Source organism: Pongo abelii, chromosome 14 (assembly GCF_028885655.2).
Source record: "Pongo abelii isolate AG06213 chromosome 14, NHGRI_mPonAbe1-v2.0_pri, whole genome shotgun sequence".
NCBI lineage: Eukaryota > Metazoa > Chordata > Mammalia > Primates > Hominidae > Pongo > Pongo abelii.
The window spans coordinates 37,729,742-37,859,420 of record NC_071999.2 but is presented as its reverse complement, the minus strand read 5'-3'; the positions used below and the strand labels follow the sequence as shown (position 1 = coordinate 37,859,420).

Here is a 129,679-nt window from a genome sequence, read left to right as displayed (position 1 = left end):
AACTAACCAGTGGAGGTCAGGAAAAACGTGTTGAAACGATAACAACCTGGGCAATAAAGGTCATCACAATTTCGAAGCTCTCTAGGAATAAAACAATTAAGCATAAAGTAACTACCAGAAGATATATTATGAGACATTTTAAATTCAGTGAGGGTTCCAGCTTGAGCCCAAGATGGAACATAGGCAATCCAGCAAACTTGTGGGGCCAGCCCCAGGAGAATCTGTTTTCCAAAAGACTTGAGAGTCCCAGGCAGAACGATAACAAGTATTTATTGTTTGCCCACCCTGCAGTGATATAGAGCTAAACAAGACAAGTATGGCCTCTGCCTTCACAGAACAGAAAGCCTAATTGTAAAAAATCTCCCTTAAGAAACCAAGACAACAGAAGCATCCACTTGGCCAGGTAATCAGACCTCAGAACCAGAGGAGAATGGCTGTTTTGAGTCCGGCAGTGTTTGTCCTATGGACTATCCCATGTCCGTCTTCATGGACTGCATCCCAGGAACAGCAAGGCTGCAAGAAGCATAAGAGAGAGGCTTCCTTGCAGCCTCTATCATCGAGAGCACTAGCAGCCTGTGTTCCCCATGGCTCACAGAGCGTAAGACGAACTAGATGGGGACATTTTCACCTTCCCCACACCTCTTCCTCAGGCTTCAACATGCAAGAGAAGGGAGACATGGCAAAGCTATTAGGTGAGTGATCACTCAGGAATACACACATGAAACCCCAGGAACACTGAAACCTGCCTAGAGGGAACTTTGCCAAGGCAGGAGGTGCTGTCAGTAGGTGAGGGCACGAGCTGATATATCAGTGTTGATATGACCCCCATCAGTGCCACTGATGAGTCTTGGGAGACCTGGCTACACGAGGCAGCTAATTGCACTCGGTTGTCAGTCATTGCACTGTGGAATGTCACCATGTCCATTTCAACCTTGACATTACCATGTGGCAGCATACCCGGGCTTCTTAACCTTATCTTCCTGCATTTACACCCAGTGGTTTAAAGTGCTTAAAGCATTTTTCATCATTCTAATACCAGTCATCCTAATTTTTACTCAGCTCTTTAAATACTTTGGCAAGCACATTAAAGGACAAGATGAAATATTAAATTTTCCCAAGATAAGACAACCTCCCAGTTCATAATTCTATATTGCAACAAGCCCTTTACAGAGAAATGTGAGAGAACTTTGAAATTAAATGTAACCAATTCTATCTTACAGCTCATCTAATGAGCTGCTCGGGACTTCACGTTTTCCTTTGCCACTGACACACATCTGCCAAGTGATTAAAGGTGCTTTTTGAGTAGCAGAACGAGTGCAATACTTAAGACTTCCCTTAGGAACAAACATAACAAACCCGGGGTAGAGCACATTTTACTTGCTAGTGTTTTACAGGGAGAAAAAAAAAATCTTTTATCACACAAGAATGTGTTGATTCATCCTAAACTTACAGATTATGCAAAAACGTAAAGTCCTTTCCTCATCTATAAAGTGGGGGGTTAACAGTTTCTTAGTCATGGCAACATTCCAGTTCCAGTCATTCTTTTTTGAATATTTGTTTCATTTCATTCTATTTATTTCTATAAATATCTCTAAATATTTTCACTGTCAGATTTTCTCTAACTCAGCTTACCCTGAGGTATAAAATAGTCAAAGTTGCAGTAAAATATGCTTTTTTCATATTAGCACAATTTTTGTAGATTTTTTAGTTAAAAAGTGCCTCAACTAAGTTTCCAAATCTTGCCTCCTACCCCCCAATTCTCTTTATCTTTCAAAAGCCACATGTCTTTTATGAGCTACAGCTCATGAGTTGAACCTTGGATCTGTCATACTTTCAATGACAACATTCCCCTCTCTCATTCACCAATAGCCACCACCTCTCTGAACTTCCTCTGCCTTTTGTAAGTCTGCATGCATGATGTCCTATCATATGGCCCCCCTTGTTCTAATTACCTTCTCGAATTTTCTCTTGGCAAATACCTCAGCTTTTAGCAGTAAGTTCACATATAAGGAAATAAGAGAGGACACAAACAACTGGAAAAACATTCCATACTCACAGATAGGAAGAATCAATATTGTGAAAATGGCCATACTGCCCAAAGTAATTTATAGAGTCAGTGCTATCCCCATCAAGCTACCATTAACTTTCTTCACAGAATTAGAAAAAAAAAAACTACTTTAAATTTCATATGGAACCAAAAAAGAGCCTGTATAGCCAAGACAATCCTAAGCAAAAAGAACAAAGCTGGAGGCATCATGATATCTGACTTCAAACTATACTACAAGGCTACAGTAACCAAAACAGCATGGTACTGGTACCCAAACAGATATATAGACCAATGAACAGAACAGAGCCCTCAGAAATAATGCTGCATATCTACAACCATCTGATATTTGACAAACCTGACAAAAACAAGCAATGGAGAAAGGATTCCCTGTATAATAAATCTTGTTGGGAAAACTGGCTACCCATATGCAGAAAACTGAAACTGGATCACTTCCTTACACCTTATACAAAAATTAACTCAAGATGGATTAAAGACTTAAACATAAGACCTAAAACCATAAAAACCCTAGAAGAAAACATAGACAATACCATTCAGGACATAGGCATGAGCAAAGACTTCATGACTAAAACACCAAAAGCAATGGCAACAAAAGCCAAAATTGACAAATGGGATCTAATTAAACTAAAGAGCTTCTGCACAGCAAAAGAAACTATCATCAGAGTGACAGGCAACCTACAGAATGGGAGAAAAATTTTGCAATCTATCCATCTGACGAAGGGCTAATATCCAGAATCTACAAGGAACATAAACAAATTTACAAGAAAAAAACAACCCCATCAAAAAGTGGGCAAGGGATATGAACAGACACTTCTCAAAAGAAGACATTTATGCAGCCAACAAACATATTTTAAAAAGCTCATCATCACTGGTCATTAGAGAAATGCAAATCAAAACCACAGTGAGATACCATCTCACGCCAGTTAGAATGGCGATCATTAAAAAGTCAGAAAACAACAGATGCTGGAGAGGATGTGGACAAATAGCAATGCTTTTACACCATTGGTGGGAGGTAAATTAATTCAACCATTGTGGAAGACAGTGTGGCGATTCCTCCAGGATCCAGAACCAGAAATACCATTTGACCCAGCAATCCCAGTTCTTTGGGTATATTACTGAGTATATACCCAAAGAATTATAAGTCATTCTACTATAAAGACACATGCACACATATGTTTATTGCAGCACTGTTCACAATAGCAAAGACTTGGAACCAACCCAAATGCCCATGAGTGATAGACTGGATAAAGAAAATGTGGCACATATACACCATGGAATACTATGCAGCCATAAAAAGAGGATGAGTTTATGTCCTTTGCATGGACATGGATGAAACTGGAAACTATCATTCTCAACAAACTAACACAGGAACAGAAAACCAAACACCGCATGTTCTCATTCATAAGTGGGAGTCGAACAATGAGAACACATGGACACAGGGAGGGGAACATCACACACTGAGGCCTGTCGGGGCATGGGGGGCTAGAGGAGGGATAACATTAGGAGAAATACCTAATGGAGATGACGGGTTGATGGGTGCAGCAAACCACCATGGCAAGTGTGTACCTATGTAACAAACCTCCACATTCTGCACATGTATCCCAGAACTTAAAGTATAAAAGAAAAAAAAGACAGTAAATAAAATAATGAAAAAGACATAGCATGTAAACAGTAAGCATAAGAAAGATGGAGAGGCTGTATTAATATCAGACAAAATAGACTTTAATACAAGAAAGCTTTCCAGAGACAGGAAAATTTTAAGATGTAACAATTATAATTTTATATACACCTAATAACAGAACTCCACAATATATAAAGCAAAAGCTGATGAAACTGAAATAGACAAAAGAGTTCTAGAGTCTCACAGTCCTCTTTCAGTAGTAGGTAGAACAAGTAGACAGAAAATCAGTAAAACTATAGAAAACTTGAATAAAACTACTAACCAACTTGATCAAATTGACATGTATTGACATTCTACCTAACAACAGTAGGATTGTCAAGTGCACATGCAGCGTTCATCAAGATAGACTATATACCAGGCCAAAAAATAAATCACAATAAAATCTTTAAAAATGAATTCATACAGCACATGTTTATTGACCCACAACAGAATAAAATTAGAGTGCAATAACAGAAATATTTTTTAATTCCCAGATATTTGGAAATTAAGTACAACTCAGAAGTATTTCTCACTAAATGAAAATGAAAATGCTAGAAATTAAAATTTATGTTAGCTAAAGCAATGTTGAGAGAAAAATTTATAGTTTCAAATGCTTATATTAGAAATGAAAAAAGGCTTGAAATCAATTATGATTTTCCTTCAAGAAGCTAGAAAAGGAACCAATTAAGTTCAAAATAAGTAAAAGCAAAAGGGTCAAAAATAAGTAAAATAAAAATTAGACAAAAGATAGAGAAAATTAATGAAACTAAAAGTAGCTCTTTAAAAAGATCAATAAAAGTGATACATATCTAGCTATATTGATTAAGAACAAAGAGAAAACACACAAATTACTAACATCAGGAATGAAGGAGAGGACATTACCACAGATCCTACAGACATTAAAAAGAGAACAGGCAAATTATCATGAACTACTTTATGCCGATAAACACAACTATATCAATGAAATGGACAAAGTCCTTGGAAGACACAAATAACCAAAACTGACTCAGGACAAAATAGAAAACCTGACTAGCCCCATATTAATTTTTAAAACTTGAAATTGTCATTTTAAAACTTTTGCATTAAAAAATGTGTGCACAGAGTGCCTCACAAATGAATTCTAAGCAATATTTTTTTAAAAAATAATGCCAATCTTACACAAACCCTTTCAGAATATACGGGAGAAGGGAATACTTTTTCTATTAGTTTTCTGAGGCTGCTGTAATAAAATGCCACAAGCTAGGTGGCTTAAAAAAATGGAAATGTATTCCCTCACAGCTCTGAAGTCCTGAAGTCCAAAATCAACATCCCTGGGCCGAAATCAAGATGTGGACAGAGCCACGTTCCCTCTAGCAGGTCTGGGGAAGAAGCTTTCTCTTGCCTCTGCCAGCTGCTGGTGGTTGCTGGCATTCCTCTGCTTCTGGCCTCATTAATACAAGCTATGTCTCCTTGATCACATTGCCTTCTCTTCTGTGTGCCTTCTCCTCTTCTGTCTGTGTGAAATCTCGCTCTGCCTCCAATTTACAAGGACATTTCTGATTGTGTTTACAGACAACCTTTATAATTCAAGATAGTATTATACCAAGAATTTTAACTTAATCATATCTGCAAAACTTTTTATCCATAAAGGTAATGTTTAGAGATTCTGGGGACTTGGGGTATCGACAAATCTTTGGGGCTATTATTTAGCTTACCACACTTCCCAACTTATTTCATAAACCCAGTGTTCCAATACCAAAAGCATTCAAAATTATCAAAAGAAAACAATATCACTCAGAAATTTAGACATAAAAATTCTTAAAATATATTAGCAAATCAAATTCTGCAACATATTCAAAGGATAATACATTAAATTTGGGTAAGTTTTATGTCAGGAATGGTTGATTTAACATCTGAAAATCAATATAATTCATCATACTAATATAGTAAAGTAGGAAAAGCTATGATCATCTCAATAGACGCAAAAAATTGTGTTTAACAAAATTGAACAGTCATTCACGATAAAAAATTCTAATCAAACTAGAAAGAGAGGGAAAGTTCTCTAATTTGATAAATAGAATTTGTGAAGATCCTACAACTGATATCATACTTAATGGTGAAACACTGCATGTTTCACCATTAAGTGAAATCACTTAATGGTGAAATCACTGCATGATCAGTAACGAGGCAAGGATTTTTGCTCTCCCTGCTTCTATGCCACATTTTACTCAAAGTCCTAGTCAATGCATTTGGCAAGAAAGGGAAATAAAGGCATGTAGTTTGGAAAGGAAGAAATTAATCTGTCTATATTTTTAAATAACCTATTATTAATATGTATATATAAAATCCCAAAGAACATAAAAAATGCTACCAGAACTAATAAGTGAATTTAGTAAGGTCACAGGAATCAGATGACTATGCAAAAATCAATTACATTTCTGGTCAGACACGGTGGCTCACACCTGTAATCCTACTACTTTGGGAGGTGGGTGGATCCCTTGAGCTCAGGAGTTCAAGACCAGCCTGGGCAATAAGGTGAAACCCCGTCTCTACAAAAAATACAAAAATTAGCCAGGCGTGGTAGCACAAGCCTGTAGTCATAGCAACTTGCAGAGCTGAGGTGAGAGGATAGCTTGAGCCTGAGAGGTTAAGGCTACAGTGAGCCAAGATGATGCCACTGCACTCTAGCCTGGGCAACAGAGTGAGACTCTGTCTCAAAGAAAAAAAAAATCAATTACTTTTCTAAATACCAGAAACAACTAGAAAAAAACTTTTTAAAGATTCATTTATAATAACAAAAACAATTCTTAGGAATGAATTGGATCAAACATATGCAACATCTTTACATTAATAACTATGAAATATTACTGAGACAAATTAAACAAGACATAAATAAATGGATGAATACACATATCTATGGACTAGAAAATTCAGTCTTGTTAAGAAGGCATTTCTCCTCAAATTGACCTATAGATTCAATGCAACCTTAATCAAAATCCCAGCAGACTTATTTGTAGAAAGTCACAAGCTGATTCTAAAATGTATTTGAGAGTGCAAAAGACCTAGAATAACCAGAATATTTTGAAAAGGAACAAAGGAAATTACTGATCTCAAACTTTCTATAAAGCTACATTAATCAGGACAATGTGGTATTGGCATAAAGATAGACATATGAATCAGTGGTACAAAAATAGAGTCCAGAAATAGATCCACACTTATATGATCAATTTCTTTACAAAGATGCTAGGGTGACTCAATAGGGAAAGGATAGTCTTTTCAATATGTGATGCTAGAAAATTGGATATCCATGTGGGGGAAAAAATGAACCTTGACTCTTACCTCACACCATGCATAAAAATTAATTTGAACTGGATCATAAACCTAAATGTAAAAGCCAAAGTAGGATATAATCTTTGTTTTTGTTTTGTTGTTGTTGTTCATTTTTAATTTGTTTATTTTAGAGACAGGGACTCACCCTGCTGCCCAGGATGGAATGCAGTAGTGCAATATGTCACTGTAGCCTCGAACTCCTGGGGTCAAGCAATCCTCCTGCCTCATAATCCAAAGTAGGACTACAGGTGCATGCCTCCACACCAGCTAATATTTTTACTTTTTGTAGAGACAGAGGCTTGCTATGTTGTCTAGGTTTATCTTGAACTCCTGGCCTCAAGTGAACCTTCCACCTCAGCCTCCCAAAGTGCTGGAATTATAGGCATGAGCCACCACATCCGGCCCAGGCAAGTTTTGTTACCTTAAGGTAGGCAATGATTACTTAGATATAACATGCACACAAAAATACAAACCATAGAAGAAAAATTGAATACTCTGGACTTCACCAAAATAAAACACTTGGGCTTCTTAAATGGTATCATTAAGAAAAAGAAAATGCAAGTCACAAAATGGGAGGACATTTTTGTAAAACATATCGGCAAAGGATTTGAACTCAGAATATCTCAAGAATTCTACAACATGACAATAAGTAGATGAACAACTCAACTAAAAATTGAACTAAAGATTGAATGGAGACTTCACAAAAAAAGTCATACTAATGGCCAATGAGTACTTGAAAAGATGCTTAGCATCACTAGCTATCAGAGATGTGAAAATTTGAACCATGAAACACCTCCAGCCACACATTAGAATAGCTAAAATTAAAATAAATGGCAATATCAAGTACTGGGGAGGATTTAAAGCAACTGTAAATTTCATGCGCTGTTGGTGGAAGAGCAAAATGCTACAGCCACTTTGGCAGACAGTTGATAGTTTCCTATAAAATTAAACATCCCATATGACCTAGAAATTCCATTTCAAGGTATTTACCCAAGAGAAATAAAAGCATATGTGCACACACTGTACGTGAATGTTTATAGCATCACTATTAATTATAGCTCCAAGCTGAAAACAGTTCAAATGTCTATCAACTGGCAAATGAAATTCTATTCAGAAATATAAAGGAGCAAACTACGAATATACATATGATACTAAATAAATCTTAAAAACATTCTGCAAGGGGAAATAAGCCAGACACAAAAGGCTGTATACTATATGAGTCTATTTTTATGTAAATCAATAAAAGGCAAAAAAGCTATGACAGAAAGCAAATCAGTGATTGTCTGAGGCCAGAGAGGGAAGTCAGGGTTGCCTACAATGTTAGGGTGATAGAAATGTTCCATATGTCGATTATGGTAGTGGTTACATGGATACACATTAGCCAAAGCTTCTTAGACCATACACTTAAAATGAACAAATTTTACTGTATGTAAATTATACCTCATATAACATAATAAATATAATAAAGCTGTTAAAAATAAATAAAATATATGCATACATATGCACAAAAATGAACCCAATCAGTAATCAGAGTGGCTATCACTTATTGAATGTATGTTAGATGATAGCTACTTCACATGCATTATCTGTAACCTCACAGCTTTGCAAGATAGGTATGAAACCTACTTTCCAGATGAAAAAATAAAATATAATAAGCTGAGCTGCAGAGATGTTCAGTGACTTGCGTGCAGTCACACAGCTGGTAGGTGGCTGAGCCAGTGTTCAAATGCAGGTTGGTGTGTCTGCTGCATATGCCCGTTTCACTCTCTGTCCCCCAGTTTGGGGAAGCCAGAGTGGCAACAGGACAGCCTTGGGGAGCCTCAGGCCTATAGCCTGAGGCCCTGCCTTGAATGCAGTCAGAACGTAAGGAAGCTGCAGTCCTTATCTGCCAGGCAGCTTATTGAGACCCCAGAGATGGAAACCTCAGAGAGTATTTGTTTTTCCTTGAGCAGTACACAGGGAATGTATGTGCTTAATCTTCCATTAACTTACTGTCCAAATTCTGCAGCCTGTGTCTCATCTGTCGCAGCAAAAGCTGACAAGACAATTGTAATGCCAGCATCATGAAACGTCCCTGAATTCTTGTGGGGAGATAGAAAGACTACCGTTTAGACACAAGAGTGAAGACTAGTGCTTCAGCATCAAACAGAAAGAACACCTTCTCTAAATGCCACAGGCACTGCAACTGTGATTCTCCCCTTGCTGGGATCTTTTTTCTGTGACAGGAGCGATTCACATTCTAGAGCTGAAACTCCTGTAATCATAGCAACCACTAGCTGAGCGTTTGCTATGTGGTTCACACTTCGCACCCATTATCTTATTTATTCAGCACAACCAGTCTGTGAAGTACACACAACTATTAGTTCAGTCTTACAGATGAACTGAGTCTCAGAAAGATTAAGATTTCCACCAGGTGTCCAGCCTCCTCCACATGGCTAAGTGTTTTAGGGAAAATGGGCCCCAGCTCCAGCCCTAAGCGGTGTATCAAGATAAGTTTAAGCCAATTGTGGTAGCTCCTTTTCCCTTCCAGGGTGAGGCTTGGGCAGAGGCATTTCTGGCCAATGAGACATGAAAGAAAGCTGACTGAAGGGATTCTGGAAAAGTTTTCTTGCTAATGCAATGAGAACTTGTGAAGAAATACTTGGAGAACAAAACATTTTTGCATTTCTGCTCCATGTCTGGGTCCATGGCAGCCACCTTGGGACCAAGAGGAGATCCCAGCTGGCATGCTGAGGATGGTAGAACCACACAGAAGGAGAGAAAGAAAATGCTGGGCCTCTGAAGATGCTGCTGAACTTCTGAATAACCAGCCCTGCAACTGGCCATATTATTTAAGAGCACTGTGTCTGGATTTTTTGTTACTTGCAGCCTAAAGCATCCTATCTGGTTTCATCCTTTCTCTCTGCACTTTGAGAAGCACCTAATAAAATTAGGCTGTGAAGTTTGTCCTGGCTTTGCTCATTTATTAAGACAATCTGGGTTGCACTGTCATTTTGGACTAATGGTTTGTGATATCATTGGCACTGTTTGTACTCTTCCCGGTATTTCTAGCATTCTGGAGCTTTGATGAGCTGCTTATGGAAGGGAATCAAACACTGTGGACTTCAGCCAGCCCTTTACTGGTGACTCTGTCCTTTTGTCTGCTTCAGGCCCCAGGTGCTCTCTTCCACATGCCAGCCCCATATCCCCATACCCCACAACCAAGGGTCCTGTGGCTGTCAGGATTTATCAGCTAATCCCTATTTAGGTATTCACTGATCAATAATGTGTTTAAGGTGTGAAGCTTTCCAGAGATTTTGTATTTTGCAAGTAATGTCCAAATTAGAAAGAAAAAACAAGCTGAACCCAAAAGAATCAAGCTAAGGTGCCAGCTCCTGTATGCGCAACCAAGAAAAACGTCCATACGATCAAACTCCTTAGGACTTGTTCTCATCTTCCATCCTTAAAGGTCTCTGGGTAACCCCATTTTGTTTCTCCTACTTCAACTATTTTGGTTTCTTCTTTTTAATTTTTTTTTCTTTTACGGACAGGGTCTCACTCTGTCATCCAAGCTGGAGTTCAGTGGTACCATGATAGCTCACTACAGCCTCAAATTCCTGGGTTCAAGCATTCTTCCTGCCTCAGCCTCCCAAGTAGGCAGGACTACAGGCATGTACCATCATACCCAGCTAATTTTTAAAAATTTTTTATTATTGTAGAGACTTGGTCTTGCTATCCTGGCCTGGCTGGTGTTGAATTCCTGGACTCAAGTCATCCTCCTGCCTCGGCCCCTTAAAGTTCTGGGATTACAGCATGAGCCACCATGCCCAACTCACTTGCATCTTAACCAGCTGCTTTCTTGGTGCTGATGGCCCTACCCCATGAGAGTAAGGCTTCTTAAATCTTTTTAAAACTTGAACTTCTATTTTCATCTAGTCTCCCCACCTTACTTCACTTCCACTGGCACCTATTAACTCCCACTTTCCACAGTCCTGATAAAAATAATAGACCTCTGGGGGCAGCTGAGCAGCCTCTTGAGTCACTTTACTGGCACGGCGGCCAAGATCTCCCAAGACCGTCTTCTCTAGAAGCAGCTTAGCTTGAATTACACCATGCCTTGGGGGACTGTAGCTGCAAGCTGCATCTAGATAGTGGGACTCTTCCGGACTCAAGAGGAAAAAACAATCTCAGCTGGTGCAATTTGTCTCACTTTGATTTTGTCCCTGTGCTGCATTCCCAAAGGCACCAGCATCTCCAGCTTAGCAAAAATGCAGCTGATGGAATTTTTCAATGTTGACTTGGCCTGCAGTTGAGACTGAGCCAGTTGTAGACACAGTCCTTGATGTGGCCCTGCTCCTGCTTACTGTTTGCCATCACTCAGTTTACTTTTCTGTATGCCGTGTGTCACTACAGCAGAGGCTTCTACCATCCTTCCTTAGCAACAGAAATCTGATGTTATTAGAGATGTCAATATTACCAGCCAAAATACTACATTGTTCGGCCCCCTTAGCAATGGAATATGGCCATGTCACCAAGATCTGCCTTGCCTTAGCCTGGGTTCCCAAGAAAACAGAACCTGACATAAAACTATATGTGCCACTAATTTGTTGGAGAATGCAATCCCAGGAAAGCAGAGGTGAGGGACAGGGGAAGTAAGGCAGGGGAGGAGAGAGAGCCTATATGAGGATATGTTACTAAGCTGGACAGTGCAACTGACTGCTTAATTTCACGGGGCCCCTGTCCCAAAAGGCAAATGAACTACTGGAGGTGGGGGCTCAAGGGGTGAAGAGCTTATCTCATTCACACTGACCGCTCTCATCTCCCCTTAGCCAAAGCTCCGCCTGTGAAGCAATAACTCATCTGCATTTCTGGATCATGCTAGCATGGGTGTCACGTGGACTCTCTGTGGCTCCTCAGGTCTCAGCAGCAATGGGGAAGCCTTGGAACAAGATATGCAGGATGCAGGCAGGAGGCAAGGTGCTGTCGGGCTGGATCAGAGTCCATGCAGGGGTGACTGAGTGGCCAAGGGCCACTGAGGTGGGTGAGGTCAACAAAAGGCCAGTGAGAGTCATCTGGAACATGGCCAGTGGTGGGGTGTGACTTCTGGAAAGTTTTTTTAAAAGAAGACCAGCCCCTCTTCCTCCTGCTTCCTCCCTGGAATGGAGACATGATGGCTGCTGAAGCTCCTTCCATCTTGCACCATGAGGTGAGTTTGAGGATGAAAGCCAGTGATCAAAGATGAAGAGCAAGAAGTCTCAAGGATCCTGAGTCCTTGGCACTGCACAGCGCCACTGGGTTCATGTCATCATCCATCCTTCTAATATGGCAGAAAAAATAAGCTTCTAATTTGCTTAAGGGACTCTCGTTGGGTGTCTGTGACTAGTAGCTGAATGCAATATCTAAACGATGCAATCACTGTCTGAAAACATCTTTTTTTGTTTCTCTTTTTTAACCTATGGGCAAATAAAATAACATAAGCCCTTCTTTAAGAGAGGAAAATATGAAATCAGACACAATTTGAACAGAGTCAGCTTTAATGAAATGATGAAGCAAATCACTTGAAGTGCTTTTGTTTATTCCAGTGCTATGCTATAAAATGCCTTGCTCTGTGCTGATAAGGAAGCTGAATTAATGGCTTAGTGAACTAAACAATTTGAAAAACCGATTTGCTAACTAATCAGATTGAGGCAAAGGGCTCAAGTCACATAAATTTGACTCTTCTCTTTCCTCCTTCATAAGTCAGAGGTTCCTTCCCTGCTATCAAATGCAAACAGATAAGGGCCCTCTTTCAAATTATTTTACTACAAAGCCCATCTTTACCCTATTAAAATGTATGCTTCCTGTGTTTATGAAGGTCAAAGTTTGTGAAACAATGTTTGAGTTAATAGTGGGAAATCAGGAAACATGGCGAATGTAAGTTTAGGGATAACATAGGAATTTAACTTAATGTTAATTGTTGTGTATATAACTAGCTTAAAATGAACTTACTATTTTTCTTTCCCATTTCCTGTCTTCAGTTGAGTTGTTTGTTTTATACTTACTACACAAATTATAGTTGAACTTTTGATATTTTTAAGGAAGCTGTTACTATGTATTAAATGAGCGCTGTAGTTATTTTAACAAGCTGGAATCAAATAATAATGCACCTGACAGGTTGGAAACCCACGTCTACGTGATATTTCATTCTTCCACACTACTTCAGCATCCCCCTACAAGAAAAGCCCTCGTATTTGTATAGAAAATCACTCTCAACCCCCAAGAATGTCCATTCCCTTAGAGGATATCTCTAATCAACTGTTACAATTTTTTCCCATAGGGTCTTCCCACAGATTCATCATTCTTCTCAATACAGAGCTCAGGGTGGTATTCACCAATCAACTGGCATTTCCATGAAAGATGACACCTATTTGCCATCCCTGATACACCTGTGCATGTGTGTGTGTGTTTTTAAATCATTAAATTATAAACTTTAAAAGAGAGACATGAGAATACATCCATCTTACCTCACTAAAACTTGTTACCAGAGGCTGGGTGCAGTGGCTAACACCTGTAATCCCAGCACTTTGGAAGGCTGAGGCTGGAGGATTGATTGAGGCCAGGAGTTCAAGACCAGCCTGGGCAAAACAGTGAGGGCCCATCTCTACAAAAAAAATTTAAAAATTAGCCAAGTGTGGTGGCATTCACCTGTAGTCTTAGCTACCCAAGAGGCTGAGGTGGGAGGATCGTTTCAGCCCAGGAGGCCGAGGCTGCAGTGAGCCGTGATAGCAACACTGCACTGCAGCCTGGGTGACAGAGAAAGATCCTGTATCTTAAAAATTAATTTTTTTAACCTGACTTATCAGAAGATGATCCAGCTAACCCATCAGTACTTACGAACAAGTTCTATAGAAATATCCATCTCCAGGGGCCTCTATTGTGCCCCTCAGCCCAGTCCATAGCTGATTACTGTCCGTCGACTCTAACGCAGAGTCCACAACCACCATATAATTGTATGCAACTCCTAACATATTTGTTCACAAGGCTATTCAAAATGTAATGTGTTTATGAATAAATAGTCATGGCCAAGAATCATACTTGTCCTGTGAAATACTTACCTGAGGAGCTCAGGCCTAAGGTTTATCAGTAAGGAAACCATTGTAATCTTGGATGGAATATCCAAGAAGCTAAGAGGCCCATTCTTATTTTGTCGTAGCAAAGAGTTGCCCTGTAAAATAGGAGAACAGATTACATTTTAGGGCCAACCTTCTGCGGTCATGCCCATAGAACACAAAATGTAAACAAACTGGCAGTGTTGCCAGGCCTCCAATCGCAGAGGTCCCTTAGTGTTCTGAAAGTGATTGATTTCAATCTTTCTGTAGTTCTTCACCAAGCTTCAGTTTGTTATGGTGGTTGTTGTTTCTCTAAGTGTATAATACCTTTCCAGGGCAGGAGTGGTTTAACTCAACAGTATCTTCCGGGATCTAGTCACAAAAATGAAATCTACAAATATATCAGCATTTGACCCTGGAATGGATACAAAAGGGTCAGGGAGCCTCCTGGAGTCCATTAGGATCTGATTATCCCCAGCCTCCAATCCACTTCATACATCAGTAAACACGTCCCAAACAGACAAGTCAGTGCCCACTCAGGGTCTCCCGACTCAATAGATTCTAAGTGCTTTCCAAGATACTTCTCATGTTTTTAAAATGAGGTATAAATTGAATAAAAAAATCTCAATGGGACTTTTCCAGTTTTAACTTCATGTGTGCTGCTTTAACTTGAAAAGAATTTCTTTCCTCCTATTTGAGTCTTTGAAACTAGAAACAAAGGGGGTGTTTCCCAAGTTTTCCAGGAAAAAATGTGATTCAAGAAGGGGTTGTATGTATTTCTTCAGAATATGAGAATGTACACAACACATATTACACATATGCATACAAAATACACACTAACACACCCACAATTATTGTAAACAGTTATGCACTATGTTTTCATATTTTATATATGCATGTGGCTGTGTATGAATATTTAAGTTTTTTTAAATGTCAGAATACAGCTTTTTGGTCATCTTTTTGGCATTGGAAAGGGGCATTTGGCTCAGCCTGAGGGTAAGCCTGGTCCTCCCCAGGATGAGATGCAAACCTCTTCCTTGAAAGCTGCACTTGACCAGAGTGCAAAACCTGCAGCCACTCAGTCTTCACACAGCTGGAATTGTTCTTCCTTCTCCCAGCGATGTCTGCAAAATGAGCACCAGGCCCCTGAGCACCACCGTGCCTGCCACCCCAATGGGCCCTTCCTCCTCCCCACAGGGCCCTCAGGACACTCCTAAGTCAAATGAAGACCCCTGAACACCTCGCAGGGAAGTGGGGAGGCAGAGTTCAGGACACAGCCTACCGTCTGCATCTGATAATATTGGGTGGCATGCAGGCCGTGGTTACAAAGCACATGACACAAGCCAGCACACCAGGGTCTTCACTTTTAGTCCTAAAGCCAATCATCCTCTAAAAGGGGACCCTCATTCCCTGAGAGACAGCTTGTCCTTGTTTAGTCCTGGTATTAACTGAGGTCTGACTGCTGGGAAGGCACGTCTTCTCACGCCAGGCTAGCTCGCGTTCAGTATGGCTTCCCTCCTCCAGTCATGGACTGAATCAGCTAATTATTTCCCATCATAAGCTACCCATTGTGGGTAGGCCAGGGGTCCAGCAGCACCTGATGTTCACCCTGGCTTGACTAGAGGAGAAAACGAGAGGGCCTCCCAAACCCTTAGGGTATATCCAGGAAACCTCTTCCCGCAGTAGGGGACATAAAGGGAGAAACATCCACAATGGCTCTTGATCCCTTCAGGACCCCTCAGCACCCCACGGAATAAAAGTTGCTGCAACATTTGTAAAGTCTCTTCCCTTCAGAGGAACTGCCGTTGGGTACTAATAATTTATGCATCATTCTCTTTGCAAACACGTACTTAAATAAACACACCAAAAGTGGGAATTAGAGCAAGAGAGACAGCCCCAACCCCCCTAACCTCCCACCCCCACACCCCCACCCAACCCCCTTGTCTGGAATTCTGGCTTCCTGTCTTATTTGTTATTCTTAATAAAAAATTACTCACAGGAAGAGTGAATACCAAGACTCTCCCCTTGGGGTGGTTTTAGTACTTTTTTAATTTGACAGATAAAGCAGTTAGCAATTCATGAGAGAGCTGAGCAGTTTCGATTCCCTCACCCAGTTTATTGATTCATAACTGTATTCACATTTACACAGTTCATGGTATTCTGAAATCATTTGTGAGCCCTTAGTTGTTATCATCTCTCAAGGGTCACCTTGCTTTGTAAGCCAACAAACACCATTGTAAACAGGAAGTGAATAATTTAAAGGGATAGAGTGAGTCAGAAACAGAATCAGGAACAGGAATTTTGTCAGTTTTAAAATTCTGAGGGCATCTTTTATGTAGACTTGGAAGGAGAGTCAGAGTAGTAACTGGGTAGGGAGGTGACATGCATGTGACTCTTTATAATCAGGATGACAAACTTCCAGCAAAATTATGAATTTTGCCTCACTGTGAATCATTCATTCATTTATTCAGCAACCACGGGCTGGGCACCTACTCTGCACCAAGTACTGTGTAAAATACTAAAAATGCAAAAGTGCATAGTCTAATAAAAGAAAGAGACATGAAGTCACAATGACTTTGAAGTAAGCTCAGTACCTGCTATAAGGGAGGAAAGAAGCTCCCCATATATCCTATTTTATTGAGTGGCTGGGACTCACAAATCAAACTGATAAAAGATTAACATGAGGAAAAAGCAATTTATTTATATATGCAATAGATGTACTCATTGGAGAACAGTGATGAGTAACTCAATGGAAAGTTAGAATGTGGAGCTTATATACCATCTTAACAAAAGGCAATAAATTTATGGAGAAATGACAAAGCAAGCAAAAAGGGATTGGGACTTCTAGGGGTGGTAAATTGTGGAAAGGTAAATATATGGGGAAAATTAATGGATGATAAGAGTTATTTTAGTAATGTTTGTTTGTGCAGACCCAACCTGGTGCCCTTTTTGTCTCTAGTGATAATTGTTGTTTCTCGACTCTGGATATGGGAAAAGGAAAGCGGAACAACTTCACTAAGGGAAATTCATATTCTGCCTTCAGATAGGAAAAGGGAGGATAGAAAGCTTTTCCTCCATTTGCTGCTTCTCAATCGCCTTCAGCTTAAAATAATTCTTAAGCCAAAGTGGCATCTTCAAGGTTGGCATATTCTGATCCCCTGCACTGCAGTCTATTCATAGTATTATGGGAACAGCCTTGGGAAGACTCAGTTCTTCCTGGGGGAGGCAGAGAGTGGTTGATGAATATTCTCCGAGGAAGGGACAGTTGAGCCAGTCATGGGCAGTAAGTTTTTTAAGTAGAAAAATGAGGGAAATACATGCCAGGCAATAAGAACAACTTAAGCAAAGGCAGAGCAGTGTGTGAGAGCTCAGGCCACTGGGCTGTGTTGTGCAGGGAGGGCTACTGCACATCAGGAACCAGGGTAGGCTCTTGGGACACGGGACAGTCTCCTGGCAGTGGGTGGTAGACAAGGAGTAAGAATGAATGAAGGCAGGCAATAAGAAGCCAGAGAGAAAAAAGTAATATTGCAGAGGGCTGGGAAAAGATCAAGAAACAAGAAAGGAAGAGCAACTAGTTTTCTGACCCTTCAGAAAGGGTCAGAATAGGGAAGAAATAGAAAGAGATTCTGCTGATTCTTTCTCCTACACACACAGCTGACCTCAATCCTGATTCTTTAACAAAGCAAAAAAGGAAATACAATAGCATCTTCTATCACCTCTTATTATTGAAGTAGAATTTAATTTTTAAAAATATGATTCATAGAGTAAATTACTAGTTTCCATTTTTCCAAGAAAACCTGATTTAGAGGTTGACCTTGATTTCTACCTATTCAATAAAAGTGAATTCTCCTCTACCCTGAAATCCCTAGGAAGAAAGCCAAATGTGCCCCACTGCTCATAGTTGTCAAAAGTGACTGGGCTAATGATGCATGTAGAAGAAAGAAGAGCTGGATTTGCATGCCATGTTCTCATCACAGTTCATTTTGCAGACTCTAGGCATATGGAGGAAAAATGTTTTTAAGGAAAGTAAGTGATGATGTCCCTGGCTAAGTTTGGTATAACTTAGATCTGTGCCTGCATATTCCAAACAAGAAGGCTAGTGTGGTAATAGCTTAGAAAGGATGGTGGCAGCCAGAAAGGAATCAGAGTAGACTCGAGGGGACCCTGCAGATTGTAGGAGAGAGCCATGTGGATGTCTGGGCAGTGATAAGGAGTCGGGGGAGTCAAGTTAGAATCCACAGGACTTGCTTGAGGATTGGGATGTGGGTGTGAGAGAAAGGGAGGAACCACTTGAGTCCTTTGCCAACCCTCCCTCTTCTGCCCAACTTTAGGATATGGAAAGGGCCATGGGTCTCTCCTCTTCTCCACCCACACACTCTCTAGAGGTGACTCCATCTTATCTCAGGCTTTACATACTACCTGTGTTCCAAACTGAGACCTGAATGCCTTCTTGATAGCTCCATTTGGATACATAATAGTCCACCTCAAATACAATATGCTAAAAGAGAACTCTTAACCACTGGTCCTCATCCCACCATGAAGCCTCCTCTTATAGCCTCCCCTGTCTTGGTTAGAGAGGCCCTATATACATGGTTAAGAGCACAGGGTTCTGCATCTAGCCTGTCTGAGTTCAAATCCCAGCTCAGCCACTTGCTGGTTGTCAGACATTAGACAATTTGCTTAACATCTCTGTGCTTCAACTGTAGAATGGAGGGATAGTAACGGAACCTGCATGCTATGGTCTGAATGTTTATGTCCCCCAAAATTTCCTCTGTTGCAATCCTACCTTCCAAGGAGATGGTATTAGGAAACAGAACCTTTGGAACATGATTAGGTCATGAGGACACAGCCCTCATAACCAGGATTAATGTCCTTATAAAAGAAACTCCAGAGAACTTGTTTCCCCTTTTACCATGTGAGGACACAGTAAAGGCACCATCTATGAACCAGAAAGCAAGCCCTCACCAGACACTAAATCCACCAGCACCTTGATGTTGGACTTCCCAGCCTCCAGAGCTGTGAGTAATACATTTCTGTTGTTTATAAGCCATCTCCTGTCTATGGTATTTTGGTATAGTCACCTGAACATACCGAAACACTACATCATGGCATGGTTGTGAAGATCCAATGATTTAATCTTTACAAAGTACTCAGAACAGTGGCTGGCACATGGTGAAGCCCAGTGTATTTTCTACCATGTTTATGCCACTATGCCCGGTTGCTCATGCTCTGAAATCATCCTTGAAATACCATTCACTCAAAAAAAAAAGAGGTTTGTCCAATAAAAGTAAAATTATGTCTCAAGAGGGCTACATCCATTATGTAATTATTATCTAGTTATGTGAGATAGGGCAATGGAAAGAGCATGTTATTTGAAATCAGATAAAAACTGATTCCAAATCTTCCTTCTACTGCTTACAAGCTGGTGTCCTTGGAAATCTATTTAAAATTTCTAAGCCTCAGAATTCTCATACTTAAAATAGGAAAAATATTGTGTACCCTCAAGGGTTCTTGTAAACTTTAAATAGCATAATGTATATAAAGCTTCAGCTCAGTGCCAGATAATAGCTACTATTATTAGGATCAAGGATTTGGCTTTCTGAGCCTCAAAGTAGTCTTGTGGCATCAAAAAAAAAAAAAAAAAAAAGGAAACAATTGACAATAGATTCCTCTCTAACAGATCCATTGGTCATTTTGGAAAACAAAAAGGCAAAAGCCTTTTGGGAAGCCCCACACTGCTGCCAGAGCAAGGAGGCAGCCTGGGACTGTGACATGGGCCAAAGTAAGGGTGGCGTGGGAGACAGTCAAGCCTCCGATTACAGGTGCCATTTCTCAGGGGTCACCTTAGTCATCAGCCCAGACCCCAGGGCCAGGGCACACTGTGAACCCATTTTCAACTGTCTGCCTCCAGTTCTCAAGAGCAGAACAAAACCATTAGTGTTTAATATTTAAACAAAAACCTTTTATTAGTAGTCACTTTAAGCCCGAGTGATGATTATTAAAACATAATGGATAGGGTCTTATTTTTAAAGCTTGATTTTTAATGATGGAGATAGATATCAGAACTAAAAAAAGATTGAGCTCCCTTGTTCTCTAGAGATTGTTCTTTCTTCGGGTCAGAGCCTTGGGGAGATTTCCTGGCTCCTCTAAAAGCTGGGGCTGCCTTTCTCACCCCAGAAATCTTCTCTTTACCTATGTAGGCAGAAGAGTGTCCCCAGGAAGAACCTGGACACTTCCCACTTGGCACACTAGGCTGACTTCCCACATGTGGGAACTCAGGGCCATGGCCAGGGTGAGAAGCCAGTGCTGCTACCAGCCGCCAGCCCCAGCTCCTGAGCCCTCAGCCATGGGACATCTGACCTGGCCTGTGGCAGTTGACTCCAGGTACAGGGTCCCAGGTACTTGGAATAAGCTCATATTTTTATGGCTGGTCACTTCTGGGGGGTTTTGTGAACTTGGTTGATTCTTCTTTATTTACTAGGACAACAGAGCCTGCTCCACACACTGGAACCAGAGGTGGATGAGGACTGAAGGAGGAAGAGGAGAAGGCAGGGGGCCTGGCCCAGCCTCTTCACTCTGCTGACCCTTGCAGGTGTCAGTTCAAAGTCCTGAGTGGAGCTCCCGGATGACTGCACAACCAGGGGCCGAGCAGATTAGCCGACTCCAGTGGAGCAGGCTAGAGACCTGTAACTGGGAGCAGGGGAATCTCTTGAATTATAAAATCAAAAAATATAAAATTCCAGGCCAGGCATGGTGCCTCATGCCTGTAATCCCAACACTTTAGGAGGCCAAAGTAGGAGAACTGCTTGAGCTCAGGAGTTTGAGACCAGCCTGGGCAACCCCATCTCTACCAAATACATAGTATATGTTAACTTATATATATAAATATTATATATATGTTATAACTGTATTCCTAGGAGTTATATATATTACATATAGTTATATATATATAATTCTATATATAGAGCTACACATATATTTTATATATAATAGCTTATATATTATATATAACTCCTAGAAATATAGTTATAACATATATACAGTTGTTATAACATATATACAGGAATACAGCTATAACATATATAAATATATAACATATATTACTATATATGTTATCTATCTGTAAATATTATTTATATATTACTATATATGTTATATATCTATAAATACTATCTATATAGAGCTATATGTATGTAACTATATTTTATATATATACATAACTCTTAGGAATACATTTATAACACATATGTATAAATATAATATATAGTTTTATATATATATAACTGCTAGGAATACAGTTTAATAAGTCATGTGCATGACATGTGAAGAAAATAAGAAAATTCTATTGAGAAACATAAGATGTTTGACTGCAGGGAAAACTACATCCTCTTTTTTAACATGTACTATATATTGTAAAAATAACATTTCTTTAAAATAAAACTAAATTTAATGCAAATCCAAGTCAAAAATCATTTGGGACTTTTTTCTTTGTTATGGAAAAAAATTTATTTCAAATTTCTTCTGAATGAATAAGCATGGATAAATAGCCAGGCAAAATAATGACAGAGCATTTGTCCTATTGGATATTATAAGCATACAAGTATAAACATTAAAACATTATATAATAGCAGAAAGCCCAACAGCACAGAATCCATAATTCAGAAACAGACTCATGTGTGTGTGAGAACTTGATATAAGATCAAGGTGGACTATCAACAAAATGAGTTGGAAAAACTGTCTAGTCATTTGGAAAAAATAGAAATGACAAATCTCTACGCCCAAATTAAACTTCACAAGGAGCAAATATCAGGACATAAAAATATACATTTTAATTAAAGTACTAAAATAAAACTTAGGTAATTGATTGATAATCTTAGCACACAACTTTTTAGATGGTCACTTAACCCTATGTATTAGTATTTTAAAGTTTGAATCAACAATTCCGTTCATGGGATTTTTTTTTCCCCTGAGGCCATAATGGGTCAAGGTGACAGAGAAAGATATACAAGGATGGTCATTAAGCATTTTTGTAATGGTGAAAAATTGGAAACAACTTAAATGTTGATTAAATAAATTATAGCATACCCATACAATGAAACCCAAACAGCCAATTAGAATAATGATATATCACCACACTGATACTCCATTGCCTGAGCACTGTTGGTAAGAAAGGCTGCCCCTGTTACAGCCCTGACAGCAGTTTATGTCTGTGCCTGCTGATCCATCCTCACCAACACCAGGGGGTGTTGTTCACATGCTTGTTATCTACAGCTGTCCTTTCTGCCCATCAACAGACAGTTCTGCCCATGGGCACGGGCCATTGGTCTCAATTACGCATGGTTTGCCCTGTAATGCCCTCCAAATGACCAGCTGAAAAGATTGATAGTCTAGAGCAGAGGACCTGCGGCACCTGATCCACAGACCAGACACTTAGGAGGCTTCTTTGTCCTCCCGGAAGTGCAAGCAAAGTTTTGGTATTCATCAAATGAGTGATCAATGACAGGCTATCACATCTACTGCAAAAATATATGGCACTTCCCTCTCCACCTCCACGGTGGGCTGTGAAAATTAATTGAGTTCAGGCTGTGAAAAACTTAAGCTGCTACATGAAATGCAAAATCATTAAGCTTCAGAGATTGTAACATTCTGCTTGTGGCCTTGGGACTGAAACACCAGATGTCGTGCCCAGTAATGACTTCACTTTTCATCCAACTTCAACAACTCAAGATTGAGCGCATTTTGGGTTTTAACCTTGCACTGCTATACTGAGATTCAGCAGAAGTTAACTACCCCCAAGACTCCCTCCAGAGAACTGGGACCTCAGGATCATCTTCAACACCTTCACACAGAGTACGGAGACAAAACCCTTGCCACATAGACCCGCCACACCACAATACCAGGTGGAGATGCACCGTTGCTTGAGTTGGTGAGTGAGGAGGGCCATTGCTTGTGTTATCTGAGGGCTGTGGAGGAAAGAGAATTAGGTAAGTTCATTTAGAACTAACTAGAACACTTTTCAAAAAGATGTCTCAGTGTGGGGCCTAGTTAAGACATATATTTCAGAGTAATCATCTCCAAATGAGTGATTTTTGTTTTCTTGCTTATTTCCTGATTTACTTGAGTTGTCCTGGCTCAAGGAATAAAGAAGGCATTTATACAATAAAAGTGGTGTGAGTCACCCTTTCTAACCTTTAAGATTGGTTTTCAAACTGTTAAAAATTCTTGTAGGTCCACCAAGAAAGTTGCCATAGAAGCCTGAAGTTACGACAGCTTATAAGGAAGTGGTTATTGATTATGACGGATGGAGAAAGTGTAAGCTGCCTATGTTTCATTCAGACTCAGACTAGCTCCGGTTAGAGAAATCAATTAAAAGGAGGAAAAGATGAGGAAGTTCTGCAGAAATAAATTCAAGGGTCAACTAGCAGTGGATAAAGACACAACTATGATCTCTGTGATTTCTTTCCTCTTTTATTTGACATTTTTTCACTTCCGCATGATAAAGAAAATAGAGACATGGCATGCTGGAAAGAAAACTAAAGCTATTTCTTTAATTAAGTCCACTAACCTCGGAAGAAAGACTGAAGTGTTCTTGTGACTTCAACAGACAAATGATAGTAGCTGCTAAGACAGAAACTACTTGGAAAGACTATTGATTTTAGATTCAGAGAAAATGAATAAGGAAAAGTTAAAGATTGATGAGAAAGGTATAAAATGTGCTACGAGAATTTTTCTAAAAGTCACGTTTAAAAAAATGAGTTTATAATGGATTTTAGGTTAAATTCCTTTAATGAAGGGTTACATGTTTCCTGACTATGTATAAGAAATTCCTGAATGTGACTCTAAGAGACTTGAATAAAAGGACCCACATGTCTTTTGCCCTGTGATGGCCTGCCTAAATTGCAGGGCTATAAAAAGGAAAACCGCCTTTAAAAGTTTCAACCCTAAGTTGACTTTATCTTACAGAAGAAAGAATTTCATGTGTATGCTAAAATATATACATACAGCATAGAATGTATATATAATTTCGCGATAAAATCTTCTGTTTTAGTGTACTTGCATCTGGGTACATAACCTCCCCACATCTCTTTGGTATTCTTATTTGTTCGGCTTTTCCATTTTACATATTTTCCCCAAGTGCCAAACATTAATAAAATTGCTAGCATTGATTATTTTTCCGTCACTAATACATCCCTTTGAGCGTGTTTCCCCAGAAACAAATAACTAGGCGCAGCCTACCCTTTGCTGACACATGAGAATCCTATAATTGCAGACAGGAACAAAGATTCTAAAGAAAGTCTTTGTCTTCAGTTCTTATATTATTGTCCCCCCATCTTCTAGCCCTCCCCTCATCCCATTCATCTGACCCCAGTTCTGTTGTGACAGACTGTTATAATAATGACAGCGAATCATGGCTTTCTGTGTCTATGTCCCTTTGATCCTTCCATTAAAAGATGGAGTCTATTTCTCTACCTCTTGAATCTGGAAGGTCCTTGAAACCCACTTGGACCAACAGAATGCAGCAGAAGTAGCATCGTGCAAGTTCTAGAGGCTAGGTCTTAGGACCCTGAGACCACCATGCTGTGAAGAAGTCCATTCTGGTCTATTGGAAGATAAGAGACTGTGTGAAAAAGAACAGAGACACCCCATCCCACAGTCAGCACCATGTGCTGACAGTAAGTGATACCATCTTAGACCCTCAGCCCCAAACTCCCAGGTGATGACAACCAAGTAAGTGAGTCTAGGCAAGACAAGTAACAGAACCACCCAGATTTCCAGCCCTAAGGATCATTAGAGATAATAAATCACTGTGCTTTTTAAGCCACTCAGTTTTAGGGTGGCTTGTTATACAGCAATTGATAACTGGTACATCCTCCAAGAAACTATGTCTTGCAGAAAGAGTTCTACAAAAGGATAAGAAATAAACCATAATTTAACCTCCTTCCTTTGATCTACTCCCACCCCGGGTGCACATTCTCCTGCAGCCTACATTCTGGAAACATGCCATTAAACATTCATTCTTTGGAGAAGCCTTTGTTCCGGCCTGTCTCTTAAATTATTGAAGAATTCCTCTTATGTTCATTTTTCTGCCTGTTAACAAATGTTTGAGGGAGGGAAGAAGTAAGATGGCTTAAGCTGAACTCCCAGAAGGCAGACGCAAGATACTCAAACATCATTTTGTATATTCCCAGGATAAAGCCCTGAACAGTAGGCACTGAATAAACCTTACTTGAAGATAGCAATAAAAGGGAAGGTCAGCATCAAAGACATTGGATCACAATCTTATTCAGGACATGCAAATCATCATGTACTTTGTCTTAAAAACCAAAATCTTTTAAAGATCAGAACAGCCAGAGGCAGAAACAAGATTGGGTTGTAATATTTTAAGGCTACAGCAAGATGTACATCAAATAGATTCTGCTACATTTTCAGCAAACTCCCTTCTCAAATACGGAGTACATTAGTAATTTGCCGTGAAGGGGAAAGCAAATCATAACAGCATCTTGATGTAAGAGGAAAGTACACTTATGGGGAGAGTGCCGGATGTTTCTTTCAGTGAGGAACTATGTACAGGATTCAGAATTCCCAGGATTTGAAAGTTGTGCTGCAGAAGCACCAGTTAGAACTGAAAATCTCCTGGGTTCCTTTAATAATACCACAAAACAAAATGAACTAAAATTCTGGGAGGATTCTTCTGAGCAAATCCATGTTTCATAGAACAAAAGTCAAACATGCACAGCTTCCACCTAAATTCACCAGATTGTGCTGCACACATGGTGAATAATTCAAAAGTAATAGACAAGTGATTTTTGTTAACTTTATGGCCTTGGTTCGTCTTTTTTGTTTTGTTTTGTTTTGGGGGGTTCTTGTTTGTTTGTTTGTTTGTTTTTTGTGATGGAGTTTTGCTCTTGTCGCCCAGGCTGGAGTACAGTGGCGCGATCTCAGCTCATTGCAACCTCTGCCTCCCAGGTTCAAGTGGTTCTCTGCCTCAGCCTCCCAAGTAGCTGGGATTACAGGCATCCGCCACCATACCCTGCTAATTATTTGTATGTTTGGTAGAGACGGGTTTCCACCATGTTGGGCAGGCTGGTCACGAACTCCTGACCTCAGGTGATCCACTTGCTTCGGCCTCCCAAAGTGCTGGGATTACAGGCAGGAGCCATGGCGCCCGGCCCTATGGCCTTTGTTCCTTATCAGTCTACTAGACTTTGAATGCTAAACCAAACAAGGAGGTCACACAAACATCTAGAAGCAGTATTCAAATCTAGACCACTATTGAAATTGGCTTAGTCTGGTTGAAACCAACTCCAGGTTTAAATGACCTGAGTTAGGAAATTATTTTGGGTAGCATTTCCCAGCAATATGGTCTGATGAGTGAGATTTGCTGTTATTATGTTGTTGGTGCTGCTGTTACTGGTTTATATTTTTTGTTTTGTTTTGTTTGGTTGTGTTTGGTTTGGTTTAGTTTGGTTTGATTTGGTTTGGCTTGGTTTGGTTTGATTTGGGGGTTTCTTTCAGTTGGTCTTAATGTTCAGAATTTTTTCTGTGCTGCTGCCAGATGTTAAGTGATAGTTGGCTCCCCGACAGCCTGCATTCTGAAAAATAATAAAACATAGGCCACCAGAGGTATAAAATAAATAAAAATCACAAAACCAAGTTTATTAACTTTCCAGGCAAGGAAGCACACGCTAGTAAAGAAATTCACTGAATAGTTAGCAGAGAGGGGGAAAGTTAGGGATTTTTCAATCTAGAAAATGAGGGCTCACAGATTAGGGTTTGAACACCAGCATTGCAGGTGGCCCCAGTGAACCCAAAGGCCTGAACCCAGTTGGCTCAAACAAATCCAGTCATTCATTGGTCAAGCAAGAGTCTTTGGTTGGGCCCATAGGGGTTTGGTGTTTGGGTCCATTTCAGCTGCTTAGAATGGGTTAGGAGGAGACACAATGTTGATTTTGATATCTCCTAGGGCAAACGTGGCTGAAAGTGGACATTTTTGCCTTGACAACTCCATCTGCTCCTCCTCTATGAAAGCTCCATCCAGGGCCAGGCGCAGTGGCTCACGCCTGTAATCAACACTTTGGGAGGCCAAGGTAGGTGGATCCCCTGAGGTCAGGAGTTCGAGATCAGCCTGGCCAACATGGTGAAACACAGTCTCCAGTAAAAATACAAACATAGCCAGGCATGGTGGTGCGTGCCTGTAATCCCAGCTACTTGGGAGGCTGAGGCACGAGAATTGCTTGAACCCAGGAGGCAGAGGTTGCAGTGAGCCAAGATCGTGCCATTGCACTCAAGCCTGGGCGATAAGAGTGAAACTTTGTCTCAAAAAAAAAAAAAAAAAAAGCTCCATCTATGACAAGGGTGTGCATTTGGTGATTTGTCTCCCTTTATAGTCTTAAGCTCAGTGTCCTGGAATTTGGCAGTCATCTTTGGTAAATGTAAAACATGTCTACGAATGAATGCAGTTCACATGTTCAAGGGGTCTCCACTGCCCTGCCCTGGTTCTGCTCTAGAATTAGCCCTTCTTCCAAATTCTACTTTTATCCAACATGCCAGGATCCTAGTTTTGAACTTCTCTTTGAACAGCAAATAGTAGCTGGTAAAAAAATACTTTTGTATGATTACATCAGACAATTGTGACCCCCTCAGAGCAATCGTGTTCCCCAGAATTCTTGGTAGATTTTAGGAATATTGATGTGCAAATGTCAAAGAATGCATTCACAATGTAGCAGATGATGGAGAAAGGGGGGTGGGATGATAAAGAAGAGAGAATAGAAGGTAGGAGGAAAGGGAAGAAAAAGAGCTTAATGAATATCATTGTGGTGAAGTGCAAAGAGAGATGAAAGAAAAATGGCATGGGAGAAAAATGATAGCATTGAATAAACCTAACTGAGCCAGGGCCATATGTGACCAGAAGGCCAGAGAGAAACAGCAGCAGCTGGAGAAGGCTGCAAAGCTAAGCAAGTTCATTTTGCACAGTCCGGGCAGGAAAATGCTGTTGGCTAGAACAGAAAATAACGTGATTTTTCCCCCTGCTGATGCATCTCTGGGATCCTGCCAAGGCTCTATTCTGCAGAACCAAAAACTAAATAGACTAATTTATTCAGATGTGTTCCCTTCGTTCTCTCCCTAGAACGGTGTTAAACCTGCCCAGGATACCAGAAATTTCTGTGAATTTGGATGACAAGGCATTAGCCAGCATGTTTCTCTCCCTCCCACAACACCTGCTGCTGAAGAGGAAGCATTTGCCCCTTGCATGCAAATCGTTTTTTGTAAATGAGCCATCTAATGAGCACTCTCATGGAAGTACCCTAGAGCAGGTAACACTTACATGAGGCACAAACTCAAAAATGAAAAAGAAACTCATTATTTGCAATCCCAGAGCTAAGCATTTGCTATAAAACCACTATTCTCAATCTTTTCCTTGAACATAATTAATAGTTCTCCAAAATCCTCTGTGAATATTTGCCCAGCTGTGGCACCCAGAGCCCTTGCTGTAGGTTCAGAATCAATGTTAGAGCTGTAAAAACCTTAGAGATCATCCAGGTACATGCCTTCTTCTCTCAGAAGAGGACATTGCAGCCAAGAGAGTTGTGCGAATTACTCAGGGTTGCACTACTAATTAGGAAAAGGTCTCCTAATTCTCAGTACAAGATTCATTTCACGGCTCTATGACACACATCCTAACTTATCACCCACACTTTCTCCTCCACCTTCATCATGTCCCTTGCCACTGAAGAATTCATTTTTCTGCCACAACAGAAAATCTAACAGACAGTGGTTAAAACCATAAAGATAATTCCTGTTTCCTAGGTGAGAGGCTGGATGTAGGTGGCCCCAGGATTTGTCTGCGGCTCAACGATGTGATCAAGAACTCAGGCTCTTCTCATCCTTCTGTCTGGGCACCCGCAGTGTGCAAATCCGTCATCTTTGAACCTGTGATTTCATGGTGAGTGGATGGCTTCCACAGCTGCAGGCATTATGTAGTCATGCCAGTGCCCAAGCAGAAAAGAAAGGGATGGGCAGAAAAGGACTTTGTTTCAGATCAGGGAGGAAAATCTATTCCAGAAATAAGATTTCCTTTTATTTCTCCTTGGCCAAAACTAGATTCTGTGGTCATCCGAAGCTGAAAGAAAACCTAAGAGAGAAATTATCTGGCAAATGGTAACATTGCCATCATTAAAAAAAACAGGATTATGTCACAAGGAAGAAAGGTGTGTGGCTGTTAGGCAAGTATATCAGTTAACTACACAAAAAAGACACCAGAGAAAATTATCTCTAAATATGCTGGGTTAACTCAGGAATAGAGATAAGACTATAATCTGGAATGCAAGAAATGGCAAGCCACCAATGCATTCAGTGAGAGAAGGGTAAGGGAACTTTTATTAGCAAAAACACAGATTTACACAAGCTGCTTAGAAACAGAGTTCATTGGTTCCAGAGGTTTGAAGCCAGAGTTCTTGTCAATTCATTGGTGGAGATATCATTACCGGGCAAGTGTTCTTTCAAGAACATGTTATGTGAATTACCGCAGTTCTAAAGAATGTCTGGTGATGAACCTTATCAAAGCAGGAGATGCATGAAGGACTCCAAAGGTTTTTAGAAAGTCACTGGAAATAGTTCTTATCCCAGACACATAAGCATGAGCCTCCTCTCCATCTGGCCTTCCAGCTCTATTTTGCCTGGGTCTGACAAAAGTGATTTCATCCTAGTATCTGCAACTCTCACACTAACAACGTGCAACAAACCTCCTCCAAAACTCTGTGGTTTAAAACAGCACCCATTTCTCTGAGTGTTTCTCTGGGACATGGAGGTCAGCTGATACCACTGAGCTCAGTTGGATGGTTCTGCTGCTCTCAGCTGAATTTGTTCAGAGAACTATAGATCACCAGGACATCCACACAGAGCTAGGCTCTGCTCCACGTGTCCCTCCTCCTTCTGGACCAGCAGGCTACTGAGGAATGCTCTTATCATGGCAACAGCCCAGACACAGGAGTGCAAGCAGGATCATAGAGGGCCGCCGGCAGTCTAGACTCATGACCAGGACACTGTCATCTGCTGTCTCATTCTATCAGCCGAAGCTAGTTGTATGGCCAAACCCGAAATCAGGGCTGGAGAAACCTACTAGTGGGAGGAGCTGCAAAGTCACCTGGCACAGAGTGTGGGTCCAAGGAAAAGTGAGGATGTGGCCCTGCATAGTGACTCATGCCTGTAATTCCAGCACTTCGGGAGGCCAAGGCGGAAGGACTGCTTGAGCCCAAAAGTTTGAGACTAGCCTGAGCGACGTGGTAAAACCCTGTCTCTACAAAAAATAGAAAAATTATCTGGATGTGGTGGTGTGCACTTCTAGTCCAGGCTGCTCAGGAGGCTGAAGTGGGGGTATCACCTGAGCCCAGGAATTGGAGGCTGCAGTGAGCTATGATCATCACTACCCTCCAGCCCGGGTGACACAGTGAGACCCTGTCTCTCAAAGAAAAGAAAAAGAAAAGTGACGATGTGGGGCCAGTGACGCGATCTGGCTCACTAAGCAATCAACGCTGTGTGCTCCACTTCTTTTCATTCACTCCCAATCACCCTCCCCAACCGCACTCACTGTGCTTTCCTTTTGCTTCCTTCTCTACTCTCCTCCACCACCTCTATCACCATTTTTTTCTTATATCTCTGTTCACAGTGGGGTGCCCATGGAAGTTCTTGGCGGAGAGTGAGTGGATGTGGGATGTAGGGTGCTGTCAGCACTAAGTGGGGTGCTCCATGGCACCTGCAGCCAGGAGCAGTGTTCTCACCCAGCAGTGGAGCTCTGCCTCCCCACATGTGTAGGGACAGTAGGAGGAGTGTGACCTCAACACCTGGCTCCTCCCAGACTTGGGCCCTGAGCCAATCCTGCTGGTGTTTCCACATGGAGCCTTCCAGAGGCCTCAGGAATCTTACATGACTGTGCCTGAATGCAAATGGCCAAAGAGGCTTTTCAGACACAGTCTCTGTTTATCGGAAGGCACTTTGGCAGTGCTGCCATCCCAAAGCCCCGATGTATGACCCAAACCTTGGATTAAATCCACGCTTCATTCCTTTCTCAGTGTGCATTTCAAGTGAGCACTCATGAGGGAGTCGTCTTTTGCCTGCTTTATAGGTTCTACTCTCTGAAAAACAAATTGATACTGAATGCAGCCTGCTCCCCATTTGCTTACTTGCCAATTTTAAAGAGTGTATTGTCTAACGAATACATTAGTAGTGTGTCTGTGTTTTCAACAGAAATGGTGGAAATTGATTGAGGAAGACCTTCAGAGTGAGGGTGGATTCCTGATGAGCCCTACAGACCAGCTGGATTGATGATCCTAGCTCTAGTCACTCCTCTCCTCCTTCCTTGGTTCAGTTTTTCTTGCCATAACCTCATGTTCACAATTAGTAAAGGGAACAAGGTCTTCTCAGCCCCAAACACAGGCTGCCTCTGGCAAGCCACACAGGCGATGAGCAGACACACCACACCAGGAAACACATTTGGAACTTTTTTCTGTTTTATTTCCCTTTGATGGCAAAGGATGGCCTTTGATGCCAAACTACTGGAGGCTCCATCTGAGCAGAGGCTGGCTTTAGATGGCTATTCAACTAAAACGAGAAGAGGCAGTGGGGCTGTCATGAGGATGCTCTTCAGTGGAAGCCAGGGGACCTGGATTCCAACCCCCATTCCTTCTGTCCCTAGAGGTGAGACCTCAAGCTTGTCATTCATCCTCTCCGAGCCTTTGTTTCATCATCAACATACAGGCTTGCAGCCAGGGAAAGATCCTCAACATTCATTTTTCACATGACTGGCCAGATGAGCAGTGCCTTGAGGCATAAGCCACGCAAATGTCTTCACTTTGTAAAGTTGAGCAACGCAGCTCTGAAGAGCACTGCTGGTGCTTGAATGTGTCCAGCATTGGGCACTCTCCACACCTAATCAATCCTGGTATAATTCCTTCTACTCTGTTGTGGAGAAAGCACGGTAAAGTCTATAAGTAGTCAAGACATTGTGAGATAGTATTTTTAGCAAATATGTCAGTAAAATCAATCACTAGTTTGTTTCAAGGGCTGGTGCCATTCCGGGACAGCTCATGGAGGCTCAAAGACCGGGGCTATTGAGAAAGACTGACAAGGTCTTCTCTGGTGGGGTTTATGTTCTGATAGTGGGATGTGTGCCATTAACAAGCAATTAAATAGATGCTAATTTCAACTTGTAATAAGTTTATGAGAACTGGAACAGTGCTATGGACTGAACTGTGTCCCCCCAAGGTTCTATGTTGAAGCCCTAACCCCACTGTGATGATATTTGGAGACTGGGCCTTTGGGAGGTGATCAGAGTTAGATGAGGGCCCTTGTGATGGGATTAGTGCCCTTATAAGAAAAGACACAAAAGAGCTTGCTCTTTCTCTGGCATTTAAGAACACAGCAAGAAGGCAGTCATCTACAAGCCAGGATGAGAACCTTCACCAGGGATCCAAATTAGCCAGCACCTTGATCTTGGACTTTGCAGCCTCCAGAACTGTGAGAAAAATAAGTTCCTGTTGGGTAAGCCACCCAGTCTGTGGTATTTTTTTATGGCAGCCTGAGCTGACTAATACAAACAGAATTATTTGATAGAGAGTATATGGGCATAGGAAAAGTCTCACTGAAGAAGAGGTTTTGAGCTGATACCTGAAAGACAAGGAGGAGCTGAGCATGCAAAGATTTGGGGGTAAAATATTCCAGCCAGGAAGAGAAACAGAAAGTGCAAAGGCCCTGGGGCTTCAGGAATGATCCAGATGTTTTAGAACAAAACCAGGCAGTGGGGCTGGAGCATAGAGACAGGAGGAGTGTTGAGAGAAATAAACAAAAGTCGGATTACTTAGGCTTATAAGGAGAGAATATTTCTGGAAGGATACATAAGAAACTGTTAACTGTGGTTACTTCTAGAAGATGGAATGGTGGATAGGATCAGGAGACAAATAGAAAATTTTGTTTTTTGCTACCTACCCCCTGACCATTTGAATTTTTATTTAGATCTATATTAATTTTATAATAAACAAATGTTTATCATATGTTCAACTATAAGGTGACCCCAATACCAGAGGATCCTGCTTTTAAATAAAAATACCTAAAAAATAAGTGTTTTGGCTAACTCAAATACATAACCCTTAGGGGTGTAGCAAAAATAGTCAAATATCTGCTTAACATATTTAATGAACTACTCATACTGTTTTTAAATATTGTTTTTTCTCATCTCTCATTTATGCAACAACTTTATCCAAACTTTTATATTTCTTGATCATCAAGGTCAATTTCTCACAAATGACTTTTGAGTCTTCTAAGAATTTTCCGAGTAGATTAACTTCCTGGTAATATGTGTTGCTTGACACATGGCACTGTCAGAGGGGATTTATCCCAGGCCTCAAGTAGCCATTCACATTATGTTAGGAGAGAGCCTTTCATTTTTTTTTTTTAATCTTGTAGGTGCACGTGGTAGGAAAAATAATGGCCCCCCAAAGATGTCCACGTGCTAATCCCCAGAACCTGTGAATATGTTAGGTTACATAGCATAGGGGAATTAAGGTATCAGATGGAATTAAGATTGCTAATCAGCTGACCCTAAAATATGGAGATTATCCTGGATCATCCAGGTACATCTAATGTAATCACAGGGGTTCTTAAATGTGGAAGAGACTGCAAAAGGGTAGGTCACGGTAATGTGATATGAGAATGACCCAACCTACTCTGAAGACAGAAGAGACGGCGGTGAGCCAAGCGTGCAGCCTCTAGGAGCTGGAAAAGGCAAGAAAAGGGATGCTTCCATAGAAAACCCAGAGGGAACTCAGCCCTCTGGACACCTTGATTTTAGCCCAGTGAGATGCTTTTTTTTTTTTCTGGACTTCTAAGCTCCAGAACTGGGGGGCTAATAAGTCGGAGTTGTTTTAAGCCATTGCGTTTGAAGTAATTTGTTACAGCAACCATGAAAATAGAGTAACACAATGCATAATCTTGATAATAGAGTAACACAATGCATAATCTTGATGTTCTTGATTTTCACGGTGGAACCACATCCTATATCACTCTACTAAGTAATTTTTTTTTTTTTTTTTTTTTTTTTTTGAGGCAGAGTCCTGCTCTGTCACCCAGGCTGGAGGGCAGTGGTGTGATCTGGGCTCACTGCAGCCTCCACCTCCCAGGTTTAAGCAATTCTCCTGCCTCAGCCTCCCAAGTAGCTGGGACTACAAGTGTGCGCCACCAAGCCCAACTAATTTTTGTATTTTTGATAGAGATATGGTTTTGCCATGCTGGCCAGGCTGGTCTCGAACTCCTGACCTCAAGTGATCTGCCTGCCTCGGCCTCCCAAAGTGCTGAAATTACAGGCGTAAGCCACTGTGCTGGGCCTCTAAGTGATCTTTAAAGGGCTCACTTGAAACAATATTGAAGACATGCTATTATGAAGCCATTCCTCCTAGGATCAACTGGTAAAATTTATTTAATCTCTCTCCAGCTCTCATTCTATCAGATGACTCATATGTGCCTAAAACTAGAATTAAAGGAGGTTATATCAGGCTAATGCTCTTTTCAACAAAGAGGAGAAAAGATTGTTGTTCACAATTATATAATTGAGTATATGCCCTGAAATATAAGAAACTTTTCTTATAAGTGACTCTCTTCTGAGGATAATTGTGAGGGCAAATCTTACTTGTAGCAATTTTTGTTTATATAGTATTATAGCATAATTTAAATAGAAATGTTTTGGGCCCACCAGACTGCCATCCTTGTTCCTCTCTAGCCTGCTGACCCTGCCTTTCTTAATATATATCAATTGAATTGCAGTGCTACCCTCGGTTTACCAATGTCTCTGATTCGAGTATCACTGCTTTCCCTCCCAGGAAACCCTGGACTCCTTAGGCTACCGGTTATACCTAGAGCTGAGGTAGCTTTGCCTCAGCCACTCAGGAAACAAAGGCTTATTTTACACACTGCTTCTGGAATGAGGGGACAGCTCACCCTCCACTAGCATCTCCATCATTTCTTCCCAGGAGGTCTGTTTCTGTGCATTTGTCCACTGACGCACACAACAGAAGTAGCTGGCAACTTCTCTCAAATGAGAGAAGAACCCAAATTTAATTTCTGGTGGACCACCTTCTGGTTGGCCAGCTGTGCATTGTGTAAGAATTATTTACAAATAACTTTGTTCCCTCCTCTTGCCTGTAAGTTACTGGATGTTGGGTGCAGTGTGTCTCCCTTTCCTATCAATAACATTTATCGTGTTCTAGATACTTTTGAATACATTATTTCTTTTTATCCTTACAGCCACCTTGGGATATAAGAACTAATATCCCACATTTTATAGATAAGGCAGAGGAAGTTCAACTGAAGTTCAAAGAAGAGAAATAGCTTGTACATAAAAGCACATGGTCAGTAAGTAACAGAGCCCAGATCTGAATCAAAGTTTGTCTTACTCCACAATCAATTCTCATTGTATGATACCTAATGTTTGAAGGTGCTGTGCTAAGAAAAAAAGAAAATGAATTACGTGATCCCAGGCATCTTGTGCTTGTTACGTACAGAATTTAGCTCAGGATGCTTGGTATGTGTTGGTTTGAACTATAAGAAATTGCCATTTTGTAGATTAAAAATAGTCATATCTTAGAAATGTTTATGGCCACAGTGGAAGGTCTGTTGAATTGGAATGAATAGTAGTCATTAGGTTACAGGGGCTTTGTAGTCTGACTAGCCAGGTTCAAATCCTTCCTCTGCCACTTGCTAACTGATATTGGGCAAGTTATGTGACCTCTCTGGGTCTTGGTTTTGTCATCTATAAAGTGCGGATAATATTACCTACCTCATAGGGGTGTTGTGAGGATAAAAGGGGTTACTATTTGTAAATCACTAAATAGGCTGCATGACACACAATAAGTACTTCATAATAAATATTAGCTATTGGCATTACTGCTGCTACTCATCCTTCTATGAGCTATTGGCATTAGTTTATAGGAGTGAACTAATTCTACATTTGGGGAGTTGTGGTAGCTGGGAGAGGGGTGGGGATGGTAGAGGATAGGAAAGGATAGCTGAGCCGTGAGAATGACAGAAGCTGTAGGACGAGGACATTTATTATGACTTCCTTGACCATTTCACTAACCACCTTCTTGGCCCCAGAGAGTAAGGCTGGAAGAGAGAATTCCCATTTGACCCTTCTTTCTTGGCCCCCACCTCTAGAGACCTAGAAAGATTTCTTTCTTGCCTCTCGTTTAGCTCTTGTCTGATCTTACTTGAGCACAACACAGACAACTTGGCCATCATGAGGAAGCAGAGCTCGCAGGGAATGGGCGTTTGGACTGAGGACCTTTGGGAAGACTACTGCAAAGCCGCTTGCCTCACCCTCTCAGTTTGTAAAAGCTCGGAGGCTGGGGCACCTGCCCAGGTGCCAGGACTGGGAAAACCGGTGGGGAAAAGAAGCTGCTTCATCATTTACCAGTGCAAGACCAGACAAGAGCAACATGGATTCGCCTCCTGGGGCTGCTTTAACAAATCACCACAAACTGAGTGGCTTTAAACCACAGAAATGTACCTTCTCACACTAGAGAGGCCAGGCTCTCTCTAATGGCTCTAAGGACAGCTTCCATTCCCCTTCCTAGTTTCTGATGGTTGCTGGTGGTGGTGGAGTGGTGTGTGTGTGTCTGTGTGTGTATGTCTGTGTCTCTGTTTTATCTTCCTATAAGGACACCAGTCATTGAATTACAGTCTATCCTCCTATAGTATGACTTTGTCTTAATTTAACTAATTACATCTGATCTGCAAAGACCCTATTTCCAAATAAGGTCACATTTCTTTTTTAGTCCTTGTAAATTGATAAATTATAATTTTATAATATACTAATGGAGTACAATATGATGTTATAATACTGGTGTGCAAAGTGGAATGATTAAGTCAAGCTAGTTAAAATATTCATCACCTCAGATATTCATTTTTTGTGGTGAGAACATTTGAAATTTACTTTTAGCAAGTTTGAAATATACATTATTATTAACTATAGCCACAATGCTGTGCAATAGACCAATTAAACTTATTCCTCCTCTCTAGCCAAAACTTTGTAGCCTTTGACCAGCATATCCACATTCTCCTAAACCTGCAGCCTCTGGGAACCACCATTCTATCCTCTGCTTCTATAAGCTCAACCGTTTTAGATTCCATATATAAGTAAGAACATGCAGCATTTGTTGTTCTCTACCTGGCTTATTTCATTTAGCATAAGGTCCTCCAAGTCCATCTATGTTGTGACAAGTGATAGAATTTCCTTCTTCTTTAAGACTATCATTCTATTATGTCTATACACCATATTGTCTTTATCCATTCATCCACTGATGGACACTTAGATTGTTTTCACATCTTGGCTATTGTGAAGAGTGCTTCAAAAAACATGGGAGTGCAGATGTCTCTTTGACATTTTGATTTCAAATCCCCAAATCAGGTCACAGTCTGAGATCCTGGCTGGGCATGAATTTTGGGGGAATACTATTCAACTCAGTACACACAACAAACATAAAACACAGTGTTGATTTTCCAGCTGCTTCTTGCTCTTTAGAATGAACGCTGCAGTGTGAATCAGGCCTCAATTCAGAGGGGCCAAGAGAGTGTGAAAAGTGGAGAAACCCTGGAAGACAAACAGAAACTGCAATGACAAGGGCCACAGTAATGCCATTTGTCAGGAGCCACATGCTAAGAACAAAGGTAGAGGAAAAGCGGGAAAACAGGCAATGAAATCTATGTCCAAACTGAGAGGTGTGTACACAGGAGCTGAGTGAAGGCTCCTGGAAGAACCAGAAATGAGAAGCTACAAGAATGGTACTTAATATAAGGATGGCCATTCATTTACTCATGCATTCATCTGCTCATTCATTCATTGTGTGTCAAGTACATCCTCATATTAAGTACCATCTTCCACCACCATTACTAGGCACTGAGGTGACAGAGACCAATTGCTACCTAATGGAATTGTGTCTGTTTGTCTTGGTGTCCTTGTTCTCTAGCTGGAGGGTGAGAGGAGACACTGAAACATAACAAATAGTCCCAGCAATGCTTGATAGCACAAATGTAAAAATATACATTGGATATAGAGGTTCACAGACCTCAAGCCTGTATGCTATCCATATGAGGGGCTGGTAAGCTGGCATAAAATCGAACCCCTGTGGAGTTTGTGGAAGAAACTCCCTCTTTGGCAGGGCGTGGCTGCTCACATCTGTAATACTAGCACTTGGGGAGGCTAAGGAGGGAAGATCACTTGAGCCCAGGAGTTCAAGGCTAGCCTGGGCAACATAGCAAGATCCTGTCTCTAAATAATAAAATATTAAAAAATTAGTTAGGCATGGTGGCATGCTCCTGTGATCCTAGCTACTCAAGAGGCTGATGCGGGAAAATGGCTTGAGCCCAGGAGTTAGGCCAGAGGTTGCAATGAGCTCTGATTGCACCATTGCACTTCAGCCTCACTCAAAAAAGAAGAAGGGGAAGAAGAAGAAGAAGAAGGAGAAGGAGAAGAGGAGGAGGAGGAGGAAGGAGAAGGAGGAAGAAGAAGAAGAAAAAGAGGAAGAAGAAGGAGGAGGAGGAAGAAGAAGAAAGAAAGAAAGGAAAAGAGAAATCTCTTTTCCGTCCATTAAAAGCTCATTCCCCCAGCAAGACCTATTACATTACATCTGTTTACATACCCGTCTTCCTCACTATAGTGTGATCCTCTCTCCAAAGAGCGGCGGCACTCCCTTATCCCTGTTTCCCTGACAGGTCCTAGCAGAGCATGGGGCCCACAGCTAGCAATCATGTTGCACCTATGAAGACTGTCTTTCATAAAAGAAAATGTGGCACCAAATAAGGCTTGCTTTGGTCAATGAAATGTATGCAGATTGACATTTCATTTTCCAGCATATGCTTTAAGAGTTAGTGCACAATTTGTCACATTCTCTTTTTTCCCTCTGCAGTGTTGACCACCTGTTTCAGATAGTGGTTATTTCATCAGCCTGGGTCCCTGAGAGAGGAGATAGGTAGCAGAGCCCCCAGATGTCTTGCGATGAACAAGTCATATGCGTGAGAAATAAGCCTTTGTGTAATAAACCACTAAGATTTGGGGTTATTTGTAATCACAGCCAAACCTATTCTACAGACTCATTTGCCAATGTACTCTTGTGAGTTGAGTTGCTTTTCTGAATAGAGGTGAAGGGTTTTACTAAGCCATTAATTGCACTCTATTTAGTTCACAAAACATTTATCACTCACTATAAACAGAGTACTATACTAAGAGCTAGGGTCACAGAAATGATTGAGATGTAGTCTGTCCTCATGGAATTCCCAGTCCAAGGAGTAAGGCAGCAATGTTCCTGTATGGCTGTACAGGATGTTAAAATAAAGAAATACTTTTATATAGTTGGGAAATAGCACTGCCGCAAGATGCTTAGATGTCTCCTCCATTCTGCCTCAGCTACCCCAAACCCTCCTCGTGCACCCCATCCCCCACCCAGAAATGCACACACACACACACACGTGTGTGTTTATTCATTTTCTGTGTGCATTATTATGCATACCTTAGACCTGACAACCCTTCACTTCTAATTATTATGCAACATGGTAAGTCCTCCAATGGGGCATTGTTCTGCCTGCTCTTCCTTTTCATGTAGAATGAATTTTTTGCCCCCACCATATCATCCAAACTTGTACCATGGAACCACTAACATTTTATTACTTTTCCTTATTTCCTTGCCTGTCTTTCCCTCTAGATCTAGTGTGTGCCATGAGGTCGGGAATTATGTTTTATTCATCTCTGTACAGCATGTGGCACAAAGTGTCACAAATAAGATGGCTCTGGGTTTGTGGGGGAAGAGTGGCCAGGACAGAGGCAAAGAGAGGAAGGGCTAAGGAATGAATCCTCCAGAACACCAACAATCACAGAGTGGAACGACAAAGAGGAGGCAGCGAAGGGGACCAAGAAGAAACAGGGAGAGAAATAGGAAGAGAAGTAGGAGATGGAGTCGCAGAAAGACCGAGAGAGAGGAAGCAGGGGCAGGCCAGTGCCCCACAGCAGGTGCAGCAGAGATGCCCGTCAGGTAGAGGGTTGAAGGTAGGCAGGGAAGCCGGTGTTAGGGACATCAGATTGACGTTAGGAAGAGCAGTTTAGTCATTAGTTGGGAAGGAGGATAGGGATCCAGATGACAAATGGATGAAAAGTGAATGAGAGGTGAGACGTTGGAGACAGTGAAAGTTTGGTGCTAAAGTAGGGAAAACAGCCAGTCAAGAAGTGAGAGAAGGGAAGGCTGAGGGACACATTTCTGCAGAATAAGAAAAACCTGAATACATCTCGTGCCATTTGTACACCCGACCCAGACTGTAAACTTCCACGAAATGGTCAGGATTGGGGTGGGATCTGGACATGAGAACAACACACACTTTGCCTGCGTTTGGGGCTCAGATTCACAGCCTTAGTCCTGTTGGTCTCCGGCTCAGATGAACACATTTCTGAGGTCCTGGCTTCCTCTTCCAGGATGCTCATCTAGGAGGAAGAAAAAAACTCAGCTTCGGAGAGCTGCATCTGCAGTGTCACTGATTGGTCTCAGATCTAGGGGCTCCCATGGGTTAACTGTAATGATAGCTCCATAGTTAACTCTGCTCGTGTTTCTGCCCGGCTTTCACAAGACCAACACTGCCTTACTTCCGCATCTCATATCTGTATTTACGGAGTTGTAATAAATGCAATTTTTCCAGTCATGGCAACAAAATGTTCCTTAATATTCTCAAATATTCCTTTTTAAATATCTCCTCTTCTGGATCCTTTGGTTCTTTAAAACTTTCGAAGTCCCTGGAGCAGGTGTGTTCTCTCTGGAGACACTGGAGGCAGGAGGGAAACTTCTGAAGGAGAACTGCCCTGAGTTAGGGGTTATGTGCTCTGTCTTTAAGTTCCTTGGCTGACAAACCTCCTGTCTTTGAGGAAATGCTTCAGTCAGTTTTCTCCAAACAGCCTAGAATTAGTCATTTCTTCCCATTTAAGATGATATACTATTAAAGCAATCTCCTCAGTGATTACTGAAATTATTCAGATAAAACCACTGTGATAACACATTATAGGCATGTTACTTAGCAACCAAAGAATATAGGCACTCTTAAAAATTAAGACGGAAAAAGTGAGGAGACATACTTCATTCAAAACCAGTTTTACAATGATCCATAAAAGCCACTAGAAAATCACTGTAATGAATAAGGTAATGGCAACAAGATTAACTTTAATTACGTATTTAGACATCGTGCCCAAGCTCTTCAACAAGCATCAGTAGGAAGATGAGCAGTGGCCCGTCTTTTGCAGCAGAACTGCCCGTGAGTGGCCAGAGCCACAGTTCCGTGAGGTGCGGCCAGGGTGGAGTTTCCAGTTGCCCTCTGGCCTTCTTCTCAGCATCCTCATCTCAGTCTATATCTGACTCTTCCCATTGTCACCTCTACCACCACCCTCTACCACCATGGGTGGGGCTGCCTCGCTGGATCTCACTCAGCCCAGGTACTGTGGAGTGAGTCTGTGGCTACCATCACACCCCAGAGTAGCCAGGGAGCTCCTTGGGTCAGAGGCCAACAATGTAGGCATTATCTCGGACAGCTGCTTTACTAGTGGTGCCCTGGTTTCAAAAGGGAAAATAAGAATACAGTGTGAGACATGTGTAATACAGCCAACAGGCAGACAACTCAAAGCTCATGCCTCGCTGGTAAGAAGCTAGGAATGTCAAGCATTCAGGGGTGCATGTGTGTGTGTCTGTGTTTGTGTGAATATAATGGATTAAAAACCTACTCTGTGCTAGACATTACAATACCAAATGCATTTTACTCTAATCCTCTCAATAGCCTAGCAAAACAAACAATTTTACACCTGTTAAAATTTTCTTTTCTTTTAAATAATTGTAGATTCACAAGATTACAGAGAAATATACAGGGAAGCTCTGCCCACAACTCCCCTGCTCCCAATGCTGAAATCTTACACAACTGTAGCACAATAGCGCAAGCAGAAATTAACAATGGTATGATCCATAAATCTTATTTAGATTTCACTGGTTATGTACACACTGGCCACACAGAAATCCAAAATCCCAGTGTGGGGCACCTGTTAGAGTAGGGCCTGATGAAAGTCAGTGTTGGAAGCAGCTGTGGCCCAGGTCCATGGAATTGTAGGGCCAATGGGGCTGTAGACCTATCTGGTAGCTGCATCCCCAAATCCAGATGTATTGTACGGCAGAAATAGGTGTAACAGAGTAACTAGCAAAATCTCTACACTCATTTCCTAACTTGTTGAGTGAAGGCTAAATTATAGTAGGAAGAATCAAGTGGAAACCCCAGCAACTATCCTCCTCTCCCCGGTGCTCACTCTCAGCCAAGGTAGAAAAGCAAAGGCAAAACACATATCTGGAGGGATTGAGAGATTAGTGCCACCATCAAAGCCCCGAGAGACAAAGTGATGGTGGTTCCCATCACATCCCTAATTTATCACACTTTTGCCTAAAACAAAGGTCAGTTGGATTATGAAGAATGACCACAGATTATCAGAAACAAAACCCAATGATGATAATGACAATCAAAGCTGCAGTTTCATTTGTAACATCTTTACTGTCAGGGCCAAGATTTACTATTACCTGACCCCTGACCCTCAGGACTAAGACAGCTTTTCTATCTACATAGCTTGGAGGGATTGTGATGAACTTGATATCTCACAGAGCATCATGCTGGTCCATTATATTGATGACATTATGCTAATTGGTCTTATGATCAGATCATATTAAGGATCCTAGATGCCTAAGGAGACATGTGCATGCCAAAGGCCAGGAGATAATTCCCTGTGGAACTTCACGTGGGCCTGTAATGTTGAAGTTTCTAGGGGTCCAGTGGAGTGTGGTGTGGCGGGACTTCCCTCTAAAATAAGAGCCAAGTTGCTGCACTTTGCACCAACTACCATAAAGAAAGCATGATGCTTGGTGGCCCTCTTTTGTTTGGGGAAGCAATATATGGCAAGTATGAGTATGTGCAATTACAGTTCATTTGCCAGGAAAACCATAAGGCTGACAGTTTAGAGCTTAGCAGAAATCAAAAAAGGATTCTTCAGCAGGTTGATGCTCTGGTACAAGCTGCCCTGCCACTTAAACCTTATTACCAACAGACCCAATGGTAAGGAAAGTGTCTGTGGAGCTCCACTGGGGTGGCTGGCAAGCCCCAAATGCTCTCCTCTGCTGACAACTGTTCTCCATCCTAAAAGCAACTGACATCTGACTGCTGGGCCCTGGTAGAGGCTTTACGTTTCACCAGGGTATACCAACTTGACTGTGCAACCCAACTGTCCATCATAAATTAAATTCACCAAACCACCAAATCAAACTTGTACAGCAACATTCCATTACAAATTGGAAGTGGTATATAGGAGACCAAGCCCAAGCAGGTCCAGAAAGCATACACGAACTGCATCAACATCTGCCCCTAACTGCCATGACTCCAGTAGCCACTGCTCTACCACCTCACCCTTATCCATACCTGTGACCTCAGGGAGAGTCCCCTATGTCCAGTTAGCAGGAAAAGATAAAGCACAGGCCTCGTCTACAAATGAATCCTCATGGTGTGCAGGCATGAGCCAGATGTGGATGCCTTTAGCACTACACTTTTAAAGATGGCCCTGAAAGGCAGTGATGAAGACAAATTATCCTGGTGGGCAGAACTTCAAGTGGTACATCTAGTCTTCCACTTCATGCGGAAGGAGAAATGGCCTGGGATACAAATCTGTAATGACTCATAGGCAACAGCTAATGGCTTGGCTGCTTGCTCACAGACTTGGAAAGAATTGAAAAATTAGTGACAAGGAAGTCTAGGATAGAGATACATAGTTGGCTCTTTTAGAATGAGCATGTAACACAAAGATGTTTATGGCTCATGTATATGTCAGCCAGAGACACTCCTGACAGAGGAGTGTCCTAGTAGCCAGGTGGAAAAGAGAGCCCATTCAAAGCCTGTCAGTCAGCCACTCCAGGGCCTGCTCCATGGAGGCTGTGCATGCTCGACAGCACGATCTTCCTTCATCATGTCTGATCTGGCCACCACGACTCCAGGGTACCCAACCCCCCAAACTCAGAGGCTAACACTGAGTCCCCAGCATGGCACAATCCCCTGGAAAAAACAGTCAGTGCCTTGGGGAAAGGATAACATTTTGTCTTCACATGAAGAGATACATTAAAAATGTGAATTTGCCTCCCCTCTCAGCACTTCCAGCGACACCTATTCTTAGATGTAAAGAATGTTTTGTCAGCCAGGAACATGCTTGTAATCCCAGCTGCTTGGGAGGCTGAGGCAGGAGAATCGCTTGAACCAGGGAGCCAAAGGTTGCACTGAGCCAAGATGGCATCACTGCACTCCAGTGTGGGCAACAGAGCAAGACTCCATCACAAAAAAAAAAAAAAAAGGAATACATTGTCCATTTTTAAATGCGTAAATATTTCAGCCCTAGTATTTTTTAAAGACTTGTTATTTGCCTCTATTTTTCAACAACTATTTCTACAAGGTAAAAGTCATTAAGTACATTGTCTCTATGATTATTTTCAAGGTTTCACCAAAGGTAGGGGCTGCAAATCAAAGACCTTCTTTCAATACAGAATATAGACTTACAGTTAAAATAAAAACTTCATCAAAAAGTTCTTCCTGCAATTCAATATATTCCAAGGCACAATTATAGTAACACAAAATCAAATTTTAAATATAGTTTGAATTCTCATTGTTTAATTTCTTCCGTTTTTCTCTTGCCTTTTATAGAGGTGAATTCTAATGCCTTCCCAGGCAAGCTTTTCTCTCAATAATTACAATTCACCAAAAACTTCAAAAGCTGAAGATTTTGGTGTGTCATCCTTTGAATACAATAATTAAAAACTTCCAGCTGATTTTAAACAAACTATAACCCAAATTTATCAGAAACATAAATAGAAAATTCAATGCCCTTGTAGAACACAAAGGTTAGTTTACAAAGTCATTCTTCGAAGGCTCAAGCATAACTGAACTCTGGCTCACAGTTGGCAGTGAAGAGAGAAAGCATCATCTTTTTAAAAAAAAGTTACAAAAGAAAATGTTGTAGCTCAAATACTGCAACTGTGATACAGTGTAAATATTTGTAAATTTTGACAACAACAGCTTCTGTTTTGGTTAGTAAAATGTTTTAACTTGTTTGAATAAAATTATAATCATGTGTATAACAATTAATCACAGATTTATGCCTCATAGGCTCTTATTTCAGTAAAAACATTGCTTTGACCACAATACTTGGTCCTACCAAAATTTGTATTTGTCATTATCAGCACAAATATAACTAATTTTATAACTATAAATTTCTCTAATATCAAACTTTATTTACGATAACTTTATTACAGTAATGTTCCCTTCAAAGAGTGAACTTCCAAAAGCTTTATTTTGATTCCATGAAGCAGATGAAAAACAAACATTATTGGAATTAACTAACTTCAATTTGAAGGCTCTAAGGACATTGATCTGAATCAGTCTTCATTTACCTGTTTACAAAGTTCTGCCAATGTCATGAAAATATGAATAGCTATCATTTCACTTTCTATAAATGAATGAGAAAATTTGAAATTTCAAATGAGGAAGATTAGAAGACTAGTTATTTGATCTAAATGAAAAGTCATGATTAACCAAGTAATGTGTAAAGGCACCTTCTGCAACTGCAGATGCTAAATTGTCATCTTTAGGCATAGTCTTCTTAAAATAATTACCAATTTTTGAAGCAGATGCTGAAGCATCTTCATGAGATTTTTGTCTTCTGTTTTTTATGTGTTCAGTGAGGCAGAATACGGTCTGGAGACAGGGAACACTTCAGCCTTTGATTGGTCACCAGCCCAGTCTCTATTTGCACAGGGGGTAACTTCACTTCAGCCTCCAATTGGTCATGGGCCAAGTCTTCATTTGCATAGAGTAGAACTTCACTTCAGCCTCTGATTGGTCATGGGCCATGCCTTCACTTCAGCCTCCAACTGGTGGCAGGCCAAGTCTTCATTTAAACACAGAGTAACCAATAGGAAATCTCTAAAGGGTACTTAAATCCCAGAAAATTTGCAACTAGGGCTCTTAAGCCTCTTGCTCCAGCCAGCTCCTGCCCTGTGGAATGTACTTTCACTTCACTAAATCTATGTTTTGCCTTCCATTGCTTGGTTTGTGCATTTTGTCCAATTCTTTGCTCAACACACCAAAAACCCGTACAACTCCTAGTCAAGATCCTCCACCAGTAACAGTCAGTAATATCATTATGGGCCCCCTGATGGGTGGCAAATATTGACAAACATTGGCGGCAAGTTACACATTCATCATCAACTTTTTTAAGAAGTAAAAATGTATTACTTAAGTTTTCATTAAACATAGACCACCATTTTTGTAGATTTTTGCTACCAAGAGTTTATCAAAAACAAATAAATAAGCCAGGCACGGTGGCTCATGCCTGTAATCCTAGCACTTTGGGAGGCCAAAGCAGGCAGATTGCTTGAGTCCAAGAGCTAGGGACCAGCTGGACAAGATAGGGGGAGCCTGTGCAAGATAGGGGGAGCCTGGGCAAGATAGGGAGGTCCTGCCTCTACAAAAAATAAAAAAATTAGCCAGGCATGATGGTGCATGCCTGTAGTCCCAGCTACTCAGGAGGCTGAGGCAGGAGGATTGCTTGAGCCTGGGAGGCAGAGGTTGCAATGAGACGAAATTGCACCACTGCATTCCAGCCTGGGTGACAGAGAAAGACCCTATCTCAATAAATAAATAAATAGTTGTAGTCGTTTAACCGTAAAATAAATGATAATGCCAGAGTATTCAAACTACTTTTCCTATTCTCCATGGCAGAATAGCACAGCCTCTACTTCTACACACATTTCCTGTACACCTATCTTATAATCCCACATTTCTCAATGACCACAGTGACCAGCAGCCTGGTGGCCATAGCACAGGACTCTGTCCAACTGTGTGGTAAACCAAGTGCCTGATGAGGGCAGTAACATTGAATCTATCTTCCACCACCATCTGAAATTGGATGGAGTTAGCCATCTCCAGCTAGTTGTATCTGAGCACACCTTGTTTTATCAACAAACACCCTGCACAGTCCTTGAAAGAGAACATTCCATCTGGAAGTGGGTTATTGCTGGTTGCCTTCCACATTAACCACATGCTAAAGAATTCTGCTCACTGCATGTGTGTATCCCACACTTCTAGATGAGAGTATGGTAGAAGCTAGAAATAAGAAGTGGAAATCATCTTGGTTGATGTTAGTGCAATTATTAATAATAATAGTTTGTTTAAAAATCAAAAATCTAGAACAAATGATTACACTGAGCAGGACACCAGCAGAATAGTCATAAACTAGGACAGATCCATGAAAACTGCTATTGTCACCCTATCAATGGGGGAATTTATGCTGGAAAGACTGACTGTCACCCTCAATGAACACTAGCAGCACTAAAGGTGGAACAGGCATACATCATGTGCCTCCTGTGTGCTGTAATATGAAACGCAAAGTCCCACCTACAAAGCTTTGCTGCTAAAAATGAAAAAAAAATCTGAATCAAATCAACTTCCCTGGCACTTCCAGGAAATGTGATGGACAACTTAAATGACACCACAAGAAAGCAAACAAACAATTCTAGAATATGGGCATTCCATGGGAAAACTATCTTGGTTTCTTCAACAAGTAACTGGAATTAAAAAAAAACATATGCAGCAGGGGAAACAGGGAAACTGCTCTTGGGTTAAAGAGAGAGTAGATCCAATTACCAAATATAATAAGAAGGATCTTATTTAGATCCCAGTTTAAATAACCAACACTAAAAAGCCATTTTGAGACAATCAAGATGTCAGAAGGTACCAGGAACTATTGTTACTTTTGATGCAATCGTTGTGTTATTTTTTAAAATGTTCTGTTTTCAAGAATTTCTGCTGAATTATACGGTGATGATATAATGTGCTTTCTGAGATTTGCTCTAAAATACCTCAACAGAGAACACACGACGGAAAAATGAAGCAAGTGTAGCACGATCATGCTAAGTCTAGAATCTGGTTGTTGGACAGATGGAAACTTATTATACTATTAATATGCATACAGTATGCATATTACTCTATGCATAATGTAACAATTGATATCATTGATTACTTTCATGATTATTATATTCATATAACAACTAATATGATATAATTAATATTAAAATGTAATATTAGGCCTTATTATACTATTCTTTCCTCTTTTATGCATATTTTATATTTTGTCTTTGAAATTAAAAGTTTAAATGTTAAATAAGGTAGGGCAAAGAATGTTTTAAGCTCTCCCTCTGTTTTTCAGTCAATCCATTAGTCAATACTGCTTCAGTTAATCAAAGAGCCAGGATTCTTTCAAGACAGCTAGAAGAGATTTTGAATGCTACCACTACAAAGAAATGATAATGTTTAAAGTGTGCATATGGTAATTACCCTGATTTGATGTATACAACTACACAGGCATTGAAACATCACACTGTACCCCATAAATATGTTATTATTGTGTCAATTATAAATTTTTTTATTTTTTTTCAATAATAGCAAGGATTTTACCAATTAGTTAGACTGTAATGTTTCTATTTCATCACCTGCTGAAAACAATGGAAACCACTTTTCCTTCATTTTCTTCTTGTTACAATTACAGTTAGAATGTGTTGCTTGCTATCCATTTTCATTCAGGTCATTCTGGGTTTTAGCTGGTGGGCATTCATATTAGCTTCTATCATCCAACTTGGCCTTTATAAAACCCAGCCAAGATGTTGGAAATGAACTGAGCTCCCTGGGCCATCCCACGATGTTTTACCTGCCCACCAATCTCTTTGTTGTGGATTCTTAGGGTCTGATTGCCTTTATTTAATTTATTAAAGGCTTCCTTCCATCGACAGCTCTTCCCTCTGACGTCTCTGGCCATGGGCTCCTATTCTGTATTCTGTAAAAGATGGTTTCCTGACAGCTATTGTCCTTGACCAACATGTCCAGCTTTCTTCTCTCTGCCATGTGTCACATCTCTTGGTCTGACAAATGTCGCTTGCCTCCTACCAGATCTGTTTCTTTGGAGCCCACCCATTCTACTTGTCAGTCCTAGCCCATTCCATCTTGGTCATATAGGAAAGATGATATTTGTCTGGGTGTTTTTTTGTTTGTTGGTTGGTTTGGATTTTTTTTGAGACAGAGTCTCACTTTGTCACCCAGGCTGGAGTGCAATGGCACAATCTTGACTCACTGCAACCTCCACCTCCCGGATTCAAGGAATTTTCATGTCTCAGCCTCCTGAGCAGCTGGAATTACAGGTGCCCGCCACCACTCCTGGCAATTTTTGTATTTTTAGTAGAGACAGGGTTTTGCCATGTTGGCCAGGCTGGTCTTTAACTCGTGACCACAAGTGATCCGCCTCCTTGGTTTCCCAAAGTGCTGGGATTACAGGCATGAGCCACTGTGCTGGGCCATTGTCTAGATGTTTCTAAGTCTGCAAGGTTTTATTATTTTCCATACTCTGTGCATTTGTATAAAATCATCAGAGGCCAGAATATTGTTTCCAATCATTTGTCTTTTTTTTTCTTTTTTTTTTCTGGAAGCACATGTAACTCCTTTCTTTTTAGTCTTCTAAATCACCTAGCAGCCTTCCTGATACATAGCAGATACTGCATAAATATTTTTGCAGTGAAAATATTATATATGCCCACCATTCTGTAGCATCCAGGATTAGAAATATTTTCTATTTCTCCCCAGTAAGTGCTGAATTAAAGCTATTAGAATCCAGCTGGGCAAATCTCCCACCAAATACAGTCTTTCAGGTCTATTGAGATGCATTTTATTCTTCAGCAGGATCTTGTCTACCCCCACCTCATCTCCAGTATTAAGAGCCAAAGTTCAGAAAACTACCACTAGCTGTGTGACTGTAATCAAGTTACTTAACTTCTCTGTGCCTTTGTTGAGGAACTGTAAAAGAATAATCATGTCTACCTCATAGAAAATCAAACAAGCTGATGAACACAAAGCACTTAAAACAGTGCCTGACAAATAGTAAGTATCCAGCAGATGTTAGCACATATTATTATTACTGGAATCACTAAGCTGTTACTGCCTTGATGCTGGTTTTCTTCATCTTTGACTGACATTGAATTTTTTTTAATAGCAAAGAGGTGTTAAGGTAATGAGGACAAAAAATCCAAATCCTGAATATGAAAGCAACATTAGCAGAATTCCGGGACATGTGCCAACAGACCAGCAGGCAGCACCAGCATTTTGTCCCTATTAAAAGGCTTGTTCATCTACAAAGTGACGCCTGCAAGCAGCCTCTGGAAGCAGCTGTGGGTTAGTCCTCTGAATTTAAAGGTTATTTGCTGACTGGGACATCCTGCCCACTCAATAGTTAGTTAGGGAAAGGAATAAAGAGAAGACCTGTAAGACCAGAAGAAAGCACCTTTAACTTGTCTAAAATGAAAAATTAAATCACTCCTTTTCCTGAATGTTATTTTCCAAGATAGGAAGGATGGACAGAAGATGTTGTTATGCCAAAAACCCAGTGCCAAGGATGAAAAGTTTTGATATGCGCATTAAGAAAAATGTGTAGGAAGGGGAGCCTTCCAGAAATGTGGCTAAAAATACTCAGGACTAGACTCAGAACTGAGACAGAACTTAGAGGTCATCTCATTTATTTCCATTACTTTACAGGTGAGGAAATGGTCCCAGTGAGATTAGTACTGTCCCAGACCCAGATCTCCCCTTTTCCCATTTTAAGCAGCCCCTGATGGTTCAGTTAGACCAAACGTACACTATTCAAATCATAGTAGAAGAGGCAGATACGCTATTATAAAGACCTAATGGACAAAAATATCCTTTATAACTTCTGGAAGAATGAAATAGAAAAATATAAACCAACATACGGAACATAATAAAGAAAACATGGAAAGACTACTCCCAAACATTACCCAGTATGAATGCTGCCAGAGAAAATCATTCCTAGAATTTTCATATGTATCCCAAATCATATAATTTCCAGCAAGTCCTTCTCTTGATTTCTCCAGGATAAACTTAGTGGACTCCAAGTCACTGTCATCATTTCCAGTGTTCTTTATTGCTTCCAAAACCATAGCCAGAGGTTTTATTCACTGTGGATGCCCTCTACCAAGTCTGAGAGCTAAGAAGGGCATTGAGAAGAGGTGTGGAGCAGAAGATTTAAAGATATAGTCATTATATATAAGCTACTTATTTCAAAGGGGCTTAAACATTTGATGGATAGGTGGATGGATGGGTGGGTGGGTCAGTGTGTTTAAAGTTTTTTGAGAGGTCCTATAGCATCCTGGTTAAGAGTACAGTTTCTCGAGTAGAATGCCTGAGTTTAAATCCCAGCTCCATAATTTTCTGGTTATGTGATCTTGGGTGGGGTAGTTAATCTCTACATATCTCAGTTTCTTTTTCATTTTTTTTTTTTTTTTGAGACTCCGTCACAGGCTGGAGTTCAGTGGCACAATCTCAGCTCACTGCAACCTCCGCCTCCTGGGTTCAAGAGATTCTCATGCCTCAGCCTCCCAAGTAGCTGGAATTACAGGCATGCACCACCAAACTCAACTAATTTTTGTATTTTTAGTAGAGACAGGGTTTCACTATGTTGGCCAGGATGGTCTCGAACTCCTGACCTCGTGATCTGCCCACCTTGGACTCCCAAAGTGCTGGGATTACAGGCGTGAGCCGCCGTGCCCGGCCTATCTCAGTTTCTTCATCTGTAAGATAGGTGTTTTGAGGATTAAATGTGTTAATGCACATACAGCCTGCAGAAAGTTCTCTGGCATACAGCAAAGATGTCATTAAACCTTCACTACTACTATCCAGTGGTCACTCGTCTGGCAAACACAGTTATCTGAAAAAGTGCCAAAGTAAACCTTTTAACAAAACCTGGGCACCACGTCTTGGCTGCTTAAGTCATAGACAAGCTTCATCTTGTTTTACAGTAAATTCTAACAAGTATATCTGCTCTCCCTGTACAGAAAATTAAAGTAACAGGTAATTGTCTTCCTCCAGATGCCAGCCCAAGAAGCAGCTCCATAATTACTCATGCGAACTATTTTTGTGGAACACCTACTGTCTCCATAGCACAGTGAGAAGACCAGATATTTTCCATACTCCAGGAGGTCACAATCTGGTAGAGAAAACAAGTTATACACAAATGCGTAGGTGACACCACAAGAGTTAAAGAGCAGGTGCAAGAGAAACAGCAGATTGGGTGTGTTCCATGTTAACCGAGCAACACAGAGGAACAAGTGTTGCTTCTGGGTGTAGTGAGGCCCATGGGCCATGGTAGACAGGAAGCTAGAGCTGCCAATATACAGACAGGAGGAACCTCCACTCACTCCAAGATGAATACCACCAGGCTGCCAAAAAATTAAAATGATGATTTTTGGAAGAAGACATGCATACACAAACCTGTGTGTGGAAACCAGACATAAACCCACAGACCATCAGTCAGTATCACAGACAAGGCTGCATGAGTCACCATAGGGTTCCTTTATGGCTGTGTCTCCTTAACAGGAGGCACTGGGCCTCCAGGAGCACCAGGATTTCTTCCAACTTTCCAAGCTGTGAGGCCCCACCTCTGCAACTGTCAGCTTCCCCTGCCCTGCCCTGGCTCTTCCTAAGACTGCAGAAGCCTACCATGAATGCACATTTCCTAAACTGTAGACTCATTCCTTTAATAACTCTTAATGTCAATTTAGCCAGCACAGCCTGTGCAGCAATTTATGACTGAGTAGGAGGCAGAACAAAGTTGGGCTAAGCAGGATGAGTAAGCTTTCCCAAGCCTCCCTTCTATTAGCTGGGTTGGCAAGGGACTTGGTGAAGGCTTTAAAACTCATATTGAAAACGACTGCTTTTTCCAGGCTGTCCGCACATGGTTCAGCCATTTTGTAATGATTAGCAGGTCTGTCTCACCTGCAGAAAGTTTGCAATGGTCACTTTCCTACTGGGGTGGTTGGCAAGAGCTGCCCAGAGCTGGTCCCCACAGGGACACTCATGGAAGTGGCCCTGCCATCCTCAAAATCCCAGCGTCTTTTCTAAGAGGCATCAGAAAACAGTCTTGCACTTAGAGTCAGAAAGACCATTTGTCATCAGCCTGGACCCAGGGTCTCTGACATGAGGCTGTGCTTAAAAGCTGACTGTGAGTTGCATGAATATGCTGGAGAAGGGCCCAGGCCTATGGCTCTGGGTTGGTCAGCATCCATGGTCTAGTCTGTCCAGGAAGGCTACAGGACTTTCCACCTGCCTCCCTCACTGCACGGGAAATGGTCCATTTTTAAGACATTTGCCTGAGATGATCCCTTGAACATACTGCTAGTCTCTTAAAACTTGGCCTGAAAATCACTGAAAAAAATTATAGAAATCAAGGAAATCTGTGTGGAGTGGAGGGGAAGCTGGAAGCGAAGCACTGCCATTTCTAAGTAATTTGAGTTGGAAAGAAAGGAAGACATTGGAGGATACTTTGTTTCTGGAAAACCACTCAAATGGGCCATTTGGGTATGTAAATATCAAGCCAGGACCATAATTGGAGAAGAGGCTTTTGAGACACAGCTGTGGTTCTTGAGACTGAGACGCTCTTTGTGCTCACAAAAAAAATATTGTCTGCATGTAAAGTACACTTTCTATTCTATACATTGAGTTGCCTTTGGGGAAATTTTACTTCATTTTATATTTTAAGAATGGTTTGAGTCATTTTTATGCAGGAAAATTGCTGTTTGTTCTCGGGGTGATATGCATGCTTTTGTCTAATCGGTGGCTGTCAGGGAATTGGGGATGAGGCTCAGAAGCTAGAGATGCTCTTGAGGAATGAAATGAAAACTCAAGCACCAACCATGTAGCTTCAGAAGTCTGGAAGGGGGCCACGCTCTGCGGTTCTGGTTGGACTATTCCTGCACCCCAGGAATGGCAGCTCTGAGAGCTTCAGAGACAGGCCCCTGGTGAGGACATGGGTATTCTCACCAGCGACATCATCACGATGGCTGACAGGGACACTCGACAGCTTCCTGGACTGTGTCATGAACCAAAGGAGCCAGAGCCTTGAGAGACAATCCCCTTGGCAAAGTCATTGGCATTATCACCAAGAACATGTTGGCCAGTTCCAGCGCCGTGGATGTTGACTAGAACGGGAGCCAGAAAGGGAGAGAAAGAACCCAAATTCTGGAATGCCAACTTGGAATCAATCACTCAGAAATAATTGGTATCATCTTTGAGGGATGTTAAGAACTTGTTGGCAAGATGATGGCCTAAGGTTATCATTTGTATTCCCAACCTGGTGAAACTTATGCCAGCTCTGTTGTCTTTGAAAAGGCATATCTATTCCCAGTTCTACTACTAATTGCATATGGCTTTTGTTAAACTGCCTTAGATATTTGAGTTCTGTTTTTCAGTTAGCCCTGGGTGATATTTTTCCACTTGTTCTGGAGCCTGAAGGTAACGGGGACTAGATTGCCTTCAGTGAAGGAAAAGGAACTGTAGTGGTCTATTGCCGGGAAACATAATTCAAAAGATGACATATGATAAAACAGAATGGGACATATGAGTAAGAAATCCATGCAAATGGAGAATAAAGGTAGAAACATTGTAGGAAACTATCTCATCTGGATTCTCCCAGACACAGACTCTGAGACAAGGATTTGAGCATAAGTAGTTTATTTGGAAGTCACAAGCAAAAATTGCAGAGAAATAGAAAAGTGATACAGACAGGGAAAAGCGGTGGATAATGTGCATATTAAACCAGCTGAAACAATGGGCAGCTACAGAGTAATCCCACAGGAAAACTCTAAGAAACTGCAAATTACATGCCTCAAAGTTATCCTACTTGACTGATGAAGGACCTGGGATATTTATACATTCACTTCTGTCTGCTTTTGGGCTGAGGGCTGATCCCAGAGAGCTGTTAATTCCCCAGTATTTCCAGCTTGCTGGGCAAGCAGGCAGAGCAGCTTTCTGCACTTGTAGGAAAAGTTCTCTAGTGCAGAGAAGTAGACACTGGGAGTTGAAAGTCATCCAGAATGCAATGAAATGCTAGCATCCCAGATAGGTGAGCAGGACACTAAGAGAGGCTGTCACAGTCCAGCCCTTGTACCACTCAGATCCACTTGTGCCACTTTTTTTTTTAAGGCAAGGTCACAAAGTCCTACTTCAACCACCGGGTTCCCAGACCTATGTATTCTACCTATGAGAAAAATGTATACTAGTCATTGGTTTAAAATATTTACTCCATCTTGAAGAATGGTATCCCACACTTTCTGGGTATCATCTCTAAGTTGACAAGTAATCTGCACCTTTAAGAAGCCATCCCAACATTCTATCAGGCCAGCCACTTCTGAATGATGTGGAATACAGTAGCACCAGTGGAGGGCAAGGTCATGTGTCCATTGTCACATTCCTTCACTGTAAAGTGGGTCATTTAGTCTGAGGTGGTATAGTGTGGGATCCCGTGATGACAAATCAAAAAGACTGAGAACATTTGTAGAGTCATGCTAGCTGAAACACTAAAGGCAGGAAAGGAAACCCATATCTAGAGTTTGAAATCATCCCAGTAGGACGACTCAGCATGCCTTCCAAGATGGAAGAGTCCTAATGTAATCAATCTGCAACCAGATAGCTGGTTGGTCTCCTAGCAGGTGATTCCATATCAAGGAATCTAGCTACTATCATTGTTGACTGTCAGAACTGTCAGCACCAGTCTTGGCTGCTGACAGTTTGGACAGTCAGCAATGATAGAAGCTAGATCAGCCTTGCAATGAATCCCATGTTCTTGGGCCCATGCATAGCCTCTGTCTCCATCTCCATTACTAACATGCCCACAGCCTCATTATGCAATAACTAGGGTGACCAAGGAAAGGGTCCACACTGATTTCCACTGAATGCATCGTCCTATTCCCTTGGTTGTTCTGTGCTTCCTGTGTGGACGATGCTTCTCATTGGCATTGATGAGAACACAAAGGTCCTCACACTCCCCTAGATGTATCACACACCTCTTATTTAGACATCTTGTTTCCGAGCTTCCAATCTTGCCTATCCTAAGCCTCTGGCTGAACAGCTAAGTCATTCAATGCTGCTTATTAATCTGAGTGTTTCCTTACCTCAGACTTCTCCCTCCACATAAAATTGATTGCCAGGCATGTTATTCTAAGCTCTGCCCACTGGGAGAATTTCCCCTACCACTGTCTTTCAGAGCGATCACTGAGCAGAGCTGTAATGTAGCAACATACCAATTGTACCAACTCATTGAGCTGACCTACCCATGAACAAGGTCCAAGACTTTTCCTCCTTCATCAGCTGGTCCTAAGGAAGCACCAGTGAGACCACAGTGCAGACACTGGTGCAAAAGAGATAGGTGTACATAGATATGGACCATTTATTCTTATAACTTGTGTTTTCCAGAGATGCCCAGGTCCTAAATGTAACATTTCCATGGTATGGTGGGTTGCTGCTGCACCTGTCTGATTTGGTAAGTCTGAAAATACCCAAGATAATGATGGAAGACTCCAGCCACTTGCTGTCACAAGGTCAGTTGTTCAGCCTATACCAAGGCCCAGTAGCATGCCAAGAACTGCTTCTCAAGTGCCAAATAGTTCTGTGGTACAGATGGCAGGGTCTTGCTCTAGAACTCTAGGATTCTGCCCTGCAACCCTCCCAGTGACGTTTGTCAAAGACACCATAAAACATTCTGGTACACCATAGCCACATCATAGAGCATCAGTTTGCCCCAGGCAACTGGATTCCTAAAATTTCACTAATCTGAGAGGCCCCTGGATTTTTTAGATCTATTTCCTACTTTCTGATGTATGGGTGTCCTAACAGGGTATCCAAAGTATTTGCCGCCTGCTCCTCCAGATCTAAATTAACATGTCCAAGATCGAAACACCAGCAGATTTGGTGTCTGGTTAGGGTTCATTCCTCATAGACAGCACATTTTCATTGCATCCTCACCTGGTGGAAGGGGCTAGCTAGCTCTTTGTGGTCTCCATCATAAGGGTACTCATTTCAATCATGAGGACTCTGCCCTCATGACATAATCACCTCCCAAAGGCCCCACCTCCTTATATAATCACCTTGGGGATTAGGATTTCAATATATGGATTTGTATTGGATACAAATATTCAGACAATAGCAAAAGCATAGGTCTGAGACATGGCAAGGAATGTATCCTGCTGTCCATTACAAGTAAATGCAAACTGCTTCAGATCCTTCCTCTTGATAGAAATTGAAAAGCACGCATTTGCCAGATCGATAGCTACATATTAAGTGACAGAGGCTGGGCTCATTTGTTCAAGTAAAGATACAATATATACACAACTATAATTTGGAGCTACCACTCGATTAAATTCACAGCAGCCGTTGTCAGGCAGATGACTTGCATGGGGATAAGGTCAAGACAACCATCCTTGCAAATCTCTGGGGCAGGGGTTGGGGCAGTAGCGGATACTAATTTTTGCCATCCCACCAAAATGAGATTTTGTTTTTGACTTATTATCTTAGCTGGAGATGTGGGAATGGGTGGGGGCCATCTCAGAGGCCTCCACTTGGCCTTCCCTATGAGTCAGAGAACCACAAGTAAAATAACCAATCTGAGGCTTCTGTCTACTAATATATCCATTTACATTATACACCCAAGGACCAGGGAAATGACCACAGGTGGGTCAGTAGACTCCAGACCAGTTGTGACATGGGCTTGGACTCTATTTATCAACAGACTTCCAAATGCTTCAAATCTGATGGCCAGGGGGAGGTGGATGGGGCTATGACATACTGGATTTCCTAGTGTTGTGGGTCTGCTCTGGGGGGAAAATATCTGAGAAAAACCCTCAAGTATAGGAAGCATATTTGGGCATGATCTTGGAAACAACACCTATCAGGGAATTAGATAGCAGACCTCGGCAGGGAAAGAAGTTGAACCATCAAACAACTGCAAGAGAGGCCCCAGCAGACACCACAGGGAGTTCTGAAACTGGGAGGGCTTTTAAGACGTCACCAATTGAGGCCACATGGTCTGGCCTTCAAAACATCACCTTGACCCATCATTAACTGTGGGCTTCACCCAGGGTAGGTGTCAGCCAGCAGTCAGCAGCAGCCAGCAACCCTAGCAGCTAGGAAAATAAGCTCTTCTGTCCTAGAGGGGACATCTGGGTGATCAGCACAGGCTTCACTATAGTGCAGCCCTTGTACTGCTTGTATTCACTTGACTTGTATAGTAAGTTTACCTCCTCTGGGAATAGCTCCTTCAGGATTGTGAATGTTAACAGGACAAACTACAGTCCCAGCTGCTGCAGGTTGTCTCAGACCCCAAGTGATATTCATGATTTCCTTCCTCTACCACCCATTCTACATTTCCCTCACCCTAGACTAGCGTGTCTGCTGTTCTAGTGACTTGCCTGGTGGAGTGAGCCAGAACTTCCTTCCTAAGGGGTCTGAGTCCTAGTCACCATGGCTTCTCAGGCCATGGGCTCTTGCCACTGTCCTTATCCATTTACTATCAAAGTTGGGCAAAGTCTGCCAAGTCCAGGCCCCAGAGCCCTTTCTCCTCTGGACCCCACTCAAAGCTGGAAGCTTTCCACATCCTTCAATCAATGGGTCTGAGCATTATGCCCAAGTGTGGACTATGCTTTCTCCACAAACCCAAAAGGCCAATCAGGCATTGTGCTTCCTTTATACTAGTGGAAGGTACAAGAAGAAATCATCCGGTCTCTATTTTGGAGGAATATCCCGGCATGCCTCAGATCACTGGACCTCTAACATTTCATTGCCAAGGTGGCCTCTGAAACCTTATTGGGTTTATCTTTTACCCTCTGGAGTGCACGTGTCTTATCAAGGCCTCCTACATACTTGCCACTTCTTGCTCATCAGTTCAATTAACATAATTCCTCAGCATACTAGACCAATATAATGTTTTCTAGAATGTCCAGATAGTCTGGGTCCCATGGGACCATATTATGACAGGGGGCATGAGTTAGCATAAAACGTAGAGAGAGACTGTAAATCCATACTGTTGTTTTTCACACATTAATGCAAACTGCTTCTGGTATTCTCTCCTGAAATGGAGAGAAGACAACACATTTGCTAGATGAATGGCCATATTTCATGAGCCAGAGGCCATGTTCATCTACCATAGTAATGATACTACATCTAGCCCAGTAGCTGTAATTAGGGCTTTAAGCTAGTTGAATTGGTGGGAGCCCACTCCTGGGATCCAGTGTAGGAGACAGTCAAGTGAGCAACATGTACACATGAGGGGGTAATCACTTGCGCATCCTTTAGATTTTTTTAACTAATTTATTTATGTATTTGTTTTAGAGACAGGGTCTCACTCTGCTGCCCAGGCTGGAGTACAGTGATGTGATCATAACTTGCTGCAGCCTTGAACTCCTGGGCTCAAGTGACCCTCTTGCCTTAGTCTCCTGAGTAGCTGGTACTACAGGTAACCTGCCACCATGCCCAGCTAATTTTTTAACTTTTTTTGTAGTTCACTAGGTTGCCTAGGCTGGATTCAAACTCCTGGCCTCAAGTGATCCTCTCATCTCGGTCTCCCGACGTGCTGGCATTACAGGTGTGAGCCACGATGCCCTGATCTTAGATCTTTAAGAGTGGCACTATCTCTACTGTTCAACCCCAGATACAATATGGTTTTTGTTTTACTATCTTTGGGGACAGAGTGAAGATTCAATGGTTTCCACTGGGTCTTCCCCACTATATTAGCTTTTTCTTTGAGACAGAGTTTCACTCTTGTCACCCAGGCTGGAGTGCAATGGCGCAATCTCGGCTCCCTGCAACCTCTGCCTCCCAGGTTCAAGCAATTCTCCTGCCTCAATCTCCTGAGTAGCTGGCACTACAGGCACCTGCCACCACTCCTGGCTAATTTTTGTATTTTTAATAGAGATGGGTTTTATCATGTTGCCCAGGCTGGTCTCGAACTCCTGACCTTAGGTGATCCACCCTCCTTAGCCTCCCAAAGTGCTGGGATTACAGACTTGAGCCACCGCACCTGGCCTATATTAGCTTTTATAGCATAGTTTTGGGCTCAAATGTGGGAATTATTTGAACTACCAAGTATGTGGTAGTTTACATACTACCATACTACCATATTTGAATGTGGACACACATTCAAATATGTGTCCAGGAACCAGAGAGGTGACCACCAGGAGAGAGCCTGGGTTTGATAAGAGAGCCACGAAACAAATCTGAGCCAGGTCTCCATTCACTAGCCAGCCTCCATGGGTTCCCACTCTCATAGGGTGGCCACGATGATGCTTCAGTTGCAGGTACCAATGACTCAAAACCTGTGTCCAACAGTCCTTGAAACAGCTGGTTATCCCTTTCCATGGTGTACAATTACCCAAGTAAATGGCCATAGGTCCCTGGAGGAAGGAGTGGGAGACTTATCATATATACTTGCTGTGGTGTGGCAGGGTTCTTCCTCCTGGGGACCCAGCCTCTCCTTCAGTCAATGGGCTCTAGGCCTGAAAACTGGTTCAAATGAGGAAATAGGGCAAGGGATTAGGCTATTTTATTGCGGCAGCTGCCTTCAGCCTTATGGTAATCTATCCTTGATATCTTTTACTTGCTTCAGTTGAACAATACCCTTGTTGGCAGCCCATCTCTCTTGCCCATAGGACACCATGTCCCATTACTCATCTCTATAGCTCAGCATCTCATGCCCATGAGGCGGCTTTCAACTTTGATGCTCATTAAGAACATTGTGCCATCTGGCCTCTATTATTCAGGGTCTTATCCACATTACTATCAAGGATCCCAGTTATTTAACAGAATTGCCTACCATCAGCCTGGGTGGTGGCCCTCACCCTTACATTACCTGTCTCTTCGGTAAACATGGTGTCCTCTGGGATTGGCTGGTGGGTTTTTCACCTTTGTGTAGCATGTTAACTCTATCCTGCCCACTTCTCTACACCTTTTGGTCTTAGACAGTGGAAGCAGTCCACTATCTGCCACAGCAATTCTGACATTTCTACTTCATTTCGTTTGGACCATCGCTTTTTCCAAGCTTCCACCACAAGCCATACTAGCACCATGTCAGGGTGTTAAGTCCTTATCCCTAGAGAATGCTAACACATCAATAAACTTTCCCTTCCCAATTGTGTGTTCTGCCACCTTTGAACCATTCCTCAAAATCTAGTGCCACGTAGACTTTCTCAGCTCCTGCCAGTAAATGTGGAGGACCTGTGGCTCCTTCAGTGAGTGCCTTTCCTCCCTAAACAGACCCAATCCTTATGCAGCCAGATTGGCTTGACACTTGAACCCATTATTCATCTGACAGCCTGGAGAGGAGGTGGAAATAGATCCTGAGAGAAGTATACGTTGTATTGCAAGGCAGAGGTCTCTTCATCATGTTTAAGCAAGGAAGGTGCTAGCCTTTATCAGGCTTGAGTGGGCTGCTTCTGCAGGCCCAGAAGGTTCAGGGAGATGTGGGAATTCACTATTCTCACAGGAGACATGCATGTCTTTAGAATTTCTTTTTTTTTTTCAAGAGAGAGTCTCGCTCTGTCACCCAGGCTGGAGTGCAATGGCTTGATCTCGGCTCATTGCAACCTCCGCCTCCCAGATTCAAGTGATACTCCTGCCTAAGCCTCCTGAGTAGCTGAGATTATAGGCACCCACCACCACACCCAGCTAATTTTTGTATTTTAGTAGAGGTGGGGTTTCACCATGTTGGCCAGGCTGGTCTCGAACTCCTGACCTTGTGATCCACTCTGCCTCAGTCTCCCAAAATGCTGGGATCACAGGCATGAGCCACCACGCCCAGCCTCTACATTTCTGATAAATTGTGTTTCTCATGGAATTTGTCCTTTTTAAGTTATCATGTTTTTTGCATAAAGAGTTTCATAACATTTCCTTTAATATTCTTTAATGTCTATAGGATCTGAGATAATATTGCCTCTTTCATTCCTCATATTTCTGAAAGAATATATATTTATCATTATGCAATGTCTGTCTTCATCTCTGATATTTCTTACCTTCAAATCCACTCTAATTTTAATTTTATGCTTACCATTGTATGGTATATCTTTTTCATCCCTTTACATTCGATCTCTGTGTCTTTATATTTAAAGTGCATCTATTGTAAATAGCATATATTTGAACCTTATTTTTCATATAGTCTGACAATATCTTTCCTTAACTGAAATGACTAGCTATTTACACTTAATATAATTATTGATAGGGTTGGTTTTGAGTCCATCATCTTGCTATTTGTTTCCTCTTTTGCTGTGTGGTTTTTGTTCCTCTGATCTTTCTTTCCTATTTTATCATAGGTTAATTGCCTATTTTTAGTATTTCATTTTAATTCCTCTTTTTTTTAGATATACCTTTTGATTGCTCTAGAGATTATAATATTCATCCTTAATTTAGCTCAGTTTACTTAGCATTAAAATTTTACCACTTTACATGGAAATGTAAAAATTTACAACTTACAACTAGGAAGACAGTCCCCATATACCCCATTCTTTGTGCTATTATTGTTATATGCTTTACTTCTACACATTTTATAAATGACAATACAATATCCTTTTTGTTTTAAACACTGAGTTGTATTTTTAAAAAATTAAGAGAAACAAATAGTCTTCATATTCACATATGTAATTTCCATTTTAGGTTTTCTTCATTCCTTCCCATAAATCCAAATTCCTCTCTGGTTGCACTTTACTTCGGTCTGAAAACCTTCCTGTAACATTTCTTATGCAGGTCTCCTGGGGATGAATTCTCTCAGCTTTTATGTGAACTGCTTTTATTTCCCATCATATTTTTAAAATATTGTCATTAGGTATAAAATTCAATGCTAACAGGTTTTTTTTTATTTCAGTTTAACATACTTAAATTTAGTAGGCTTTTTTAAAAAATCCTGATTGGGGTCTGCTAAGCTTCTTGGATCTATAGGTTGAGTTTTTCACTAAACTTTAGAACTTTTCAGCCATTAATTCTTCAAATATTCCTCAAATAATTTTTTTTTCTTACCTATTTTCTCTCTTTTATACTCCTGGAGCCCCCATTACATGCATGTTAGATCACTTAATATTATCCCGATTCACTGAGACTGTGTCTTCTTTTCAGTCCCTTTTCTTTGTGTTCTTAAGATTAAATAATTTTTATGGATACATCTTTAAATATACCAACACTTTATTTTGCAGTCTCCAGTCAGCTATTGATCCCACATAGTTAATTTTTACTTCAGATACTTTTCTTATAATACTATAATTTATATTCAGATCTTTCTTCTGGTTTCCATTTCTCTACAAAGATTCTCCATCTGTGCAGTTATTACAACCATCTTTTCCTTTAATCCTTGAACAGAGCTATTATAGCTACTTTAAAGTTCTCGTCTGTTCATTTCAACATCTGTGTTATCTCAACAATATGTTTAAATGAACTGTTTTCATTTCTTGACTATGGGTTACATCTTCCTGTTTATTCACAAGTCCAGTAATTTTTATTGTAAACTAGACATTGTAATGGAATGTTATATGGAATCTGCATTATGTCATTTTCTGTTAAAAGGTGATGAATTTTTTTCTGGCATGAAGTTAAATAACTGTTGGCTTCTTTTATCTTGTTAGGTTCAGTTTAATTCTGTTAAGTTGTACCTTAGGCAATTCAGGCTGCTATAAAAAATTACCATAGACTGAGTGGCTTCAATAACAAACATTTATTTCTCACAGTAGTTCTGGAGGATGCGATATCCAAAACCAGGGCACCAGCAGGTCCAGTGACTGATGAGGGCACTCTTCCTGGTTTTCAGACAGCCACCTTGTTGTATGCTCACATGGCCAAGACAGAGATTCTCTTTCTCATGTTTCTTTCTATAAGGCACTACTCCCATTCATGTGGGCTCTATCTTTATGAGCTAATTACCTCATAAAGTCCCCACCTCCTAATACGATCACACTGGGGGTAGGATTTCAACATACGAATTTGGGTGGGAGAGGGGACACAAATGTTCAGTCTATAACAGGATAGGTCTAGTTTGGTTTTGCCCTTAGTCCTAAGACATAATCTTATGCTAGGGCATGGTAATTAATCAATGTGTGGCCTCTCTTGAGTCTCCACTTATTGCCTGAGACACTCAGTATGGTCTCCCCACTCTGGCTTAACTAGGATTTCCATGCCTCCTAACACTGTGGCACATCTGGTACCTCTCTCTAGCTCTCAGACATACGGTAGCTCTCAGTTTGACTTGTGGAGTCTTGCTATGTGTGTTAAATGCCAGCTCTTAGCCACAGACCTATGGTGAATTCCACACTGAATTCCAAAGTTTCCATCCAACACACTTCCCTTTTTTGGTACCCTAGTCACCAATTTCAGCTGCTTTAAGAACCAATTCCAGTATCTGCCACCCCTGCTCAGAAAGACTGCTACTATGCTTGGGTTCTGCCTCCCTGAAGCATAGTATGGAAAGTGTTCCCGGTTAGAGAACCAGGAAAAATGTAGGGCTCACCACATGTGTTCCCCTACTCTCAGGGATCACAGTCCTTCTTTACCTTTGTCCAGTGCCTGGAGGTAATTGCCTTGTATATTCTGTCTAGTTTTATCATTGTTTATGGTGAAGGATAAGTCTCATACAAATTACTCTGTGTGTGTGACTAGAAAATCAAATCTCCTGTTTTGCATGTATTTAATTTTTAGATATTTACAGCCCGAAGAAATAGATATTATCATACTTACTTTACAGATGAGAAAATTGATTCTCATAAATCACAAATAACTTGCCCCAGATCACACAACTAATAAGTGGTAGACTCATAATTTAACTCTAGATCTTTCTGATAGCCAAAGCCTTGGATTTACCACTATATCAAATTTCTTGGTAGGGCCCTGATGAAATAGTGGTGTTTATACTTCCTTTTAGAGGAATGTGAAGATCTATCTTTATTCTTCATGCTCAGGTCTTCATGAATTTTCCCTTATGTAATTAGAATTTATTTTTAAGGAGAAACAGTTTACCCTAAAGGGTCAGAAATAAATAAGTTATTTTAAAGCAGCAACAGCTTCCTGTGGGACAAATAGAAATATCAGAGAGCTTCCATGGGGAACTCCCAAAGCATTTTTGGCTGATAGTTAAACTGTTAAAGTGAGGGTAATGGCTGGAATGTAAAAGATACAGAGTTGAGAGATGATGAGCAGGAAGCGAATTCAGATGGGAACCGTAAAAGTACACGGAGAAAGATGAATGAAATAAAACTGGAATCCCAGAGGAGGAGTATGAAAGTACAAAGGGAAGTGAGAGAGAATTCTAGAAGAGTCAATAAAGTGATGGCAGCTGGATTGTTAGCCTTAGTGAAGCTGCGACCATAAGTCCAGCAGAGCCAGAGGCTGAAAGTCTTTGAGAAGGGTATGAGGGCCTTCAACTGTGATCTCTGCAGCAAAAGAACCATCACCCCCTTGTGGTGATAGGACCCCTGCTTGCATCCCAAAGCCAAACCATCGTGGTCAGGGCTGAATTAATTTATTATTCTTTCTATTTTTTTTTCCAGAGACAAGGTCTCACTCTGTCACCCAGCCTAGAGTACAGTGGCGTGATCATGGCATACTGCAACCTCAAACTCCTGAGCTCCTCTAGCGATTCTCCTGTCTCAGCCTCCCGAGCAGCTAGGAGTAGAGGCATTAACCACCATGCTGGAGTGTTTGTTTTTTTGTTTTGTGTTTTTTTTTAGAGATAGTGGTCTCACTATGTTGCACAGGCTTGTCTCCATCTTCTGGCCTCAAGTGCTCCGTCTACCTCTGCCTCCCAAAGTGTTGGGATTGCAGACATGAGCAATCATGCCTGGCCTATTATTCTTTCTATAGCACATATGGTCTACACCAGTGGTTTTCAATCCTACTGCATGTTAGACTAACATAAGGAGTTTTCTAAAAGCCCTCAATCATGGGTCTTATTCCAGACAGATTAAATCAGAATATCTAGGGGCGTGACCCCGATACTAATAACATTTTAAAAGCCCTCTAGGAGATCCTAATATATCTTCAAGGTTGAGACAACCCCTATGCAAAATTATCAAGAAGAACCCCCTTGCCTGAACATTTATTCTTACATTGAAAACATGGCTACTGTGTTGAGGACACCAAGTTGGACAAGAAATCAGCTCAATCAATTTCAAATAGAACACGATGTGTCTTCACCTACACACCTGTTGTATTAGGGTTCTCTACAGGGACAGAACTAATAGGATATATATATATAGGGGAGTTTATTATTAACTTACACGATCACAAGGTCCCACAGTAAGCTGTCTGCAAGCTGAGGAGAAGGAGAGCCAGTCCAAGTATCAAAACTGAAGAACTTGGAGTCTGATGTTCGAGGGCAGGAAGCATCCAGCATGGGAGAAAGATGTAGGCTGGGAGGGTAGGCCAGTCTCACCTTTTCACATTTTTCTTCATGCTTTCTATTCGCTGGTGGCTGATTAGATTATGCCCACCAGAATAAGGGTGTATCTGCCTTCCCAGTCCACTGACTCAAATGTTAATCTCTTTTGGCAACACCCACCTGGACACACCCAGGATCAATACTTTGTATCCTTCAATCCAATCAAGTTGACACTCAGTATTAACCATTACAACTGTCAAAAGCTATGAAAATATCACCTTCACCAATGTGGAAAATATATTTTAAAAAATAAGGCCTGGTTTCTGCCTTCACGATTGAAAAAGTGAGACATCAGTAGACAAGCAACAAAAAGATGTATGTGCCAGGTGTACATTACATCAGTCTCCTCTATTACACCATATGTGTGCTTCTGAAAAACCTGAGGTTCTGCACAAGTACACACTAGAAATAACAGACCTTGGGGGAAAAGGGTTAGGTGAAAACCATTCAAGAAGTATATAACTTTGCATCTAAACCACTTACAAAAAGAGTAAAAATTCTAACAAAATTAGGAGCACAGTTAAGACCCTCCCAGCATTTGCACCCATAATTAGCCAACTAATCCTGTGCAGTGTTCAACCCTGGGATACCATGATCTCCTTCAAGATGTAGATTCTGGATGCCATTTGTTTCTTACAGAAATCTGTTTTTTATAATTAAACATCTGATCTGGAATGTGGCTTTCTTTAACAACCCATTGTCTTAACACATGGGTAAATGTCTTTGCAGCTTCTTCATCAACACAGCTTCACTAAACACCTAAAGGTAGAAAGAATAGTGGTGCCTGAGGTCACCAAATGATAAGGTTTGGCTGTGCCTCCACCCAAATCTCATCTTGAATTGTAGTTCCCATAATCCCCATACATCCTGGGAGTGACCAGATGGAGATAACTGAATCGTGGGGGCAGTTCCCCGATTCTGTTCTCATGATAGTGAGTTAGTCCCCACAAGATTTAATGGTTTTATAAGGGACTTTCCCCTTCGCTGATTTTCTCTCTCCTGCCACCATGTGAAGAAAGACGTGTTTGCTTCCCCTTCCACCATGATTGTAAGTTTCCTGAGGCCTCCTCAGCCATGCTGAACTGTGAGTCAATTAAACCTCTTTCCTTTGTAAATTACCCAGCATTGGGTATGTCTTTATTGGCAGCATTAGAACAGACTAATACACCAAACTAGCCACTACTTGCACTAAAGGAAGACACTTCTATAGATTTTTGGCTGTTTCCTTAATGTATTCATATATTGCTCTCTAATTATGAGAAGGCATGCCCTTGATTTCTGGAAAACATTAGCATACTGAGAAAAGTCACAGGGAACTATCACAATTCCTCAGTTGTACTGAAATTACTTCCTATTTCCAGTAACACTTGAAGAAATTCACATAAAAGAAACCAGTGTAGAGCAGGATGGACTATATCAACAAAATTGTCTGAGTCCTAAAGTGGAAGCAATGGCTTCCATCAGGAAACGAAAAAGGCTTCAGGGAAGAGATGCCATCTCATTCAACCTTGAAGAATGAACAGCAATTCAACAGCTGCATTTAAGTGGAAGGCCTTCCACAAAGAATAGGAGAGAAGGGAGGGGAGCCAGCAGCAAGCCCAATAACAGACTGAGGCCAGAGAGAAGAGAGACGTGAAGAGTATGTGGAGGTTTGAACTTTATCCTGTGTGACATGTGGAGTTTTCCACAATTTGGGGGCAGAGAGTGATATGATTGAAATATAACAGCAGCAGGCAGAATTGACCAGAGAGGAGACAGAACAGAAAAATGGACAATTCTCAGGAAGGCATTACCAATTGTTCTGATAGAAACCTGTTTAGGCAAGGCAAGATGTCAAGACTCACCCCTTCACTTACACCCAATTTCCAGTGGAGCTCAAGTGATCTGCACATGAACTTGAACTTGACACAGTGGTGCTTGTGCAGGCTAAAAGGAACCATCCAGCAACCTGACATTCAATCTCCTATCCTATGGCCCAGAAATACCAGATTGCAGTCTGAGTGGAAAATCCACTTTCTCAATGACAGTCCGTAAAATATAAATACTATATCCACACTCTGCATAATGCCCCACGTGGCCAGTCCTGAGCCTCTGACACAGAGCACGCTCTGGAATGCAGGAGTGCCAGAAGAGCAGCAAGCACTTGCTCAGGGACCCACCAGTCCCCTTCAAGAACAAGGATTGCTAACTGCTCCACTTCACATTTTGGCAGCACCTACCTCTACACTTAGTATCACATTTCACCAATTCTAGAAGGTACCCTCTCAGAAATATGATCCAGTGACCTGGGATCAAAGGACCATCACTCAGCAAATGGTCAGCAACTAACTTCCAGGTTCTACCCCAAATATGAAAGACGGAAAGATCTGCTTATTGCTGCCCTCAAAGAGCTCCTGGCCTAGTGCAGGAAACAAATCTACAAACGTAATTATCACCCAGTATTATCCATATTATGCTGCCGGTGCATGCCAAGAGCTCACAAGGAGAGAATGGTTAATCTGTGTGAATGACAGAAGCCTGCAGAGGATGGGATAGACGTCATCTTGAAAGGTGAGAGCAGGAGTCTGCACGCAAGGTAGGGACCCTTTCCAGAGCAAAAGCCCAGAGGCAAAGGAGAGGATCCAGAGGCTGGAAGCAGGGAGAAGCTTTCCTTTGACTGATTTACTTGAGAGAAAGGCAAGAGATGAGATAAGCAGGTAGATGAAGACAATTAAGCCATGTGTATTGATCTTCTAGGGTTGCTGTGATGAAGTACCATAAATAGAGTGGCTTAAATAACAGAAATGTGTTGTCTCAGAGTCTGGGAGCTAGAAATTCAAGATCAAAGTGTTGGCAGGATCATGATTTATCAGAAGGCTCCAGGAGTGATTCCTTCCTTGCCTCTTCTTAGTTTCTGATGGTTGTCAGCAATTCTTGGCCTTCCTTGGCTGGTAGACACACCACTCCAATCTCTCCCTTTGTCTCCACATTGCTTTCTTTCCTGTGTGCCTGTCTCTGTCCAAATTTCTCTTTTTTGTTATTGTTTGTTTTCTCTGAGACAGTGGCTCGCTCTGTTGCCCAGACTGGAGTGCAGTGGTGTGATCATAGCTCACTGCAGCCTCAAACTCCTGAGCTCAAGTGATCCTCCCACCTCAGCCTCCCACGGAGCTGGAACTACAGGTGTATGCCTCTGATTTATTTTTCTTAGAGACTGAGTCTCATCACATTGCCCAACTGGTCCCAAACTCCTGAGCTCAAGTGATCCTCTCACCTTAGCCTCTCAAAGTGCTGGGATTACAGGTATGAACCACCATGCCCAGCCTCCCTTTTCTTATCAGGACAACAATTGTTCGACTAAAGCCCACCCTAATCCCCTATGACCTCGTTTTCATTTGATTATATCTGCAAAGACTCTATTTCTAAATAAGGTCTCATTTGCAGATATTGGGCATTCGGTCTTGAGCTTATCTTTTTGGTGACAAAATTTAACCCATAACACCATGTTAAGAAGTTTAGACTTAATTCCACAAGTGTAGGGAAATGGAATAGGTTTTCCATAGGAGATTAATGTGCATATTTAGACTTTCCCATTAGAAAGACCACAATGATGTTAATGAGCAAGATGGATGGAAGGGGAGGGTGACAGACTTGAGGCAAGAAAACCACCTAGAAGGTGAGGTGGTCATTCAGGTGAAAAGGTTTTAGGAAGTGGTTTCACTTATCCAGCAGAGAGGAAAACGTGCTGTATGAGAACAGTAATAATGGAGTCAGAGAGGAAGGAAGGATATGAGAGGTACAAAAGAAGCCAAACCAACTGACCTGGTAATTGACTTGCAAGTAGGGGGTAAAAGAGAGGAAGCAAGGTTGACACCAGGCTTCTAACTTGGATGACTGGGCAGATGCCACTAACCAAGGGAGCAAACACAAAAGCAAACAAGCTTGGAGAAGCTAGTGAGTTTGGTTTTGAACATGTGGAGTTTCAGGTTTCTGTGCGATCACCATGTGGATATGCCCAGTAGACAGGAGTGCAAAGCAGGAGCCCACGATAGTGTAGGAGCTGGAGATGTGTATTGGGAGTCACCGATATGCACAAAGTGCTGAGATTATAGGCATAACCATGATAATTCAATCAGGAGAATAAGTGGGGTGAAATGGAAAATGGTATGTAAGGAGATCCCTGGCCAACACTGAGTTTAAGAAATAAGCTGAAGAATAAGAGTACATAAAAGAGGCAGAGAAGGAATAATCTAATTGGTAAGAGGTGATCCAAGAAAGAGAAAGGAGTCACAGAACCAAAGTGACCCTGGGTCTAATCAGCTCACCCTTGGCATCTCACTCCCTGCTGTGTTATTCTGTATTACAGAGGCTAAAAGACTAATAGCTGTATTTTCAGACTCCCTTGCATCTAGATTCTATGTAACTTAGGTTCTACCGATAAGATATACCTGGAAAGTGGATGGGAGACCAAGGCCTTCCTTCAGCCCTGGAGCTGGCCAACAGGCAAGCTCTAATATATGCCAGTGTGGCAGAGGCCAGATTCTCCTGTCTAGGCACAGGCTTTGTGAGCCTGGGTGTCTGTGAAGGTGGCAGTGATGACCACAGCAATTTTCTTGCTCTGATTGCACCTGCAGTGGTAACTTTGAAGCTCTATCCTGGAAGTGGCATCCCTACTTCTGCTCCTGCAGCTCTCCCAGTGGCTTTGCAAGCACACAATTCCCTGTATATCTATGACAGACAACTTGAGGCAAGAAAACTACCTAGAAGGTGAGGTGGTCATTCAGGTGAAGAGGTTTTAGGAGGTGGTTTCACTTACACAGAGGAGAGGAAAAACTACTAGATGGTATTTCCTAAGAAGAGTAACTACAGAAGAAGCTTTCTACAGCTTGCGCTGCCTTCTGATGGATACAGTAAGATGGAATGCTGGAAGGAATGAGGCAATCTATGCTATTCCATGCTATGATAGTCCAGTATGACAAGAACTGGGAAATCCCAGAAGCTCCCACTGAATTTGATGACAAAGTACTCAGTGACAAAGTGGTCAGTGAGAGTGATTCCCATAGATTGGTGAGGGCAAGATCTCAACTGTTGTGGGATAGGTAAGTCAAGTAGAGAGTGAGGTAGCAGAAAACAACAACTGAAGCTTTTAAGATGCATGGCTGCAATGAAGGCTAGTTGGAGGAAGGTATAGGGCTGAGGAAAGATGTTTAAGACAGTTGAGATGTGTGCCTGATTATATGCTAAGGGGCAGAAGTTGCTGATAAAGGTGAGTGTTCATTCACTGAAATAATGGAATCTGCTAGAAAGTGAGTTGGAGAAATAGACTCAAGGCTGCTTCTAGAACAATACCCAAACCATTCTGCAGAATTATCCTGCTGAGGAAACCACCATCAATGTCACCATTAACCACCAGGCACCAGAAACTCAGCCTTCCTGTCCCTGACATTGTCACCAGCATGGAGGCTTTTCCAGATGTTACCAGAGCAGTCCTGGAGAAATAGTTGAGAAGGTAACACAGCTGAAAAAGCTCATTATTTTCTTAAGCAGTAGGTAGCTGAGAAGGCTCCGTATTGTCTCTTAAACAGTCTATTTTAGTCCCTTAATCTCTAGCTATGCTCATTTACAAAGACTCCAGATGGGCCAGGAGCTTCAGGACCCTTTGCCATCATCAGAGGAAGAGAAGGCCTGCTCAAAACCAGAGCGAACCAGAACCAGCGACTCCTGTGACCTTCAGATCATTAACACGTCATTATAATATTAAAATCCCCACGTCTAGAAGAATATGGCCGCCATTTCCTGAACATGCCCCCTAGGAAGGCTCATGCTCATGATCTGCGCCTGCGCGTCTAAAGTTCCTCCCTGCACATACAAACCTCCCACCCCCTATCTAACTCCTTAAAATTCCCCAGCTCCCCACAGCTCCGGCAGAAGGAGGTGTATTGGGAGCGAGTGCTCACTCCTCCTTCTCTAGCCAGAGAATAAATCCTGCTTGCCTGTTTTCCCCAATTGGATATTCTTTCTTTCCAACCAATAAAAAGCAGAGAAAGAACTCAGTTTAACGATGACAAAGAGATGACGCAGCCTGCATAGGATGAAGGAGCTGAAGACACAGGAGAGGATCATGCTCCTGGAGATGACGGATGAGGGCAGGGAGGTCTGAACCACAGGTGGAGTAACTAGCCTTGTCTGGTAGGAGAGACAGCTTTCATTTGATGAGCCAGGAAGAGGAGGTGTGATAACAGTAATAGTGATAATAACAGCAACGACAAGAAGGCAGAGGAGCCGCAGCAGTGATGGAGTCTATTTGGCAGTGTCCAGATTGTACATTAAATATACAGTTAAATTAGTTGCCCTCAGTTGGTGTTTCTGGTGATTGATTTGCCCTTTCCACGAGTCGCTGAGGTGTAATTTGGGCAGAGCCTTACATCCTGAACCCAGTCTCTGGATGAAACTGCACCTGCCTGACACCTAAATTGGCGTGTCACTATGAGCCAGGAAAAAGGGCGAAAGCTGTCAGGCTTTTTAAAATGAGGGAAGGCCAGGTCTCAGAACCCCGAATTTGTTCTAATGGCCTTCTCTGAACAGAATCCCACTGAGGGACAGTGACAAGCAAGGGGTGGATCTCGGGATTCTCCCTGTGCTCTGGGAAGAAGCTGCAGGCTGTGTTTAGAGCAGAGGCAGTGGAGGGCATTTCTGCTCCCAGGCCCACGGTGCCAGGGGCACCCTCCTAGGGGCCAAGAGACTGGCCCTACTCTAGAGCAGATACTGTGGTTGTGGTTCCTTTCTATTGAAAGAAAAACAAAAACTCAATGGGCCCAGCACCCTCTACAAATAAATCCTTACAGAAATCCTAGCTTCTACCCAAAACGTTCCACAGAGAGGGCCCCCTTCCTGCAGGATCTGCCACAGGCCTCTCCCCAAGCCTGGCCCGCACCCTTCAAAGCTCTGCTCTGCCAGCCTGACCCAGCTCACTAGAGCAATCCAAGGGAGCCCAGCCTCTGCCTTCTCGGGATGACCAAGTCACTTGGGGTTTTTTTTTAGGTTATTTATAGATTTATTAATGAATAATAAAAAAAAATGCCACCATCTTGTAATTCTCAGCAATGGCTCAGACCTAATTCTCATCACAAATTGTTTTCCTGGAGCTTTGGAAAATGAGCCACGTGAAGACTGGGTTATTTATTCACATGAACACTAGAAACTGTTCATGCCATTGTTCCTCAAGGAGTCTTGATTGCTTCTGCAGAGAGAAAGGTGTATAAAAATGACCACGGGGGGAACACGCTTGACTTTGACCCCTGATGGTCAGCCCGGCATCCCAGCAAGCAAGGTACGGGAGGAGAATGATGCCTCGGCAGAAGGAGCCCAACCCAAGGGCACGAAAATGAAACAGAATCTCATTTGGAATTACCAAGGTCACCGACATCAACAAATAACTCCCAGCTGCCTCCCACTCTTTTCAAAAACTCATCTAGTTTTTCTTAAGCTTTGATGAAAAAGTTGTCTCCCTAGCGGCTCTGCATGACTGACGGGCAGACCTCATCCTTTATACCTGCAGTGGAATAAAATTGGCTCTCCTCGACGAAAGAAGCCTGGGGTGTGGGCAGGCCCTTGTCTTGCCACCCCTCCCCCCGCCCCGGTGTTCCAGAGGGGCACACAGGCTGGCACACAGTCTGATGTGAAAAATTGCTCAAAGTAATTGCTGAATTGAATTTGAATAAGTTCCACCATATTCTTCTAAAGTCACCAAAGATGGTCAAATTCAAAGACTAACCTCGGGACTCTAGGACTCCTAAGCTAGTGCTCCCCAAACCCTGCTGCTCAAATTGTGGCCCACAGACCTGATGCTTCCCCTGGGACTTCATCAGACATCCAACAGCTCAGGTACCATCCCAGACCTTGGAAACCAGAAATCCCACTTCTAACAAGAGCCCCAGGTGGTCTGCAGGCATTTAAAGTGCAAGAAGAAATACTTTAGGAAGGCTGCCCTAGACCTCTGGGGCACAGGTCCACAGCCTCAGCACTGGGTCACTCCCTTGGTGTCTACACGGCACTGCCTTCCTCAGCTCAGGCTGCCATGAGCAAATACCACAGACTGGGCAGCTTCAACAATATGAATATATATTCTCACGGCTCTGGAGGCTGGAAGTCCAAGAGCAAGCTGCAGCAGGATTGCTTTCTTCTGAGACCTCGCTCCTTAGCTTGCGATGGCCTCCTCTGGCTATGCACTCACCTGGTCTTTCCTCTGGGTTTGCACCTCTGGTGTCTCTGTGTGTCCAAATCTCTTCATCAGGAAACCAGTCAGATTGGATCAGGGACCCCACTAAGAGCCTCATTTTAACTTCATCACCTCTTTAAGGCCCTATCTCCAAATACAGTCACATTCTGAGGTACTGAGGGTTGAGGCTTCCATGTGAATTTAGGGGAAGACATGATTCTGCCCATAGCAAGCATTTACCACACCAGATGCTGTGCTAGACCTGAGGTTACAACCGTGAAGGAGACAAATGTGGGCCCCGCCCTCATGTGGCCTGTAACTCCTCACTGACCATGACTGCTTCTTGTCTTGGCTGCCCCGACCACGGCATCCAACTGGCCTCTCACTCATTGTCATTTCCTGCAGGTCTGATGGGCCTGAGTGGTCTACACCAACCACTTCCCCAGCACAGAGGAGAGACAGCTAGTTCCCTCACTCCTTGGCTGGGGAGATTGTATAAGCCTATATAGACATCACACAAGAGGAAGATCTCCTCCCCTATGAACAATGGCTTTCCCAGCTTTCCAGCTTGGCCAATTCTGTCCGACAAAGCCGAGTGTAGACCAGGCTGAGTCTTGCTTATCATATCCACATGCCCAGCATACACCTGGTGTTCACTTATTGACACGTCTCGCACTCCTGAGCACCAACTCTGGCCAGGCTCTGAGAGTGAGCAAAGCCAAGCCCCTACTTCATGAAGCTTACAGACTATTAGAGTCATTAATCAAAAACCCATATGCTCTCACACATTTACCCAACAGATATTACCCAGAGTCTACCCTATGCCTGCTCTCACACATTTACCCAACAGATATTACCCAGAGTCTACCCTATGCCAGGCATGATTCCAGGCACTGAAGACGCAGTGGAGAAGAAAACCAAGCCTCTGCCCTCAGAGCTTATGTTCTAGAAGGATGCAAATGTGCCTGCTGGTTCATAAAGGAAAAAAGTCCAGTGCCACAAGAGCACCTAATGAGAATCTGACTCCCTCAGGAGTCAGGAAAGTCTTCCCTGGAGAAGTAAGCATCTTCCTATCCACCCCCCGCCTTTTTTTGTTTAATATTTTAAGATAACTTATATTTTAGAATAGTTTTAGACTTATTTTTAAAGTTACAAAGATCATAATAGAGGGTTCCCATACACCCCACACCCAGTATCTCTATTGCTAACATTAACATATACATTTATTATAATAAATAAAATATATCGATACATCATTATTTAGCTAAAGTTCATGCTTTACTACATCATATCGAGGCTACATAATGGCAACATGAGTCATGACTGTTGACATTGACCTCATTACCTGGTCAAGGTAGTGTCCATCAGCCTTTTCACTGTAAAGTTACTCTTTCCCCACCTTTCCAAACCGTACTTTTTGGAAGGAAGTCACTCTGGGAATCCCACACTTAAAAACTTAAAAGAGTGAGTAGTTACGCTCCACCTTCTTGAGGGTGAAGTAGCTATACAAATTACTTGGAAGTTGTCTGCACAGGAGATATGTCTATTCTCTCTCCTCGGCATTTAACTATATAATTATTTATTCACTATGGACTCGCGGATGTCTATTTTATGCTTTGGGTTATACATTGATTTTGTTACTCAAGTCATCCCAGCTTTGGTTATTGGGAACTCTTTCAGTCTGCTCCTGTGGTGCCTTGACACCCTCACCCACCCACCATTGTGAGATTTCTTTTTCTTTTCTTTACTTTCTACCCCAGTCACAGAATCAACCATTTCTCCAAAAAGCCCTGGTTCTTTTATTGGAGAATGCTAGTAGAAACCAAGACCTGGATTGCAGTCCTTCATTGCATCGTTCCTTCTGTTCATACTATGGATTCAACTACTCATATATTACTGTTCCTTTAGCACAATTGCCTAATTGAGTATGAAATTTATTTTACTTATTTTTTTCCCTTGATGAGAAGAACAAACATCTTTTTGATATTTTTAGAAGCTACTTATTTAGCTGGGAAGAACAATGAGACTATGAAAATGAACCTCCTATACTAGTCTGGAAGTTTCAGATTTTAATATAGTCAATTAAAATAGACGATTTTGTACATAAAAGTATGCATAGGTCACTTAGAAAGATATGAAAATGAATAATAACTGAAAACTCCATGAAAGATTTTATGACCAAAAGAAGAAAAATGTTGAAGTTGTTTCAGATTTCAATTAAAAGATGACATTTGGAAAAGGGAAAAAAAGGAAAGAAAGAAACCAAGATCAGAGGCTAGCTATGCTCATTGCTACTGGGGTGTCATTGTTTCTAAGTCTTCCCAGATGACAGAGCAAGGGGGGATGTATGTGTACATAATAACCCTTGTTTATACACACAACTATAACTATTTCTAGATGTATCCATTTGTACCTATATTAAGCTAAACATGAGTTTATAATTGTGTCTCTAACTCTAATCCTGTACCACATAAATCCTTCTAGCCTTCCCTATTTTTCCCTTTTTATTTTAAAAATTACAAGCCTACAGAGAAGTTGAAAAAATAGTACAACAAGCAGAAAAGAATATAGGATATACTATTCACTTAGATTCACCAATTATTTTTTCTATGTTTGGTTTGTTGAAAGAGAGAATTTTTTTCTTTTGGCTGAAATATTTGAAACTTAAGTTGTAGATATCATAACGGTTTTCCCTTAACACTTCAGCACGTATTTAATAAGAACAAAGGCACTTTTCTACATAACCTCTATTCCACTAACATCCCTGAGAAAATTAGCAATCATTCTATAATATCATCTACTATAAAGTTCATATTCAAATCTCCCCAGTTTTCCTAAATATTTTATATTTGTTATGCTCATATCTGAGTTTTATACACTCATATACCTATATGAGGATATAGAGTTCATGTTCAAATTTCCCTGATTGTCCTAAATATTTTATATCTCCTTGGATTTTGTTTGTTTGTTTTATAATCCAATGCGAGTGCACATTTGCATTGGGTTAAATCATTTTAATCTCTTTTAATCACTTGAGTCTTCAGTCTCCTGTCTTTTTTGTTGTTGTTACTTTATTTTTCATAACATTGACTCTTTTGAAGAATTCAGCCAGTTATCTTGTAAAAATTCTCATATTCTGTATTTATCTAATATTTCATTATTATTAAATTCAGGTTAAACATTTTTGGCAAGAGGACTTCACTGGTGAGGTTGTGTTCTTCTTATTCATCTCACTGGGAGGTACACCATGTCAGGCTGTCTCCATTAGGAAGGCTAAATGAGATCACTTGGTCAAGGTGGCATCCACCATGCTTCTCCATGTAACAACATATCTTCCTTTGGTAATATGAGATGGTATGTGGGGAGATCCCTGGAGACCATGTATAGCATTGTATATATGTGTGTGTGTATATATATATGTGTGTGTATATATATATATAATATGTGTGTGTATATATATATATGTGAATTCACAATTATGACTCCAACTATAATCCTATACCACATAAACGCTTCTTGCCTTCCCTATTTTTCCCTTTTTATTTTGAAAAATTACGAACAGGAGATATAGATATAAATATATATTTCTCAATAACCTTTCCCCCATATGTGTATGTGCATATATATATATATATGTTCCCCCTATATATATATATATATATATATGTTTCTCAATAACCTTTCCCCCAATGGTTGCAGCATCCATTGAGGATCCATAGCTTGAATCAGTTACTATATCAGCAGTTGCAGAATGGTCTTTGACTAATTCTATCATTCCTTAGAATTAATTCAATTATTCATGTATGATTAGCTGGTCCTCTTCTAGAAAGTAAATTCCGAAGTAAAAGCTGAAAGATGAGTAGGTGACATGTGCCTGCAGTCCCAGCTACTCAGGAGGCTGGGAAGAGGACATTATGTAAGCCCAAGAGTTTGAAAACAGCCTGGGCGACATAGCACGACTCCATCTCTTTAAAAAAAAAAAAAAATTAAAGATGAGTAGGCCTTGACCAAGTAGATGGTCAAGAAGTGATGCATGTGCAAAAGCTAATGCATTTGCAAGAGAAAAATGGTGAATTTGAAAGACTGGGGAAAAAAGACCAATGTGCTGCCACGCAAGAAGCAAAGAGTGGTATGTAAAAATGAGGCTGGAGTCCTAGGCAATAGAGCTCATGGGGTCTCCTAAACCATATTAGGACATTTGATCTTTATATTAAGAGCAATCGTGAACCATTACATACTTTTGAGCACTAGAGTAACCTGATCACATTTTAATTTTTTAAATATTATTCTGTCTGGAGGGTGGAGAACTAATTTGGGTGAATGAGGAAAGAGGGGAAATCAATTAGGAAACCCCTGTAGTAATCCATGCAAGATGTAAGGTAGCTTGAAGCGTAGTAAAAGAATTAAGAGACTACCAAGAAAGCAAGTTAACAGGCTGGATAATGGATTACATATGAGAGGAGAGAGAATGATTTCATGGAAGCCCAGGGAAGAGGTTGTTGACGAAGAAGTGGGGGCGTCAACTGGGTTGAACACTATTGAAAGCCAGTAAGATGAAAATAAAGAAGTTCTGTTGGATTTAATGATGCGGTGATCTTGATGAGAGCTGTTCAGGTTGATTAAAGAGGGCTGAGTCAGGAATAAGAGGTAAGAAAATGGAGATGTGAGTGTAGTCATTCTTTGAAAAAGTTTGGCTTTTAAGAAACTTTCAGGTTTCTCTTTTAAGAAAGAGAAGCAGCTGGAATTAATGTGGAATCAAGGCACTGTTGGGAAAGTGTTTAGTAAATATTTGTGCAATTCCAAAATTAATCTGTAAAAAGAGAGAACCTGAGTAATAGCACCTTGCGTAACTATAAAACAATAAATATAAATGCACTGGTTTGCTCTTAACATTGGGAAGACAATGCAGAACAATCTGTCACTGAAGTGGAGAAAGGGTCCTACTGTTTGCTGGTGAGTCACACACAGAGTCAAGAGAGCATTTTGAGCAGTAGAGTAACCTGGTCATATTTGAATTTTTTAAATATTATGTAAGTATTTAAATAATATTTAAAATTATACGCAGCAGCTCTTTCCTGCATGCACAAGTTCCCTCCAGGACATTTTTGCATTCATTCCTGCAGAGAGTCCTAGCTATATCCCCAATCTAGGACCAGGTTTTATGAAAAAAAAAAAATTTGGTTTGGCTGCTGGGTAGTGGTAGTTTGGTTTGGATTATATGGGTAGTATAAATTCACTACCCAAAACTCGGATGAAACGTGGTCTTGTGGTTACGGATTTGGGGGAAGGAGGGTCTCTTTTTCTCTACTCAAAGACAAACTAGCTTCCTTTATCTTTCTGTGCCAGTGCACAGATTTTCCTACTCAAACCTTTTGCTGAGGGTATAGCCATTTAAGCATCTGGATTAAAGGAAGGGTTTGGCTCATTTGAAGCTCTTTTTCATCAGCTCATGGCCTCAAGTCCTATTGCCAAATGAACATTAAAATCCAAGTTCCTGGGCTACAGACACTGACAGCCCTCTTTGCCCTCCTCTTTCCTAACCCAGGTAATAAACAAGAGCTTACCATTCTGGTTTTTAGTTTTCTCTCTGTTTCTAAAAGCAAGAGATTTCTTCTCTTTCACAAAAAGCTAGTTAGTCATTAAAAAAAAAAAAGGATTATTTGCTATACTTTTTCCAGAATTTCTGGGTATTCGCAGAAGGATTTGAGATTTTCTAGCTCTGCATATTTCTAGAACCAGCATGTTTATTGAAACAGGCCTGTTCACTCCCTGCCTCCACTTCTTCCCGTTCCTTTCAGTTCCCAAGTGTGACAATCTGGCTTTTGCTTTCCTGTCTTTGAAGCACTCCATTCTAATAACACAAAACCGTACACACCAAGCTGTTCTCCCTGCCTGAAATGCACTTGTACCCCTCTTGACCTGTTTACTGAATTCTTAGCTATCCTTTAACCTGCAGGGCATATTTCATCTTCTCTAAGAAGCCTTTCCTTTGAACCTCTATAATCCCACAAATCCTGGTGGTTTTCCTATCTCACTTAGTATATTATAATATAATGATCTCTTAGTGGTTCTCTCCCCACCGTAAGGGACTTGAGGTCTGGGACCATAATTTACTTGTCGTATGCCTGAAGCTAACATCGTATCTGACCCACAGTAGGTGTTTCATACATTACTTAACCGAATCAATAAACACAGATCAGTTCCGTAATGATTGCCTTTAAAAAGTTTAACAATACCCCCAGACACAGGAAAGCTCCAGTTCCCTGGAAAACATTTATGCCAAACCATCATATGGAGAAAAAGAAGGTAGTATACAGAGCTCAGAACACTACACCCCCAGGATAGATGATACATTGTGCTCCCTCTCCCTCACAGTGGGCAGTCTGAGATAAGAAAGACATGAAATCCGACTAAACAGAGTGTTCAAAGCCCTCCGATGAATTACCATAAGGATGACTACAAAGCCTCAGCCTGTCATTCAAGGTCATCCAAGATCTAACAGCTAGTCTATCTTTCCAGTACTGTCTTCTGCCATACAGACCCTCAGTTACTTCCCCAAAATTATTATGCATCTCATATCATCCTGCACCGCCCCTGGACCCTACCTCCCTAGTCATGTTACGTACAAGAGCTCAAAAAGACATGATATTGTTGCAAGCATACTGTTTATTCATTTTACTACTTTCTTACTTTATGAATTTTAGGTACATATAAAAGGAAATAGAATGTATTTAATTTTGTTACTCTTGGCTGTAATAAAATCTCTTGCTCCTTTTGCCTACGCGACCATAAACTTTATATTAGAGTTGGCTCTCCATCTGAGTCACCTCCCACACCCAACTCCCACGGCTCAGCACTAAACGAAAGAAGAGTGTGGAGGAAAAGGAGGCTGATTTTCAGGTCTAGCATGGCTCAAATGACAGGGTCATCTCTGCCTTTCCCCCACCCCCCCGCACCAAAGTCAAGGACACTCACTGGTAAGCTCCCTGATTTATGGTACCCCAGAGCAACTCTGTTCCTGAGATGTCACCTTTCCCAGAGAAATTTGCTATCCTGTTGAAAAGGTCTGGGATGAAATGATTACTTCAGAATAAGTATGTAATTATTTTTGTGGTCAACTGAGACAACTTCGCATGGGAAATAAAAGCAGATGTTGCCCCAAAAAAGAACTCAGTTTGGCAGATGCAGAAGTATGGCGGGGAGAGAACATACCCTGCCTGGCTAAGTAATTGCAAACAGCTGCTGGGCTGCATAGAGCTCAGACTGAGAAAATGTCACCGCAGAAAGGAATATTTGTGCCTCATTGGTCCCACCCCCTCTTGGTACAGATGAGGAAACTGAGGCCAGAGAGGAGGTAGGATCAGAACCCTCATCTGTTTCTTTCATTCCAGGATTGCTTTTTCTGAAAAATGCAGAAAGCACTTACAGCCCAAAGAACTGTTTTCTTTGGATTTCTCTACAAGAAGAGTGGAAGTTATAATTGTCCAATATTCTTAAGCTATTGAGAAGCCTGTGAATTCCATTAAACCATTAATATCGCAGAGTGTCTTCTGTCCTCCATATGACTATGGAGTGCTGAACACTGAGCTCCGAGCACTGAATACTCAGCATCAAGCACTGAGTACTGAGCACCATGTCAACCCCCAGGCTCCGGAGCTTATCAGCTTCCCTGTGGAAGGAAAGTGATCGGTCAAAGGATCCTGCCAAGTGCTCCAGCTTGAGTGGAACATGCCTCAATGCTGCCAAAGATTATAGATTTCCTCTACATTCAGAAAATATTCGGAATATATTTTCTGGTCTCTATTTATAGTTTGTGACAGTCTCCATATGCCAATAGTATCCTGAGTTTATTTCAAGTCCCTGGAGTATTCCAAAAAGAATTCTGTTCCTCCCGGTCTCCCCCAGCTTTTCATCTGAGAGGAGAACCCAGGCTTAGGTAACAGTCTCCTGCAAGAACTCAGCTTCCTTCTCCTCCGTGAAGTCTTTCCCTCTGGCCCGAGATACAATTAGTCTCTCCTTCCTGCGGGTTCCCAGAGCGCTTATGAAACCTTTATTATAATACAGTGTTCCATGCATTCAAAGAGTTGCAGTCCTCACACCGACTCCTCCACTAGACTCTGAGAAGTAGGTGGGAGGGGCTGAGTTGTGGCATCGTTGGACCCCACGGAGCCAGTACATCGCCCAGGATACTCAAGGTGCTCAGTAGCAAAAGGTCTGAAGACAACGAAGGAGGTGACCCCATGAGTCACTGTCTCTCCTCTCCCCACTCTTCTCCCGGTCCCGCTTTCCACACTGTTCCCTGGGTCCCAGGCTTCTTCCACATCCACACACCTTCCTCCCAAGACTCTGAATCAAGGGTTTGATAAGCACGTGCTCTTATGGGATCGTCTAAGCCTGTGTTTCAGGTACTCATTGCTTTTCCCACCTTGGCCACGACCCTGACCCACCAGAGATATTTTAGAAATTGTTTTCACAGATGATGAGAAAGAGAATCATCTTCATGTTCCATCCTGTTTTAAATATTTCTAGGCTCACCAATAGCCTTCTAGGCCCTTCAGAAAGCTCTTTGAAATTCAAATCCAGGGGATCTGGAAGGTTCCTAGAAAGCAAACTCTGGGGTGAGCAGGGTCTCACAGCTGAGTGGAGCAAGTGTTTTGTGTAAGACCAATTTAGGGCTGAAAGTCCTAGATGTATCTGCCTTTTTTTTTTTTTTTTTTTTTCTGAGACAGAGTCTCACTCTATCACCCAGGCTGTAGTGCAGTGGCATGATCTCAGCTCACTGCAACCTCCACCTCCCAGGTTCAAGCAATTCTCCTGCCTCAGCCTCCCAAGTAGCTGGGATTACAGGCATCCACCACCACACCCAGGTAATTTTTTATATTTTTGGTAGACACGGGGTTTCACCATGTTGGCCAGGCTGGTCTCAAACTCCTGACCTCAAGTGATCCACCCGCCCTCGGCCTCCCAAAGTGCTGGAATTACAGGCTTGAGCCACCGCACCCAGCCTGTATCTGCTTTATTAATTAGAGGAATGCCCAGGAAGAAATCGCCATCATTTTTCTGCTACACATACCTACACACAAAGTGCATATCCGGACCAATTTGAGGAATGACACCATAGACGGCTTTCTCACCTTCCTATCATTTCTTCCTGAACTATGGAGTAAGCCGTGTGCAGTCGGGCTATAGGCCACTCAGCCCTGCTGTAACAGTTTCTAACCCTAGCCAGACTCACTCGCATCTGAAAACTGGTCTTCCCTGTGCTCTGTGTTTCCAGCTGCTGCTTTTTCTTTACTTACTGGTAGTTAGGGACCCTAGAATTCTGCTACAGAATCCTGCAGTCTTTTTGTTAGGTTTTAGAGAATACAGTGAATTAAAAACAGGTTGTTAGGAAAAATGGTCAAAGATGGGGAGAGAAACTGGAGCACCCATTTCCCTTGATGTGCTAACCCTTTATCACCAAGTTGTCTCAGAGAGGCGCTGCGGCTCAAATGGTGCCCAGGGTACTCGTCTTTTATAAATAGCCTCTGCTATTGTTAGGCACTGCCAAGGGAGAGAAACTGCTCATGTTTGGTTTGTAAAGAATTAGAGGCCAGATGTGGCAGCTCACGCCTGTAATCCTAGCACTTCGGGAGGCCGAGGTGGGTGGATCACTTGAGGTCAGGAGTTTAAAACCAGCCTGGCCAACATGGTGAAACCCTGTCTCTACTAAAAATACAAAAAAGTTAGCCGGCGTGGTGCTGGGTGCCTATAATCCCAGCTACTCAGGTGGCTGAGGCACGAGAATCGCTTGAACCTAGGAGGCAGAGGTTGCAGTGAGCCCAGATCGCACCACTGCACTCCAGCCTGGGCAACAGAGGGAGACTCTATCTCACAAAAAAAAAAAAAAAAAGAAAAAAGAAAAAAGAATTAGGCTCCTTTTGAGAAGTAGACTGTTAGTTCTGGTGATAGTCGAGTCAAAAACATTCTAAAAAATCAACTCAGCATTAATCTCTCCCTCTCCCTTCTTCACACATGCGCGCGCGCACACACACACTCCTCCCTCACAGACAAGACTATTGTCTTTTAACAGGAAGAGCTACCAGAAGTTTTTTTTGAAAAAGCAGACATAAGAGGCACTATGGAGAGCAAATCATTTGTCAAAGTGAACCCTGCAAGTTAAGCAATGATTACGTGATGCTCACATTACACAAGGAAACTTGCCTGACAAATCCCGTCCTGGTGTCCAAGCACTGAGCAGCACCAGAATTAAGAATAGCAGCGGCCAGGCCCGGTGGCTCACGCCTGTAATCCCAGCACTTTGGGAGGCCAAGGCAGGCGGATCACAAGGTCAAGAGATAGAGAGCATCTGACCAACATGGTGAAACCCCATCTCTACTAAAAATACAAAAATTCGCTGGGCGTGGTGGCGGGCGCCTGTAGTCCCATCTGCGCCTGCACTCCCGTCTGCGCTCTGGAGGCTGAGGCAGGGGAATCGCTTGAACCCGGAAGGCGGAGCTTGCCATGAGCTGGGATCGCACCACTGCACTCCAGCCTGGTAACAGAGTGAGACTCCATCTCAAAAAAAAAAAAAAAAGAATAACAGCTCAGTGAAGTGAAGAGGCAGAAGAAGATGAAGGAAGATTGTACTTATTCCAGGAGTACAGTCCTTGATCAAAGCCTGATCTGCCTATGGAGCTGGAGTTGTGAAGCCCTAAGTACCTATTTCTTGTTAGTGTCCTGGTGTTCCTCTCTCTAAGCAGTGCTGACAACATGAATATGGTCTCATCCTTCACTATTGCCCTCACCTAATTGTCACACTTTTATTTGCATGGTGAAATATGCACGAAATACAATGCTATAAAATGTTATTCTCCTGCTTTCTCCTGGTCTCCAATATGCTAGGCTCTTCTAGAAGGCTTCTGCTTCTGTTCCTGCCTCATGGTCTCCCCCCAGGGCACCCCATTGAGCTCTAGTTTGCCTGTGAAAAGCCAGAAGCGTGGAATACAGCAGAGCTGAAGTCACCCCTGCCGTGGATCAGAAGGTAACGTGTCTCCTGTTCCCCGGAGACCTGCCTGTCCATGCCTGGGAAGTTAAGTTTAATGACCAAAGAATCACCCCTGCTCACTTTCCCCTTCATTTTTAAATCTCAGCCCTCCCAGATGTGTGTCTATGGTACATGCTCCATAGATATTTCTGGCTCAGGCTGCTGATAACAAATTCTTGAAAGAGGAAATAAATCAGGTCATTCCTATAGCGCTGCTTGGTTCGCTGCAAATATGACTAATTAGTTCATAAGTCAGGCAGAGCCAAATGTGAGAGCACCTTGAATTTGGATCTGAAATGTTTGCACAAACAGGAGGAGGTGGACATTTTCTGCCCACTCTGATGCCACAGCACATTTCCCCCTGAGCTGTGAGCCTGTTGTCATTGAATCAATGTCACAGATGATTTGAGTCACACTCAGCAAAAGGCTGCAAGGAAACTGTGAATCAACAGTTCGGCGACGGAATTACAAAAAGAGTCCGATTGTCAGCAAGGTCACATCTGCTTGACACGCACTGTTCTGTGAGTGGGAACAAGCCTGCTGCACAGGAGGTCCTCACAGAATCACGTGGGCCAAAATTGAAGGTCTCCCACCTGCACCCCAGTGGGGTAGCTCGCTCATGAAGGTAGAAATGGTCTGTTCTGTGTATTTGGACGTCCTCCTGCAGCTGCTGGCGCCCACACGCAGCGGCTCTTCAGCCCCATCACCGAATTAAGACCCACACTGGGAGCTCCAGGGGACATGCACCATTGGGCCTCAGGCCGAGCAGCTGATGCCTTTTTATTTTAATCCGCTCTGTCCTTCTCATTGTGCTTCAGTGCCCTAAAGAAAAAATAATTATGAGATATGGTCGCAGCTTCCAGTTTAATTGGGAAGACAAGGTTAATCCATGAAATGGCAGAGAGAGAAAGACATGAGGCTAATTGCTAAATGTTGCAGCACAAAGTTGATTGTCTGTGGGGAATCAGAGGAGATGGAGACAAGAAGTGAGAGACTCACTCACTTATGCTTCAGAGTCTTTGCCTGTGCTGTTCCCTTTGCCTGGCGTGCTTTTCCCATCTCTTCAACTAGTTAACTCTTATCCTCCTCAGGGGTTGCTTTCACTGCCTACTTCCTCAAGGTACCTTTTCTGATCCTCTTTTGAGTCTTTTCCCCCGGAGACTTTGATGTAGTTTGTGGTGTTGATTTGCTTTGTGTATTTGCTACTTTCTCTCTCTTCCTGCTGGACTGTTAACACCTTGAAAGCAGGGATACGTCAGTTTTGCTCATCGCTGAATTTCAGACCCTCAGCACAGAGCCTGCACACAGAAGGTACTCCAGTGAGATCTGCCACTGAGCACAGGTGATGGAGCTTGAGCTGGGCTTCCAAGAAACTACAGGATTTGTATCCCCTCAGGTGAGATTTCAACATGAACACCTTTTTTTTCATTTTTAAAGACAAGTCTCACTCTATCATCCAGGCTGGATTGCAGTGGCAAAATCATAGCTCACTGCAACTTTGAACTTCTGAGTTCAAGCGATTTTCCTGCCTCAGCCTCCTTAGCATCTGGGAATACAGGTGCCCACCACCACGCCTGGCTAATTTTTTTATTTTTAAAATTTTTTTGTAGAGATGAGGTCTTGCTGTGTTTCCCAGGTTGGTCTCGAACTCCTGGCCTCAAGCAATCCTATTGCCACAGCCTCCCAAAACGCTGATGACAGGCATGAGCGACCACACCCAGGTGAGCAGAGACCTAAATGTTGGCATCAATGAGGCACATGTGTGAGTGGTGAGGAGAGCACCATACAGGGTAGAAGAGACAGTAGGGGAAGGTGGGACTGTGAAAGGGGGTGGATCTGGGAGGACCTTAGAGACAGGCCAACATTGGCCACCGATGGAGGAGAAGAAAAGAGGGAGCCACTGAAGGGCTGTAATAAAAAGAATTGCCAGCTGGGCACGGTGGCTCACGCCTGTAATCCCAATACTTTGGGAGGCTGAAGCAGGTGGATCACCTGAGGTCAGGAGTTCAAGACCAGCCTGACCAACATGGCGAAACCAGTCTCTACTAAAAATACAAAAAAATTAGCTAGGTGTGGTGGCGTGTGCCTGTAATCCCAGCTACACTGGAGGCTAAGGCAGGAGAATCGCTTGAACCTGGGAGATGGAGGTTGCAGTGAGCCAAGGACACGCCATCGCACTCGAGCCTGGGTGACAAGAGCAAAACTCCATCTCAAAAAAAAAAAAAAAGAATTTCCTAGAGAAAGTAATACTGAAAAGTTCCTTTGGCATCTTGCTTGGAGGAGGAAGCCTCTGGAAGCAGAGGAGCCTGATGATGCAGGCCCACCCTGCGAAAGGGGAAGGAGCTTTCCACCTGGCAAAGGCCTTTGTGGCAGGCACTCCTAGGACCAGCACAAGGAGAATGAGCAGGACCCAAGATGTAGAAATACAGATGAGGGAGCAGGAGTGAGAAGGGCTTCCAAGCCTACAGACTGGGTAGATAGGGACTGAGAGGCCAAGAACCAGGGCAGGGAGATTAGCAGAAGGAGCTGGTCAGGGAAAACTAGGGCGAAGGTGATGAGTTCAGTCTTGATATTCCAGTGACAAAAATCATGGCATATTGTGAAAGTTGTCAGAATTAAACTGGAGTCACCAAGGTTTTTTGGGTTATTGGGTTTTTTTTTTTTTAACAGGAAAAGGTCTTTATTGCAAGATAAAATTTTTTTCTTGGCATGTAGACTTTTTTCCCTTTCAAATAATCAGCTCTTAATGGGATTTTTCCTCCAAAATGGCAGTAAAAAGGAGTATTTTTGTCCTTTTGATAAGACGTACACCATAAACAAATGAGTGCTTGTGACAATGCAAACGTTGGCAGGGAAGCCTCCTTTGCGGGGTACTGCAGCCCAGGAAGAACTGTATGGACCTCAGAGAGCCTCCCACACTGTTTCTCCATTGATATGGTTTGGATCTGTGTCCCCACCCAAATCTCATGTTGAATTGTAATCCCCAATGCTGGAGGTGGGGCCTGGTCAGAGGTGACTGGACTTGGGGGGAGGGCGATTTCTCATGGTTTAATTTCATCCTCATTTGGTGCTGTCTTCATGATAGTGAGTTCTCATGGATCCGGTTGTTTAAAAGTGTGTGGCACCAAAAACAAAAACAAAAACCCTGACAAATAGAGCCAGGGAAGGCTATGATGAGAGGATTCTCATACCTAAATGCCTGATAACAAAAACTATCTCAAAAAACTGCAAAAGCCACAACTTTGCACAAAGACCATCACAACCTCACACACAAAAATATACGTCTTTGAGGACATCTGCCCAGCAACCGCCTGTGCAACCTCAAACTGGCATCACCCTTGTTATTGATCCTTGTACCCAAGGATAATTGTCTCAAAACAATTATGTAATCCTCCTCATTTTTCTTTAAAAATCTTTTCCTCCTTTACCTCCCTGGATACACACATAGTTTGCTAATACACCTCTATTCCCATTGCAATGCCGTACTCCAGAATAAATATATTTTTCTTCTAGAGAGCTTCTCTCTGTTTGTTATTTAGATTGACAGTATGTATTAGTTATCTGTTGCTGTGTAACAAATTATTTCAAAAAATCTGTGGCTTAAAACAATACCCATTTATTATCTGACAACATATGTGGGTCAGGAATTAGCTGGTGCTTTTGTTCCAGGGTCTTTCACAAAGCTGTGGTCAAGGCATCAGCTGGCACTGCATATTCATCTGAAGGCTCAGCTGGGGTTGGGTCCACTTCCAAACCCACTCATATGGTTATCAGGATTCAATTTTTCATGAGCTGTTGGCCTGGAGACCCCAGTTCCTTGCTGGCTACTAGCCAGAGGCCACTCTCAGTCCCTTGCCATGTGGGCCTCTCCAACACAGCAGCTGCATGGAAGCACACAAGCCAAGGAGGCTACACAGACAGTCTTCTAGCAAGAGGGACATTACAATCTTTTGTAACCTAATCATGGAGGTGACATCTCTCATATTGCCATATTTGTTAGAAGCAAGTTACTCAGAGGGAATATAATCTTACAAAGTCATCAATACCAGGAGGCAGGAATCATTAGGGTCTATCTCAGAGGCTGCCAGCCACAGGGTATTTAGAAATGTGAAATTGAAGTTTGAGAGCAAGGGAGAAGTCATCTAAATGTAGATGAGTGTTAACATTATCAAAGGAAAGAGTATTGTGTGTACACACATACACACACACACACAGAGTATCCCTTATCTGAAATGCCTGGGACCAGAGATGTTTCAGATTTCAGATTTTTTCAGATTTTGGAATCTTTGCACATACATAAAATGAGATATCTTGGGGATGGACCCAAGTCTAAGCACAAAATTCATTCATTTCATATATTCCTTTGTGTGTAGCCTGAAAGTAATTTTATACAATATTTTTAATAATTTTGTGCATGAAACAAAGTTTATGTTAACATGAAACAAAGTTATGTTAAGTCCTTATGTGTGGAATTTTTAACCTGTGGTGTCATGTTGGTACTCAAAAAGTTTTGAAATTTGGATTTCAGGTTTTCAGATTAGGAATGCTCAACCTGTAATGTATATGTGTGTGTGTGTGTGTGTGTGTGTGTGTGTGTGTATACACATATATATATGGACAGGGAGGATCAGTCACATTTAGAAATAAGAACAGGGAGGTAGAGAATAAATAAAATAGGGAAAAGGAGAACCTAGGGGATAATTCAACAAATCCAAGTCCCCCGCTTCCTTTAAAACCTAGAAGGAAAGTCATCTCCTCCGGGGAGCCCTCTTAGATTGACTGAGCCCTATCTAATCCTCCACTAGTTATTCACTCACAAGAGCCCAAGAGTCTATTATGTGCAAAGGCTACCGAGTGGAGAGAGACCTAACAGAGTCTCCAAGAAGCTTAGAAATTAGGGAGGAAAGATGAATTTGTAAATAACTTTTTTAAGATGAAAAGCAGTAGTGGTATGAGCGTGTTACACAGAAGAGTCAGGAATCACCGAACTTCATGGTGGGAGAGACTGCTTCCCCTGGGAAATGAGACTGATGTGTGGGTCAGGCTGGTCTCTAGTTTTCACTCCTGTGAATGTGCCACATTGGCTGGGGTCCCAGGACAGTGGGCATGGCTCCAGTTTGTCTCCCCAGCTGGGTCATGTAGCCGAGCTAAAGCACACCCAAGTTTTCTAGGCCTCTCCTACCTTCCTAGGGGGCCTGGATGGTGGCTTGCACGCCTCAACTCCCTGGAACTGCCTGCTGAGGGCAAAATTTCCTCTCAGGTGGTCGAACCAGCAGAAACACAGATGTAGCAGACCACCTGAAAGTAATTGCAGCATTTAGTGATATGCCTTCCACATTCTCAAGTCATTCAGCTCTTAGCAGACACAGGGCTGGATGCAAGCAGTGATTTTGTTCCCCTCGCTGGTCAAAAGATGCTTTTGATGAATCATTTCTTAATTTAGTTTTTAGATTGCATTTCACCTCAGGGGCAAAGCTCTCCAAATGAAACCATTCATAAGACCAGGTAAAACCACAGCAACTTTTAAGGCTATTCCTGAAGGTCAGCCACAAGCCAGATCTCAGATTTCATTTGGAAATCTGCCAGAAGGGATGTTCTTGGGAGCCGCGTGCTACCCACAGGGTCTTCCTGCCTCTCTCTGACAAGCCCCTTGGATACTGCCTTGAAGAGAACAGTTTCTGGAAGTATAAGAAGGAGTACAACTGGTCGGGCGCAGTGGCTCACACCTGTAATCTCAGCACTTCAGGAGGCCGAGGCAGGTGGATCACTGGAGTCAGGAGTTGGAGACCAGCCTGGACAACATGGCGAAACCCCATCTCTACCAAAATATACACAAAAAATTAGTTGGGTGTGGTGGTGCACGCCTGTAGTCCCAGCTACTCAGGAGGCTGAGACAGGAGAATCACTTGAACCCGGGAGGTGGAGGTTGCAGTGAGCCAAGATCATGCCACTGCACTCCAGCTTGGGCAGCAGAGTAAGACCCTGTCTCAAAATAATAATAATAATAATAATTTAAAAAATAAATAAATAAAGGCGGAAAACTGCACAAAGGAAAATAGCCATCAAGGGTCAAATTTCCCCTGAGAAAGGGTTTTCTGCTGACCAAGGGCAGGATAAGGCAAGCACTCCTCACAACTCCACAGAGGAGAAAGGAGGGGGAGCAGCTTGCTCTAAGCCTTAAGCAAAGTTGGGGGGACCACAGTGTGACTGTCCCCAGCAAAGCCAGCCTCTGAGCTGACCACTCTTATGACCTGCTCCCCATCTGCAGCTTGGAGGGACACTATTAGCAATTGGCAAGTTGCCAGTATCCCATTTATTGGCTCATTAATAATTCCTCTGGGCTCCCAGAGCAGCCATTTGATTCCAAATAGATCACAAAATTCGCCACTGAGATATCTTTACCCTTTCTGACATTTCATGAGAGCAGAGGCAGAAATTCACACTGGAGAGTCTGGGGGTTGATACTGGAGGCTGGGGATTAATGTTCTCCTTTCCCCGAATCTACAGGAGCCTGGTTTGCTCTAAGCTGCCTCCAGGAGGTGAGCCACCACCCTGGCTGGGCACTGCTCCACTTGCTTATGGTGGTACCTAGGGCCTTGCATCTCGAAGTGTGGTCCCCAGACCAGCAGCACTGGCACGCCTCAGAAGCTTGTTAAAAAAGCAGACTTTCAGGCCCCATCCCAGACCTATGGAAGCAGATCCTGCATTGAAATAAGACCCACCCCACCAAGTGATTTATACATACCCTAAGGTGCTCTAATTTATTTGTGGGAATAAATGAATTTATCCCAAGAAAGTAATCAGATGCATGCACAGCTTGCAGGTACCTATAGGTTGAATGCATCATTGCTTAAAAAGACAAAAGCTGGGGCCGGGCCTGATGGCCCATGCCTATAATCCCAGCACTTAAGGAGGCCAAGGCGGCGGATCACTTGAGGCCAGGAGTTCAAGACCAGCCCGGCCAACATGGAGAAATGCGGTCTCTACTAAAAATACAAAAATTAGCCAGGCATCATAGCACACACCTGTAGTCTCAGCTACTCAGGAGGCCGAGGCAGGAGAATGGCTTGAACCCGGGAGGCGGAGGCTGCAGTAAGCCGAGATGGTGCCACCGCACCCTAGCCTGGGGAACAGGGTGAGATTCTGTCTCAAAAAAAAAAAAAGGCAAAAACTGGAAACAAACCAAATGTATTAAAGCAACATTTATTTGAATGCCTTCTATGTGACACTCAGAAAATAAGAGCTACAAAACAGAGAAAGTCTTAAAAATATGGTTCATTTTGGGGGGATGGAAAATTGCATAGCCATTTTTTAAATACCTCTTTAGGTATTTAAAAAGAAACCAAAACCTACTCTTAGAGCCCTATTTCCTGCCTTCCAGGTTGGCTCAATTATTGTGACTGTCTCTAGGCAAACAGTTCGTGCAGGCTGCTAGGCTAGGGACATTTCCCTTTGCTAAACAAACAAGCAAATGCAGACAGGGCTCAGCTGCTGTAGCACATTGGAATTGCTTGTGAAATGAATCAAGATCCATTTCCAGGGCTGTGCTGTCTGAATGTAACGGCGGGCTTTCACCCCACCCCCACCTTTCCCATCCCCCAAGGCATAGTCCACTCAATCTCAGGGGCGCATGACTCTCTGGTTCTGATGTCTGAGGTGCTCAGTGGATTTACACGTCACTGCGTCCATTATTTTTCCTAAAAGGAAGACAGCTTAGATAAACACCTTCCTTTAAGTCAAATGTAAGTTTGTTCAACTACAGCCGCTAAGAAGGATAGTAAACTCCGGAGAAGGACCTTCTGGAGAACACAGCAATATTATCTCACTGGCCCAGGGATGGGTTTGCAACTGCTCTCAATGGCTGCCATACATCATCGCTTCACTGAGTATTGTCCAGGCAGAGCAAAGTCACTCAAGCAATACTTCTTACAATCAAGGCAAGTGGTCAGTGGCTGCCTTAAAAAAAACAAACAAAAAAAAAAGCCCAGAAATACAGTCCCCAGCCAGAGTAAAGATCCTCCTCTGCGACCTCACAGCCCAGCTGGATGGGACCCTGCAGCGCTCTCACCTCTCTGTTCAGGAAAACGTGGCTGCTGCACGTCTCAGCCCAGCCGAATTTGATCTTGTGGATTCGTGTCTAATGCCGGCCTTGATTACTCGGGCTTGTTTGGCCCGTTCTAGCACGCCTCATCTCTTTATTCTCTCTTGATTCTCTCCCATCCTTATTCATCCCTCACTCATTGATTGATTAATTCAACAACCAAGCCCCCTGCTGTGTTGGATGTCAGATGTTCTAGATGTGCTCAAATGAAGGCCCTTTTCCTTTTCTGGAGAAGTTCACTTCCCATGTTGGGAGACAGTAACAGGAACAAATCAGGCTGCCTAGGTGTTCATGATGTCACCAATATTGGGAAGTTACATTTTGTAATATTTTAATAAAAACGGCCTTTCTGAGCTCAACCCCCTCCCACCGCCTACTCATCTTTGGCTCGTAGTTTCTGTGCCTTCCAAATTCCCTCCTCCATAGCTCACCTGGCCTTGTCGCTTTTACAAACTGCTCTGGCCTGCATCCTGGATCTCACTCTAGAAACCACTCTGCTGGGGTCATTCCGGCAGAGCACCCAGCTTCCCCTCTCTCTGTGGCAGAAAAACCTGATTCTCTCCCACTTTGTCATGAAAAGTCCCTTCCCTGCCCACGTATCTCTCCAGATCTTGCCTTATAAGTTAGAAGGCTCATTGGGTTGACTGCTAACCAAGCGCCATCTAGTAGAAGACTCCAGGTTTTGACAGTGCAAATTACAGTCTTTTAACGGGATCAGATTCTCAGGCCCCTCCCTCTCTTAATAGCACCTCTGAGCAGAAAGATGCAGTCAAGATTTATCTCATTTATGCTTTGACTCATGACACACACGTGCATGCACGCTCACACATCTTCATACACTCATTTACACGTGCACTTACATACACACACATAAACACATACATACACACTCACACTCATGTACACACACACACGCACTCATGCATATGAACATCTTCTAGAAGGAGGAAGCAAATTGTGTTAGGTTTCTAGTCTTTCCCTTCCTGCTATAGACAATTGCAATGCAAATATGACAAATGATACGTCAGAAGCAGATTTATCCTGAAGATAATGAAGCTTAAGCATCTGGGCTCTTTACTTGCACCGGACTGGTTCCTGGGGTGGTCTAGGTGGGGAGTGGAAGTCAGGTTGCAAACAGGAGGCATTTCTGAAAATGTCCCTAAAAATATCTCTGAAGAATGAGACCTGGATATCTAAAATTCTAGTAGTTTGTTGTGATTTCTTTTCTTATGCTAGATAAATATTTGCATTCCTAGCTGCTATATGTGAATGTCTGTACCCCAATCCCCCACACATCACATTCATATGGTGAAATCCAATCCCCAAAGTAATGGTACTTGGAGGTGGGGCCTTTGGGAGATGATTAGATCATGAAGGCAAGAGCCCTCACAAATAGGATTATTACCCTTATAAAAGAGGCCCCAGAGAGCTCTCTTGTCCCTTCCACCTGCGGGGACACGGTGAAAAGACAGCCATTTATGAACAAGGAAGCAGACCCCCACCAGACACCAAAGCTGCCAGCACCTCCATCTCGGACTCCCCAGCCTCCAGAACAATGAGAAATAATTTTTTTTTTGTTTATAAGCCACACAGTTTGTGGTCATTTGTTATAGCAGCCCAAACAAAGAATCTAGCCAATTTTCAGCCAGGCGCTGAAACTCATACCTGTAATCCCAGCACTTTGGGAGGCCAAGGCGGATGGATCACTTGAAGTCAGGAGTTTGAGACCAGCATGGCCAACATGGTGAAACCCCATCTCAACTAAAAATACAAAAATTAGCCGGGCGTGATGTCACATGCTTGTAGTCCCAGCTACTCAGGAGGCTGAAGCAGGAGAATTGCTTGAACCCGGGAGGCAGCGGTTGCAGTGAGCCGAGATTGCACCACAGCACTCCAGCCTGGGACACAGAGCGAGACTCCATCTCAAAAAAAAAAAAAAAAAAAAAGAATCTACCCAATTTTCTATTTGTGATTCTATATTTTTTGCTTAAAGAGGCTCCCTCAAATTATATTTGCTTCAGCTGCTACAAAATCTGAACTTATTCCTTTTTGCATTAAAACAGGAATTCTCAGTCTTGCCACTGCTGACATTTGGAGTTGGATAATTCTTTCTTGTGGGGGCTGCCCTGTGCACTGTAGGATGTTTAGTAGCATTATTGACCTCTACCCACTAAATGCCAGTAGCACTTTCCCCTACCTCCTTGCCAGTTGTGACAACCAAAATCTCCAGACATTGCCAAATGTGCCCAGTTGAGAGCCACTATAGTAAAAGTTTACAAAAGAAGCTATAAAAGAGGTTACAAATGGCGATAAAAGCAAAGGAGGAGAATCAAGATGGAGAGGTGAGTATGAAAGGAGGGACAGGAGCTTTGGAAGAACAGTGATGTTGTGAAGAACATAGTGAGCACTGGGTCTAGGGAAGACAAGGAAGAAAAGCAATAAAGGAATATGTGTAGATACGTAGTCTGGGGTGGATGGGGGAATCCCATGGCATAAATTTTATTAAGAAAGGTAATGAATTTGGTTTGACATTTTGTGTTAGGTACCCCACAGGGAGAGATATATAGGAGGAGTTGTATAGTAAGTTGATGGATATGGGGATCAAAAGAGAAATCAAGACTGAAGATTAATACACAAATTTGGTCCTTGTCAACTACATGGAAATTAAAGCCATGAGAAAACAAATTTTTGCTCAAAGGCAGTGAAGAAAGCCAAAGACTAAATCCTAGGGAACACGAACTCTGGGTGGGAAGAAGAGGATCAACCAGTGAAAGATACTAAAAAAGAGTGGACAGATTCTGGCTGAAAGTAAGTGACCCAAGGCAGTAATTCAAATCTGCAAGAAAATAACAAAGAACAACAGTAAAATAATTATGCCATTATAAAAGACAGTTTAACTGCAAATTTTTTCTCCTTTCTTCTCTTCACTGATTTTAAAAGCAGTTGTATATAATAATATGTATATAATATACAAAGGGCCTTCAGAAAGTTAATGGAAAAATGAAATTAAAAGATAAAAATGAAAAGTATAAACTTTACCTTTCAACATATGCTCCATCAAGCTCAAGACAACTTTGTAAGTGATGACACTAATCATTTAGTCCATCCCTAAAGAACTGTAGTCCCTGGTTAGTTAAACATGTCCCCACTTGAGAGCCACTTTTTTACACTATAACTAAAGAAAAATGGGTGCCCTTTAAAGACTTTTTTAAGATTAGGAAACAAAAAGAAATCAGAAGGAGCCAAATCAGAACTGTAAGGTGGATGCCTAATGATTTCCCATCAAAACTCTCTCCCCAAACTTCCCTTGTTTGATGAGAGGAATGAACAAAAGCATTCATAGTAGTTGAGAAGGACTCTGGTGAAGCTTTGTGGGCACTTTTCTGCTAAAGCTTTGGCTAGCTTTCTCAAAACACTCTCACAACAAGCAGGTGTTATTGTTCTTTAGCCCTTCAGAAAGTCAACAAGCAAAATACCTTGAGCATTTCAAAAAACTGTTGCCATGACCTTTGCTCTGATTGGTCTGCTTTTACTTTAACTAGGCCACTTCCAACTCTTAGTAGCCATTGCTTTGATTGTGCTTTGTCTTCAGGATAGTACTGGCAAAGCCATGTTCCATCTCCTATTACAATTCTTCAAAGAAATGCTTCAGGATCTTGATACCACTTGTTTAAAATTTCCATCGAAAGCTCTGTTGCCTGCAGCTGATGTGGGCACAACAGTTTTGGCACCCATCAAGGGGAAACTTTGCTCAATGTTAATTCTTCCTTCAGAATTGTGTAAGCTGAACCAACTGAGATGTCTGTGGCGTTGGCATTATTTGCAGTATTATTGTTGGTTATCTTCAATTGGTGCATAAATTAGGGCATCAAAAATTGATGTGGATAGTCTGCACCATGGTCTCCATCTTCAACATCAACTCAAACTACATCTTGTTCAGACATTAATAAAACATTAGTACAAGTTTATTTTGGTACCAAAAAAAGTTTGAAATCTATGCATAGTTTTTCATAATATTCATTTTCCATGAACTTTGTGAAGACTCCTCATATTACTGAACCCATAACATACAGAAATGTGATATCTATATTAAATTTCCATAATGTAATGTATTTCTGTGTAATATATTTGTCAATGATAGAAAAAAGGAGGTGGGTGGAAGCAAAGCTGTATAAAAATGATTACAAATGATAAAGTCTTTATAGCAATATATTGTTGGGCTTGTAATGTGAATAAATGTAACATGTATAATAATAATAACACAAAAGAAGGGAAAGAGAATAAAGCTATACAGAAGTAATGCTTCTATATCTCACTAGAATTAGCTAGTGTAAATCAGAAGCTGATTCTGATAAATCAAGGTGAATATGGTAAGTGTTAGAGATACCACTGTAAAGAAATTTTTTAAACATAGTGAAAACATAATTAAAGAAACAAATATATCACTGGACAATACTTAAATAATGCAAAAGAAAGTAGTAAAGAAGCAATTGAAGAAGAAAAGACATGAGACACATAGAAAAAAAGTACAATGGCAGATGTAAATCAACTAGAAACATTAAATGTGAATGGATTAAACAATATAATCAAAAGGCAGAGATTATCAGATTGGATTTTTAAAAATCCTACTATATGTTAGCTACATACCTGAGACACACTTTAGATTAAAAGATACAAATAGATTGAAAGTAAAAAGATGGAAAATGATATATCATACAAACGGAAACCACAGGAAAACTAGAATGACTATGCCAATATCAGACAAAACAGACATGAATATTTTATAATGATAAAAAGTTTCATCCATCAGGTAGATATAACAATTATAAACACATATGTACCTAATATCACAGCACCAAAATATATGAGGCAAAAACTGTCAGAAATGCAAGGAAAAATAGACAATTCAACAATAATAGTGGGAGAGTTCAACAACTCATTTTCAATAATAGATATAACAACTAGGCGACAAATGAGAAAAGAGATAGAAATTTGGACAACACTATAAATCAGTTAGGTCCAGCAGACATCTATAGAACACTACACCCAACAACAGCGTAATATACTTTCTTCTCAAGTGCACATGGAACATTCTCCTGTATACACCATATGCTAGAACATGAATCAAATCTTAATAAATTCAAAAGAATAAAAATAATATAAGGCATATTATCTGACCACGATTAAATGAAATTAGAAATCAGTAACAGAAAGAAATTTAGGAAATTCACAAATATGTGGAAATAATACAATACATTTCTCAATTAAAAAAGGGTCAAATAAGAAATCAAAACAGAAATTAGAATATATTTTGAGCTAAATGAAAATGAAGACACAACATACCAAAACTCGTGGGATAGAGTGAAGGCAGTGATTTGAGGGAATTTTTAACTCTAAATGCCTATATTAAGAAAGAAGAAAAATCTAAAATCAATAACCTAACCTAAACCTCTACCTGAAGACACAGAAAAAGAAGCGAAATAAACCAAAATCAAGCAAAACTAAGGACATAATAAAGATCAGAGCAGAAATTAATGAAAGAAAATAATAGAAAAATAACAGACAAAATCAATGAAATCAAAACCTGGTTCTTCAAAAACATCAAATAAATTGATAAACCTTTAGCTATATTGACCATGAAAAAAAGAGAGAGAAGATTCAAGTTACTAGAAACAGAAATAAAAGAGGGGACATTACTGCTAGTCTTACAGAAATAAAAGGGATTATAAAGGAATACTACAAATAACTGTATGCCAATAAATTGGATAACTTAGATGATTAAATGGACAAATTCCTAGAAAGACACAAACCACTACAATTGACTTGAAAAGAAATACAAAATCTGAATAGATCTAGAAGTGAATAGATTAAATTAGTAATCCATAAACTATACACAAAGAAAAGCTCAAGCCTAGATGGCCTCACCACTGAAATTATACCAAATATTTGAAGAACTCAAACCAATTCTTAACAAACTCAAAAAACAGAGAAGAGTGCAGTGGCTCACGCCTGTAATCTCAGTACTTTGAGAGGCCGAGGCAGGCGGATCACTTGAGGTCAGGAGTGCGAGACCAGCCTGGCCAACGTGGCTAAACCCTGTCTCTACTAAAAAATACAAGATTAGCCAAGCATGGTGGCACACGCCTGTAGTCTCAGCTACTCAGGAGGCTGTGGAGGGAGGATCGCTTGAACCTGGGAGGTGGAGGTTGCAGTGAACCAAGATTGAGCCACTGCACTCCAGCCTGGGCAATAGAATAAGACTCCATCTCAAAAAAAAAAAAAAACACACACACACACATAGAGGATGAGGGAATACTTCCCAACTCACTTATGAGGCCAGTATTACCCTGTAACTTACTTATGAGGCCAGTATTACCCTGTAACTTACTTATGAGGCCTGTCATCAAAACCTATGAGCTATGTTAAAATCAAGAAATTTTCCCCTAAAAGATATCGTTAAGAGATGAAAATGCAAACCACAGAGTGGGAGAAGTTCCTTGCAATATAAATATCCAGTCAAAGACCTGTGTCCAGCATACACAAAGAATGCCTATAACCTGTTTTTAAAAGACGGTCAATTAACAGAAAAAAACCTGGGCAAAAGATTTGAACAGGTACTTCACAAAAGTAGATTTCCTAATTTCCTAATTTTAGCCTACAAACATATGAAAAGGTGCTTAACTTCATGAGTTATCAGGGAAATGCAAATTAAGATCACAATGCAATACCACTACATATACATCAAAATGGCTAAAACAAACAATACAAATTATTCCAAGTGCTGACAAGAATATGGAGCAACGGGAACTTTTATTTAATGTTGGTGGGAGTGAGCTGATACAAGCGCTATGGAAATATTTGGCAATATTTACTAAGTTGAACACATGTATGGCCCACAAACCAGCAATTCCACTTCTAGGTTTATTATACTCAACAGAAATGCATATATATAGACCAGAAGACACATAGATGAATGCTCCTAGAAGCTGTATTTGTATTAGCCAAAAATTGGAAACAATTTTTGGATAGACAAATCCACTATCCTAGTGGATAGACAAATAAACTGTGGAATGTTCATACACTGGAAAATAGCAACAAAAATGAACACTTATAACCCATAACATGAAAGAATCTCACAACCATAATACTGAATGAATGAAACCAGATATAAAAGAGTACATACTGTATGATTCCACTTACATAAAGTTCAGACTCAGTCTATCTTTCTAGAAATCAGATAGTGGCTCTCCGTGGGGAGGGGAGGGTGACTGAGACAGGCCACTAGGGTGGGGGTGCTGGTGAAATTCGATTTCTCACTCTGAGCACTGGTTACACAAGTGTAACACAGACACAAGTGCTGTGTCTATGCATTGAGGATTTTGTATGTTTCTCCTGACCTTGGTTATGCTTCAGTAAGAAGTTTTACTTTTCAAAGTCCCATATGCTAAAAAAGAATAAAAAACCCAAATGCAAAAATTAAACTGAAATGACATAAAATCCAGGTCCGTCAGTGGCCCCTAACCCTTGCACCGTCTGGCCTGGCTCTCTGACTTTCATGGCCTGCAGAGCCCCCCTTGCTCCCTAAGCTTGGTGACACTGCCTCCTCATTGTTCCTCAGACATAACAGATAGGCTCCCACCTCAGGGCCTCTGCCCTCACTTAGGGGTTTCCTCCCCCAGGTGACCCACACTCACTCACTGAGGTATTCAGTTCTACCCAAATGCCGCCTCTTCAGAGAGGTCTTTCTGACCATCCTGCTTCCTATGACGTATCACTACCTGCTCTGATGGTGTTTCCTGCCCCTGCTATAATAAAACAACATGTGGGCAGGAACTTCTTCTATTTTATTCCCTGTGGTGTCACCAGTGCCTAGAACAGGGATTTGTTGAATAAAGAAATGAATGAAACTCTCAGTGAAGGATGGTTTCTTATTCACTATTGCACTCCCCCACCGCCCCGAGACTACCCACAACAGATGCGCAATATGTTTAATTGCTTTGGAGCTGAATTAAGAAAATTGCATTGCCAATAAACCGTTCCGTGGGGAGACCACAAGGCCTTCTGTGGACAGTATGTGCTTGTTACCATTGCCATGCAGTGCTCTGAAAAACAAGGCAAAGCTCTTAAGATGTGCGGTTAGGCTGTGTATCCCTTTCTCACTTAAAAGACACAAAGCCAGCCATAAGAAGACAGATCGATGCAATGATTCAATGTTGCTGTCACCTAAGGGAGTAAGAAAACAACCCTTTTGTTTGGTTGCGAGTTTCCTGCAGGGAAGAATCTTGAGTGATGGGGGAGTGAGAACACAGTGGAATACTTATTTGCCGGATGACACCGGCTGCCTCAACACCCATGCAATATTAACTCTTGGTGTCTCCGGGAGAAATGACAGAAAGTCCGTTTCTCACCATGACACTCGGTGACTCACACAGCTGTCTTTATGTGCTGCATCACAGGTGTAAATAAGACTTGTGGAAAGAGGACTGATGAAGGTGCGTGCAAGGCATGTGGCTGCAAAGGCCGCCTTATTCACAGCATTCAGACCCAGCAGAGGCTGACAGTGGCTGACTCACTGTGTGTCCTGCAGGGGAGGTGCTGGAGATGGAACTCAGCTTCTCAAGAACCTGCAGGTCACCCGGCAGACATAACCCTTGCCCAGAGGAAAACAGGAGCAGGCCTGGCCCCTGACTCTTCCTCCAGGGCAGCCTTGGGCTATGGGGAAGGAGCCTCCTCCCCAGACACCCTTTCCCTACACCAGCGATGCAGAGAGCTCCCCACTCCTGCTGTTCTAAAACCTGCTCTGTGGAAACTGAAACTCATTCACACTGAGGCAGACATGCTGATAACAGCTTAAAGAAGTTTTTCATCTAAGGCTGAGACTGTAAACCAAAAGTAAAATTCTAAGGGGCCCAATTATCTGAATGGACCCCTCCTCTTGGCCAAGGGCATTCCAGAGTTAACCTGAAAATCTAGCTCAGGCCATGATGAAAGACGGGGGTGGACATGCCTCATTAGATCCCCCCAGCATTAACATCAACACAGACCTTAGGTCTGATGGGAAACATTTATGATCTAGTTTCTCTGCAGCCTGCTACCTAGAGGCTTCATCTGCATGATAAAACCTTGGTCTCCACAACCAGACATTCCTTTCTACTGATAATAACTCTTCCCCGCCAACTTCAAGTTGTCCCACCCTTCCAGATCAGATCGAACCAATGACCTCTTACATGTATTGACTGATGTCTCATGTCTCCCTAAAATGTACAAAAACAAGCTGTACCCCGACCATCCTGGGCACGTGTTGTCAGGACCTCCTGAGGATAAACTTTCTAAATTGATTGAGACCTGACTCAGATATTTTGGGGTTCACAAGACAGTACAGATTTCCCTGGGGAGCCTAATTGAACTCCTCTTTTGGTCTCTTAAAATCATGTCTCTATCTTATTTATCTACTTTTAATGTGGTCCCATCCTTCGGTTCATTCAGACTCAACATTTGACACTTTTAACCTAGGACATGTCAAAAGTTTTACTCATTTTTATATACAGTATGGAAAGCCCGGTGCCAGGTATGCATTCCTCACAAACACATGCGTCCCTCCTCTCCCTGACACACAGTCGAAGCGCTAACTGTGGGCTGACTGGGTGTGGAGGACCTTGGTGCCATGCTCATCTTCCCATGGCCATGACAGGGAAAAATGCAGTCCCCACCCAACTGGTGTCACTCTCAACCACCTCCCTCACTTCAAAACTTTCCATGACTTCTCAGAGCTAAGGAGAATTGAACCCAAACATTCATCCTGGCATTTAAGGCAAATCCCCCAGAATATGGGCTAGTTCCCTGTCCCCATCAATGCCAAAAATGAAAGGCTTAGAACTGGAGAAGGAAGGACAAAAATTCAGATTAAAAGCTCTTTTTTTTTTTTAATGGAGTTTCACTCTTGTCGCCCAGGCTGGAATGCAGTGGTGTGATCTTGGCTCACTGCAACCTCCACCTCCCGGGTTCAAGTGATTCTCCTGCCCCAGCCTCCTCAGTAGCTGGGATTACAGGTGCCCACCACCACGCCTGGCTAATTTTCGTGTTTTTAGTAGAGACGGGGTTTCACCATGTTGGCCAGGCTGGTCTCAAACTCCTGACCTCAGGTGATCTGCCCATCTCGGCCTCCCAAAGTGCTGGGATTACAGCTGTGAGCCACTGCGCCTGGCCTAAAATCTTTTAATTTCTGTACTTTCCCTGAAATTTTTTAATTTGAAAAAGTATATCTGGAATTTTTAGAAAAATTAATAAGATGTTTAGGGTAAAATATTCTTAATTACTTATATTTTTGTATCCTCCAATTGAGCCTTAAATGGAAAGATTCACATTAAAGTATTAATAGAGTAAGAGGCAACTTTTGAAGGAGGCTTATGGCATTGGTTGTGGTGGGATGGTTTCACAGATGTATGGTGTACTGCCTTTGCAAAAATTATAACTGAGGAAATTATGACAGTGAAAGAGATCAGACCTAACTGACTCCATCTTGCTTCGAACCTTTAAGCTGACCTTGTTCACTCCGGGGCATAGGCTGAACTAACTTTGGGAAGAAATTCAGTTCATGGTTTGACTCTGAAACAAAATTGATAATAACCCTTTCCCAAAAAGACCCCCTTGTTGCCTGGGGACCAGTCTGCCTTTGCAGAGGGGACAAACAGTGTTGTTTACTGTTTGCACTCAAGCACACACACACACATAGAGAGACAGAGAGAGAGATTGAGAGAGAGAGAAAAAGAGAGAGAGAAATACCAGAAATTTGTCTGGTAAGAAATTCTTACCCTTTTTGCCGGCATACTAGGTTTCCAGGTTCCCTTTCTCTGCAGCTTCCAGAAGAACGAAGCGGCTTTTGATGACCCAGTTCCCTGTGCCATAGCTGTAGAGGTCAAACCACTTTATAAAAGAAAATCACTCTTTTCTCTTTTACAGAACCGTAGGCAAAAGATTCTTATTTTTGCAAGATGCTGCCCAGCAGATTGCACGGGGAACCGAATTAACATTTTTCATCCCAGCTGAGGCAAAATACACGTAACAAACCAGACACTAGTCACCTCGTTCAGCACCCAATACCTAGCAAGGCTCAAACCTTCTCCTGTTGGTCCCTGTTGTCTTTAATCTGCTCACAGTGGGGAGAGATAACCTCCCACCACGGACTCAATAGGCATCTTTAGGCAAGATAGAAGAGCAGTCACCCTGAGTTAGGCCTGATGGACGTTCGTTCATCAGCAATTCCTTCCGGGTTTCCCTCTGCACATATAAACACACATAGACACACACACACACACACACACACACACACACACACACAGAGCAAAACGAACAGAAGGCCTTCAAGACACAGATTCCAGACCCAGTTTCAAACCAAGAGTATTCCTCCAAACAAGTCCCCTATTCTCTGTCCAATTAGACACCCTGTAACAGGGCTACAGCTACGGACACCTATAATGGGGCTACAAATAGACACCTCATGATGGGGCTGCAGACAGATACCCCAAGAGGCTACCAAGAGACAACAGCACCTCCAGAGAGGCCAACATCAGGAGAAGAAAGGGACTGTGGGCAGCGCCTACAATACTCACCAAATCAGACACCCCACCATGGGGCTACAGAGAGACACCCTGCAATGGGGCTACAGACAGACACACCCTGCGATAGGGCCAGTTATGGGATGTTTCCCCAGGACTATTTCTCCACTGCAATTAAATCCATATACATTGGGTCGGCAGTGCCCCATGGATAGAGATGGTAGCAGAGTCAGCCCCCAGTCCGAGAGAACTAGGCAGCCACTTGGGCTGGCCTCTGGATCTATTGCCAGAGAGGGGCTACCAAACCATGGTCAGGTAACCACAAGGGCAATCCCGGGAAAGCCCCCAAATTTGTAACCACCCAGTGGGTTCACCTTGCCCACTGCCTAGACAGAGCTAATTTATCATGACAGGGGAATTTCAGTGAAGAAACAGTAATTCACACAGAGCCGGCTGTGTGGGAGAACAGGGTTTTATTATTACTCAAATCAGTCTCCCTGAGCATTTGGGGACCAGATTTTTTTTCTTTTTTGTTTTTTGTTTTCTTGAGACAAAGTCACCCTCTGTTGCCCAGGCTGGAGGGCAGTGGCACAATCTCAGCTCACTGCAACCTCCACCGCCCGGGTTCAAGCAAGTCTTGTGTCTCAGCCTTCTGAGTAGCTGGGACTACAGGCATGCGCCACCACACCTGGCTAACTTTTGTGTTTTTAGCAGAGACTGGTTTCTCCATATTGGCCACGCTGGTCTTGAACTCCTGACCTCATATGATCCACCCACCTTGGCCTCCCAAAGTGCTGAGATCACAGGTGTGAGCCACCAGGCCCGGTGTAAGGTTTTTAAAAATAATTTGGCAGGTAAGGGTCGAAGTGAGGTTTTCTTACTGTCTTCTGTTCCTGGGTGGGGTTGCAGAACTGGTTGAGCCAAATTACCAGTCTCCATGGTGTCAGCTAATCCATCAAGTGCAGGGTCTGCAAAATATCTCAAGCACTGATCTGAAGTTTTACAATAATGATGTTATCTCCAGGAGTAAGGTGGGGAGATTCAGACTCCTGGAACCAGAGGTTGCATGACTCCTAAACTGTAATTTCTAATATTGTAGCTAAATTGTTAGTCCTGCAAAGGCAAACTTGTCCCCAGGCAGGAAAGAGGTCTTTTCAAGAAAGAGCTATTATCAATTTTGTTTCAGAACAAAAACAGTTAAGGAATCCATAAACTGAATTCGTTCCCAAAGTTAGTTCAGCCTATGCCCAGGAATGAACAAGGACAGCTTAAAGGTTAGAAGCAAGATGGAGTCAGTTAGGTCTGATCTCTTTCACTGTCATAATTTCCTCAGTTATAATTTTTGGAAAGGCGGTTTCAGTCATCCCTCAATATCTGAGGGAGATTGGTTCCAAGACCCCCAGAGATACCAAAACCTGTAGATGCTCAAGTCCCTGATATAAAATGATATAGTATTTGCATATAACCTAAACACATCCTCCCATACACTTTAAATCATCTCTAGATTACTTATAATACCTAAATGCTATGTAGTTACTACACGGCATTGTTTTTTATTTGTATTATTTGTATATATTTTCCCCAAATATTTTTGATTCGAATTAGTTAAATCCCCAGATGCAGAAACTGTAGATCTGGAAGGCTGATGGTACCCATCTCCAAACTCATCAGATTGTATACATTTAATATGTGCAGGTTTTTATATCTCAATCATACCTCAAAAAGTGTTTTTTTTTTAAAAAAAAGAAAGGTTTTGCATAAAATTGACTACAGATATTCCATCTGAATTGGAGTTGAATTTTGCCCAACATTCCTTACCACATTGCCCATGAAAAATCAACTGTTTGAGAATATAAATGTAATATTTGCTTCCAAATACCAAGAAAGATAAGGATAAGAATTTATTAAGAAAGAGAAATAATTTGATCATTAGTTTTTTAAAGGCCTCTAAATGCCATGAGGAAGCACAAGCAAATCCCTGTAAGATTTTAGGGCAGGAAGGGATGATTTCTGGATGACATCATCAGGGGAGACTCCAGGTGGTGATGAGCCTTTGAGCTGGGCCCTGAAGAAGAGGACGGATTTCCATAGGCAGAGACGAAGCTATAATAGAAAGCGTCAGAGGCAGAGAAAAACCAGAGCAAAGATCGCCCGGGAAGAAAGTGCATTCCAGGGACACAAGTCATCACAAAACATCCTTCGGGACAGAGTTTGTATGAAGCAGTAGCATATGACAAGGCTCGAAAGGGAGACAGTTTTGCAAAGCCCATAGAGTTGTTGTCATATTTCATCAAACCTAGGGCACCGTAGATTATAAAGCATACCATTATGTTATGTCCCAATGCTGCCAATTAAACTATGACAAGCATTGACTGTAAGAGGCATCCCCATTTCGAATTGCTCAAATGTACCCAAAACGTGTCTTAGAATTGACAAAATTCAGGAAGTGAAGAGACTGGAGCAGTGCAGTGGGGACAAGAAGGCATAAAGGATATTTTAATAAAGCAAGCTTGGTTGGCTTAGGATAAGGAGAATTCGCTCTGATATCACAGCCATGAGCAAGGCAAACATCTGTGGGAAATGGGACCCTAAAATTTCAGCATCCCACTCATAGTGTGTTAGCACCATGTAGAATGGCACCACTGCCCTGGGGCTGTGCAGCTTGACCCTGCCTTCTCCACCCTGCCCCAACTGTAGCAAAAGTTTCACAAGCGCCTCTGCCAAGGAAGGAGAGGGCAAAAGCTCAGAAGCACAGTCCACTGTCTTCTCTCCGGGCTGACAGCCCACGTCTCGAGAGCGCGCCAGCTCCCAGGGCTCTGCTCCCTTGTCTCACTGTGCACGGCTTATGAAAACTGAAGAGGACAACGGGCTGTTTCTCAATCATGCATTTCCTAAGAGAACCAAAGGGAATTTCTTCTATTTTCGTTCTTATAATTTAAAAAAAGGACCTTAGAGTTCTGGCTTTGTAGCCCAGAGAAACCTATGGATTTAATCATCAAGAATTATCAGTAGACAGAAAGGGGGAGCTGTGGACCTTAAGGTTTGACCAGAAAACACCCTGTCTGAGCCCCCACTGCCCCACTCACTCCCCAACACACATATACATGCACACACACACATATACACACACATACACACACACATACACGCACACACACACATATACACACACACACACACACATATACACGCACACACATACATACACACATACAAACTCACTCACCCACCCATATACACACACCTCAAACACACACACATACAAACCCATCCACACACACACACACACATACAAACTCACCCACACACACACATACATACACACACATACACATTTACCCACCCACACACATACATGCATATGCATACACATACAAGTACACACACACATATTACATGCATATGCACATATAAACACATACATATCACATATATACACACAAATACATACACATATACACATACATGTTACATATGCACATATATACATACACACACAGTGAGACACCTGCAGGTGGAAAACAGGTATTCTTTCTGGTTCTGAGATGTTAGGTGTCATGAGATTTTCAGTAATGATCTAGAAATGGGTGATTTTCAATTTACTGTATGCAAGTTTTCTCCTGGCTACGCATTTGTCTACAGTGACATTAGAAGCAGCAAACCAAGGACTTACATGCATATTTCATTAGTAGATAATTACATTCCTTATAATTGGTTTCTAAATCAGACCATTTCACACAATTATGGTGTTTCCTTTGCCTATTCAGTCAATCAAAAAGATAGTAAGAAAGTTCTTTGTTATCAAAATGGCATACTCTTAACCTCTATTATGGAGTGTGGGAGATAAACAAAAATAAAAATACAACAATTTTGCATACATAGAATACTCCTTGTTAAAATGCATCCTAGATACAAAAGAAAGAAGGAGAACACTACAAAGATGTTTCTAAATATATCCAGAGTAACAAAATGCCAAGAGGGGAATTTGATAGTAGGGGCAGATTTTTTAAAAAAATCAATAATGAAGTCATGCTGTTTAAATGCCAAAATCATTTTTCACCCAAATGAAAAAAGAAAATTGGGCCATAATGACAGCCACAAAATAACTCCTAACAAAGGAGCTACAGGAGCCCGTACTTAGAAAAATCTAAGTGTATTTATTCCTGCATTGATTCCACAAACATTTCCTGAGCACTGTGCTAGGTGCCGAGGACAAAGCAATGAGTAAAACAGTCTCAGCACCACCAGAGCTTAGTGCTCACCCCAGGCTTACACACACATGCACACACTCACACACTCATACATTCATACACACACACAAACACACGACTTAATGAGCCAGCACACTGGTGGTGTGTGGAGAAGTTCTCAGCAAGATGGTGTAAGGCAGCAGAGAAAAAGCATAATTTGTGTAAATCCCACCTTTACTAAGTAACCTTGGGCGACTAGCTAACTCTTTGTGCCTCAGTTTTCTCGTCTGTGAAATGGAGATAATTCAAATACACCTACTCACACAGTGTTGCCAGGATTCCACAAATTAATATATGTAAGCACCTAAAACAGTGCTTGGTGCAACATAAGCAGCATTATAAGTGTTAGCTCTTACAATATTATCCTTTCCAGCTTCTTCTCAGCTCTCCTCCAGGGTGTAAAAATGCTGGCCTGGAGCTTCCTAGGGACCCCCTGGCCATTTTTAACTCTCTCCAGTCCTCTGGGCCCACCTGCAATGACTCCTGGGTGAAAAATCTAAAACCCCAGCCTTGGCCAATAGCAGGTGCTCAATCCATGTTATTCTCACCCCCTTTCTACTTCTTCCTTAAAATACTGCCACCTCCCAACAGCAGCACAAGGGGCTCCACTGCCAGGATTTCATCATCCCTCCATCCCCATTTGGGGACGGGGGACTATGTTCATTGATAGAATTTTCTTAATTGAAAATTGCCCCCACTCGCGCCTGTGATCCCAGCACTTTGGTATTATATAAATGATTTATAAATGATATAATTCAGATGTCATCATTTTCCAGACAGGTTTGAGGGCCACTGTTGAAAGGGTGGTGATGGATGTCAGGGGTGTGATTCCTGTGGGCATTTTATGCTGCAAAGGAAAGAAGGAGAGGAAGAGTTAGGAAAAATCTGAGATTATGAAAAGCAGCAACATTTGGGGGTTGTTTGAAGAAGTGAGGAAAATTTTAGGGATCAAAATTTTAGGGACAGGTGAAGCTGGTGGGCATAATAAGGACTTCCAAAATGCCTTTACCAGCCACAGCAGTGGCCAGTGCTCAGAAAAGGCAACCAACGCTGAGCAAGGCTGCTGCCAAGCCCCTGGGATGAACCGCTGGTGAAGGTGAAATGGCCTCGAACAGCCAGGGGGACTTGTCTATGTTCCAAGCTCCCTCAAGGGCTCCAGGGGGACTCCTCGGCCAGTCCTCATCCCCCTGCATCCACCACCCAGAGAGGACACAAAGACACAGCAAAAGCGCCCTGCCCGAAGGATGAAGGAAGAAAAGAATGAAGTTGCAACTTCATGGCATTTTGCTCTCAGGATCCAGTGTAGACAGTTCAGCTTGTTCAAAGACAAAGCTTGAGGTATAGAGAGAATAAAAGAGCCCATAGGAAATGCACGCAGCCATGCTTTGAGGGCTCCCTGCAGAGGCTTCCCGAGATCAGGACACTGCTGTGGATTTGGAGAACGTCTGGTATTGGCACACCGGCTCCCAGTGCCTGCCTTGGGGCATTCACTTTTTCCTTTACCTTGGCACAAGGCACTCTGGCCTCTGGCCACTTTCCTGCCACCAAAGGTTCATTGTCCCTTTAAGTACCACCCAGCTTCCTCTAGTCCTCAAGGCTGCCAGCTTCATTTGGCCCACCACGCCCTGCTCTTGCCACTCTTGTCCCTACACTACACCCAATTCTGACCCATGCTTCATTTGTTTCTCAGCTCCTGTTTTAGTCAAGGAATGAAATTGAGACTCCTTTTTTTTTTTTTTTTTTTTTTTGAGTTGGAGTCTTGCTCTGTTGCCCAGGCTGGCGTGCAGTGACACAATCTCGGCTCACTGCAACCTCCGCCTCCTGGGTTCAAGCAATTCTCCTGCCTCTCCTGCCTCAGCCTCCTGAGTAGCTGGGATTACAGGCGCTTGCCACGGTACCCAGCTAATCTTTGTGTTTTTAGTAGAGATGAGGTTTCACCATGTTACCCAGGCTGGTCTCGAACTCCTGACCCCATGATCTGCCCACCTTGGCCTCCCAAAGTGCTGGGATTACGGGTGTGAGCCACCACACCCGGCTGAGACTCTTAATTAAAAACAATTAAAAACAAACAAGCCAAAAAACCCCACGTCTTTGTACACCTAAGTGGGTCTTCCCACCCTAGCCCTTTTGCTGTGACACTAATTCCAGTGATGCTACACTTGCCTAAAGCAATGTCAGCTGTCCTCTATGGATTTGCCTTCATATGTGTATCAGCCACAAAAAAAAAAACATGCATCTCTGCCGGGCGCAGTGGCTCACGCCCTTAATCCCAGCACTTTCGGAGGCCAAGATGAGTGGATCACCTGAGGTCAGGAGTTTGAGACCAGCCTGGCCAATGTGGCGAAACCCTGTCTCTACTAAAAATACAAAAATTAGCCAGGGTGGTGGCAGGTGCCTGTAATCGCAGCTACTTAGGAGGCTGAGGCAGGAGAATCTCTTAAACCTGGAAGGCGGAGGTTGCAGTGAGCCAAGACCATGGCATTGCACTCCAGCCTGGGCAACAAGAGTGAAATTCGGTCTCAAAAAAAAAAAAAAAAAAAAAGAGCACACATCTCATTGCGCTGTATCAGAAACAAACTCACCCTAGATGGATGCAAAACCAAAAAAAAAGGCACTGCACTTGGAATCCAATAACCTGGCTTTTTGTCTTATATTCACTACCTGCTAACTTTGTCAGTCCAGACTCAAACACACGAGGCCTCTGGCCCTTCATTTCTGAAGGGAAATAGTATTATCTGCTCCCATTTGGAGGATTTTGTGAGGATCAAATCAGTAACTATATAAGGAAGCACATGTAATGCCACAGAGCATGATATTAGATTTTTTAAAAATATTTTAAAAATATTTTTCTCTCCTCCCAATTTACTTGCCAACTGTCTGCTCACTTCTGCTCTCTGGAGAAAACATTCATACATTCATTCATTCATTAAAGAAAGATGTATTACATCCCCACTATGTGCTTGGAACACAAAGATAAAATGCATTCACTCTGTCCTCAAGAAGCCCATAGAAGAAAGAAGTAGGCAGATAGGTTTGTGAATGGATGAATGAATAACATAGTAAATCGATGAGTGAGGATTGAATGAGAGACTTAAGAAAGGTATCTACATGTGCTAGGATGTGTCTAGTTGTGCAAATGTGTGTATAAGGGCAGGAGAGTCAGTGAAAATTTTAAAAAGAAGAGAGATGATAGAACTGAATTTATTCTTTTTTTCCAGCTTTATTGAGGTATGATTGACAAAAATTGTGTGTATTTAAGGTGTGCAATGTGATGTTCTGATATATGTATACATGGTAAGATGATTACCACAGTCAAATCCATCACTTCTGGACGAGTATGGTGGCTCACACCTGTAATCCCAGCACTTTGGGAGAAGAGGCAGGTGGATCACCTGAGGTCAGGAGTTCAAGACCAGCCTGACCAACATTGTGGAACCCCATCTCTACTAAAAACACAAAAATTAGCCGGACATGGTGGTTGGCGCCTGTAATCTCAGCTACTCAGAAGACAGAGGCAGCAGAATTGCTTGATGGGAGGCGGAGGTTGCAGTGAGCCAAGATCATGCCATTGCACTGCAGCCTAGGCAACAAGAGCGAAACTCCTTCTCAAAAAAAAATAAAAAATAAATAAACTAAACTAAAATAAATCCATCACTTCACATAGTGTCCTTTTTGTGTGTGCCTGGTAACATAAGATCTACTCCCTGAGAGAATTTCAAGTGTACATTACACTATTATTAGCTGTAGTCATCATGCTGTACTTTAGGTATCCAGAACTTATTCATCTTAGGACAGAAAGTTTGTACCCTTAATCCCTACCCCACCTGTAATCACTCAGCCCTGGTAACCACCATTCTACTCTCTGTTACCATGAGTTCAATTTTTTTTTTCTAAGATTCCACATGTAAGTGAAATCCTGCAATATTTGTCTTTCTGGGTCTGGCTTATATCACTTAGCATAACAACCTCATGTCAATCCATGTTGTCACAAATGTCAGGGTAGCTTTTTGTTGGCTGAATAATATTCCATTATATAAACAATGTATATGTATATATAAAATGAAATATGTATACACACGCACACTACATTTTCTTTATCCATTCATCCACTGACTAATATTTATGTTGTTTCCAAATCTTGGCCTCTGTGAATAATGCTGAGATGAACATGAGGGTGCAGATATTTCTTCAAGATAGTAATTTCATTTCCTTTGGATATATACTCAGACATGGGATTGTTGGATCACAGGGTAGTTCTACTTTTAAGCTTCTGCGATATCTCCACGCTGTTTTTCATAATGGCTGCACCAATTTACGTTCCTACCAACAATGTATAAGGGATCCCTTTCCTCCATGTCCTCACTGACACTTAACTTTTAATGTTTTTGTAATAGCCATCCTACAGGTATGAAGTGACATGTCATTGTGGTTTTGATTTCTATTTCCCTGATGATTAGTGACATCTTTACATATACCTCTTTGCTATTTATATGTCTTCTTTGGAAAAATATCTACTCAGGTCCTTTGCACACTTTTTATTGGGTGATTTGGCTTTTGTTACTACTGAGTTGTATGAGTCCTCATGTACCTTGAGACATTAATTCCTTATTAGAAACATGGTTTGCAAATATTTTTCCCATCCTATAGGCTGCTTTTCATTTTGTTGATTGTTTCCTTTGCTGTGCCTTATGTGCCCTTTGTGACTTTTTAGTTTAATGTGATTCTATCTGTTTAGTTTTGCTTTTGTTGCCTGTGCTTTTGGTGTCAAATCAAAAAAATTCATTGCCAAGACTACTATCAAGGAACTTTTCCCGTATGTTTTCTTCCAGGAGTTTTACAGTTTTAGGTCTTACCTTCAACTCCTTATTCCATTTTGAGTTGATTTTTGTGTGTGGTGTAAGATAGAGGCTTGGTTGGGCGCAGTGGCTCACGCCTGTAATCCCAGCACTTTGGGAGGCCAAGGTGGGCGGATCACAAGGTCACAAGATCAAGACCATCCTGGCCAACATCGTGAAATCCCATCTCTACTAAAAATACAAAAATTAGCTGGGCATGGTGGTGCACACCTGTAGTCCCAGCTACTCGGGAGGCTGAGGCAGGAGAATTGCTTGAACCCGCAAGGCAGAGGTGTCACTGCACTCCAGCCTGGCGACAGAGAGAGACTCTGTCTCAAAAAAAAAAAAAAAAAAAAAAGATAAAGGCTCGATTTCATTCTTTTGCATGTGGATATTCCATTTTCCCAGCACCAAAATTTATGAAAGAGATTATCCTTTCCTCATTGTGTATTCTTTGTGCCTTTATTAATAATTACTTTACTGCATATTTATGGGTTTATTTCTGGGCTCTCTACTCTACTGGTCTATATGTCTGAGGTTTTTTTGGGGGGTGTAGCAGTAGCATATTGTTTTGATTATATAGCTTCATAACATAATTAAAATCTAGTTTTGTTCTTTTTGTCAAAATTGTTTTGGTTATTTGGGGTCTTTTGTGGTTCCATATCAATTTAAGAATTCTTTTTTCTATTCCTATGAAAAATGTCATTGGAATTTTGATGGAAATTGCATTGAATCTGTAGATTGCTTTCAGTAGTATGGCCATTTTGACAATATTAATTATTTCAATCCATGAACATGATATCTTTCCATTTATTTGTGTCTTCAATTTCCTTCATCAATGTTTTATAGTTCTCAGTGTACAGATGTTTTGCCTCCTTCATTAAATTTACTCCTAAGTATTTTATTCTTTTTAATGTTATTATGAATGGGATTGTTTTCTTAATTTCCTTGTTGGATACTTTCTTGTTACTGTACAGAAACACTACTGATTTTTATATGTTGATTTTTTATCCTGCAAATTTACTGAATTTGTTTACTAGTTTAACAGTTTTTTGATAGAGTCTTTTTATTACTTTCTATTACTAGTTGATCTCATCACTTGTTATTGGTCTGTTCAGATTTTTTATTTCTTCAGAATTCTAAGTAGGTTATATGTACCTACATGGGTACATATAGAAATGTACCTGAAGAAATCTATCCATTTCTTCTAGGTTATCAAATTTGTTGCATATAATTGCTCAGAGTAATCTCTTATAATCTTCTGTATTTCTGTGTGCCAGTTGTAATGTCACCTCTTTCATTTTTTATTTTATTTATTTGAGTCTTCTCTTTTTTTCTTAGTCTAGCTAAAGTTTTGTCAATTTCATCTTTTCAAAAGCCCCACCCTTGGTTTCATTGATCTTTGTTTTACTTTTTTTCTAGCCTCTATTTCATTTATTTCTATTCAGATCTTTATTATTTCCTTCCTTCTGCTGACTTTGGGCTTCTTTTTCTCTTCTATTTCTAGTTTCTTGAAATGTAAAGTTAAATTGTTTGTTTGAGATTTTTCTTTTTTCACAATGTAGGCATTTGTCACTACAAACGTCCTTTGTAGAATTGTTTTTGCTACATTTCATAAGTTTTGGTGTGTTGTGTTTTCATTTTTATGTATTTCAAAAATTTCTTTAATTTCCCTTTTGATTTCTTCTTTGACCCATTGGTTATTTAGAAGTGTTTTTACTTTCCATGTATTTGTGAATTTTCAAATTTTCTTCCTGTTGTTGATTTTTAGTTTCATATCATTGCGGTCAGAAAAGATATTTGATAAAAATTCATTTGTAGCCTAACATATGATCTATCCTAGGAATATTCCATGTGAGCTTGAGAAGAATGGGTATTCTGCTATTGTTGAATGGCATGTTCTGCATATATCTGTTTAGTACATTTGGTCTAAAGCAAGCTTGTCCAACCCACAGCCAGCAGGCCACAGGTAGCCCAGGATGGCTTTGAATGTGGCCCATCACAAATTTGCAAACTGTCTTAAAACATCATGAAATTTTTTTGTGTGATTTTTTTTTTTAGCTCATCAGTTATCATTAGTGTTAGTGTATTTTATGTGTGGCCCAAGACAATTCTTCTTTTTCCAGTATGGCCCAGGAAAGCCAAAAGATTGTAGTTCAAGTCCAATGTGTCCTTATTAGTGTTCTGCCTAGATGGTCTACCCACTGTTGAAAGTGGTGTATTAAAGTCATCTACTATTATTTCATTGCTCTCCATTTCTCCCTTCAGATCTCTTAATATTCGCTTTATATATTTAGGTGCTCCAGTGTTGGATGTGTATATATTTATAATTATTATGTCTTCTTCATAAATTGACCCCTTTATCATTACATATTGACATTTTTGTCTCTTCTTACTGTTTTTGACTAAAAGTCTATTTTGTCTGATATAACTACCTCTTCCCTTTCTTGCTTTCCAGTTGCATGGAATATATTTTTCAAGGAATATCTTTTTCAACCTATTTGTATCCTTAAAGCTAAGATGAAACTCTTATAGACAGCATATTGTTGGATCCTATTTTTTAAATCCTATGTCTATCAATTAGAGAATTTAATCCATTCACATTTAAAGTAATTATTGATAGGCAAGAACTAACTATTGCCATTTATCGTGCCAAGAGATCCCTTTGGCCAGAACCTCCCCTATAATCTTCACTAATGCTCACCTCAGCTGACAGAACTGTACAGAGGTAGCGGTCCTCAGTGGCCAAGGCTGCAGTTGTCTACAAAGACAGCAAGGGCTTATGGTGTGGTGAAGGATCCTGGGGTCTTCCTGATCTCTTCTTCTCCCTCAGGTGAAGTTGTGACAGATCCCTCTTGAAGCCAGAGCCAGCTCACAGGCATGCTCGTGGTGGCAGTGGCACTACTGTCTGGTGTGCAGCACCTGTGAAGTAGCCACAGGGCCAAGGTTGGGAATTCAGGTACTTGTGGAAGAACCTTGGCCCCTGGGTTTGAGGCAGCCGTGGCACTGGTGCCTGGGATGCAGGCACCACCCCCCCCTTTCCACTGCAGTGTTGGAGATGATGTGCCAGGAATGGGTGTTAGTACAGCAGCTGAGGAGCCAGGGTCTGGGGCATGGGCTACAGTAGCTCCAGAGTCTGGAATGCAGTCTATAGCCCACTATGACAGCAATTCTGTTGTCTGAAGCATTACTAAAAAGTCAAAAAATAACAGCTGCTGGCAAGGCTGTGGAGAAAAGAGGATGCTAATATACTGTTGCTGGGAACATGAATTACTTCAGCCAATGTGTAAAGCAGTGTGGAGATTTTTCAAGGAACTTAGAGCAAGCCCATGACTGGGTATATATCCAAAAATAAACAAATCGTTCTACCAAAAAGACACATGCGTTCATTATGTTCATTGCTGCACTATTCACAACAGCAAAGACATGGAATCAACCTAGGTGCCCATCAACGGTGGACTGGATGAAGAAAATGAAGTACATATACACCAGGGAATACTATGCAGCCATTAAAAAGAATGAATTCATGTCCTTTGCAGCAACATGGATGCAGCTGGAGGCCATTATTAATGCAGGAGCAAAAAACCAAATACCACATATTCTCACTTATGAGTGGGAGCTGAATATGGGGTACTAATAGACATAAAGATGGCAACAATAGACACTGGGAACTAATATAGGGGGAGGGAGAAGAAGAACAACAGTTGTAAAACTAATTATTGGGGACTATGCTCACTACTTGGAGGATAGGGTCAACTATGAACCCCAGACACCAGCATCATGCAATATACACAAGTAACAAACCTACACATGTACGCCCTGAATCTAAAATACAAGTTGACTTAAGAAAAAAAAAGTATCACCTCTGAAAAGGTGCTACTTTCATGTGAGCTAGATATTTGAATTTTGGTGAGGGAGTGGGATTGGTTTTTTAGTTTGTTTGTTTGTTTTTCTGAGAGTCTCGTTCTGTCACCCTGGCTGGTGTGCTAAGGCTCACTGCAGCCTCGACCTCCCAGGCTCAAGTGATCCTCCTCACTCAGCCTCCCAAGAAGCTGGGACCACAGGTGCACCCCACCATACCCAGCTAATTTTGTAGTGAGGGGGTGCTCCTTATGTTGCCCAGGCTGGTTTCAAACGCCTGGTCTCAAGCAATCCTCTTGCCTTGGACTTCCAAAGCACAGGGACACTGGGATTCCAGTGTGAGCCACTGCACCCAGCTGAGCTGATATCTGAAGGGTGAGAGGCAGGCATATGAAAAGCTGAAGCTCTAGGGAAAGAGAGTTCCGAGCAAAGGGAATCGCAAGTGCAATAGCCCAGAGGCAGAACAAGTCTGGGGTGTTCTAGGAAAGAGAGACTATAACTGGAGCTGGGGGCCAGGGAGAGGAGGTACAAAGTGAGGTCCGAGTGTAGAAAGTGCCAGGTTGTGCAGGGCCGTCAGGCCATGGCAAAGAGTGTGAATTTATTCAAAGTGCAGTGGGAAGCCACTGAGGAAATCAGGGTGGGGGTGAGAGTGACAGAATCAGATCTGCATTTTAAAAATATTAAGTCTTTTAAATCTTCCCCATTTTTGTGGATTTATTAGTAAAGCCAGGAAACACGTTAAAAGGCTATGGCTGTGCTTGCCTTGGCAGCACATGAACTAAAACTGGAACAATACAGAGATTAGTATGGCCCCCTGTGTTAAGAGGCTGCAGCTAAACGTGCTTTTTCTGATTCCAGAGCCTATGCCCTTTTCACCTGTTCTGGAAGATGGAGCTCCTTGCAGGTCATTCCAAAGTAAAAATATTACCGCCCGTTTATAAGTATGCTAGAGAATCATTCTTCAGAGAGGGCCATTTTCAAAGTGCTGGCCAAAAAATGTTACTGTTATTCAAAATCAAAAGAATAAAAACTGCTACACAGGCAGGAACAGGTTCTTTTTGCCTCTACCTTTCAACATGATCAATGTAATATGCTCAAAAGTCCGCAAGTCTCACAGGTACTTTCTGGTGAGTTGAAAGATGGCTGACTCTGCTGCACAGAGCAATGTTGCTTGACATTTACAGTACTGGCTCATCTTCGCAAACAAATCGACATTGCAGTTGAGTTGAAGTGTCCATGGCACGGTTGTCTGCATGGTGTTGGGCTGTCTAGGCTGGCTCTGATCCTCTGGATATAAGAACGTGCATTTTACATGGGACCAGAAGATCAAGATAGGTAAGTCCTGCCAACTCACGAGAGGCCATCAGTCCACAAGAAAGGGCAGACAGCAGGGTAGGAGTTCAGGAGAAAGGCAATCTTTAAAGTGTCCTTCACTCCTGGACCAGCCCAAACTATTCTGGGTATTTCTTTTTCTTTTTTTTTCAGTAGATGATACAGCTTTGCAATGCAATCTTCACTGGTACAAAAGCATACTTGTGTGTTGTTGAGCCTGAGTGATGTACTATATGGGAAAACCACCAGTGCAAAGAAGATATTAATTCATGTACACCCTATGAAGCAATTTCATGCTTTTATAAGTTTAATGTTCTTACAATTGGGTCCAGCTTTTGCTGTAATTCTTTTCTCAGAAGGGGCATTATAATGTGCTGTCTAGGAGCCTATTTTCTCCCGTAGCCATTATAAGCTAACTTAACTACATTAAGATCCCGTTAAGACTGTATCTAGTAACATAAAAGAAAATCAAAACTAAAAGCAGAAAATGCTCTGGATACTGAAATTTACCATTAAATACATGGCCACCTCCTTCAGCAAACACACACATACACACACTACAGAGGACTGTTATTTCCATTTCATCAATAAACTGAATAATAAATTCAGTATTTCCAATAAATTGAAAAGTGAATTATAATGAAACTGGGTATCTGTTCCCCCAAAGGTTGATGAGTACTCACTTAGAAAAGGCCACTTAGTTCGTCGTCTATCTCTAGAGAGAGTTACTCCATTTCTAAGGATCTCAGTTTCCATCATTAACCTGTATTCATTCAGTGGGCCTTTGCTGAAGACCTACTACGTGGTTCTCAGGCCCTGTGGGGTCCCTGTCCCACCTGTGCCGCAGTAGACATGCCATAATGAGTGGGCACCGCTGGCTACAGGAGCTGCAGAGATGCCCACTGGAGTGTTCCCAGGAATGACACACATTGCGTTTCCCTGCAACAGAAGATCCAATTCAGAAGTTTTTGTTTTTGTTTAATTAAAGAAAAAAGATGCTGAATACAAAGCACCCTTCCTGTGGCTAAAGCAGGGATGCAATAGAGAGGCAGCTGAATGCAGGTCAAAGACAAGAAAGGAGCAGCAAGTCCCAGGAATGGGTGTTGTTTTGTTTGTAAAGCTATTCCCAGGTTATGTGACACTAGCAACAGCCCTGGGCGGTTGATTCAGAGAACACAGATCGAGAGTAAGTGGAGGCCAAGACTTTCATACAAATGACAACAAAGGCTCAAAAGGAGGAAGCAACTTGCTGGGTGAGATCAGCACAGAACAGCACTGCTCCCATGTCAGGGAGCTCACGGAGGAGAAGGCTGGACAGGATCCACACTGACGAAGGCGCCCTCCAGCTCCCTCATGAGAGAGATGGAAGGTGACATGTGAACCCCGCTGTGTCTTATTTATGGTTTGCTGTGTCTAATTATGGTTGAGAGAGTATGTGCGTGTGTGTAACATAAACTGCAAAGAGATCTTATTTCCTAGTTTGGGTTCTGTCACATTGAAGTAATTTTTCTGTGACTTTATGGAGTTCTGAGGTTAAAACCCATCCAAGTACTGTGATAAATAACTGCCTGACCTAGGGGACCTGCAGGAGACCCTGGTGATGGCCAGCTGTGCTTTTCTTTTCTTTTTTTCTTTTTTTTTCTTTTTTTTTTTTTTTTTTTTGAGACAGATTCTCACTGTCTCCAGGTTGGAGTGCAGTGGCACAATCTTGGCTTACTGCAACCTCCGCCTCTCGGGTTCAAGCAATCCTCCTGCCTCAGCTTCCTGAGTAGCTGGGACTACAGGTGCACACCACCACATCCAGCTAAGTTTTTGTATTTTTAGTAGAGACGGGTTTCACCGTGTTGGCCAGGATGGTCTTGATCTCTCGACCTCATGATCCGCCTGCCTTAGCCTCCCAAAGTGCTGGGATTACAGGTGTAAGCCACCGCACCTGGTCTAGCCCTGCTTTTCTAAGATAACCCACACAGCTATAAGTGTCAAAAGGGGTGGTTCCCGTTGGTCTGAACCATGGTAAGTCGCCATGGTACTAGATAGGATGCCAAAAGCACAAAAGAAAAGATAGATAAACTTCATTAAAACTAACAACTTTTGTGCTTCAAAGGACAACATGAAGAAATCGAAAAGACAATGTACAAGACAGTAGAAAATATTTGAAAATCCTATATCTAATAAGGGACTTATAACTAGAATATAGAAAGAACTCTTACAACTCAACAAAATAACCTAGTTTTAGAATAGGCAAAGGGCCTCAATAGATATTTCTTGAAAGACAGATAAATGATCAATGAGCCAATGAAAAGATGCTCAACATCGTTAGTCATCAAGGAAATGCAAATCAAAGCCACACCGAGACACCAGTTCACATCCACTGAAATAGCTATAATCAAAAAGACAGACAATAACAAATGTTGGTAAGGATGTGGAAAAATTGAAACCCTCATACGTTGATAGTGGAAATGGAAAATGGTGCAGCCAGCACTTTGGGAGGCCGAGGTGGGTGGATCACGAGGTCAAGAGACCGAGACCATCCTGGCCAACATGGTGAAACCCCGTCTCTACTAAAAAATACAAAACATTAGCCGGGCGTGGTGGCGGGCGCCTGTAGTCCCAGCTACTCAGGAGGCTGAGGCAGGAGAATGGCGTGAACCCGGGAGGCGGAGCTTGCAGTGAGCCGAGATCACGCCACTGCACTCCAGCCTGGGAGACAGAGTGAGACTCCATCTAAATAAATAAATAAATAAATAAATAAACAGTTTGGCAGTTCCTCAAAAAGTTAAACATAAAGTTTCCATGTGACACAGCATTTCTACTCTTAGGTATACACCCAAGAGAACTGAAGACACTTGTCCACATAAAGCTTGTAAATGAATGTTCAGAGCAGCCTTATTCATAACAGCGACAATGTAGACAAACCAAATGCTCGTTAATTGTTGATGGATAAACAAACCGTGGTTCTGATAGACTGAATAGTGGCCTCCAGTGGCCCTAATCCCTGGAACCTGTGGTTGTTACCTTATATGGAAAAAGCACTCTGCAGATGTGATCACGTTAAGAATTTTTTTTTCAGTCAAGGTTTTATTCCGCCACCCAAGGCTGGAGTGTAGTGGCGCCATCTTGGCTCACTGCAGCCTCAACCTCTTGGGCTCAAGCAGTCCTTCCACCTTGGCCTCCCAAGTTGCTGGGACTACAGTTGCATGCCACCACACCTGGCTATTTTTTTTTTCCTTGTAGAGATGTTTCCCAGTCTGGTCTTGAATTCCTCAGCTCAAGCGACCCTCCTGCCACAGCCTTCCGAAGTTCTGGGATTACAGGCATGAGCCACCATGCCTGGCTACCTTGAGGACCTTAAAATAGGGAGCATATCCTGAATTATCCAGGTGGACCCAATGTAATCTGAAGGGTCCCCATATGAGGGAGGTAGAGGAGGACTTGACTACAGAACAGAAGGCAATGTGACAACTGAAGCAAAATGCTACACGCTGGCTTGGGGGATGGAGGAAGGAGCCATAAGCCAAGGAATTGCCAGCAGTCACCGGGAGCTGAAAAAGGTGAAGAAATGGACTCTCCCCGAGCCTGTAGAGGAAGTATGGCCCTACTGACCCTTGATCTCAGCCAAGAGAAATTGATTTCAGACTTCTGACCCCCAGAACTGTACGACAATAAATGTGGGTTGTTTTAAGAAACCAATTTTGTGGTAATTTGTTATAGCAACCATGGGAAACTAATTCAGTGGTACATCCACACAATGGAAGTATTGATACAGGCTATACAATACAGATGAATCTTAAAAGTATTGTGCTAAGTGAGAGAAGCCAGGCACAAAAAAACATGTATTTTATGATTCCGTTTATATGCTATATTCGAAATAGGCAAATCCATAGAGACAGAAAGTAAATTAGTACTTGCCAAGGGCTGAGGGAAGGGAAAAGTGAGTATGAGGTTTCTTCTAGAGGTGATAAAAATGTTTTGAAATAAAACTGTGGTGATTAATGCAGCATTTTGTGAATATACTAAAATCCACTGAACTGTACATTTTTCAGAAACTGAATTTCATGGCATTAAATGTTATTAAAAAATCAAAAGCCCAAGCTCAACATAACAAAAATTACCTAGGACTAACTGGACTAAATGAACTGTTTTCATTATGATTAATATTTTATTTGAATCTACATTAGAAAAAAGTTATTCTTAATCTATCTTTCACCTTCAGTTTAACAGATTATACCTACTCACACACTAGAATAAAGCACTCTTTACCTGGTATTTTGTCCCAAAGGAACTGTCAAAATTCAAAAGAAAAAAATCCCATGAGCGATCTTCTCCCATGAGATATAAATTGTAAGCTAATATGTTATCAAGACAATTTTAAAATAACAATTTTGTAGAGTATGACATACATTCATTGGCCTTGTCAACAAAACAATAATAACAAAGATTAAATAATGTGGATAGTGTCCTTTTTAATTTATTTATTTTTCACAATGAAATTTTCTATTTCATAAATTAAAAAAAATAGCTAAAGAAATTGATATAGCTTATTCACCACTGGAGGGAATTAATACTTATGATCATTTCCCTTTCTTACCAGAATATAATTGGGTATTGCCTATGCCAAAAGTTCCTTTTAATTAGATGTGATAAGCTCACTATTAAAGAACAAAGCCTATATTTTACATGTGGGAATGACATCTACAAAGTCTTCCTAGGAAACTCGTCCACTAGATGACTTGTGACATTAGGCCTCACGGACAGTAAATTCATTTCCTAGCAGGCCAGAAATATTAACAAATATGAGGATCTCAGAGAAAACAGTGCTAATAACAATGATAAAAATTCTTCTCACACATATAAGAAATTTACCCCTCTAGGAACTGTGCAAAGCCTCCAGAAAAAAAGTTCATTCTAAAGCTTCAATATCATGTGGCTCTAGCTTTGTTAGCCATACCAAAAAAAAGGTATTTATGTATTAGTTAACACCTCTTATTATGCCTATATGAATAAACTTGTGAAATAAAACAAGATAGCAATTAAATAGGAGCCATGATAGTTTTATTCCTCTTACCAGTACCAGGTGAGGGCATGGGCATACAACTCTGGTCATTGAAATACTAATAAAAATCTGGTGGTTGGGGAGGGCAATACAAAAAGGGTATTTTTTTTAACAACAACAAACACACACACACACACACACACACACACACACACACACACACACACAGGAAAATCCCCCTTCTGCTGCTGACATGATCACAATGACATGTGATGACTGAGCTGCTGCAGCCATTTTGCAATGATGAGGACAAGCAAGGATGCTGAGAGGTTTGAATTTGGATTATTACTTTACCCACCCCGGGTTCTCAATGATGTGTTTAGTTCATGAGTCAGTCAACACTGGAGCCAAACTTCTTGTTATATGTGATACATCTTCTTTTTGTTTAAGCCAATTGAGTTGGGAGTTTTCTTTTTCTTGCAGCCAAACCAGACTTTCTGTTAAAGACCTCAGTAACTATTCTATTACCACCAAGATTCTGGTGCTCAGAGCATGCAAGCCAGGTAAACAGCACCAATAATATAAAGTGTCCTGGACATTTATACATGCTCTTGGAGATTTTACAAAAGATAAATATGGATATAGATATAGACTTAAAAGGAGAGAGTGTTTCAGGGTACATATATGGCATTAAAATGTGGCCCAAAAGACAGCCGCTGGATCCATGTAGAAAAGATTCCCAGCATCTCCAGGGGACAGGGAAGAGGAAAGGTGAACTAACGAACGATCCCAAGGGTCATGGTTAGAGGAAAAGTCCTGATGAGAAAAGTCATGCTACAGAGAGGCATCTTCGGAAACATATAGCAGTTCAACCTGTGCCAAGGTCATAGGTGACATGAAGCTCCACTTCTGTAATGCATGACAGCGCGATACAGCCCAAAGCCTGAGGTTCCCACATGGTATAACAGTTGCACACCTCAAGATAGCTGACTGCAGGCTGAGTGCCCAACGGCAAGAAGGTGAAATGTAGAATTGTTTAGCAATAGTTGGAGACATTCGCCCATATCATTTTTCATCCACAGGGTTGAAGAGCAGAGAGTGATTCAGAGGGACACAAGTGCACATCTAATGAAGAGAGTTGCCATAGGGCTGCCTCTCAGCACAAGAACAATCTTCTTTTATATGACATGGTCATCTCATCTACCACTAGGAACCCTAGCAATTCTTCTGTATTTGTATGTAATGAATCCTTTCTCAGTTTTGTTTCAGGGAAATCATTTTTTTCTTACTGGGAAGATACATTACAGACTACCAGGTCTCATCAGCCATTTCACACACAAGGAAACTGAGGCCAAGAAAGGTCTGGCGAATTTTTCAGGATCTCAAGCCAGTGCTAGAACCTACATCTTTTCACTCTTTGTTGTTGTTGTTGTTGTGACAGAGTCTCGCTCTGTCACCCAGGCTGGAGTGCAGTGGCGCGATCTCAGCTCACTGCAAGCTCTGCCTCCCGGGTTCACGCCATTCTCCCGCCTCAGCCTCCCCAGTAGCTGGGACTACAGGTGCCCGCCACCACGCCTGGCTAATTTTTTTGTATTTTTAGTCGAGACAGGGTTTCACTGTGTTAGCCAGGATGGCATCTTTTCACTCTTAATCCATGGCTCTTTTCACTGCCGTAGGCTTTCCACTCAAATATAGTCTTGTTCCCAATAAACATAATTTTAACTTGTTTTGCCAACAAGTCATCTTCTTGATATTTTGAATTTGAATTTGAATTTTATATTCGAAGATGCTAACAACTCTACTTCTAACCCACTGGAAATTGGTTTGGTTCCAGATCTTTCTTTTCTTTCTTTCTTTCTCTTTCTTTCTCTCTTTCTTCTTTCTTTCTTTTTTTTCTTTCTTTCTTTTCTTTCTTCTTTCTTTTTTTTTGTTCAGCAATAGAGCAAAGAATAAAAACCTGATAATTAAACACAAGGCAGCTAAACCTAACAAAAGCTCTAACTAGAAAGAAATGTGTATTCTCTTTGCTATCCTCTCATAATCTCAAGGTCTTTAAAACTGACTTTGAAGGTTCAAAACCAGGTTTACTATCAAAAATATTCACAGCAATTATTCCTATTAACAGCAGGGTTGTTCTTACCACACATATATTATTTGTAATCAGAACATTAACTCTAGATCCACAGAGATTAGACAGCAATCAATGTTTATATCATGTTGACACAAACCTAATAGTATTCTAATAAGTAGCCCAACAGAGTTCATGTAATTAACCAAGCTGTTGCTTTCTGCTAAAATCTAAGGATGTCTCCAGACTTCCCGTGGTAAAAAGTTTACCTTACAAAATGCAAGTTTTAAACAGCCAGCTATAATTGTTTGAATGGTGAGATTGCCATTTCAGAGTTTCAATGTATTGATCTGACAATCTCATTTCAAACTGATCTAAGAAAACTGAACTCTGAAAGGCCATGTTGCCTGTTGAAGGCAGTAGTACATCCTTACATTATAGGACAACCAACTGCAATGATCTCTAAAAAATGCTTCAAAACTTTCATATTTAGATTATTGTCTGACATAAGTGACTATTGTTAAGGTTTGACAACCATTAGCTATGCAGAGATTTGCATTATTGAATTAAATTGGATCTGTATAGTTTGAATGGAATGATACCCTTAAGCTTTTGCCATCAGCATCAATTAATGTGTGCTCAGTCTCTCTTGGGGTCTGGCATCACATTATGTTCTCTTTATGTGTAAATATATTTAGGAGCAAATAAAATACCACTTTCAATTTTCAAATAAGCTTACTCAGTTTATAATTAAATTTCTCAGAGCAGTTTGTCAACCTTGGCATTTACACATAAAACACTAACAATTGTATAAAGATTCTTAAGAGATTTGTTTAGAATATGTTGAGTTAAGAAGCACAATACCAGAGAAAGGGCAAAATTAAAACACTAAAGTAGTCGTATCTACATCACAGCTCTGAGAACAAAAGCAGTACAGCAGAGCACACCCCAGCAGAAGTGATTGATGCTTCTCAGGCCGAGGCAGAGTGAGGAAGCCACAGGGGACAGACAGCATGGAAACCAAGGCCAGCACAATATTCCTACTAGATGGATGGAGGGAGATGGGAAGAGAGAGAAGCAGAGCTAGATACAGAGAGAGAGAGAGAAAGAGAGAGAGACAGAGAAGGAGACAGAGTTCTGACCAATGCTGACACTATAATCCAGTAAACAAAAATACAACCTCATTCTCTTAAACAGAAACATAACCTGGGTTGTGGATATAGATGAGGTCAGAAGATTGACTGTCACCAAGTACCTCAAGGCATTTCCAAGGGTCTTATTCTTTATTATTTTTTCTCCAGCTTTATTGAGGTATACTTGACAAATAAAAAGTGTATACATTTGAAGTGTACAATGTGATATTTTGATATATGTATATATTGTGAAATGGTTGCCACAATAAAGCTAACATATCCACACCTCACCTAGTTACTTGTGTGTGTGTGTGTGTGTGTGTGTGTGGTGACAACACTTGATCTCTGCTCTCTTAGCAAATTTCAGTATATATAATAACACAGTATTATGAACTATAGTCACCATGCTGTACAATAGCTCTTTAGAAGGTATCTATCCCACATAACTGAAACTTTGTACCCTTTGACCAGTGTCTCCCTACTCCCCTCTCATCCATCCCCCGGCAACCATCATTCTACTCTCTGCTTCTCTCAGTTTGACCTCCTAGATTCCACATATAAGCGAGATCATATAGTATTTTTCTTTCTGGGTCTGGCTTGTTTCATTTAACATAATGTCCTCCAGCTTCATCCATGTTGTTGCAAATGGCAGGATTTCCTTCTCTTTTGTGGCTGATTAATACCCTATTGTGTGTGTGTATATATATCATATATAATATATAAGTATATATGTATATACTTATATATTATGAATAATATATGTGTATATATACACACGATAGAGTATTAATTGCATATGTATGTGTATATATGTATATATAATATATAAATATATGTATATATAATATATAAATATATAGTATATATAATATATACTATATATGTATATATAATATATAAATATATATGTATATATAATATATACTATATATGTATATATTATATATAAATATATATGTATATATACCACATTTGCTTTATCCATTCATCCATCAACAGACACTTAGGTTGTTTCCATATCTTGGTGGTTGTGAATAGTGCTGCAGTGGGGGTACAGATACCACTTTGAGATACTGATTTCATCTCCTTTGAATACATGTCTAGAAGTGGAATTGCTGGATTATATGGTAGGTCTGTTTTTAATTTTTTAAGAAACCTTTATACTCTTTTCCATGGTGGCTGTGCTAATTTACATTCCCACCAACAGTGTGTATTACCTTTGCTGCACATCCTCACCAACACCTCTTATTGTTTGTCCTTTTGATAACAGCCATTCTAGCAAGCGAAGGTGCTGTCTCATTGTGGTTTTGATTTGCATTTCCCTGATGAATAGTGATGTTGAGAACCTTTTTTATATACCTGTTGGCTATTTGTGTGTCTTCTTTAGATAAATGTCTAATCAGGTCTTTACCCATTTTTTTAGTTGGGTTATTTGGGTTTTTTTGTTTGTTTGTTTTTTGTTGTTGTTTTTTGTTTTTGCTACTGAGTAGTTTTAAGTTTCTTTTTTTTTTTTAACTTTTCTTTTTTTTTATTATTTTTTTTTAATTTATGAAGTATTTATTGATCATTCTTGGGTGTTTCTCGGAGAGGGGATATGGGAGGGTCATAGGATAATAGTGGAGAGGTCAGGAGATAAACACATGTACAAAGGTCTCTGGTTTTCCCAGGCAGAGGACCCTGTGGCCTTCTGCAGTGTTTGTGTCCCTGGGTACTTGAGATTAGGGAGTGGTGATGACTCTTAAAGAGCATGCTGCCTTCAAGCACCTGTTTAACAAAGCACATCTTGCACCGCCCTTAATCCATT

General features: G+C 41.7%; 1 long non-coding RNA gene across 1 annotated transcript; it reads left to right on the top strand.

Annotated features, from left to right (window-relative positions):
• Positions 1-22,397: 22,397 nt before the first annotated feature.
• Positions 22,398-123,364, top strand: LOC100938305 (uncharacterized). Its single transcript, XR_151809.3, has 5 exons — positions 22,398-23,027; positions 23,330-23,413; positions 27,066-27,189; positions 56,543-56,609; positions 122,916-123,364. It is a non-coding gene; the product is annotated as an uncharacterized LOC100938305 (long non-coding RNA).
• The last annotated feature ends 6,315 nt before the right edge of the window (positions 123,365-129,679 follow it).